The sequence below is a fragment of the Pinus tabuliformis genome, chromosome 4_2 (assembly GCF_031772625.1).
Source record: "Pinus tabuliformis cultivar Carrire ecotype Pingquan chromosome 4_2, CPIR1, whole genome shotgun sequence".
In the NCBI taxonomy this organism is placed as follows: domain Eukaryota; kingdom Viridiplantae; phylum Streptophyta; class Pinopsida; order Pinales; family Pinaceae; genus Pinus; species Pinus tabuliformis.
The window spans coordinates 22,230,517-22,374,695 of record NC_142304.1 but is presented as its reverse complement, the minus strand read 5'-3'; the positions used below and the strand labels follow the sequence as shown (position 1 = coordinate 22,374,695).

General features: G+C 37.5%; 1 pseudogene; it reads left to right on the top strand.

The window, feature by feature from the left end:
* The first annotated feature begins 44,459 nt into the window (after positions 1-44,459).
* Positions 44,460-116,542, top strand: LOC149168165 (DNA mismatch repair protein MSH5-like; annotated as a pseudogene).
* Positions 116,543-144,179: the final 27,637 nt, after the last annotated feature.

Below are 144,179 nucleotides of genomic sequence, written 5' to 3'. Positions count from 1 at the left end.
CTGACATTCTAGAAGGGAAAATTTGTTCCATCAAATTGGGGGAACTTACCATATTTATTGCCCATTGTGATTAAAAAATAATTCTTTCAGTTCTTAGGCTAATCTTGAGAGCGGTGGCTGAATCAATATTGCTTTTAATTATTATATTGTGCTAGTTAATGTTTTTATCACAATTTAAAATAGAGCACAAGAAAAAAAAAAAATAATAATAATAATAATAATAATAGTGAGGACTCCAGTCCTCTTTTAACAAAAAAACCTCAAGCTCCAACTTGTACAAAAATATATTTGACTCCTTCAAGGCTCCAACCTTGAACAAATTCAAGCACGAACTTGGTCAAGATGAGGAATCCAATCCTCTCAACAAATCCAAGCACCAACTTGGTCAAAATGAGGAATCCAATCCACACAACAAATCTAGGCACCAATGAAGTCTCCAAACCTCTATCACAAAATAATCAGGATCTATGTTGTTCAATGCTTTAGCAAGGATCCAACCTTTAATTTATCCAAAATACTTTTTTGATTAGGGCTCAAGGTCAGTTTCAAACCAGATTCAAATATACTTTATAGGTTTCCCTAAGAATATCTAAAAATTGCTCCAAAAGGCTTCAAAATGGGCTCCAAAAGTTGCTTCTTAAAGGATTCAAAAACTCTCCATGTCTGTTCCAAAAGGATTCTATAGGAGGATGATTTAAACGTGGCAAAAATATGCTCTTAGGTTTGCTCAAAATTTGATCTAGAGACTTCTTAAGTTTTGATTTGAAGTCTGCTCTTAATTGTTATAAATTCTACTAAAAAATTGATCCAAAGTTTCCTCCAAGAAAATTCTCAAAACATAGGCCAAGATTAGTTCTAAAGGAGGCCAAATAATGTCCCTTCCTCATGAAATTTTTTTTCTCTTTCCTTAGAAGGCTGTCATAGAGGGCCAAATTTTAGAACCAAATCAAATAAGGTTGAGTTTGTTCATAGAGGAGGGTCAAAATTATAATCTGCATTCTATTGATTTTTTTAACTATGGTCAGTCTTCATAATTATTATTTTTCTCCTTCATGTACTTTAGTAGCATGTTCTTCATGCTTAGGTAAAAAGAAAAATATTATTTTCAAAGGAAATAAATTTGAAATTTTGAAATTGAAATTTTTGGCTCCAAAAAGTTAAAGTCAACCTCCTCCTAGTCAAGTTGGCCCAGTTAAAGGAAGGAACCCATTCAACTCATTGTAATACTATATAATGAGGAATTCAACATCCTCTGATGGATGAATGCAGGTCTTCTATGATATATCTCTTTGAGGCTAGCAAAGAAGCTAAGAAGGCAATTTGGATCTTTCTTGAAAGCAATTTGTCTCTCTTTATCTTGAAGGAAATTTACATCTCTCTCTCTGTTGAAAGAAAATATGGATCACACATCAAAGCTTAAATATTTTTCAATAAGGACAAGAAGGATGAATAACTATATGATGGAATTTTTAATATCTCTATGATGGAAGCTCAAATATCTCTGTAATAGAAGGACAAAAGTCTTTGTGATGGAAGGATGAATATCTTTGTATTATCTATATATTGGAACATTGAATATATTTGTTGAAAGTACAAATCACTGAAGTTGACGTGGAACCTTTTGGAAGGACCTAATCTATGAAGAAGAACTCTGGAAAGGTAGTAGGACCAAGAATTATATGAACATTATGCCCTAGCAAATCAAATTAAGCAGAAGTTGCTGGGAAAGCTATATAAATTTAGTAGGAGGATGGACTAGGTTTGCCCTGGTTATTGACTAAGATGTATCTATTTTGAATTAAACATTTCTCTATTGAAAATATTGATGGGTTTTCCCAAAATAAATCCTTTTGTTCTTTTTGTATGTTTGTCTCTTTATGATCCTATTATCCTACATATTATATTGTTGATATCTTTTGTATAATTTTCTTAATGATGAAATCATGGATAAAAATACGTAAAAGAATTAAATAATCAAAAGAAATTATCATTATAAAAGACTATGAACAATAAATACAATCACTTTAAGTCCATCTCTTATCAAAAGGCCAAAGTTTTGTTCCAAGAGTTCCGAAATGTTTGTTCCAAGAGGGCCAAAATTTCTGCTCCAGATGAAGATGAGAAGTTTGTTCTAAAGGCCGAGAGGTTTGATCTAGAAGGAAGAGTATAGGGATCTGATTACTTATTCAGAAGGGGTCATAAAAGAGGCTGAAATATAAAGATGGTTCTAAAAGGTGAACAAAAAACCTTGATCCAAAACACATATAACAATCACAAAAGATTGCTTTGACATGCCTTTAAGTTCATGAGCTATGAACTTTGTCTTTCTACTCTAGGTCCAAGTTCCTTGTATTGTCTCCTTGGATGAGTTGGATGATACAATGTAGGAGTTGTGTTGTTTATTTATACTAATTTGAACATGCTTGAATTGTCATGTATTTTGGAAGGGGGGATGACTTATGTTTATGCAAGATGACTTGTTCTGAGAGGTAACAATGGAATAATTAGGAAGAAAGTAAATATTTGTTGGAAATGGGTTGAAGTCCTCTACAATCCTATTAATTATCTTCTTGATCTGGTGTTTGCTTTGAAATTAATAACAAATATTCTTCCAACGAAGTTGAATGTGAAGGAGTAATTTTTTCAGATAGTTCCATAGCTTTGATCCAAAGTGATGGTGTTGATGTTGTATTTGGGTTCTAATGGTTACAATAATTAAGAATAATGACCCTTATTTTTCAATATATTTTCATAAGATTTACCTCAGAAAGAAAGGAAATTGAGTTTAGAGGTATCCAAAGGAAACCCATCAAAGTGATAAGCTGTAGATATAACATGACAACATTGCTACAAAAAGGACACCATGATCTAAATGCATAATTGTATCCATTAGATGTTCAAACATCTGCATAATTTTCTCTAGTGGATCTCCAAAAGGTTATCGAAAAATATTCTAAGTTATTTGGAGAGATTCCTAACTATTTTCCACCTTCTCAAGATTATGAGCATGTTATTCGTTTGCAACCTTGAAGAGTACCACCTAACATTTGTCCTTACATGTATCCACATTCATAGAATATTGAGAATGAGTGTATGGTTCAAGAAATATTAGAGGCTAACATCATTCAACCTAGTCATAGTGTTTTTTCATCCCCAATGGTGATGGCTATTAAAAGGGATGGCTCATGGCATATGTGTCTGCATTACTATTTTAATCAAATTGGGAGTTCATAAAATTTGAAGCATATTATTGTATGTAAATAATTAGGCTTAGATTCATTGTCACTTTAAAAAAATAGAGAAACAATTAGGCTATCAATTCAAAGAAAGTTAGAAGTAGGATGCTAATGTTAACTAGAAGGAAACTTTTAGACAATGTTTAAAACTAGTAATATAAAGAAAGCATAAAAAAAAATTATAATTTATAAATCCAAACTACAGAAAGGAACCAATCTTACCAACCTAGACTACTCGAGCTTACAATGGAAAAATATATGGTTGTGAGGTGAAATATACCTTTAAACAATGAAAATGGAAGGATCACACAAGGAATATTTGTTCATTGACTTAGGTTATTAGTTAAATAAGAAATTATAGCGCTCTCCTTGAAAGTAAAATCTAGGCACACAACTCACCTAAAATCACTTGATTGATAAAGCATTCACTAGTGTTTCACAAGTGAAAGATCAAGTTGTAGTGTCTTTAGCCTACTCCCTCAAATGGCCAAAAACCTTGCAATAGTACTTTTATGATTCCTCAATATTTACACTTATAATTAAAGTCAATTCTAAGTGTTAAAAGGAAATGGAATATTCAGAAATAAAAATAAGCTTGATTCAAGTTTAAATTGATTGATTATCCATGCATTTTTTAGTCTATCTTCTTGACTATTTTACCCAATATTTCAATACTATACTTGTATCTGAAAAGAACTAGTTATTCTATGGAAAGGAAACCTACTTTTTTGTGAAGACTATAGAAATTAAACTATGACAATGAAGTAAAGAAGTTGTGATTCAAATAAATAATTATGAACAAGGAAAGCACAATAATTAGTATATAAACAAGGTGATTGATAAAAAATGAAAATAGAGGTTTCCTTCTACATGAAAGTATGAACATAAAAATGAAAATAGCTTAGAAACAAATACCAAAAAATCACATTTATGTTGAGTGAAGAAAATAGTGCACAATATTAGACAATGGGGACCCTATAACACCTTATCTTGCACAATTGAAGACTACTAGCTAAAGGAACTCAAAGAGAAGGCATGTATTGATAAAAATGAAGCTTCAATAAATATTTTTTTTAATATAGGTCAAAATAGAAATTAAAAGTTATAAAATTTAAAAATGTCCCTCAAGCTTCACTAGGTTGCAATTTATACAAAATAAAACCAAACTAATTTTTGATAATTTTCTTCTTAGTCAACGAATTGCTATTCTAGGCATTCATTTAGATTTTAGCCTCTAGAATGATTGAAATCATGGAAAACCTCAAATATGGGTATATTTTCTCCCAAAAAAACTACATGTTTTCCTAGAGACCAACCACGCTAATCGAGGTTGTGCACTTTTTTTCTCATCGACTAGTGGGTGTTGAGAAATCTAGGGAATTAGCATTAGGTGATTTCTCTTCATTAGTAACTGCTTGTGAATGTCATTTAATTCTTAAGATTAGAATCTTCTCATTCTTATATTATTAGTGTTCTTCTTCAGCAAACAATAACCAATGCATGAACATAAATAAACAAGAGACACATAATGTAGGCTATGAGCCAGGGCCAAAACCTCTCACTCTTTGAGAGGTAAACCTGCACAAATTCTTCTTATAGAGATTTCAATTGACAAATACCAAGACCAAGACCCTTGAGCTATTAGCCACTCCAATACCAAGGCACAAGTTATCTTGATAGATACCATTCTTCTCGTTCCACTTCGACCTCCACCCTATCATATTGTCGAGACCTTTCTTCTATGATGGCACAAATATAGCACCAAGATCCTTACTAAGATTCCAACGAGATTGTGGCACCATGGTAAGACTTTATCACTGTGTATAATGTAAACGTGTCACTCATATCACTCTGATCTGAATTACATAGCTCCTAGACTTCGAACCTCACTATAGCTTCCTCTTCTAACTGTGTTTCTCTGTTTATGGCACCAAAACTTCCTCTCCAAAATAATAATCTAAATCTCAAGGAGGATCTGAACTTCTCATTGTCCTTGTGTACTAGAAATCATAGAGGGACATAACCAATCTTCATTCTGCCAATGTCAATAGAGGTATACGAACTGTAATCCTTTATTAGGCCCCCTAAGATATAGACCTGCTTCTGTTACTATCAACTGAAAAACCCAGAGAAAGATTTCAGAAAAACTCGAATCGTGGAATAGGTTGAGGTTGCTATATATAATAGTTTTTCCCCATATATAAACCAACATGAGCATCTAATAGGTGTGTCTTTATGTAGATGAGCCAACTTGATCTTTTTACTTCATCTTGAGGCCGACATGAAGAATAGAGGATTTATGCTTGTCGTTGGAGGGCCTTATAGGCTTATATACATTTGACACATGCCCAAGAAGCGATCTTCATACATGACATTGAATATTTGACTTTAATGACAAATACTAATTCTCTCAATGGGAGCCATCTATATATAAAAAAATTTTGCTCATGAAACCCATGGAGCAAGGCATTAACAAACTAATTTTTTTCTCTTCTTTTCATCATTTACAAAAGTCACAATTAATGTCATTATGAATACCAAACCTAGTTACACTTTTCAACACTTCCTCTTAACTAGGGAGGTATTCATAATGGTACTTGGTCATTCTCGATCTGAATAATTTCACATAAGAAGAATTGGATTGGTAACTCATTTGTATAACATCATATCAACTAACATTGTTACATAGTAAGGCCTTGACTAACATCTCTATCTCTCCACAAGATCTAAGCTCAATGCTGGTGAGACCAATGATTTATAGACACTCTCATCATTGTCTCTCTCAGAACATACCCCACTCGGGTTCTTAGGGTGTGTTCCATGAAGACTATTCTTATCTTGGACTCCCCAACCCTCAAATAATATTATTCCTCCATGGCTACTCTTATCTTGGGTGCCCTATCTCATCCTCAAAGAGTATCGTATGCCAAATGATTACATAATCCTCTCATTCTGTCTTCCCATGTGAATACCAAAATGATGTGTCTATCTCTCCCTCTCAATTAGGGAGGAAATATCTATTCCTATAAAGGAATGTACTTCTTCCTACAGAAGGAATGTACCTAAGCTCCTTCTTGGCTTAGGAATTTCCAAGTTTCTTCCAAGCAAGAAACTTGTTTCCAAGCTCCCTCTTAATTAGGGACCTTGTTGACGGTGTTGGACCCACAAACATTCAGGGGATCACCCCGATATGAAGTCCTAACTAGACCTCACACCATTTGGTGTGGGAGTCCCATCCCGTATGATGGTCGAGTTCCCATTGTCTTAAGGATTTTCCTCAACTCTCGCTTGTCAGCACATGAGAGTGGTCTACTTTGTCTTCGAGATGGTATGTTTCCATTCCTGTTGGTTTCTAGTGTTACTTGTGTCAATGGTTCTTTCACTGTAGAGGGGGGAGGGTGAGAGTGAGTCTCAAGTCAGTTGGGAGGAAGCTCCAACTCTACTAGGAACACACAACACAATAGGATGTGCAGACCTTCTGGGGGAGTAGTCCACATGGATGTGGCAGTCACAACACACAAGGGAAGATAACACATACAACACTCATCAGATGAGTCCGCACAAGTGCAATGGTTGTTACAACAAGTTTTATGTGAAAGGTTTGTCTGGTGTCTGGGGAGGTAGCCACCATGGGTGAGACAACCTTAACAACATATACGACACATTTTCATTAATAGATTATGTATTAGAACAAGTAAGATAAGTTCAAGTATTCAACACAGGTTAAAGAAACATGCATTACAAGTGTTCAAGATTAGTCTTACAACAATTACAATACATGTGTGAAAACGTGCTAGCCTGTTAGTAGGCTTCTAAATTAAGTGAAAGTTCCAAGACACATCGTTACACCATACATCACTAACCTCATGCAAAGGGAGTTGGAGCCACTACTTACTCCTCAAAGAAAAGATTATAGACTCTCTTGGCTATGTGGGAGGAGCTGAGGTGAAAAGTCCTTTGCATGTCAAATGAAGGGGCATTTATAGCCAAGGGTGAACCTAACCCTTGTGGCTATTCGACTACCCTCATGATTGTTTGACTTCCATGAATTTTCGACTTTACATGACTCTTTGTACAACAAGTGGGTCTCTTGGACTTCTATGTTACATTACATTCATTGACAACATGGCCCACATTAGAGATGTGGACAACATGACTCAACATGACAGTGCTGGTACGTTTGTGCTGCTACTAGAGTGTATGTCGAGCTGCAGTGCTACTGGGTGATGGATATCTTCATGGTGTGTTTCAGCTTCACCTCTCCATGGAAAAGTGCACGGAGTCTTCGATGGTTTCTGGTTCGCTTGATGTTGCTTTAGCACGTTGCTTCTTTATTGTATGGTGTAAGGCTTTCCAGGCTCATCTATTTGCTAAAGGTGCATGTTCGTCTATTCGTCTATTCGTGAGCACATCTTGCATGTTTTCTCATCCATCCGTCTGTTAGCACATCTTGCATGTTTTCTCATCCATTCGTTCGTGAACACATCTTCGCATGATCACACGTTTGCAAGCACATATCTTTGCATGCATCGTTCATTTGTCTGTTGGTGAATCTGTCCTTCTGCATGTGCTCCCTTTGTTCATCCCATTCATTGTCATGCCATGTTTGTTGGTGTACCTGTACCTACAGTCACTCATGACGAGACGACATCAAATCCAAAAAACTCCTAGTCTACCATGAAACATGATCATTTCAGATGCAGATGACTAGGAGAGGCAACACGTCTACAAGGCAGGATGATGGCTCTCGACACTGCTGATAAAAACTGCGCAAGGGTCACTGGGTGATGAAGATGGACAATCCGAGACGACAATGACTATCCATGAGGTCTGGCACGGTTGGAAGGAAAAAATTCACAAATTTTGGGAGGGACAGCCTGGGTTACGAGAAGGCAAGGTAGACAAAATCTGTGCATTTTTCTGGAACGATCAGACAGCGGGGGCTTGATAGCAAAATTTGTGCAATTTATTGGAGGAATAGGCAGGGTTGCAGGGAGGACAGGCAGACAATATTTGCACATTTTTTTGGAGGAATTGGCCGAGATCTTGGCAGTCAAAGCTACACAATTCCTGGAGGGAACTGGCAGCTAGCTGCTGGGTCACTGGTAGTAGAAACTATGCAATTCCCAAGGGGAACAAGTAGTTAGCTACTGGGAGCTTGGCAGTAGAAACTGCGTAATTCTTAGAGGGAACTGGTAGTGTGCTGCTGGGAGCTGTTGGTGAGAGAAACTGCACTAAGGGTGGGAGGCCAACCTGCTGATCATCTTTGCATAATTTCTGAGCTGAGCGGACTATTGGGCAGCAGAAGGCCTGCTCATGAAAACTGTGCAATTTTATGGATGAGTAGCTAGTCGATTGTTGGGAGGACTGGCTGGAAAAACTGCGTAATTTTCTGAGGGAGATAGGGATGGGCACTAGGTGTCTATCCTGCCTCTCTATGCAATTTATTCAGTCAGGAGAGAGTGCAAGGTCAGCAGCCTCTGTGCAATTTTTTAGGAGAGTCAGTCTCGGGGTGGCTATCTGGTCCAACTCTATGGGTGGCCAACATGAAGGTTGATTGAATTGCTTATGGGAAACACAACTTGAAATGACTTTCTTGGTGCTTCTGCGTTGTTCTAGGTGACAATTGATTGATTCGATGGCGGGGTGATCGTTCGGCTGTAGAGGGGAGTCTTGTCATTAGAAATTCAACAAAATTACTAAATGTGTGAATGTGTGAAATATGCAAATGTGATCTTACAAACACATGCCCACATGAATTGATGATAAGACGACTCAAACCAACCAGACGCACATGTTCAACATGATTGACTGACGGTGCAAGTGACAAGTGCGACACTCATGATTAATCGTTGATCGACTGTGATGATGCTTGTGCGATAATGAATGTGACTCTATGTGTGGGTGCGATAGATGTTTTCATAGTGAACATAGCATGTACACATGAAGTGAATACCTTGAGCACGACCAAAACATGGTTGCAAGCAAGACATTGACATCAACATGCAAAAACTTGGATGAAGTGAACAAGCAAGGTGGATGTGAAGACTCACACGAGCTCACCTACCGAACTCGAGCATGTTCAGTCATCAAGCGAAATTCTCAAGGGAGGCTCCGAAATTGGGTTCAGGCCAAAATTTTGGAGGGTGGTTGTAGCCACTACAACACTTGGTGACACACTAGTAGAAATCCAGCTTCTCCCTTTTGGTTCATTGATAGATCAGGGCCTTGGTCTTTTGGGGAGTGTTGAATCTCTGTGTGGGTTACATCGGCTTCCAAACTTACCCCATGGACATACATGGTTCACCTTTTGACAACTCAGTCAAACACTCAAAAGTTCAGCTTGATCGCAGTGTTTCGAATTCGGGAAGGGTAGTTTAGCTCATGAGTTGAAGATTTTCAAAGTATAGGTTTTCATCTCTGGTGTTGCTCTGCTGCCAGCAGGGCTAGATAGTATCTTGGTGGAGTCACTCAGGAACACGCACATTTTTCCACTTCTAGTGAGCCTAGCCAGTACCCCAGTGGAGTTGCATGCTTCATCTCTCTATGCAGGAAGCCTTTCTCTTCTTTCACCTTTGTATTTTTCAAGAGGACTGTGCATAGGCACTTATTTATTTTTGGGGTAGAAGAGGGATCCCAACTTATTGAAAGTAGAAGAGGTTGTTCCTTCAGAGAAGCATGTAAGACCTCTAACATAGGTTTGCTCGTTTAGATTTTTTGCTTCTTCGTTTGTATTAGTCGGATGAGCTTGAACACACAGAGCAGAAGGCTGAGTACATGCATGGGGATTCCCAATGTGGACATAAGTTCATGGTTAGACAAAAAATTCCCATGCAGACGGTTCATATTTTCTATCAAGACTTCATCAGTTGTAGGTTATAACCAAACAAAAATAAGATGTACACAAGACTGGCCAAGTGCTACAATGTCACAAGTCTCTTCAAATTTCAGCCACATAATCTATTTAAAAGCTAGAACATAGTAGTTGGTAGCACTTATTTCTGGAAACAAAAATAGTAATATACCAAGAAAATAAAACAAAATTAAACAAAAATAGTAAGCATAGGAAACAAAGTGAAAACAAAGATAATATGCAAAGCAAACAAGACGAAAACAACAAGAAGCAAGCAGACTATGTACATGGCATAGCCGTGGCCCAACCTACTAAAAGTAATGCTTGAGATCTTGGCCTTTGATAGGAAGGTTTTCAATCCTCCTATTAAGTGATTGCAGATGATATGTGTGTGGGCCAAGCTTCTTGTGGACTATGTATGGACGAATCCACAAGGACTGGAACTGCGTATGTTTTCCTTTGTCTTCATGGGGCTTATCCCATTTCAGAACTAAGTCACCAACACCAAAGTTAGCCTTACCTGCAAACTTCTTATCGAACCATCTCTTGATATGGTTCTGGTGGAGTGTGAATTTTTCTTTTGCTTTCATCCTTTCTTCCTGAAGCTTATGGAGAGCATCCATCCTACGTTGTACTAGCTGGAAAAGGCTTGCCTTGGGATTCTTAGGAAAGCAGAAGTGCAGGCAAGTATATATTTGGTGGAAGGATGGCTTCTTTACCATAAACCAGGAAGTATGGTGAGGTACTCAGAGAGGGTTTGGGTGTTACATGGTCAAGCCATAATGCAATCATCAGGGCAGTATGCCAGTTATGCTGCTAAGAGAAGACAGTCTTCTTGATTATGTGAATGAGGTTTTTATTTGTGGATTATGCAAGACTATTTTCTTACGGGTAATAGTTAGATGAATGTTTTAGCACAATACCATTCTGCAATGAAAAATCATAGAGTTTCAAATATGAGAAGTATGTTGCATTATCAAAAGCAAGTGATACCAGAACGTCGAAGTGAGAGATGATGTTCCGCTGGAGGAAGTTGATGACCTCCTGGTCGTTCACTTGTTTGAGCGGAAATGCTTCTGTCCACCATGTGAAGTAGTGAGTTGCTGTTAGGATGTAGTGATGTTGCTTTGATGAATGTGGGGAAATTTCCCCAATGATGTCCAGGCCCCACTGTTGGAATGGTTCTGTCATTGCAACAGGGTGCAGTGGGGCTGCTGATCTTCTTATTCTATCGGCGCATCGCTGACAGACCGGGATGTGCATCCTTGAATAATGTGGACCAGTAAAAACTAGCTCACATAACTTTGTGCATAGTGGTGGTTCCTAAAAAGTGAACCCTAGTGGGTCCTTCATGGAGATCTTGAAGTATGTTCTTTGATTCATGTGCCTCCAGACACCTGAGAAAAACTCTGTTAATGTGCTTTCTGTAAATCACTCCATGCACCGACTGATATGCTAAGGCTTTGAGGCACAATTCCTCGTCTGTCCGATGGAAAAGTGAGAGGGTATAGTGTCGTTCTCAAGGTACCAGAACACATCTGTGTACCAAGAGGTTTCATCTTCAGCAGGTGTTGCTCTCCTTATATCATACATCTCAATTTCCTGCTGCCAGTCGATGAGCTCTTCTTCGCTCTCCAGAGCGTGTGCTGCTACAACTGCAAGTCTGCAGAGCCCATGTCTTTGATCATGTGAACTGGCTTGATTTCGAGATCATACTCTTGCAAGCTTGTCATCCAGTTCGCACATCGTTCACCTAGTTCTTGTTGTACAAACAATGTGTGGACCACTGGGTGAGGGACGAAGGCTATGTCGTGGTTCTTCAGCAAGTAGGCCTGAAGTGTTTCACTTCTTTGTAAACTACATAATCTTTCTTTTCAATGGTGGGGTAGTTGAGTTCTAGTCCCTGCATGCTTGCGAACATGAAGGATATTTGGCGTTCCTCATTCATCTCATCCTTTTGAGTGAGTACTGCAACTAGTGAATTGTCGAAGGCGAAGGTGTATAGCAAGAAATCCTTTTTGAAGTCTAGGTTGTAGAGTGTAGGCACTTCTGTAATGGCGTACTTGATCCTGGAGATTGCATACTTTTCCCTCTTACCCCAGCTGTAGACTGCATCTTTCTTGATAATGTCCTGCATGGGCTTAACAATCTGCGCATAATCCGAGATGAACTTCTGGAGGAAGTTTAGCTTGCCCAACGAGGACTGCATGGATTTCTTATTGGCTAGGTAAGGGATCTGTGTGATAGTCTAGACCTGACCCAGATCCACCTTGATCCTACTTTCGGCAACACTGTTTCTGAGGAGGTTCCCCTTTGACACTGTGAATATGCTCTTTTTAAGATTCAAGGCAATCCCGTATCTTTGACATCGCTTAAAATTTTTCTTCAAATGGTGTATGTGGTCCTCTCATCTTCTTGAGAACATAGTCACATCATCGAGGTATACCACTATGCTTTATTCGATGAGTCCATGAAAAGCAATGTCCATGGCATGATGAAATGTTGTGCCTGCATTTACAAGCCCAAATGACATTTGTCTATAAGCGAATGTACCCCACTTGGAATGAAAAGTAGTTTTGAGTCTGTCAAGTTCTGCTACTAGAACGTGATTGTATCTTGAGAAATCGTAAAGAAGGGAAAACATCTGTACCCCAGATATTGTTTGCAAAATATGGTCCATAGACAGCACGAGGTAGTTGTCTTTGTTTGAGGCAGGGTTTACGTTTTGGAAATCGACACACAATTTGATTTCCACAGACTTCTTACGTATAAGAACAAGATTTGAAACCCATGTGGAATGACGAACTTTGTATATGATTTGTGCATCCAAGAACTTAGTAGGCTCTTTTTGTATGAGGGGTTCAAGCGATGGATGTACTTTCCTCAACTTTTGTTGATATGGCTTGACCTCTTCTTTGATCGAGATGATGCGTTGGATGATCCATGTGTCATAATTTTTCAGATCATCATACGTCCATGCTAACACATCTCGGTACTGTTTGAACAAGAGGATAAAGGTTTGCTGTTCTTGTTGTGTACAACGTGTGCCAAGATTGACAAACCTCAGATCTTTTTATGTTCCGAGGTTAATAATTTCGTGCCTCATGGTAGAACTGTGGGTCTTGCTGTCCCTTGGCCCCTGAAAACATTCTTGCAAGTCATAAAGCTTTTCCAATGTTTCCACACGCTTTGTGATAAGGTGGCCTTTCCTGTTATCATCTTCAACTTGCAGAGAGCGCTCGTGCTTGTCATCGTCTATCGCTGCATCTTTGAAGACGTTAGCATTTGCCATGAAATGCAGTGTTTGTTGATCATCATTAAACCTGCGTAAGTTAGTTATGTTGTCCGAGATATATGGTTTGTACAAAATTTCAATAGTAAATCCATCCCTAATCAGTGACATTCTCGAAGCTGCATTTGCTAGTGCATTGGTAGCTGCATTACGTGTACGTGGTACAAAAATGATATTAAATTCTTAGAAGTTTGAGATTAGTTGCCATCCCTCTTGCTGGTAACTTTTGAGATGTGGTGATAAATAGTGAATGGTGTTATGTACCTTCCATACCACTATCTCTGAATCACCTAACACTTTGAGTGCGACCACGTCGAGGTTGATGGCTTTCTACAAGCCTAGCACGAGTGCTTGATACTCAGAAATGTTATTCATGCATCGAACTCCAAGTGACTTGAAACCAAATGCTTCTTGTTGTAAGGGTCAATCAAGACACACTGGCTCCTGAACCATCCTGTGTCTTTGATCCGTCAAAGTACATGGTCCACAACTTGTCTGTACACGGACTGCTTGATGTGCTAGTACTACTTCTACTACTATTGTTGCTACTATTACTACTATTGGTACAATGTAATGTACAAGTTTCATTACCATCAGTTGGGAAAGGAAGGAGTCCCAAATGCGCGTTTGGTGGGGTTGGAGCTAGCTATGCAGGATAACACCCCAATGTTGTTTCAAGGAGGCAGTTGCCAAACATGAGATTTGCGAAGGCCAATAGTTCATTCTTGCTGTTAATGGGAGTGAAATTATGCTTCATGTACCTCTCAGACAACACCTAGATTTGGTTTCACTTGCCATTGTACGGAAGCCGCATGTGACACCAGTCTATAGAAAAATATCTGTCTAGCTTGCTAGACCAGTCTCTGCTGAGTAGTAGATTGTATGCTTTTGGTATGTCCACAACCACTATGTTAATGCATTGGTGGACTTGACCATCATGAGAGAGTCGGATGATCACATCTCGTAGTTCACCAATCGCTGGCACTGATGTTCAATCAAGTTGGATGATTTGCGTGGAGGTCTCACTCCATTATGCATTGATTTTTTCGAAATGGAGAGCGGCATGATGTTGGCTGCCACGCCGGAATCAACAAAGCAGTGGTGGAAATTGCAATTGAAAATTTGAAAAGATAGCAATAATGGAGGGCAAAGTCAGTTTGCTTCTTCCATCAGGAGTGTATTGAGCATAGTGGAAAGTGATCTGAGAGGTGTGCTTGCTCCCTTATCGGTAGAGGTTGCACTGTCTATCCCAGTTCGTGCAATAGGATATCTCGCTAACTCTGGAGCTTAGCTAACTTGAACAAAATGATGTTTGCTTGAGTTTACTTCATGTCATCAACAATGTTTTAGTCCAGAGGTGGTAGACTTACCAAGGTGTCCCGGGTAGGATGGATGTTCGTGTTGTCTGGTGGAGTGTTTTGCAGCTTGCTGCTCATGGATGTACTCTTGTCCACCATTGTCTTCTCGGACTTGTTTTTTGTTTTCTGCTTTGGGGTGGTAGGTGGATCAGCCTTGCTGATTAGCAATCTCATCTTCTCTTGCATTTCCCCAAGTGTGGGGGCAGCCCCTTTACTCCTAAGATTATAAAGGTCAATTTGCATTTCGGGCTACTTCTCGGTATTCATCTTTGACATTGTTCGCGAGTATTGATACACATTCTCCACATGCCCAGAGCTTGATGGCTCATCAGGTGCAACCTCTTCATCATCATCAGTGTCTTTCGGTTGCTCTTGCATATTGCTTTCCGCATCGAGTGTATGACTGCATAAAGAGCTTTTGACTCACTTCTAGTCCGAACAAGAGTTCTTGGGGTGTTGTTCTTCATGGAAAGAACAAAAGTTAGGATCTGCACACTGTTCAACCTAGAAAAAAAGCTTCTGTGCAGTTTTTGGAGTGAGCCTGTTGTTGCTTGATGAAATTCTTACCTGTCTCTGTCTGGGCAAATGGTTGTTTGCAAATGTGTCTATTTTCCATTGTTTGAGCTCGAAAACTTCTGTAGTCAAGTTCTCAACAAGGCAAGTGACGGTCTCAATATCAACTGCTTCCTTGTCTCTAGCCTTGCTCACCATTTCTTGGGACTTCCTGCTCTCATCCTTGGAGACCTTTGTTGATTCATCATCCTTGATGACTCCAATTCCGCACAGGTCCTTTTCAATAGCAATAGCCTCTTCGCAGTTTTCTAAGAGTCTCGTTTTCATAGCTCGCTTGACAAACTACACAATGCTGATTGGCAGTGTAGATGTGTAGTAATCAACCATGATGGAATCATGAGGTTTAGTGTCCGCTGCAAACTTGTTCAATATGCATGTAAACCTCTGATTGAAGTCTTTCACTTTCTCTTTTCCCTCCATCTTGAGGCTTCCCAATTCTTTGAGTAGCATGGCTGGGGTCTTGTCATCAACAAACTTTTCAAGGAACATGCGTTTGAATGCACCCCAGTTCCGTATAGAGTTTGGTGGAAGGATGTGATACATTGCAACTGCACGACCATCCAAGGTACATGGGAACAATCTACATGATACGTCATCATACCATACCTAAAGGGTCTGCAGTTGTAGGTAGAATTTGTCTAAGTGGTCTTCTGCCTTCACTGTGCTATTAGGTTGAACTTGATGTTCATTCTCTTTGCTCGCTTTGGAATCTTTTAAAGAACAACGGGGAGAGCCAATGGTCCATGAGTCATCCATTTAATATTTGGTTCAGCAATTTCTTCTTCTTCTTCTTCTTCTTCTTCCTCCTCCTCTCTTTTAGAATCCTATGGTTTCGGCTCTGTGTCCATTGTTTTGTCTCTGCCTCCGCCTCCTCCACTTCCTTCCCCTCCACCTCCTATACCAGATTTCGATCCCAAGATCACAAGAGTGTCTCTTTTGCCTTGCGGAAGACCAGAGGTTCCTCTCCATCTTCAATAGCTTCTACCAGATCTTCAAGTGTGGCAAGGATTGCCTCTTCCACCGATGATACAACACCTCTTGTAAGAGTGGATTTTGTCTTTCTTGATGCATATGGAAGATGTTGTATGCTTTGGATTAGTTTGAATTCTTTCGCGAATTGGCGAGTGATGGGACAGATTTAGCAAAGGTGTTGATACAGAATCTCATGTTCAATCTTGGGCACTGAGGAGTAACCAACTATAAAGTCGCGTGTAGGTGAGATGGAGTGTGAGTTAATGCCTTGACCAGATGGTTGATGAATGAGTGTGAGAGGATGTTCAGCCATATACAACTGCTACCCTCCTTCTAGCATAAAAAATGTTGATGGTGCTAGACCCACCAACATTCAGGGGATCACCCTGATATGAATTCCCAACTAGAACTCACTCCGTTTGGTGGGAGTCCCATCTGGTATGATGGCCCAACTGCCATTGTCTTAAGGATTTTCCTCAACTCTTGCTTGTTAGCACATAAGAGTGGTTTTCTTTGTCTTCGAGAAGTGATTTTTGCGTGCCTGGTGATTGCTAGTGTTACTTATGTCAATGGTTCTTTCACTGCAGAGGGGGGAGGGTGAGAGTGAGTCCCAAGTAGGTTGGGAGGAAGCTTCAACTCTACTAGGAACACACAACACAATAGGACGTGTACAACTTCTGGGTGAGCAGTCCACACAGATGCAGAAGTCACAACACACAAGGGAAGATAATAGGTACAACACTCAATGGATGAGTCTACACCAGTGCAACATTTGTTACAACAAGTTTTATGTGAAAGGTTTGTCTGGTGTCTGGGGAGGTAGCCACCATGGGTGAGACAACGTTAAAAGCATATTAAACACAGTTTCATTAACATATTATGTATTACAACAAGTGAAATAAGTTCAAGTATTCAACATAGGTTAAAGAAACACGCATTACAAGTGTTCAACATTAGTCTTACAACAATTACAATACATGTGTGAAAACGTGATGGCCTGTTAGAAGGCTTCTGAATTAAGCAAAAGTTCCAAGACACATCGTTACAACATACATCATTAACCCAATACGCAGGGCGTTGGATCCACTACTTACTCCTTAAAGAAAATATTACAGACTCTCTTGGCTATGTGGGAGGATCTGAGGTGAAAAGTCCTTTACATGTACAAATGAGGGGGTATTTATAGCCAAGGGTGAACCTGACCCTTATGGTTGTTCGAATACCCTCATGACTGTTTGACTTCCATGACTTTTCGACTTTACATGACTCTTTGTACAACAAGTGGGTCTCTTGGACTTCCACGTTACATTACATTGATTGAAAACATGGCCCACAGTAGAGATGTGGATGACATGACTCATGACATGACTCGACATGATAGTGCTGGTATGGTGGAAGCACAAATTTTACATGTTGCTTTGGCACGTTTCTTCTTTCTTGTATGGTGGAAGGCTTGCCAGGCTGATATGTTCACAAAAGGTGCATGTTTATCCGTTCATTTGTCCGTGAGCACATCTTGCATGTTTTCTCATCCGTCCATCCGTGAACACATATTTGCGTGATTATCCATTCACAAGCACATCTATTCACATGCATCGTTCGTTCATCCATTAGTGAACCCATCCTTCTGCATGTGCTCCATTTGTTCATCCCATTCGTTGTCACACCATATTTGTTGATGTACCTATACCTACAGTCATTCATGATGAGACGACATCAAATCCAAAAACCTCATAGTCTACCATGACACATGATCATTTTAGATGTAGGTGACTGGGAAAGGAAACAAGGCTGAAGGGTAGGATGATGGCTTCATGCACTGCTGATGAAAACTGTGGAAGGGTCACTGGGTGATGAAGATGGACAATCCAAGACGACAGTGACTATCTGTGAGGTCTGGTTCAGCTGGAAGGAAAAACCGTAGAAATTTTGGGAGGGATAGCTCAGGCTGTGAGAAGGCAAGGCAGGCAAAATATGTGCATTTTCCAGAACAAGCAGGCAGTAGGGGCTTGACAGCAAAATTTGTGCAATTTCTTGGAGGAACATGTTGGGCTATAGGGAGGACTGGCAGACATGATTTGCGGAGTTTTTGGAGGAACTGGTCGGGATCTTGGCAGCCAAAGCAGCAAAATTCCTGGAGGGAACTAGCAGCTGGCTATTGTGTCACTGGTAGTAGAAACTGTGTAGTTCCCAAGGGGAACAGGTAGTCAGATGCCTAGAGTTTGGAAGCAGAAACTGTGCAATTCCTGGAGGGAACTTGCAGTCTGCTACTGGGAGCTGCTGGTGAGAGAAACTACACTAAGGCTGGGAGGCCATCCTACTGATCATCTCTGCACAATTTTTGAGCTGAGTAGACTATTGGGAAACAAAGGGCCTACTCATGAAACCTGCGCAATTTTATGGATGAGCAGCCGGTCAACTATCAGGAGGCCTGGCTGGAAAAATTGCGTAATTTTCTGAGGGAGACAGGGACGGGCACTGGGTGTCTATTTGGGCTGTCTACGCAATTTCTTCAGTCAGTAAAGCGGGCAAGGTCAAAAGCCTCTGTGCAATTTTTCAGGGGAGTCAGTCCCAGGGTGGCTGCCAGGTCCAACTTTCCATGTTACTAGCATGAAGGTTGATTGAATTTCTTGCGGGCAGCGCAACTTGAAATGAATTGCTTGGTGCTTCTGTGTTATTCTGGGTGACAGTCGATCATGTCAATCGCAGGGTGATGGTTCAGCTGTAGAGGGGAGTCTGGTCATCACAACTTTAGCAAAATGACTAAGTGTGTTAACGAGTGAAAGATGACAATGTGATCTTACAAACACAAACCCACATGACTTGACGACATGACTACTCAAACCAACCAGACACACATGTTCAACATGACTGATCAACGGTGCAAGCGGCAAGCGTGACACTCGTGATTGATCGTTGATTGACTATGATGATTCTTGCATGACAATGAATGTGACTCTGTGTGTGAGTGCAACAAATGTTTTCATAGCGAACATAACATGTATAGATGAAGCGAAGACCTTGAGCACGACCAAAACATGGTCGCAAGCAAGACATTGACATCAAAATGTAAAAAATTGGATGAAGTGAAAAAGCAAGGTGGATGCGAAGACCCACATGAGCTCATGGAGTGAACCCGAGCATGTGCAGTCATCAAGTGAAATCCTCAAAGGAGGCTGCTAAATTGGGTGCGAGCAAAAAATTGGGAGGGTGGTTGTAGCCGCTACAATAGCCCTACAATAACTCCTTAGGTGGAGACAATGAGACAACCAACTTCTAGAAGAACTCCTTCCTATGACGTCATGAATTTATTTGTCATAAAGTCTTCATATTTTGGGACTTCTCCATAGGGCACAAACCATCCATCACTTTCATCCATGATTCAGTCATGCCATCATTCCTTTCATCAGAAAGTGATCCATCAGTCTACATCTTGCCTTGCTTCATTTCATGTTGCCTTCTGCATGCTATCCTCTTCGGAAGGGTCTTACATCCTTCTACGTGGTTCTCTTGGAAGACATTCATAGTTATTCCCTTTGGTAGTCTTGCATAATCCCATCCAGATATTTTTTCAAAAATAGGAAATGAACACTTAAATTAGACTTACCTTTGTGATGGTCTTTTATCATGACATCTTGTAGGTATCAACATCCTGCATACATGTTGACACATCTACCAATGATATCCATTATCAAGGGTCTCCATCTTTTTCATATTTCCATCAGAGTCTTCATATATTTACATGAGATTTCTTAGTCAAATCTTCTTGGTATTTCAGAAGTTGATTTCCTTTACCATGGTTGCATATATTATGATCTCTTTCTTCCTTTCTTCACACATTTCATTCCCAGGAACTTCCAATCAGATTTCTTCCAATTAATTTCAATCACCTTATATTTCATATGAGGACATATTATTTTGATTTCATCTAGTGAGATCCATGCCTTCCGACATTATTTTATAGGAGGAGGTTCCTTTCCCTTGATCATGCTTCTCAAGATCGAGCAGTGATCCATATTACCTGCAACCATACAACATGAATTTATAATATTGAATACAAGCATACATACCTCATTTACCTTTAGGTCATCTAGGCTTCTTCCAACAACTTCCTTGATTAAAAAGAGCTTCAACCCTTTGATCTGCTTCATCTCTTATGTCATCATATCATCATCCCATGAATTCCATAAGTTGGAGTTCCTGATGAAACACTTGCTTCCTCTCTAGATTTGTGAACCCTTTTATGAGGATTCCATCAAAGAATATTGAGGATTTCATTTGGAAGGGAAGAAGACATCTAGTACCCAATATTAGTGCCTTTTTGGATGACCTTCTTCCAAATGGAATCCCTTCTTCAATAAAAGGAGATTGCCTCTTTTATGATGACAACACCTTTGATCTAGCTTCCTTTGATGATGATGATTAATGAGGATATGTTGATGTTTCCTCGAATGATCTTCTTTAAGGATACTTTCCTTATAGGGAACTTGCTTCAATTGCTTCAATTGGAGGGAACTGGCCTTATATCCTTTTTTATCTTCAAGATACTTTGACTTCTCAGTGGTGAATGAGTGTAGATCAGAAATGCTTCTTGGGTTTTGACTTTCTCCAAGATGATGTGATCTTCGTCCTCAAAGTTCTCCTCTTGGATGTCTATACTTTGGGCTACCTTGATTTATAGATCTCTTCAACTTGATGAGGGTCTTTGTGGTCTTTTAATGATTACTATAAGATCCAAAACTTATGCTGGTGTAGACTTCTAGTTGCCTTGATTTGTAGATCTATTCATCTTGAGTAGAAATAAGGCTTTAGCCTTGATTATTTGATGATCCCAAGACTTCTTTTGAAATAGACTTTATTCCTTGATCTAGGGTTTCATTCTTCAATGTAGATATTTTAACTTTCAATTTGATATCCTTCAACTTGCTTTAATTCCTTTCTCGAGATTCGATACTTGAGTGCCCATTGATAAGATTCCCTTCCTTGACTTTGACACCCTAGATTTGATACCATGTTGATAAATATAGGGCATTAGTATTAGATGATTTCTCTTCATTAGTAACTGCTTGTAAATTTCATTTACTTCTTAAGGTTAGAATATTATTGTTCTTAGATTATTAGTGTTCTTCTTCATCAAACAATAACCAATGCATGAACATAAATAGACAAGAGACACAAAATGTAGGCTATGAGAAAGGGACAAATCCTCTCACTCTTTGAGAGGAAAACCCACTCAAATTATTCTTATAGAGATTCCAATTGATGTATAATAAGACCAATGCCCTTGAGCTATTAGCGACTCCATGACCAAGACAAAAGTTTTCTTGACAGTTACCATTCTTCTTGTTCCACTTCGGCCTCCATGTTGTCATATTGCTGACACCTTTCTTCTATGATAGCATAGATATAGCACCGAGACCCTTACTAAGATTCCACCGAGATTGTGGCACCATGGTAATACTTTATCACTCTGTATATTGCAAACGTGCCACTCATATCACTGTGACCCGAATTACATAGCTCCTAGACTTCACACCTCACTGTAGCTTCCTCTCTGAACTGTGTTTCTCTGTTTAGGGCACCGAAACTTCTTCTCCAAAAAAGTCTTCCAAATCTCAAGGAGGATCTGAACTTCTCACTGAACTTGTCTACCCGAAATCACATAGGGACATACCTAAGCTTCATTCTGCCATTGTCCATAGGTATATCTGAACTGTAATCCTTTAATAGGCCACCCGAGATCTGAACTTTCTTATGTTACTATCAACCGAAAAACTCAGAGAAAGATGTTCAAAAAACTCTAACCATTGAACAAGTGGAGGTTGCTATATATAGTAGTCTGTTTGTATATATAAGTTGACATGAGCATCGAATAGGTGTTTCTTTATATAGGTGAGCCGACTTGATCTTTGTACTTTGTCTTGAGGCCGACATGAAGAATAGAGGACTTGTGCTTGTCATTAGAGGGCTTTATAGACTTATATACATTTGACACATGCCCAAGAAGGGCTCTTCATACATGACATTGAATCTTTGACTTTAATGACAAATTCTAATGCTCTCAATGGGAGTCACCTATATATAAAAACTCTTGTTCATGAAACCCATGGAGCAAGGCATTACACAAATAATTTTATTCTCTTATTTTCATCATTTACAAAAGTCACAATTACATGTCATTATGAAGACCGAACCTAGTTACACTTTTCAATAATGGGAAACTCACCATCTAGGGAACATGAGGAATAAAACCAATGTTCCCAATTTCACTCAGCTCACATGTAGAATACATTAATGAATGATGAATTACAAAAACATATAACTTCCTTTAAAAATAAAGTAAATGTGAATTACAATGCATAAAATTGTTCATTTCAAAAGTTAAACATAAATGATAAAATAACTTTGGAAGGGTTTACTTGTCAAAATAGAAGAAAAAAGAGGCAAAAGTGATAAAAAATTGAGTTTATTTTGGCTAAAACGGATTTTATTAACATGGAAAATTTTCACCAAATTTGAGGAATGAAATGTCCATTAAGAAGTTGTTGCATGTCCTCGTGCAAAAAATTGTGTTCTTGGCATTCAAATGGATTTTGGTTTCTTTAAGAAGTACCACCACATTGTATTTTTGTACTGATTTCCTTGGTATATGCATCAATGCCCTTACTTCGAGGCTTCTGTTCTTGGCTTTCAATTCATTCTTTTGTGTATATCACTCATATGCTTGTTTAGAAACCATTAAATTCTCTTCTTGAAGCCTTCTATTTTCTTCCTTTAATTTTTCATTCTCCTCTGCAGGGTCATACTATGTCTGGTAAGTAATTTATTTTGAGTCTTGATATATCTTTCTAGGAGTTTCATCTCTTCCATGGTCCTTTCATATGTTTGATTTTCTGTTTCTTCCTTTCCAAGGTATCCTAAAAAATGTACATAGGACCCTCTCCTTTATCTTGTTCAGGAGTTCTATTTACTATGTTTTAAAACTCTTCTTCGATGAAGGTAGGTTCCTCCTTTGTATGCATGCTTAATTTTTCACTTTTGTACTTGTTAGTCCTTATCTACCTCTAAGGTAGAGTTGGATGGTGTACAAAACTTATTCCTTGGCATTTTTTCTACACTATAAAAAGGTTATTCCTTTTTCTAATCACTTTGACTCTATTTTTTCCATTACCCTTGTCATTCTCCTATTTTATGTAATGGCCTCCTTTTCTCTCTTTTTTGATGCTTCTATTGGCTGAGATTTTGGTGGAGGTATCTCAAGTACTTATTCTTATATTGGTCCTTCCTTCTTTATTGTTGCTTCTTCTTCACTAACAATGTCTTCAACAAATTCAATATCCTTAAGAAATTATTCCCAAGTTTATTCATGTATTTTTTATTCCCATTCTATGATCATGTTTATAAGACCATGATGGTATAGGCTCATTTCTAGGTTGTCTTTGAATTTGTTTTATCCTCTCTATAGAGTTATGTAGGAGGAAATGTGGCATGTTTAGAAATATATCCTTCTTCAAATATTGTAATAGCTTGACGTGATAAAATTATACGAGAATATACCTTCCTTCTCATGTAACATATTTCTAAATTAAGAGAGTCAATTCATCCGAATGTTGTTTCAACCATGTTTTGAGCATACCCCCAATCCAATTGTATTTTGATTTTGATTTTTTCACGAATGGGGTCCATGCCATTTCTTCATATTGTTGATTTTTAAACCATATTCATCCATGTTGAAGAAACATTGTCACTTGTGCTACAATGTGCTCATAGATATGTATAATTAAGCTTCCTATAGTGGCACTCTCTCCATCCAAACTATGAGAAAAAGACCTACTCATTTTGAGATTATTTCCATGAAAGTTTGAGAAAATGTATAACCATCCTTATTCTTGTAAAATCATCATTGTATCAGGATGGGAATTTTATATTTCAAGCTTAGATGGCTCTATTTTGACTACCATTTAGAACTATGTGTTAAAACCCTATAAAAAATATGATTTTGTCAACAATATTTCCCTGAGGAAAAAAAACCAAACCACTAGGAAAATATTATAATCGACTAAGTAAAACCATGGTTTGTAGTTTCAATTAAATACAAGAATCATTTTTGTATTTTGTGTTAACACAAATATTGTTAACACAAAAACATTTTTGCAAGCGTGTTTATACCCGGAGTGCCCCAAGCTAGTGACAAATTGACTCTACCTTTAAAATTGAACTATCTATTTTGAGCAACAAACTCCATTAATTTTGTAGACCTCATTTCATGTATAATCTCAGAGCTGAAAACAATTTTTGAATTTCCAATTCAAAGCATATCTAAAAGTTTGACACATTTTCCTCTTTTATTGTACATGAATTAAAATATTTGGAGTGTTATAATGCCTTGTTCTTTGTGTTCTTTTTATATTCCCCTGTGTCCTCGCCTTGTGTTTCCCTCTCACACATGACCATAAACATGTATACTTGTTGCCATATTCTAATTTCATGAGAACTAATGTTAAACACTAGTGAATAACCCAACACAAATGTGACAACAAAAGGTGGAAAATGAATTTTTATTTAAACCAACGTTAAAACAAAGTTGCATATGGAGCATAAAATAGAGTGTTTTCACCATAAGTCTTTTACCTTTGTATGCATGTCCTTTAGCATGAAGGATTCATGTCACCAATTAGGGGTCATTTTCCATAATAATGGATAATAGAGTATATTAGGAATGGTATGATATATATGTTTGTAAAAATTGCAAGAAATATGTTATTTCTAATGAAATTGAACTGAAATCAAGAGAAATTTTTTTTGTCTACTATTATGAAAAAAGAAAAAAACACGATAGAAAGGCATGCAATAACATGCAACCATCAGAACACAAGGAACACAATGGTTTTACATGGGAACCCAACTGGGAAAATGAGAATATGGATCAATTGCAATGTCTTGCTTCAATCCTAAAATGCACCCTACAATACAATTCTAATCTCCTCCTCACTAACCTGCTCTGACCAACAATTAGAAAATTCAAGCCTTAACCTTCCTCCTATTTCCTTGTGCAATCTTGGAGGAAATTAGCCCCATAAAAATAGGAGAATTCCCTATTTACTTGTGAAATTATTGAAGGAATTGATCACCTGATCAATGCAAAAACACATTACACTCAAATAGTATACAATTGATAATTACAATGTTTCTTTTCCTCCACTCCAACTAGGAAATTCGAATTCCTTGCATGAATGGGTCTATTTTTAGTAAATTGATTAGTTAATTGAGAGATTAGTGAGATAACAATTGTTATAACTACTTGACTAAACTCATACTGACTCCACTAAAGAATAGAGCTTAGTTAACTAAATTTAAACTCACAATAACTCCACTAGATTGCTAAATTTTATCAATCGATCCATGCATAACTCTACTTCTAGCATATAACTCAAATTTACTACCTTAACTAGGAGACAAATCATGTCACTCTAGCTAACTACAATCCTAATGTGGAAAATCAAATTTCTTCATTTGACTAAGGCACAAGTCAAGTGAAGACTTTTCTTGCTACATTTTAACACTCCCTCTTAACAAGAAATGGGTGGTTCTACACCACCCCTATCCTGGACCTATGGAACTACAATTTTCCTCTTGATAATTTCTTTGTTAAAATATTTTCATCCTGCTCTTCCGTGGGAATGCACTACAACATCATGATTCTCCTTTACACACAATCTCTCAAGTGATGGTACCTGATATCAACGTGCTTGGACCGGTCATGACATACTATATTTTCAGAGAGTTTGATACAACTATGATTATCACAATAAATCATAGTAGGATCCATATCAAGATTGAAAAGACCAACAAGAATTTTCATCATCCATATGGCCTCACATGTTTCTTGACCAACATCCATATACTTGACCTCTCTCGAGCTTAATGATATAGAACTTTGTTTTCTGCTATACTAGGAAATAATTGTTGACTCAATACTGAAGATAACCCTTGAAGTGCTCTTTATTTTTGATGTACTTTCTTCCCAATCTGCATTAGTGATGCCTTGGAGCTTCACACCATCAGTCCTCCCATACCATAGCCCAAAATCTTTTGTGCCTCTTAGGTATCTAAGCAAATGCTTTTCTAATTTCTAGTGAAGCTTGGTAGGATTCACCATAAACTGACTCAACTAATTAACTACATAAAATATGTCAAGGCTTGAGTTCACCAGATGCATCAAGGACCCCACTAGCTATCTGTAAATGGTAGCATCTACTTCCTCTCCTGTAGAAGCATCCTCCTTCCTCCAATTGGTAGCTAAAGGAGTGTCCATAGGCCTTCATTCCTACATATGGAATATCTAAAGTATTTCAGAGGTATATTTCCCCTAACCCATAAACAAATCTCCATCTCCCTACCACACCTTGAAACCAAGGAAGTGGTGCATCAAGCCCATGTCCTTCATCATGAACTCACTTGCAAGGTCCTCCTTGCAAGTCTAGATCAACTTCTCATCCCCTATTAGTATCAAGTCATCTACATACAGGACTCGAATGAGAAATTTTCCATCTACCACAATGTACTATAGATTGACATCTTCTTCACTCTTGGTGAAGCCCAATCCACTAAGATATGTGTCTATCCAAGTGTACCAAGCATAGGATGCTGGCTTGAGACCATAAAGGGCTCTCTTGAGTCTACACACATGTGTCTCACTGTCAAATGTCTCAAATCCCTCATGTTTCTCTATGTAAATCACTTCCTCAACCACTCTATTGAGGAAGGTAGTCTTCACATCCATCTGGTGGATATTCGAGTACCCCATAGGTGAAGATAATGTTAGAGTGGTTTTGATGGAGGAATATCTTTCCACCGGGGAAAATGTCTCCTCATAATTAATTTTCTCTACTTGAGAGAATCCTTTGGCCATAAATCCACCCTTGTACTTTTCTATACTACCATCAACTACATGTTTCACTTTGTATATCTATCTGGAACCAACTATTGACATGTTCTCTAGTCTCAACACCACCTCACATACATTGTTCTTCATGTAGGAGTCGACTCTTCCACCATGGCATCTACCCACACTAGTTGGGAAACTGTCTCCTCAAACGAAGAAGGCTTAGAATCAATAAGTTTTTTCATAAGTGCCATATAACCATTATACATGTCTAGTGATCTCCTATACATATGTAAGGATGTAGGAACTTCCACATGCTCCAATGCATATTGCATCAACCTGTCAACCTCTCTGGTTATCTTCCTCCACTCTCTGAAATATTTTGGTTAAGTCGATGACTCCACTTTGCCTGCTCTCTACATCTCCACATGTGGCTTCTCCATAACATCCCGAGGCTCTGATTGGGGCTACACCTTGGGAGATAGAAGCTCCTCCTCTGGTGGAATACTTAGCTCTTGATCTAGAGAGGTTCATATAGCCTTCTCCTCATCAAATATGACATCTCTCCTCATCACTCTCATCCCGAGTGATGGAAAATACACCAGATAGTTATGAGGTGTCTTTGTGTATCCTACAAATATCCCCATCTTAGTTGTAGGATACAAATTTTTGTTGCTATCCTTGGAGACATGAAAATAGACTGTAGCTCCAAAAATAAGAAAATGGGATACATCTGGCTTGCTCCCAGAGAAAGCTTCTTCAGGTGTGATCATGCCAAGTATTTTGTGAGGGCTCTAGTTCTGAAAATAAATCGTTGTATTTCATGCTTCTTCCCACATATATAGTGGAAGTCCTTGATCATGCAACATCGTTCTTGTAGAACCTAAAATCATTCTATTTTTCCTCTCTGCCACCCCATTTTACTGTGGGGTGTGGGCTGAAATCAATTCTGTTCTATTTCCTTCCTTGGCACAAAATTCTTTGAAAGCATTAGGCAAAAATTCTCCTCCACTGTCGCTTCTCAGGGATTTAATTTTATGACCAATCTCATTTTCAACCAATGCTTTGTATTCGATAATTTTTTCAAACACTTCATCTTTCTTCTTCATAAAATAGATCTAAAACTTGCGGGAAAATTTACGGGAAAATTTATCTATGAAAATTACATAATACCTGTGTTTTGCAATTGCGACTGTAGAAAATGGGCCACACACATCTAAGTGGACTGCTCCAAGATGGCTCCAACTCTGCTATTTTGACCCTAGAAGGAGGCTTTGAGATATTTTCCAAGAGTGAATCCCTTGCAAACATCATGTTGGTCAAGCGTGCATTTTGGAAGTCATGTGGGTATATTCTGCATTATTTTCAAAGCTCTATGGTGTAGGTGACCCACGTGCCTATGCCAGAGTTCTCCAAAATCTCGACCCTAAGAATGTTATGCTTTGATGCTCAATGTAGCACATACATCCACCTCTATCTTGTAGATATTTTTCTCTCTAACACCAATTTGTTTTATTTGTCAAATATCAACATGCTTTACATAATATTTTCCTTAGTGAAAACCACATCATAATATTTGTCCTCCAATACAACTACAAAAATAAAATTTGTCTTCAGCTCAGGCTCGTACATTAGATTTTTCAGGTGAAGATGGGATATTGAATCCCTCTTAAGGTGATAGTAGCAATCCCTTTGGTGCTATACTTCTCATTATCTCCAAGTTCTACGTGTAATTGTAGGTCCTTCTCCTCTAGGCCGCTAAATAACTCCTTAGATCATGTGATATGAAATGAGGCTCCAAATTCCAAGTACCATACATTTCTTCATATAATACTTTCCATGGATGCAATGAGGGTGAAGTCCAATTCGAATTGTGATGCAAGAGAATCACCTCCTTCTCCTTCTACATGCTTCTTCATGGATTACTTGTGCATACACTTGGTTGCATGATGTCCATATTCATGGTAGTGAAAACATTTAATTTTTCTGAGGTCCTTCTTCTTCACCTCTCTAGGTGGATTTTGGTTTTCCTTGGGCCTTCTTGCCCTTGGATTTATTTCCGTTTCATTCCAAGGAGAATTTTTCTTCCTCCTCAAATATAGTTGTGACACCATCTCTAATGTTTCTTTTGATCTCCTCCTACACAAAATCAGCCTAACATCTCTCCCAATATGGTAACTTGTCTCTTCCATTAACTGAATCCTGATAGTTGTGCTAGGATTTCAGAAGGCCAACGAGTGCTAAGCTCACAAGTTGGTATGATGGCACATTTTCTCCTACTCCTCCAAGTTCATCTCGAACCATAGTGAATTTGGATAGGTATTGTGGAATAGTTTCATTTTTATGCATTTGAATGCTCCTGAGTTTATATCTAAATTCCAATTTCCTGGCATCACTACTACTTTGGAAGAGACATGTGATAGTTTTCCACAATCAAATGGAGTCTCCTTTCCACGCAAGTTTGAAACCACATTATCTCTGACACCCTCCAAAATAATCCTCTTGGTCTTTGTTGTGTCTTTCTTCGACTGAGAAAGTGCTTGTGCATCTGATGCTACTAGTTTTAGAATATCAATTTGTGTATATTCCCATACTCCATTGTCATCCATGACAACTTCCATCCTGTATTTCCAAGAAAAAAAATTTAGGTTCCCTCCAATGCATACTCAAGCCTCAATCTATTGAAAGAAAGTTTTCCTGCACTGTAGTTAATCTACACCAAAAACTCTGCAAATTGAAATTTATATGAGATAAGATCTGGAACAAGGATTCTATGTAGTTTTCTGATGCTCTAATACCATGTAGAAATTTCAAGAAATTTTCTACTACTAATGAAATCAAACTAAAATCAAGAGACAAAAATTTCTTCTACTATTCCGCGGAAAGGAAAACACATGATAGAAACATATGCAATAACATGAAGCCATCAAAACAAAAGGAATACAATGATTTTATAGGGGAAACCAACTAGGAAAAACCCCTCCATTGCTTTGCATTAATCCATATGAGAATATGGATCAATTACAATGTCTTGCTTCAACCTTGAAGCTGCACTACAATTATGATCTCCTGCTCACTGAGCTACTATGACCAACACTTAGCCAATTCAAGCCTAAAACTTCCTCCCGTTTCCTTGCACAATCCTAGTGGAAATTAGCCCATAAAAAAATGGATAATTCCATATTTCCTTGTGCAAATTTTGAAGTAATTGACCACCTACTCAATGCAAAAACACTGTACACTCAACTAGTATTCAATGTAACTTTTCCTCCACTCCAAATAGGCAATTCAAATTCCATGCATGACTGGGTCTATTTTTAGTAAATTGATCAGTTAACTGAGGGATCAGTGAGTTAACAACTGTTATAACTACTCCAATGAACTCCTATTGACTCCACTAAAGACTAGAGCTCATTTAACTAAGTTTAACTAATGATAACTTCACTATATTATTAAATTTTAGCAATCAACCCCGTGCACAACTCTACTTCTAGCATATAAATCGAATTACTAACTTACCTAGGAGAGAAATCCATGTCAATCCAGCTAACTGCAATCTAAGTCATCTTGCTGATGTGGAAAATCAAATTTCTCCATTTGACTAAGGGACAAGTCAAATGAAGACTTTTCTTGCTATGTTTTAATAATGTTATGGAAATGATTAGGTATATAAGGTTGATAGGATAGGTAGGATAATATAGATATATAGATATATATATAAAGTTAGGTTTTTGAAATATGACCTTAAATTTTACAAGGAATGCAAAGGTAGGTTTTTAAGGACAAGATTTTTATTGTATTGATAAATCAAAATTGAAAATATGTGGGTTGTAAAACCACCAAAATGTTTAAGAAAATGCTAGATTGAGAGAGTTTGAAGGAAACTTTATCATCACTTAAATTTCAAATTTAAATTTTTTAACAAAATTTTGAAGACTTGGAAATTTTTTACCAAAATTTTGATTCCATATTGTTGTAGACTTTATGTTGTTTCCTATGATGTAGTAATTCTCTTCTTTTCTTTCACAAGTCCTTGTATTTATTCTCCTCTAGAAGTTTGAATGGTTTGATTTCCTTTAAATTGTATTCATGATCTCCTTATGAATGAGAACAACCTTGCTGCTTTTGGAGTTGACAATAGGCTAGTTGTGTCTCTTTATTAGAGCAAAAATGGATCTTCCTGAAACTTACAAAAATAGAATATTCAATTGTAGTAGTATGTATAAATCTTCATACAATAACCTCTATCTTGTTTACCAAATTTGAAATTTTTTTATTTATAAGTATTCTCCTCATATTATCAATTAATATTCATAAGGGATTACCTAACAAATTTGAAAAAAATGGAACCACTTGGTAGATCTTATTCAAAATTTTCATTATCCATTTTTCTTGGTTTTCTAATGAAAATTCAAGTCCATGTTATGTCAGGAACCTAGATTTTCACAACTATACTTTTTATTATTATTTTCTTTTCATTTTCTTATATTTATTTTTTTATTCTTCTTGGAAAAAAAAATAATTCTAAATTAAAGAGAGATAGGAGTATTTTTTCTAGTACCCACAACTTGTTTCTTGACTTGTTGAAATAGTATAGACATAAATATTCTTGATTGATAGACTTGATATAAAGTTTCAACCTATGTCTATTGAACATAAGCAAAAAATTCTTCTTCATCAATTGTATTTATCCTTATAGATCCATTATCATAAACTTCTTTCGCTTCATATGGACCAACCCAGTGAGTGGTGAATTTTCCTTTGAAATCCTTGAATTTGGAGTGAAAGAGAAGATCCCAATCACCAACTTCGAATTCAATTTTCTTAATGAATTTATCATGCCATTTTTATCTTTATTGCTTGATTAAATTATTATGTTTCAACACTTCCTATATGATCTCATCTAAATCATTTAACTACATAATATTTTCCTTTTGTGCTTCTAATGATTCTAAACCTAATTCAACAACCATTATGAAATTTTGAACTTGAAATTTAATATGAAGAAAGATTTTGTTACCATATACCAAATTATAAGGGGTAAAGCTAATAATACTTTTATAGGTTTTCCTATAAGCCCACAAATCCTCTGGAAGCCTTTTTGACCAATCCTTCTGATCTAGTTGGATTGTTATTTTCATGGTTTCCTCCATGGTCTTGTCAGTTGCTTCCACTTGACCATTGGCCCGTGAATGATAAGGAGTGGAATTCCAATGATTTATTTCTATACCTTTCCACTATGTATTGCATAAGAGTAGAGGTAATTTGTGCTCCTTGGTTAGTGACAATTTCTTCCGGGATCCAAAATCTTACAAAAATGTCTTCAAAACGAAATTTATCTACTACTTGTTCTGTAGCCCTTGCTAGTGTTTTTTCTTCTACCCATTTACTAACATAGTTAGTACACACTAGAATGTACCTTTTTTCTTTTGATGTATGGTTGGCATGACCTATGAAATCCAAAGCCCATTTCTCAAAAGGAGCTATGAGGACTTGTGGCTAGAAGGTCATTTCATTAAAGGCTACTAGTCATCCATCCACTAATAACTATAACAAATTTAAAAATAATTCTTATAGCTCTTAAAAAGGGATTGTCAATAATATCCCTAGTGAAGTATCTTGTAGGAGGTTCTCTTATCTAGAAAATTCCCAATCACAAGGTTCATCATGAAAAATATCTAAAATTTCTAAAATTTTATCTTATCTTACACATCTTCTAATTACAAAATTATGCATTGCGTAGAAAATATATCCTTTAGTCTGCAAGTGGTAACACAATTGGAAAAAAGTGTGTTGGAAATCCCTTCTGTATCCAAGTGATTGAAAGTTTGGCATGTTCGAACATGACATGTTAAGAAATATGGGACTTCATATAATTTGATTCTTTAACTTGATTTATCTTTTATTTTGACATTATCTTATTGTATCTTCTTTTCTATATTCTTATCATTAATACTAATGCCAAACCATGAAAATCACCAAAAGAAGGGAACACGAGATATACACACACAACCATGGAAAAACCCCTAGGTAGGTGAAAACCCAGTCAAGAACTCTTCCTTCATTAGATTCAAATCATAGTGAGACAACCATCACTCTTGACACCTAGACCAAGAAAACCGTTCATCCATTAAGTTAGCCCATCACACATTTGTTGGTCAATTTATTCATATGCTAATGACAAGTAGTTCATATTTGACTTTCTTATACTTCGGTCCTATAGTAATAATCATCATAACCTTGTAGTTATATGAAATCTTAGTCCTCAGTCTCATAGTTATCCAATCCTTTGCTATCCTATATATGATATGAAATATATTGTTAGCCCATTCTTCACTATCTACAATGCTCTTTTCTTCATTATTCTGTAACCCTCCAATTTTCTTGACTTGTTATTCATTTGGTTGAGTTAAATAATATGTATATAGTTATTATTTTGTAGTTGAGGCCGATATGAATAATTTGAGGAGTCGACTTGTAGAGGATTAATTTTGAGGCCAACTTGCAAGGATACCAAGGCCGACTTGATGGAGGAGTGGTAGGAATTGAATTTGACACTCAAATATTTTCTATCATGTTCCCAACAAGGGTTTCTTACATCAAACTTTGACTTCAAAAAATATATATCTTAGAATCCTATAATGGAGGCTTGACCTATGACCATTGACCCAAGCATGAAATCCATGATTTAATAGGTTAATTTAATAATAATAATAATAATTTCTTCTGACAAATATATGACTCAAGTACAATTATGAAGACTGACAATAGTTACATTCTTCAAAACTCCCTCTTAACTAGGGCATATTCATAATTACATATGTATGAATGTTTATGGAAGATATAAAAATGAAATTAGCTATGAAGAGTGTCGAGTACCAAAAAGGTATGTTTTGATGATCATTTGAATAGCTTTTCAGTAGAATTTGTAAACCTTTTTGCATTATGAATCTGGAAAACAATAAAGAATTATAATAAAACATGTGAATTATATGCAAGACTTAATCACTGATAATTGTTATTCTTCTGCGCAGGAAAGGGTGAAAACGAAGAGTTGCCGTTCCGAAGGAAAAGATAAAGACAAGATAACTGCTGTCCCTTTGAAGGGAAACCGAATGCAAACAAGGCTAAGCAGATCAGAGCAAATCGGCCCGGAAAAGGAGGAGAAGACACCAGCTCGGCGGAAAAAGAAAAGAAAAGATTAAGGATTGATAGTTTGGCGAATCCCTCAGGATCTTTGATCCTGAGGGATCGCTGCTTTATTTATTTTGTTACTTAGACATCTCCGCCGTCACCTTTATATAAGGGGACAACACTGTTAACCAAGGGGGATATACTTTTATGTAATTTTCTGTAAAAGATCAACTTTGATCATCGAGTCTCGTTAAGAACTGGTTCATTGTACTTTTGTCTTATGTGTTAATATAAACTTGGTGATTACCGTATCTCTGCATCTGGATTAATTCAAAGCGGTGTACCCTTGAGGCTAAGGGCCCGGCCCCGAAGGACACTTGCTTCTGTACCACTACAATTTGATTTCTGCGTGGTTTGCTTATTGTTGTTATCTGGTAATCTGATATGCTTTATGAATCGCCATTACATGCTCTGTTAAGATTAATTCATTAAGGTTTTTACAGATAGAATTGTGTATTGACTCTGCATTACATTACTGATCCTTTCAGAGTTGATTGAATGATTATCAGTCTTGGCCGAATATTATTACTGTCTCGTTACAGAGCTCTTGTACTGAACATTTACGTCATAGATTCATTCGAAGTTGTATGTAGAAATAAAGCCGTTAAATTAAGATTGATCAGATTACTATTCCAGTGTGTTACGTGTGATCTATTGGTGCTGTTCCATAATTTATCAATAGTTAGTGCTGTTCCATTAGTGAATTCTGCTTGATTTGCTTTAAGAGTGAGAGATTGATATTTGGTTGTGAAGAGTGCATTTGGGTTAATAGATTAAGTTTGGTTATGACTCGCGAGACTTAGTTGTTCAATTGTTGTTCCAGTTTATTATTGCTGTTCCATTTCAGATTTGTCGTTCAATTCTTTATTTGCTGTTCCATTTTGCTATTTGCCATTCCATTTACTTGCATTTGTTATTTTGGTGTGAGAGACGATCCAAGGCTGTAGTGAGCTTCGGCATTCACTGCCTCGCTCCCAGACCCGTGATCCATGCTCTAATTTCCCTTCCATCAGTTTCCAAAGGGATGGGCTATTGTTGCCGAACCCTTGACTGGTAAGTTACTTGGTTTTCTGAATGTGTGATTTTCCCTGCTTTTATTTCCTTTCTGTCAGTTTCCAAAGGGATGGGTTATCATCACCGAACCCTTGACTGATCAGTTGCCTAGCTTTAAGAGTGTGTGCTTTAGTCATTTGAAGTAACTTAGTTATAGGCAAGCATCCGTTTACTCTTGTATTTTCGTAGAACGCTGTACTACTAGCATTACTCTGACAAATAGCCTCGGATTGAGTCACTCTTTGTAATAACCAAACGCTCCCGGATTGATATATTAATGTGAGATAATTAGAGGTGAAAGAGACCCTTTTTATAGCTCCACATTTTGGCGCCGTTGCCGGGGAAAGAGTGTAGCCATTTGTTTTTTTCAGAGTAGTGTACGAACCTGCTAGGGAAGAGTTGGATTTTAAAAACGGAAGGTAAGAACCTGCGTGCGGAGCATGTAAAAGCCCTGCTCCACTTTCCGCTTTCCTAACAGATTTGTTTTTTTTTGCTTTGTTTGAATAGAATCTGGTAGTTTATTTGAGTGCATGACTAAGCAGAAAAAAATAGAAAAGAATATCAAACCTCCATCCAAACCCGAAAAAGCTAAGGGGCCGGTGACCCTTGGCCGGACGACCTTCATAGACGAAATCTATAGGAAAACAGAATCTCAGCCATCAGTAGGCCCTAGGAAAATCATTTCTAAACAGCCTACTAGTTCCCTTCAGGCCACAGGATCACCATCTGTAGCCTTTGCTGAGGTGCATAGTCAAACTGAAGAACAGGACTTTCAAGAAATTGAAAATTCTACTCCAGAACTATTGCAGGAAGGGAATTTTAGCAACTTTTGTGAAGGAGAAGGAGAAACAGGGGAAACTGAGGAACCAAAATCTCCTATTGAAACAAATCAGCCATTAAATAGCCCAGATAAGGGGAGTGCTGCAAAAATCATTGTTGAAGGAATCCAATCTCCTCAGACATCAGGTATTCTCATTATCCCAGATAAAGGAAGTGCTATTAAAACTACCCCTGTCAAAACCGTTCCCTCTCAACCTAAGAACACCCTCCTAGATATCCCAGAAGGTTATTGGCATATATTCGATCCTATGGCTCAGAATCAGCCAAATGCTCAAACCTCTACATTACAATATCCTATAGTGGATTCTGCAGCAAATGCGCCCATGAAAGCTATTCCTCTTCAGCATATCCCTACCTTTCATGGTCTCACATCAGAAGATCCAGATGCATTTTTATTCGAATTCGATGTGTTATGCAGGGGATATGATTACACCACCGATCCCCAGAAATTGAAACTATTTCCCTCTACATTAAAAGGGGCTGCTTTAAGATGGTTCATGGGACTAGGTGGTGGGGTTATCAACAATTGGGATCAAATGAAAGAATCCTTCCTAAGGAAATATCAGGATTATTGTAGGTCCAGAGAATTAAAAGACGAAATATTTCAAATGACAGCCAAACAAAATGAGACATTAGAGGAATATGTGGAACGCTTTCAGTACAATCTACAAAGATCTCCTTATGCATCACTACCTTTACCTGATAATGTATTAAAAACTGCATTGATAAGAGGTATGAAGGAACAATGGATAGAAACATTAAACATCATGGGAAAAGGGGATATTTATCAAGAGAATTTTGCTGACATCATTGACTTATGTATCAGGAGTTCGAGAGGCAGCACAAGAATAAAACTGACAGAATATGATCGGTTTGCAAGAGATAACAAAGTATCAACAGAAGGAGTAACACGTGTAGAAATTGGAAATTTATTAGAAAATTTTAAAACTGATATTCTGGGGACACTAACTACACAAATTGATATTGTTCAGGCTAGACAGAAGCAGATGGTGGCAGAACAGAATTTGGCGATCTTCTTTCCCCAATGCAGAAAAAAACATAGCCACAAAGAATGTCCGTTGGATACAGTTCAAACATGCGCTATCTGTACAAAAGATCACCTTATAGAGAGCTGCCCCTCACTCCCTGGATTGAAAGCGGTATATAAGGAAGCAGAAGAAGAACCAGAATCGGTGTACTTGATCAACCAGCATCGCCAGTGGCAGCTGAGACAATATGGTATGTTTCCAGACCCAACCTCTTCTTTTCAGCCTCCACAGTATAATGCTCAACAATATGGTATGTGGAAAAACCAATCTCAACCCCCATTTTCAAACTGGTCACCACAATCGTTTCCTTCTTCAAACGCATGGCTGAATCAGACAAGCCAATCTGGTTGGCCGAATTTTCCTTACACTCCACCATACTGGCAAATGGCCCATATCCTCCACAATGGACTCCCCCTACTTCACAAATTTCACCCTGGCAGACAAACTGGCAAAGACCGATGCACCAGCCAGCAGGAACTATTCCGCTCCCTCAACCTACTCTGCCAGCCTTACAACAAAATCCCCAGTCTAATTTAAGACCGCAACTCCCAGCTCAACCCAATCCCAATCCAAATAACAGACCGGTCCAATTTCTGCAAATCATCGAATCACCAGAAATAGGACCCGACCTGAGGGAGTGAAATGATCTTCAGTTAAGATCTGGACATATAATTGGAACTGAGGGAGATAAAACAGTTCATATTGAAGATCAGTTACCTAGAGAACAACAGTCACAACAAGAGGATGTAAACAAGCAGCAAACTTATAATCAGGTAACCACATCCTCTCCTCCATTCCCAGAATGATTAGTCATACCTCGACCCATACAATATCCCGACTTTGACATTCTGGGAGAATTACAAAATCTGTACATAAAAATCCCATTCCTCCAAGCCATTCAAGACATTCCTATATATGCAAAAACTATCAAAGAATTGTGCATCAAGAAACCGAGGAGGAATATAACAACTAATCCAAGGGTCCAAGTAGTCGGTACTTTATCTGATTTACTGTCCGGGAAAGAAACACCTATTAAATATGAAGACCCAGGAAATCCAATTGTAACTGTTCAAATTTATGGTCAGACTCTGTCTAATGCCTTAGTCGATCTAGGAGCTGCAATTAATATTTTAACAACCGCTACTTGCCAAAAGCTTGGCATTACATCTGTAGAACCCACTTCTACTCTGTTAGAATTAGCTGACCGATCTGTGGTGAGACCAGAGGGAACTCTACATGATGTCATGGTCTCTGTAGACTCCTGGGAATATCCAACTGATTTCCTGATAATCAATCCAAAAACCCGACTTGATGGACACCCGCTAATTCTAGGTAGACCTTGGCTCGCCACTGCCGATGCTTACATTGGCTGCCGGCAGGGAAATATGATTATAACTAGAGGACCGAATATCAAAAATTTAGTTTTATATCCTCCAGCGCAGCCAAGTGTCACAGTAATCAAAACTAATAAACACCCTGTATCATACCTTACTGATAACATTAGATCTCCATTGACTATACAAGAGGCACTTGATTTTAAAGATCAAACAGAAGATGATGCCATTAATAATTTTATCAGTCAAACTGAATCTAGATCCCACGCACAACGTCACATGATAGAAGCAGCATTTGATAATGAATTAGAAGAAGATCCTCTGAAAGATACACATGACCAAACGATACCCGTTACTTCTGTTACAAATAGTAAAATTGTGGAAATTGAACCGGGAAAAACTTTAAATGTTAATGCCAACCTCACACCTGAACAAGAAACGAAGCTCATCCATCTATTAACAAAATATCAAGAAGCATTCGCATGGGATTACCCTGATATGAAAGGAATTGATCCCCAATTATGTACACACCACATTTATATAGAAAAAGATGTCAGACCTGTTCGTCAGCCGCAAAGAAGACTTAATCCTCATCTAAAGGATGTGGTAAAAGCTGAACTTCAGAAACTTTTAGATGTCAATTTTATCTATCCTATTTCTGATAGTAAATGGGTCTCTCCTCTTGTGGTGGTACCAAAAAAGAACGGAAAATGGAGAATTTGTGTGGATTACAGGGAACTAAATAAATCAACACAAAAAGATCATTTTCCTCTCCCATTCATAGACCAAGTATTAGATACTTTAGCAGGAAAGAAATTCTTTTCTTTCCTGAATGGCTTCAGTGGGTACAATCAGATTCAGATTTCCCCTGAAGACCAGGACAAAACTACTTTTACTTGTCCTTGGGGAACATTTGCCTATCGAGTTCTACCCTTTGGCCTATGTAATGCTCCTGCCACATTCCAAAGGGCTATCCTTAGCATTTTTGCAGATTTAATAAATGATGGACTTGAAGTATATATGGATGATTTTACACCATATGGAGATGATTTTGATCCAGCACTAGACACCCTAGAAAAAGTCCTACAGCGCTGCATTGCTACCAGGCTTTGTTTAAGCCACGAAAAATGCTACATGATGATGACCGAAGGACTTATCCTAGGACACTATGTTTCAGCAGATGGCATTCAGGTAGACCCGGCTAAAATTCAAATACTTTTGCTTATTCCCACTCCTACTACTCAAACAGAGGTACGCAGCTTTCTTGGATTTTCTGGTTATTATAGACGATTTATAGAACATTATTCGCACATTGCTGCACCTTTATATGCACTAACTGGTAACGTTGATTTTCTTTGGACAGAAAAATGTGACCGTGCTTTTGAGGATCTAAAGAAGCTCGTATCTACAACCCCAGTCCTTCGAGGACCAAACTGGGATTTACCATTCCAGATATCATCTGATGCCTCAGATACAGCCATTGGCGCAGTCCTTGGGCAGGAAGAGGATAAAAAACCATATGCCATCTATTACATCAGCAAAAATTTATCCCCTGCTGAATTAAATTATACTGTTACTGAAAAAGAATTCCTAGCTGTGATACATGTTGTCAATAAGTTTAGACATTATATTACAGGCTATCCTGTTATTTTATATACAGATCATTCTGCCATCAAATATTTAGCAAATAAGCCTGTCACAAATGCTAGAGTAACTAGATGGTTGATCTTATTGCAGGAATTCGACATCACAATCAAGGACCGGCCTGGCAAAGAAAACCCTGTAGCTGATTTTCTCTCAAGAATACCAAAGCCAATCGATGCAGCAGCAGTTGAAGATCAATTTCCAGATGAGCACCTGTTTGTTGTTGTTGTTCAAACACCCTGGTATGCTGATGTTGCCAATTACCTTGCAGTAGGTAAGCTACCAAAACATTTAACCCCTAATGAGCGCAAGCAGATTGTTCAGAAGAGTACTCGATTTTCGTGGATTGGGGGCTATTTGTTTCACACAGGGGCAGACATGCATATCAGGAGATGTGTTCGAGAAGATGAAATCTTCGACATCCTAAAAGCCTGTCATGATGGACCGTGTGGTGGACACTTTGCTGAGCGTAGAACTGGACATAAAGTATTGCAGACAGGATACTACTGGCCCACGATTTTCAAAGATGCAAAGAAATTTGTCCAAGCCTGTGACAGCTGCCAGCGAGCAGGACGACCTGGTCAAGCTGACGAGATGCCTCTGAAGCCACAATTAGTCATTGAACCATTCGAGCGATCGGCTCTTCATTTCGTTGGCCCCATCAACCCATCATCAAATCAGAAAAAATATATCTTGGTGGCAACAGAATATGTCACCAAATGGGTTGAGGCAGAAGCATTGCCAAGAGCCACAGAGGATTCTGTAATACAGTTCCTGTTCCATCTATTTGTACGTTATGGCCTTCCAAGGGAAATAATTACAGATGGAGGACCACAATTTGTTGGAAATAAATTAGCTGCAACACTCAATAATTATCACGTCCAGCATAAAATTACTACTCCATATCACCCACAGGCGAATGGGCAGGTGGAAAGCAGCAATAAGATAATAGAATCAATCCTAACGAAAACTATTGCATCACATAGGCGTGATTGGGCTGCTAGACTACCCGAAGCACTGTGGGCGTACAAAACAACATGGAGAAGCACCACTGGTTACTCACCTTATCAATTAGTGTTTGGAAAACAACCTATTTTTCCCATAGAATTTGAAATCCAGACCTTACGAACCGCACAGGAAGTTGGCCTAGATCTAAGCGAGGCACAAATTAATCGACTACAGCAGATCAACGAATTGGATGAAATTAGACTCTCTGCACTACAAAATACAGCACTAATTCAACAGCAGCGGGCTAAATGGCATGATGCGCTCATCAAAAACAAAGTCTTTCACGAGGGAGACTGGGCTCTGTTATACGACTCTCGATTTCAGGACTTCCCTGGGAAACTCCAGACTCGTTGGTTGGGACCATATGAAATCCAGAAGGTGCATGACAATGGGACCATCACGTTAATCACCATTGACGGTTCTGGATACACCTTCAAAGTGAATGGCCACCGAGTTCGTCTCTATCGCAAACCACTTACTCGGGAGTCCTTCTGCCAGCAGCTACGTCGAGACACTGATATGGAGATTTTAGGAAAGGAAGAGAAATCTTCCTCACCTGTAATTCATTAAGGAATTCATTCTTTTCTTTACAGTTTGTACATAAGTTTTTTTCAAGACGTTCTTGTATATATGTTTGAACTCAATGATTTTTGCTTTCTCAAAATTTTGATTTTTGAACGACGTTTGCGTGTTTTGCTGTTCCTTTTCAAAAGGAACAACATTCTGGATTTTCTGCTGTTCCTTTTCAAAAGGAACAGCATTCTTGATTTTCTGATTTCTGCTGTTCCTTTTCCAAAGGAACATCATTTTTGATTTTCTGCTGTTCCTTTTCCAAAGGAACAAGATTTTTGATTTTCTGTTGTTCCTTTTCCAAAGGAACAACATTTTTGATTTTCTGCTGTTCCTTTTCCAAAGGAACAACATTTTTGATTTTCTGCTGTTCCTTTTCCAAAGGAACAACATTTTTGATTTTCTGTTGTTCCTCTTTCAAAGGAACAACATCTTTGATTTTCTGCTGTTCCTTTTCCAAAGGAACATCATTTTTGATTTTCTGCTGTTCCTTTTCCAAAGGAACAACATTTTTTATTTTCTGCTGTTCCTTTTCCAAAGGAACAACATTCTTGATTTTCTGCTGTTCCTCTTCCAAAGTAACAACATCTTTGATTTTCTGCTGTTCCTCTTCCAAAGGAACAACACCTTTGATTTTCTGTTGTTCCTTTTCCAAAGGAACAACATCTTTGATTTTCTGCTGTTCCTTTTCCAAAGGAACAACATCTTTGATTTTCTGCTGTTCCTTTTCCAAAGGAACAACATTTTTGATTTTCTGCTGTTCCTTTTCCAAAGGAACAACATTTTTGATTTTCTGTTGTTCCTTTTCCAAAGGAACAACATCTTTGATTTCTGCTGTTCCTTTTCTAAAAGGAACGGCTTTGCTTGTTCTGCTGTTCCTTTTCTAAAGGAACAACATTTTGGATTTTTGCTGTTCCTTTTTCAAAAGGAATGGCGCTGCGGTGTGTTTTCTGTCCCTTTTCTAAAGGCACAACATATTTTGATTTCTGCTGTTCCTTTTCCAAAGGAACGACATTTTTGCCTCTTTTGTTGTTCCTTTTCCGAAGGAACAACACTTTTGGTCGCTGCTGTTCCTTTTTCAAAGGAACGGCATTTTGAGTGTTTTTCATAGCATTTTTTATTTTTGCTGTTCCTTTTTTTAAAAGGAACGGCATTTGCATTCGCATTCTTCGTCTTTTTCCAAGAGGAACACCGCTAGCATACTTTTGCTCTCCTTGTGAAACAACTTGCTCCTTTTGCTGATCTCAATAAGAGGATGCTTCTTGCCCATATTCTTTCAAGTCTTTAAAATACAGCTATGCACTTATGCAATGAATATAAAATCACAACATACCGAAATCTGCAAATCATAAATCGCTATATTTATAAGGCTCTGCATTAGTAAGAGGACAAAAGGAAGGATATACTTATTTCTTATCTTTTGTTGTCATGGTTTTACTAATTTTGCTCTGATTGGTTATCTTTATCATGCTGATCCCTTTAACCCTCTTTGATTATTATTTAGGAATAAGAGCAAAGGGCTTATATCTTCCTATTGAGATGATAAGACTTCTTCCACCATTCCTACTCTTAAGGAGTGTTGAACCACCCTTTGTGTATAAATAGGGAAAAGACTCTATGAAAAAGAAAAAATGTGCGGGAACATGATTTATGAGATGTCAGATGCAGGATAGGGGGTCTCATCAAGAGCCAGCCTACCATGATCATGAGGATGAAAGTGAAGTGGCATTCCCACTATGGCCACCACACCAGGGATATGGTCCAAAAGGTATATAAAAAATCGAACCTTGGAACAGGAGGTCTCATCACGAGCCGGCCTGTCCACGTTTCACTCCTCCCTCGTGAATGGCATTATGGTTAACTGGTCATCAAGCCAGCATAATGGTCTACATTTTGACATAACAACATTCCTAAGTATACACAAAGGATCATGGTTCCAGGGGCGAAAGAAACAACTCTGCCAAGGTTATGGACACCTGTCGGCAGCAGAGCACTGTTAATGGTATTGAAGTCACATTAGTTATTCCAATGGGCAAGGTACTAATACTCTTTTGTTTCTTATATCCTAAGGAACTAATCATATATTATTTCCCGATTTATACATCGCATGAACATTTATTACCACCAATCATGGCAAAGGAAGTGACAATGACCACTTGAGATTTGGCAAGTACGACAGACGTCCTATCCCCCAGCCTCATATCATATCACAACAGCCTCTTACGTAATATGCGATCAACTCTCCGCCTCGATTTCGGTAATTCATTGTCTTTCTAAACATGGCATAATTTCATACGCTGTTCCTTTATGACTTGGTTGCAGATCGGGTGCTGCTCCTTTATTTGACGGCTGGGACAACCTATCACATTGCGGGGGGGAGGTTAACCTCATTATTCCCTGAACTACATGTCGGCTCACTATTCGGGAAAGATAGCGTACGACGGTATGGCATGGCTTAACGACATGACATTTCTATTTTTACGCAATCCATTTCTGTTGCATACTCTGTGTTTTTTTCCGAAGCTTGCGATTAGCACCCTCTCTGTGTTTCAAACAGCACAAGCAGTTGCTGTTCCATTGAGGATCTACAGTGAAACCATGGGAGGAAGGGCAATTAGAAGCGAACCTCAGAAGTTGACAGTCTCCGCTGCTGCCCGGGAGATCCTGGAAAAAGCAGGGTGGCTGAATTATCTTAGTCGCCTGCAGGAGTCTAATGAAACAGTAGCGATGGAATTTTTGCAGAACCTGCAGGAGAACCACTCCACAGTAAGGGGGAAGCAGATAGCGGTCACCGACGATATAATTGTAGAAGTCTCGGGACTACCAGCCACCGGACCAGTATGGATACTAAAGAAGGAAAGATTACAGAAGATCATCGAAATTTTCCAGGACGAAGGCCAGAGCTTGACAATCAAGTGGAAGGGAGTTCTGCCAGCAACCCTTGGAGAACCCTGGATCGAATTAGCAAAGACAGTTCAGAGTTACATTACCTGCGAGGGGAGGAAAGACGTGGTAAGGCCACGACATCTTAAACTCTTAGCTGTTTTAAAACAAAAATGCTCTGTAAATCTACCTGCACTTCTGAATTCATTACTGCATGATGCTGCACGAAGCAGCATGTAGAGTCAGTCGTCAGTCACCATGGACTAATTCGATTATTAGTGAGTCATAGTCTTACCCAGCAGCAGAGCAGCTGGGATGAACTGATTGCAATGATTGAGGGGGGAGTGACAGCACCATCCCCAAAACGTAAACATTCTACAAGCACACCAGAGCGTCCGGAAAAACGCAGAGAATTGGTAAAACAAAAACATGTTGCTAGTGCATCTAAACCACCAGAAATACACCAGAAATCGGCAAAGCGTAAGCATGCCACCGATACACCCGAACAGCCAGAAAGGCCCAGAAAATCAGCCCGGTTAGCTCGAATAAGAGGAAGGCTAGAAAAGCTTCAGGAAAGCACCAGCCAGCCAGTGGTAATTGAGGACGAGCAACCCTCACAACTAGAAGTAGAGATAGAACAGTCTGAAAAGGAGGCTGAGCAATCTGAAGAGAGAGCCGAGCACTCCGAAGAAGAAAATGAGGAAGCAGCTGAGCATTCGGAGACAGAAATAGAAGCTGAGCATTCCGAGGAGGAAAATGAGCAATCCAAGCAGGAGGAGGAAATGGGACAACAGGAAGGTAGCCCACCACAAGACCCAGTGGGAGAAGACGAATTGGCCGCAGTTTTGGCCAATATGGGTGAGTATGGCCAACCTTCCAGTCCAGCAGACCTCCACGACAAACCCCAAGAAGAAAATGCATCTGAAAAATCACATGCAGTAGAGGCAGAAGAAGGAAAGCTGCCTGATGAAGCAGAGATAAGAGATACTGAACGGGAACAATCTGTTCCCAAGTCACCAGAAGAAATTCCGGAGGGAGTAGGAGCAGAACAAGCAGTTGTCCAGGAAGAGACGGGACCAGCTAAGGTTCCTACCCCAGAACAGCCAGAGCAGAACAGCGAGGAAGCACCCCAGGAGAAAGATTCAGAGACTAGTCCAGACCGCAGTAGACAGCCTGTTGTCCCTTCTAATGAAACGCTGGAAATTAAGAAATTGCGAAAGGAACGGCAGAAATTATTGAATACAATAGTCCAGCTCCGACAACAAATTAGAATTCTGAAAGCAAACCAGAAGGTAAGGAAGACCGCAGGGAAGAAAAAGAGGGCCATTGCAGTAAAATCCCGCAAGGCAAAAAGGCGAAGGACCAACGATCACCCTACTGTTCCAAACCCTGCTGAAGAACAGACTGCTGTTCCAAATGATGTTGAGGAACAGACTGCTGTTCCATTCGAAAAGGAACAGCAGCAAGCTGATATTCGTGTTAAAAAAGAAAAGGAGAACAAGGAAATCCAGACAGAGGCACCACCCTCAGGGGTAATAAGGGTTCTGAACTCCAAACAGCGTAATAAGAAAGTTCAGGTAAAACTCCCGGCCTCCACTGACCTATGGAAAAAAGATCCGAAGACAAGAACCTTGCATAAGATGATGAAGCAAGCCCAACAAGAAGCTGAACAACTTAGAGAGCGAACGATCCCCTGTGAGAAATATGAAGAGTTACAGCAGCAACTAAGGAACGTCAATCAATCCGAAAGCCAGGCCTTTGAAGGGTGGCAAAAGGAACAAGAGAAAGCTGCAAAGGTAACCCGTAGGCTAGATACTGTTATCAAGCAGATGGATACCTTGTGTTCTTTATACAATGACGTTTTAGCATGTAGGGCCCCTGCCAAAAAATATGCTTTGTTTTTACTAAAACGATATTTACAATTAAAAATAAAAGCTGTTAAAGCAGGCGCCCCTATACAATTCAACACTGTCAATGACTTTATAGACTGTTGTAAACATTATGGGGTGAAGGTCCAGAGATTGTTGTGTGAATTTTATTTGCATAACCTTGTGCTAGATCAGGAGACTGAATTGAACCCTGGTCCTTTTGTTGGGGACATTCAGTTGCAAGCATTCATCTCATTCGGGGTTAATCAGATTAAATGGCTCAAAGCCTATAACACTTTCCAGAGGCAGGAAAATGGCCTAGACTTATGGGTAAGGGCTGAACCTAGGGACCCAGTGCGGCTATGGAAATCACATAGAAACCTTATGAGAACTCTGGGTGTCATTGAAACGTTAGGACCTATGCATGAGGCACTCATTCGACAAAGTTTAGAGTATTTTCTTTCCATCAAAGACCTCGCCATTGATGCAGCTAAATTTCGGTACCGAATCTCTAATCCAAACATCCAGCCGAGGGAACCGTTTAAGTATGAGAATTTTGAATTAGCTGCCAACCGTTTGAACCTCTATGGCGAGAGCATTTTGAAAGCAGGGCCATCCTGGTTAGGATATAGATTCCGCAGTCCAATTATTTGGCACCTTGCACCCGGATATCAAGCCCTGTATGAGATGCCTGCGGGTCAAACAGGTCAGTTCTTTGACTATCTAGTCACTCATCATGGTTGTAGGCCTCCGCATGAGATTCCTTCTCCAGCCTATTCTCTCACTGCCTTGCATGTCAACTACAATGTTTTCATGAGGGCATGAAACAGGGTAAGCAGGGGGGTGTGTGGAGTACCAAAAAGGTATGTTTTGATGATCATTTGAATAGCTTTTCAGTAGAATTTGTAAACCTTTTTGCATTATGAATCTGGAAAACAATAAAGAATTATAATAAAACATGTGAATTATATGCAAGACTTAATCACTGATAATTGTTATTCTTCTGCGCAGGAAAGGGTGAAAACGAAGAGTTGCCGTTCCGAAGGAAAAGATAAAGACAAGATAACTGCTGTCCCTTTGAAGGGAAACCGAATGCAAACAAGGCTAAGCAGATCAGAGCAAATCGGCCCAGAAAAGGAGGAGAAGACACCAGCTCAGCGGAAAAAGAAAAGAAAAGAGTAAGGATCGATAGTTTGGCGAATCCCTCAGGATCTTTGATCCTGAGGGATCACTGCTTTATTTATTTTGTTACTTAGACATATCCGCCGTCACCTTTATATAAGGGGACAACACTGTTAACCAAGGGGGATATACTTTTATGTAATTTTCTGTAAAAGATCAAATTTGATCATCGAGTCTCGTTAAGAACTGGTTCATTGTACTTTTGTCTTATGTGTTAATATAAACTTGGTGATTACCATATCTCTGCATTTGGATTAATTCAAAGCGGTGTACCCTTGAGGCTAAGGGCCCGGCCTCGAAGGACACTTGCTTCTGTACCACTACAATTTGATTTCTGCGTGGTTTGCTTATTGTTGTTATCTGGTAATTTGATATGCTTTATGAATCGCCATTACATGCTTTGTTAAGATTAATTCATTAAGGTTTTTACAGATAGAATTGTGTATTGACTCTGCATTACATCACTGATCCTTTCAGAGTTGATTGAATGATTATCAGTCTTGGCTGAATATTATTACTGTCTCGTTACAGAGCTCTTGTACTGAACATTTACGTCATAGATTCATTCGAAGTTGTATGTAGAAACAAAGCCGTTAAATTAAGATTGATCAGATTACTATTCCAGTGTGTTATGTGTGATCTATTGGTGCTGTTCCACAATTTATCAATTGTTAGTGCTGTTTCATTAGTGAATTCTGCTTGATTTGCTTTAAGAGTGAGAGATTGATATTTGGTTGTGAAGAGTGCATTTGGGTTAATAGATTAAGTTTGGTTATGACTCGCGAGACTTAGTTGTTCAATTGTTGTTCCAGTTTATTATTGCTGTTCCATTTCAGATTTGCCGTTCAATTCTTTATTTGCTGTTCCATTTTGCTATTTGTCGTTCCATTTACTTGCATTTGTTATTTTGGTGTGAGAGACGATCCAAGGCTGTAGTGAGCTTCGGCATTCACTGCCTCGCTCCCAGACCCATGATCCATGCTCTAATTTCCCTTCCATCAGTTTCCAAAGGGATGGGCTATTGCTGCCGAACCCTTGACTGGTAAGTTACTTGGTTTTCTGAATGTGTGATTTTCCCTGCTTTTATTTCCTTTCTGTCAGTTTCCAAAGGGATGGGTTATCGTCACCGAACCCTTGACTGATCAGTTGCCTAGATTTAAGAGTGTGTGCTTTAGTCATTTGAAGTAACTTAGTTATAGGCAAGCATCCGTTTACTCTTGTATTTTCGTAGAACGCTGTACTACTAGAATTACTCTGACAAATAGCCTCGGATTGAGTCGCTCTTTGTAATAACCAAACGCTCCCGGATTGATATATTAATGTGAGATAATTAGAGGTGAAAGAGACCCTTTTTATAGCTCCACAAAGAGTTCTAGCACACTCAGTGTTGTAGAATAGATACCTGACCAAGGTATTCTATCTGGGTGGTACTAAGATGGACTCAAGGTTTCAGCCAGTCTATGCACCATCAGGCTTACTTGCTAACCATTAACCCAAGGATCTAGGTGCGTATCCAAGGTCGGAGCTCCATGACCAACACCACCTTCCCTCTTCGAGATCTAGACATCAACACATGGTCCGACCAGATTTCCTCCCAAGCATCCACCATTAGATGCTTCATCTCTCCATAAAATAGATATATCCATTTGTCTAAGCATGCTTCAAAGTGTTAAATCTTCTTGTGGGGAGATTTACTTGAACAAACAAAAACCCCAATCAGTAATAAACTTTAAAATATAAGTAAAAGCAAACTTTATGGGTCTTCAATCATTTTTATGTTTCTTTCATCATCAAGTTATCCATATACATATTGTTAGAAGTTTTTCTTCTTGTAATTCTTTAGCAACATCAAATAAAACCTCAGTACTTTGAAAATCTGTATGTAGTAATTTCATTCAATCTTTGGTTTATTTCTCTCTTTAAGGTATTTCCTTTGCCCTCCATCTTAATTGGGGAGATGTACCTTTTCTATCCAGGGGTTGACGCTGTTGGACTCACCAACATGTCAAGGGAATCTCCCCGGTAAGAAGTCCCAATTAGACCTCAGACCTTTTGGTGTAAGAGTCCCAGCAATGGGTTGTAAGTAATGCCTTGATCTCGATGTCACACAGAGGCAGGTAAGATAACTCTGTTAGTAGAAAGGGTGTGACTATTGCAGTGAGTTAAGGAAGCCGTATGAGAGGTTCTAACACAGAAGGTGGGAGATAAGGGTGAAGGTGAGTTCCAGGTTGAAAGGGATCAGTCCCAACTTGGCTAGGAACACACAACACAAAAGGACATACACAACTTCTGGCGGAGCAATCCACTCGGATGTGGTAGTCACAACATACAAGGTAAGATAACATGTACAACACTCATGGATCAGGCTGAATGAGTGCAACAGTTGTTACAACAAGGTTCATGTGAAAGTTCTATTTGGTGTTTGGCAGAGTAGTCAACACGGATGGGACAACATTAACAACATATACAACACATTTGCAACAAGATTCATATAATTTCATGTGAATCAGTTCATACACAAATATGTAAGTTAAACAACATATATCATTAAGGCAACTGGAGCAGTCCAACTACAATAACAACATATGCATGAAAATGTGCTCGCTCTTATTATATAAAAAGTGTAAGTTCCAATCATACAATACATCCATGTAAACCTCCTAGCCCCATTAGTGAAACATTACAGCCACATCCACGTGCTCCTCCAAAGAGATGTACTAGCTTTGTGCAGTGGAGAAGCCAGGGCACATTACAATATTGTCCAAGCTTTCTTCAAGATAGTCTTAATAGAAGATTGGCTCACCAAAAGCCTATACAATGAGTTATGAGGGACTATTTATAGCAAAGGGTGGGGCGACCCTTGACATTCCCCTTTGTGACAGTTCAACTACCCTCATGACTCTTCACCTACTCTATGACTGTTACATCCAACTATTTCCACTTGACTTACACTTGACATGACTCAACATTACAATGCACATGTACTCATGTGATACAACATGGCTTGAGCAAGCCATGCAAGACATCACTGGCACTCGGTCCATTGTGATGAGACTAACTCTTTGACATGCTTGTGATGGTGAAGGTGGTGAGATGATACCAAGCTTGATCGTCCGTGATGGTGTGCATGTGCCTCATGGTGACATCTTGTTGAAGCGAACTCTTGCCTCTGTTGCAACCGGTGCATTAGTTTGGCTCCTTCATCCAACTCATCTGCTAACATGCGCATGGTATTCTTGGGTGCATCTGTATCGGGAAAAAATTGATACATAGTGTCCATGTTGATCATCAAGTGTGTGCTGGTGGTCATGCACATCAACTTGCCAAAGTACATGTTCAACTTGAGTTGGACTTGCTTCTTGTCTTTGCCTTGGTGAGTGTGCTGAATGGGTTGGATTGCATGTGCGCGCACAATGACATGAGTGCTGTTGAATCCCTTGCATGCGATAAAAAACACTGCCCACCATGTCTACTTTGTGTTAGTTGTTGGGATGGATCTTTAACTTGTACGGGCATAGTTTCATCCATGAGTGCACGTTGCACCCACTACTATTCCTAATCCTTCCACAACTCATTTGCCTATCTATGCAACTTCATGTTCTTCCTTGAGTTTTTGCTTCGGCACATGCAACTCCTTCTTCATTCCATTCTCTATATTCACACGACCTTCATGTCACATCATCACCTCATAGCCTGAGTCTCCAAAGTTTCTTTCATTATTAGTGGATCTGCTTGATCTTGCAACTTTTTTCTGCCTCTTTGTTTTCAAAAACCTTCCTCTTGCATTCGCTTCATTCGGTATGCTGCCTTCAGCTGCTATTCATGATGTTTCTCATTATGATGTCCTTGTCTACGAACAGCTTGATGTCTTCATGAGTAGGAAAGCTCATAGACACTTGTTCGACTGCATCTCCAAGTGTGCTCTGAATGGTGTCTTCGACTTTTCTCCCTTGGAAACCATTGTACCTGCACTACTGAGAGGAAGATGAGCACCTACAATACCAGGGGACATTGCAACACTCATGGCAAGCAATTTTTCATTTGAAAATGAAAATGAACTTTGAGAATTGATTTGCAACATACCCGTGTGACAGATCATGAAGGTTGTGCAATTTTGGCTGGGAGGTCAGGAGATTGACTGCTAAGACTACACAAAGCAGAGTCTGGGCTCTGGGAGACTGACTCACTGTTGGAGCTGTGCGATGCATAGTCCAACCTGGTAGCTGACTGCTAGGATTACACAATGCGCAATTCCAGCAGGGAAGGGCTGCTGGCCTAGGGACAGACTTGAGCAATTTCTTGGGCCAAGCAGCCACTGCCCTCCAAAAATGTGTAAAATAGTCCTGGAGACCAGTGCTGGGTAGGAATACACAAATATGGAGAGGAAGGTGAGCCTTCCTTCCCTAGATTTCGCAATACAGCCTTGGTGAAGGCAGAGTCTGGGCCAAGGTTGGCCTGACTCGCCGACTTGCAATTGAGAACAACTAAGACAATAAATGCGTGGTGACACTAAGTGATAGTAGAAGTGATTGACAATGCATGCAAAACATGAATGAAAGATTCAACAAATAGATCAACATGCATGTTGGTGAGGCAGTTCGTTGGTTGGGTGAACGTCCGTGCAAAACAATTTCATGCATGCGATAATAGTGAGATAGCAACGAAAACTGAAATAGAGCTAGGACAAGCTAGTATACATGTAAATGATAGCAAGAATTAAAAGAAATCAAGAAAACAATACTCCCACAAGCGAAAACACAAAAACCAACAGAAATGCAAAACAAGGTATGGGAAGTGGGCTTACCCAAAAACAGTTGAGTTGGATGTGCCAACTGCTCCTAGATGTGATGTGGGATGACAAAGAGGCAAGGTTGATGCGAGGAATGAGCTCTGTAGCATCTGATTGATGAGTTTTGATAACATCGAGGTTGTGACGCACATGACACAAATCTAGGGGAAGTGACACTTGGTGGGAGGTTACTAAATGGATCCTTGCATGTAACCTCCAACTGCTAAACATAGATCCATGAGACAAGGGATGCCTTAGGAGAAGCAACCTATGCATGCAAGTCTGCTTTGCTTAGTCCCAAAGGGAACTACTCAACTCAGTTGCACATGTAAGAGGTTCTTTGACCGCTTGAAGGAAATGCACATTTCTGGCTGAGAGTTAGGCTGATTTCCCAGGAGATTTGCACAAGTTATGGGCAGAGCAGCTAACTGCTGCCAAAATTTGCACAAATTCTAGGCTGAGCAACCTTGCTGGGGAAATTTGCTGCAAATCCTGCTGGGAGTGTTAGCAGGCAGGATTGCACAATCCTGGAGCCAACAGGCTGCTAGAGAGGATTACACAATTTATGGAGGTAAGGCTGGTTGCCCTCTAGAAATGCACAATTTTCAAGGTGAAGCTACTCAACCTACAGCTGGACCAAGTCTGGGTGAACAACCTGTGAGGGGAATGGATCAAGCTGTGACTGAGAGGCTGCCTTTGTGCAAGAAAGACACTGAAACTTGTGAACTTGATGAAGCAAGGAAAGCTGATATGAAGGTTGGAAGGGAGGCTCCAAAACGAAGCTAAGGAAAAATTTTGGAGGGTGGTTGTAGCTACTACAAAAATTGGAGACACACTGGTAGAAGTCCAGCTCTCTGAATGGACCTTGTTCGTGAGAGGTAAGTCTAACACCTCTGGAACTATTTTTCAGTTCTCAACTCATCTTCGTTTCACACTAACTTGATTGAAATATGTAGCAAATGCCAAAACCTTGGTAAATTGACACACATACCAAGCCAAGGCAACATATTTGTTTCGATTGGGGTTGAGGGGTATATAGGTGCACAAGTAGTATAGTTGTCAGAGTCAGTTTCATCTCTGGTGTTGCTCCACTGTCAGCAAGCCTGGACAGTGCCTCGGTGGAGTCACATAGGAACACAAGTATGGCTTCGTTGCCAACAAGCCTGGTCAGTACCTCGACAGAGTTACTTGAGTCACCTCCTTGTGTAGGAAGCCTTTCTCTTCTTTTGCCTTATTCATTTTGAATTTTGAATTTTTTGACTTTTCATGTTTTTTTTTTCACTGTGCATAACACTTATTCATTTTAGAGGCGGAAGAGGGATCCTGACTTATTGAGAGCAGAAGAGGTTGTTCCAGTAGATAAGTAGTTTATTGTATCTCTGACGTGTGTGTTAAGGTTTCCCCCTCACCTTACTCTACTTGACTAAGCTGACAAGGGTTAACCCAAAAAAAGCCGACTAGAGAAGGTGACACTAGTTAGCGCGCAAGCGTTGTGTTTTCACCAAGGTTCACTTCAAACAGTATGTATTTTCCTTCGATGTATCATGGATTAAAAGTAACAAGCTCATCATACAGAGGCAAGATGATAGATAACCAAGTAATAATAGTTGTACAAGCCCTCTTGTACTTTACCAGCTCATTTCAGAGTCATACATGGTTTCATGAAAAACTAACCTACGAATGAAACAAATGAACTAAAAAACAAAAAAGCAAAGCAAGAGTGGAAGAAAAGAGGCATGTAGGCAAACAAGCAAGCAAATAAACAAGAAAACAAAGCATGTAAGCAAACAAGCATACAAGCAAGAAACTGAAAGCCAACACTACTCCTACTCCTACAGTAATGGTGCATGGGCCTGATCACGTGAAGTGATACTTCCAATGCAGCCATCGGTGCATTTAAATTAACAGTGCATGTGCATCATCACGTGAAGTGATACTTCCAATGCAGCCACCAGTGCATTGGTAAATCCATTCTGGTGAAGGCTTGGTTCGCGAGCAACCCAGTTGTATGAACCAGCAAACAAGAAAGATATAACAATGAAGACAGCCACACTTCGTGTTTCAAAGTGCCCACGGGACATAAGTGAGTGCAAGTGCATGAAGGGTGGTCCATGGACTTGTCATGGTGTTGTGTGACACTACGTGCAACTTTGAAGCATAAGCACATTCTTGACTATGACAGGTAAGAAAACGAAAGAAACAAAGATAACTTGCGTCGTGCATGAGTGCTTGCAATGTAAGACTCCTCCAATACTTGAGCAATGGGATCATGCAGTTTGAGTGGAGGAAGTGTGATCTATGAGTGAGATGGATCTTCAATGCATATAGATGATTGATGAGAAGCCTTGGGTGATTGAACAATTTCATGATCGGAAGTGAGACTAACCCCAAGAGGGCAAGGGCCTGACATAACCATCAGCTTGGGCTGAAGTGCCTCGATAGTCTTGGGTGTCTCAACTTCATCATTAGGTAGATCATCATACACTGGTGGCTTCAAAAGATCAACTATGATAGATTCATGACCGTGATAAAAGAAATGGAATAAAATGGATCACGACCACCACGATCAGAAAAATCAATGAATTCTTCGACATCCTTATGATTAGATGAATCGAATAGAGGGGTAGATGAAAAGCGAACAAACTCATCCTTTGTGTTTTTGGAAAAGGCAGATGAAGGATCAAGTGGATTTTCAACGAGTAACTTATGCTCTTCGTTGTCGAATGATGGAATAACATTGGGCAAGTCCTGCAAGTGATCAACAATGGGTGCATCCATGGATGAAGACACACATTCAAAATCATGGGTGGCAGGTTCACCAAAGAGGTCAGGAAATAATGAAGGGGGCTTGGACGGAAGGGAGTCATCCTTCATGGAGTTTTGATGTTCAAACTCCCACTCATACTCTTCATGAATGACAGTGCATGTTGGTTGTGCAACACTAACTCCGTTAATGGGTTGTTCCTCATTAATAACAAGTGAAGAGTCTCGAATGGATGAACACAAGACAACATCATTCGTAGGAACACCCGAGTGCAAAGATGGATGTCGAGGAAAATAATTCATATGAGAGATTGAAGGATTCACAACCAAATCTGTGCAAAGATTGAGTGAAGTGATGTTGGGAGAGTGTGAAGGATGAACATGTGTGTGAGAATGATCCTCAACATCACTGGGAAATGGTGGAGCTATTAAATGAGAGGAAGGTGGACAGTTAGCTGAGACTGTGATCCCATCCACATGAGATTGCGCAGCTCCATCAATGAAGAATGTTGAGCGAGGCTTAATTTCAAACTTTCTCTTGGGACGGGTAGATTTGTTAAGGCAATACTCGAACTGGTCCCAAAGATAATGAAATTTCATCTGGCTCCTCTGAGCTTGAAACTGCAAGTCACGGAAGCACTGCCAAAAATCAATAACTGATTCATGCGGAGCCCTCCATTGTTGTAACAATTTCCGGTCAAGATGGTATAGATCAAAACGATAGAACGTGTCTTTAATAAGATCACATAAGTGATCAAAATAGTGCACGGTGTCAGCCGGTAGGCTGAGCACCCAACGAAATGGAGATTCACGAAGTGTGTATGCAAGCAAAAAACTGACCTATTCATTAGAAAACTTATCTTCCTCATGAATAATGGAAAGAAATTTATGTAAGTTCCCAGGCCAGGCCACTTTGCCTTCATCATCATATGTGTGAGTGTACAAGAGATTGAAAAGCTTCCCCATGATGGAGACATCTTCATGATTCAAAAAAAACTACAGGGGAAGAAGAGTGAAAGAATCCATGAAATATGTGCAAAGGTTCAAAACTTGATGAGAGGACACAACTTGTCATCAAGCCCTCCTTCAAGCACCAGAAATGTTGATGGTGATGGACTCACCAACATGTCAAGGGGATCTCCCTGGTAAGAAGTCCCAATTAGACCTCATACAGTTTGGTGTAGGAGTCCCAGCAGTGGGTCGTAAGGTAATGCCTTGATCATGATGTTGCACAAAGGCAAGTAAGATAACTCTATCAGTAGCAAGGGTGTGACTGCTACAGTGAATCAAGGAAGGTGTATGAGAGGTTCTAACACATAAAGGGGGAGATAAGGGTGAAGGTGAGTTCCAGGTTGAAAGGGATTAGTCCCAACTCGTCTAGGAACACACAACGTAAAAGGACATACATAGCTTTTGGCAGAGCAATCCACTCAGATGCGGTAGTCACAACATACAAGGTAAGATAACACGTACAACACTCACGGATCAGTCTGAACGAGTGCAACAGTTGTTACAGCAAGGTTCATGTGAAAGCTCTATTTGATGTCCAACAAAGAAATCGACACGGGCGGGACAAGATTAACAACATATACAACACATTTGCAACAAAATTCGCATAATTGCATTTGAATCGGTTCATACACTAATAAGTAAGTTAAATAACATATATCAATAAGGCAACTGGAGTAGTACAACTACAATAACAACATATGCATGAAAATGTGTTGGCTCTTATTATATACAAAGTGTAAGTTCCAATCATACAATACATCCATATAAACCTGGTAGCCCCATTAGTGAAACATTATAGCCATAGCCACCTACTCCTTCAAAGAGATGTAATAGCTCCACATAGTGGAGAAGCCAAGGCGCGTTACAATATTGTTTAATCTTTCTTCAAGATAGTCTTAATGGAAGCTTGGCTGACCAAAAGCCTGTACAATGAGTTATGAGGGACTATTTATAGCAAAGGGTGGGGTGACCCTTGACATTCCCCTTTGTGACAATTCAACTACCCTCATGACTCTTCACCTACTCTATGACTATTACATCCAACTATTGCCACTTGACTTACACTTGACATGACTCAACATTACAATGCACATGTATGCATGTGAGACAACATGGCTTGAGCAAGCCATGCAAGACATCACTGACATTCAATCTATTGTGATGAGACCAACTCTTTGACATGCTTGTGATGGTGAGGGTGGCGAGCTGATGCCAAGATTGATCATTCGTGATGGTGTGCATGCACCTCATAGTGACATCTTGCTAAAGTAGACTCTTGCCTTTGTTGCAACCGGTGCATTGGTTTGGCTCATTCATCCAACTTGTCTAGTAATAAGCACATGGTCTTCTTGGGTGCAGCTGAACCGGAAACACATTAATGCATAGTGTCTATTCTGATCTTCAAGTGTGTGTTGGTGGATGCACATCAACTTGTCGAAGTACATGTTCAGCTTGAGTTGGACTTGCTTCTTGTCTTCGCCTTGGTGAGTGTGTTGAATGGATTGGATTGAATGCATGCGCATATTGACATGCAAGCTACTGAATCCTTTGCATGCGATAAACACCACTGCCCACCATGTTTGCTTCATGTCAGCTGTTGGGATGGATCTTTAACTTGTAGTGGTGTAGTTTCATCCGTGAGTGCACGTTGCACCCACTGCTATTCCTGATCCTGCTGTAACTCATTCGTCTATCTATGCAGCTTCATGTTTTCCTTGAGTTACTTCTTTGGCACATGCAACTCCTTCTTCATTCCATTCTCTGTCTTCAGGCAACCTTCATATCACACTTTCACCTCATATCCTGAGTCTCCAAAGATGTTTTCATTATCAGTTGATCTTCTTGATTTTGCAACTTTGTTCCGCCTGGGTGTTCTCAACAACCTTCCTCTTGCATTCACTGCATTCGTTATGTTTCCTTCAGCTGCTGTTCATGATGCTGCTCATTGTGATGTTGTTCATTGATTTCCTTGTCTACAAACAACTTGATGTTTTCGTGAGTAGGCAATCTCAGAGACACTTGATCGACTACATCTCTAGGTGTGCTCTAAAAGGTGTCTTTGATTCTGCTCTCTTGGAAACCATTGTACCTACACTTCTAAGAGGTAGAAGAGCACCTGCAATACCTGGGGACATGGAAACACTCATGGCAAGAAATTTTTTAGTCAAAAACCAAAATGAACTTTGAGAACTGATTTGCAACATACCTGTGTGACTGATCATTAAGGTTGCACAATTTCGGCTGGGAGGTTAGGAGACCGACTGCCAAGACTACACAAGGCACATTCTGGGCTGCTGGGAGACTGACTGACTACTCGAACTGCATAATTCACAGTCCATTCTGGTTGCTCAATGTTGGGATCGCACAATGCACAATTCCAGTTGGGAAGGGCTGCTAGCCTAGGGACATATTTTCACAATTTTTTGGTCTAAGTAGCCACTACCCTCTAGAAATGCGCAAAATAGTCCTGGAGTACAGTGCTAGGTAGGAATGTGGAAATATGGAGAGGAAGGTGAGCCTTCCTTCCCCAGATTGCACAATGTAGCCTTGGTGAAGGTAGAGTCCTAGCCAAGGTTGGCCTGACTCGCCGACGAGCAACTGAAAGAAACTAAGACAGTAAATGCACGACGACACTAAGTGAGAGCATAAGTGATTGACAGTGCATGCAAAACATGAATGAAAGATTCAACAAACAAATCAACATGCATGTGGGTGAGGCAGTTTGTCGGTTGGGTGAACATCTGTGCAAAAAAGTTTCATGCATACGACAACAGTGAGATAGCAACGAAAATTGAAACAGAGTTAGGACAAGCTAGTATACATGTAAATGATAGCAATCATTCAAATAAATCAAGAAAACAATATTCCCACAAGTGAAAACACAAAAAGAGACAGAAATGTAGCACAAGGCATGGGAAGTGGGCTTACCCTAAAACAACTGAGCTGAATGTGCTGATTGCTCCTAGATGTGATGTGGGATGTCAGAGCTGCAAGGTTGATGTGAGGAATGAGCTCTGCAACATCTGATTGATGAGTTTTGATAACATCAAGGTTGTGATGCACATGCCACAAATCTAGGGGAAGAGACACTTGGTGGGAGGTTTCTGAATGGCTCCTTACATGTAACCTCCAACTGCTAAACATAGATCCCTTAGAGAATGGATGCCTTTGCATGCTACCTTAGGAGAAGTAGCCTATGCATGCAAGTCTGCCTTACCCAGTCCCGGAGGGAACCGGTCAACTCAGCTGCACATGCAAGAGGTTGTTCGACTGCTTGAAGGAAATGCACATTTTTGGCTGGGAGTTGTGCTGACTGCCCATGAGATTTTCGCAATTTATGGGCAAAGAAATTAAATGCTTCCCAGATTTGCGTAAATTTTGGGCTGAGCAACCTTATTGGGGAAATTTGCGCAAATCCTGCTGGGAGTGTTGGCAAGCAGGATTGCGTAATCTTGGAGCCCAATAGGCTGCCAGAGAGGATTGCGCAATTTATGGAGGGAAGGCTGGTTTCCCTCTAGAAATGCGCAATTTTCAAGGGGAAGCTGCTCAACCTGCAGCTGGACCAACTCCGGGTGAACAACATGTGAGGGGAATGGATCAAGCTGTGATCGACAAGATGACTTTGTGCAAGAAAGACACTAAAAATTGTGAACTTAACAAAGCAAGGAAAGCTGCTGTGAAGATTAGAAGGGAGGCTCCAAAATGAGGCTAAGGCAACATTTTGGAGCGTGGTTGTAGCCGCTACAACACCAGGCTCCCTCTAAACTTAGGGATATCAATAACTTCTTTCTTTTATAACATCTGAGAAACTTCAGCCTTCTAAAGCTCCATTATTTCTTATGGTAGTAAGGTTATCTTGATCATCATCATTTTTAAAACTTCCTTTATCATTCTCATATCCAATTACAATTTTTTTTAGCTTATTGAAGATAATATATCTATAAAACCTTAATAGCAGGTATAAAAAAGTAAAAAACATATGGAAGAATAAAGTTAACTAAATCATATTACTATAATGAAAGCATTAAAACATTCAAACTTTAGACACCATATAGGTTCATAAGAGACACCTATTTTACATATTGGACTTCAACTTCTTGTTGCGGTTTTGTCACAAACCCTAAACTTTATCATCAAGACTTAAATAAACCCAATCGATATATCAATCTCATTATAGTACTTATACATTTATGGCCTCAATGCTACTTTCAGAGTTATACAACAAACTCTACTATGATTTATTGCAAATTATAGATTTACCTTAAAATCTAAACAATCGAAAACAATATCATCATATCCTAGAACAAGAATCTCTAAGAGGTTTTTGATTATACAAAAGAATACATACCTAGGGTTTCATTCCTAGGACCTCATTTCAACTATTACAAGGGTCTTTCTTATAAACCCTAATTCACCAAACCCTAAGTATCTAGGGTTTGAACTAACTTATCAAAGGATCTAGGGTTTTGTTTTATTACTAGAACAATACTAGAAAACCCTAAAAGGCTATGAATATTCCATAACAATAGAAAAACCCTAAATATCACAAGAATAAACTTTTCATCATTGGTTATTTATTAGAAACCCTATCAGGACTAGGGTTTCAATACTATTATTAACATATCCTAAGTAAGGATAGAATTTCAACCCTAAGTAGATTAGGGTTTCATTAATATACCCTTAGGTTAGGGTTTTATAATAAACCCTAAAGGTTAGGTTTTAAAAATAATCATAAAAAATATAACGATGGTAGATTCAATCAAAATATCAATTACCCTAAAAAGAATATTCATGATTTGAAACCTAGACATGAGAGAGTTAGTAATGCCAGGAAAACATTTCAAAATAATTATAATTTTAATAAAGAAACCATTTTACATACCTTTCTTTACTCTTTTACAAACCTTGTAGGGTTTCCTTGAAGTGCTCCCTCTAAATTTAGCCATAATTTTTATACCTGTACTATTAATCAAGCAAAATGTTTGATTCCAAAAACATGATTTCAATTTGACAATCTAAGGTTTTTCATAAATTAATGGAGGATGTAATGGTCCCTAAATATATTAAAAATCAAATTATCATCCTCATCAAACATATTTATGGTTTACTATATATCTTGAATCATCTATATACCCTAGAAGTGCAGACTAGGGTTAGGGTTTCGTGTGTCACCTAGAAATTTTCAATAAAAAATTTCAATATAATGGAAAGTATAAAATTAAAACTTAGGACAATTTATTTTAGATCATTATTAAATGTATAATTCTTACATACCTCATCATTACATACCTTTGATTTTTATATTATATTGATCTTGTTCCCCTTTCTTAGCAAACTAAAGACAAAATGTTAGATAACTAAAACCTTAAAAGTAAAATCAATACTTACTTGGGAGATGAGGACCGCAAAAATGCTTAATGCTTTCAGTCTTGGAATAAGATTGTTATAATGGTCTGCTCTTTGGGTTTTCATAATTCTTTATCATCTTCCTTAAGGTGAACTCCAACTTGAAGGTATTCTTTATTGTTCTAATAATCTCATTCTTGAATATATATGTAGCGGTTTTGTTAAAGGACCTTAATCAGAGATACTACGTGAGAGATCATCTCCTTATTTTCTTGAGACAAGGACTTATCACTACTATTTGTAAGAGGATTATTTCCTCTCTATTAAGAGGCTCCATAGTTCAACTCATTGTTTTTGTTGTTTAATACTAGTCGATCGTTTCAAACTTATCTTTTATATAACTATAGATATGTACTAAACTATCACTACTTTTGTGGTTGCTATGCCACTATATAGGCTTAAGAAAGGTCCTTTTACAATAAGACTCATGCTTAGAAAATCCTTACAACAAGGCTTATATTGATATCGATCTTGGTCTTGGTCGTTGGTTGACAAAGACTTATTAATATGTTCTGAAAAGTAATTCGGTAACCCACACATATTATTTTGAAGTTTGCACATAATTTTTCAGATTATTTGATGAGGAAAACAATCCTTGTAAAGTCACCTTAGATCCTCACTCTCCTTGTTATTATGCTTAGCATTCCTTGGGCTGATTAATTAACCTTTTGATCCTTTAAAATTATTGTTTTTATGCCTTCAATTTTCTTGTCTCGCTATGCGGTCATAAGACAATGTTTAGGGTTGTTTTATAGTACCCAAAATTTATGATTTAACTTTTGAGGAGCTCAGTATTAGTTGATCAGACTTATTTTGTCATGACTTGTAGCCATTGTGATCTCCTTCCTGCCCTTATGCAAATGAACCTCACTTTGATACCATGTTGATAAATATAGGGCTTCATATACTTTGTTTCTTTATCTTGATTTCTCTTTTATTTTGACATTATATTATTAGATATTTTTTGTTATATTGTTATCATTAAGACTAATGTCAAAACATGAAGATCAAAAATAAAAAGGGAACAAAAGATATATGTACACAACTAGGGAAAAACCCCTAGGTAGGGGAAAACCTAGTCAAGATCTCTTCCTTCAGTAGATTCAAATTATAGTGAGACAACCATGACTCTTAACAGCTAGACCAAGAAATCCTTCCATCCATCAAGTCAGCCTAGTACACATATGTTAGTCCATTTCTTCATATGATAATGACAACTAGTTCATCTTTGACATTCTTATACTTCAGTCCTATAGTAGTAGTCATCTTAACCTTGTAGTTATATGAAGGCCTAGTCCTCAGTCCTATAGTTATCCAATCCTTTTTTGTCCTATAAATGATCTGAATATATTGTTAGCGAAAACTTTGTTGTTTGTAATGCTATTTTCTTCATTGTTCAATAATCCTTCGAGTTGCTTGACTCTTTCTTCATTTGGTCGAGTTCGTTAGGCTATATATAGTTGTTTATGTCTATAGTTGAGGTCGACATGAATAATTTAAGGAGATGATGTGTGAAGGATTGATTTTGAGGCCAACTTGCAAGGAGACCAAGTCCGACTTGATGGAGGAGAGGTAGGAATTTAATTTGAAACTCAAATATTTTTCTATCATGTTCCCAAGAAGGGTTTCTTACATCAAACTTTGTCTTCAAAAAAAAATAATTCCTAGAAGCCTACAATGGAGGCTTGACTTGTGACCATTGGCCCAAGCATAAAATCCATGATTTAATGATTTAATAATAAGTCAATTTAATAATAATAATAATAATAATAATAATAATAATAATAATTTCTTTTGAAAAATATATTACTCAAGTACAACTGTGAAGATCGACACTATTTACTTCTTCAACATGACACACCACCCAAACTTATATATATATATATATATATATATATATATATATATATATATATATATATATATATATATATATATATATATATATATATATATATATATATATATATATATATATATATATATATATATTTTAATCCATGAATATCAAGTACTTTGTTTAATTTATATTTTTCTTTTATTTTGGTGTAAAATATGGTGGCAACTTTTCAAGAAGATGAATAATTTGTTGTGTCCACAAAACATGGAATTTTAATTGATATGGAAAATAAATGTTCATCTAGAAAATTATTAGAAATTATAACAATCTCACTAGGATTATTAAGGCACGAGAGAAATTACGCCACTTGATTTTCCCTTCCAAGTCGATCCATGACAGTGACAGTGAAATCTTGCACAAAAATAAGCATCCTATTAGTATACAATTAGTAGTAAGTATATTCATCAAGTACTTAATGGAATAATTATATCTATGGATAAAGCCTCATAATTAATGATATAATATCAAAATTTATTAATAGTATGCATAAGTGACAACGTATTTTTTTTCTTCAGTCAATATAATTAAGTTCAACAAGGGATAGATTTTTATTATTGAAATTGATAGTATAGGTCCTAAGATTCTCTTTTTGACCTAATATTGGTCCTACTACAATATGGGATGCATTTGTAGATATATGGAATGGTAATTCCCAATTAGGCTTTCTAAGTATTGGTGTTGTAGACAAAATTTATTTAAGTTTCTCAAAGGAAATTTGGAAATTATCATCCCAATATATTTCAACATATTTAGCAAGTAATTTAAACAATGTCAGAGCTATTTTCAAAATTTTCTATGAATCAACGATAATAGCCTACATATCCTAAAAAAATTCTCATATCTTGTTGTTTTGATGGTATTGTAACAATGGATTCGACTCTAGTTGGATCTATTGTTATCCCTGCAAAATATGCATGATGTCCCAGTACAATCCCTTCCATTAGCAAAATATAACATGTCTCATTACTAAGAGCTCAGTTGATTTTTATGCTTATTATAAACAATTTTTCTAAGTTAACCAAAGCTTCATCAAAATAATTTCCATATACCAAAAGGTCATCTGCGTATTCTTCTATACATTCATGTATCATATCAACAAATATAGCTAAGACTTCCCTTCGAAATGTAGTTGGTGCATTCCACAAACCAATGGGTAAGACCCTATAAGTGTATCTAGTACAAGGACATGTGAAAGTTGTTTTGTATTGATATTTTTTGGTCAAATTAATTGTTTTAATAAAACAAGTCAATTCTCTCAAGACATAAATTGTCAACCAGGGTAAGTCTGCTTATTTCAAGGTTACCATACAAAGCATATGCATGCAAAAATTACTAACTAACGTTGGATAATTCCTGATGCTAATCTTGGTTCTACAATAACTTTAATTTAATCAAACTAAAATTCGTTTTCACTCTTCACACTTGCAGGAATCAAAATCAATTCACAAAAGCCACACTGTCAAACCCTCACTTGCATAAAAGTAGCTCACTACACACAATGTTAAAACTGAAATCACACTTGCAAAATAAAATAGCACTCATCTAGTTTATGATCAATCTTACAAGGAAAACAAAATATCACTCCATGAAATCAATCCTCACTTTCACAAAATCATTTAGTCACAACCAAACACAACCATCAAGATAATCAAAATCAACCATTCATTAACTGCAAGACATTATGACAGATGTAAAAACAACCAACTAATACATTGTTTCAATAAAAGATTATAAATCTATAGAAGAAATTAATTAATGATAGCAATAATTGGTTATTAAGGATGAATCATAAAGAAAATTATGTTGATACATGAGTGATTATAAAAACCATTCTACAAACCAATATAATCCAATGGTAATAACAATCTACTAGTAAGAATTGTAACAGTGATAAGTTAAACTTAACAAGAATAACAATATCAGAACCTGCAATTAATTGAACTAAGGTAACTATGCTATCTATACAACATAACAATCCTTGATAAACAGGAGGGCCCTTCCTCCTTAACATGGGGTAGTGATTCACAACTCAGAAACTAGCAACTCAGAGATAAGCCATGAACTTGCAAAGATTGCATTATGGAATAAAAATACAAGATGCATTGTTACAAAAATGATGGTGCCAACACCTTACTCCTTCTCAAGAAATCTCTAACCTACCTCAGTCCATAAACTTTATGCAAAGATACAAGGGGATAAATTGGAACCAATTACCCTAAATCTAGGCTGTAAAAGTTATGATCATATTTATAAGATATTGCGTTTGCTTTTTTTGGGAAGATCGTAGTTGGAAAACAACTCAATATCTAATTATATATATTAATATATCTTGAAACCATTTGAGAATAGGATGAAGTTGTTTCATTTTCTACTTTGTCTCTCTATTTGGATTACGGTTAGCCAACGACTACAAAAAGAGAGGGATGGATGAAGGAACCATGCATATCTCCCAATCCACAAATGTTTTGGTGAAATAGCTCCTATTTCACCTAATTGGGGATGTTTTGAGAAATACCGATGTCTCATATTTTCCATATTTGTCTTCATTTCTCCATCTCCCCAAAAATCTCCCCCATGCCTGCACTTTTGCATATCCTCTTGCAAATAAGATAGAGTTGACAACAAAGGGTCACTTGAATTTCCAAATTCCCCCAACCTACATGGCTATATGAGGCATCTGAATGAAAACAAGTGCAATGGAATGCAATTTTCCATCCTCACCCTATTTTTCTTAGTCTCATGAACACCATCCCCCACAATACTCTCACCATTTTTCATTCTACCCTTGGTAGAGATTGTTGTGCATGTTTCCTTAGGACAATCAATTAGGAATGAGTGCATCAAAATTTATTGATTATTGCAAACACTGCCACTATTATGCAACCTTATACCACTACAAAAAATTGAGCTTTACCTTGAATGATTTTCTTATTTTCTATCCATTGTCCTTCCATAAATGTTTCCACCAAAATAATGATGACGACCTTGATCATTTCTCTAATGCCCACAATAGGTTCTTGTAGAACAACTTTCCCTTCCAATACAATGTTGGTTCTTGTGTGGAAACATTGATTCATTTTATGTTATGTTCAACAATAAATCTTGTGTGGGAGTGTTGGTATTGTGTTGCCTTGGGAATTTTCTACGTATGTTGGGTATACATACATGCTATTATGATATATTTCTTGGGTTTATCTTCATTAGTAGCCTTCTAACAATTCTAGTGGAGTTGCAACAATTTGTACACGGAGTTGTAGCATATTCAAATACATTGACATTTCATGCAAACAACACTTCATATCGAGGAAATTTTCAATTGGTTTGTTCATCGCCATTTAATGTCCTTTCCTACAAAAAAACCATAGCAAACCATTGAAAAATTATGAGATATAAGAAATAAGTTGTTACAATAATTTCAACAAACTTTTACAGGTGTATCAACAAATTATTATAAGTGTAACAATATTTTTTATAACACATTTATCACAAAGTACAAATTTGATTTTGATGAAAATTTGTGAGTATATTTCTACTATTTTAATTTTCTCCACACCAAAAATCAGAGCCATTTGATGCACAAATCTCAAGATATAAGAAAATTTGTTGTAGGTTATTGTGCTTATATTTTCAAAACTTATAAATAAATTTTGCTTGAAACATTGCAGATTTGTATATATTACCTTAGTTCTTCCCTCCATATTTCACAGTGATCCAATGCATGGTTTGGGAAATATCCATGAATCAATTTTTTCATTTTATATGGAAAAACAACATAAATAAATAAGAAATTACCAAATGTCTTTGTTTTATCCTTAGTAGCGTGTTATTCTCATGCACAGATAAGAATTAATATAATAGAAAATGGGATTCCATGTGAAAATACAACTATCATTCCTTCTCCCCCATTCCTGCACTTTTGCATGTCCTCATGCAAATAAGATAGCATGAGAATTGACCAACCTGATTTTGCCTCTTTCTTTTTCTCATGATGGTGTAAAAGAATGTTCTTATAACTAAAAAGATTAACCATTCAAAAGATACTACAATATTATGAGTTTCTACTCAAGGCCTTTCTTTTGTATTTGTTATCAATTTTTACACAAGATCCTTTGCACAAGTCAAAGTAAGAAACATATTTGTACATATATGTGGTGAAAATATTAAATTTTAATATTCTCTTTCCAAGATATGGCTAGTCAAGTAGCTGGTATGAAGTTGCTCCATACAAATTAGGATGAATTACTAACGAATATGGAGAAAAATGAATAAAAATAGATCTACAAATGGAAGCTGCATACCAATACAATTTTTGAATGGCTTATTGGTAATTGTTTTGGGCCCAACAGGTGTAGGGAAAGAAAAAATAGAGGACACAATATACAATAGGGAATTCTTGTTGGGGACTAAAATAAAAGTTGTAAGTATTTAGGACTTATGAAAATATTGAGAAAGATTTGAACCTTGTTTACTAAGTGATGCTGACCAGTGGGTTGGTAGAATATGAGGGTTAAAACAAATTTGAAATATAGAGACAAGATGAAATAAAATGAACTTCCATGCTCACAATAGTATCTTATCATTATCCCCTAAATTTTTAAAAATAAAAAAGTTTCAAGTTCATTTTTACCCCAGGTTTTGTTGAGCCGATATAAAACATAACATTGAATGATTAATCACTACTAAATATGTGAGGCAACTTCTTTACTATTGAATGATAATTGTGTGAGATTGATTGTTGTGTTTAATTTGATACCAAAATGATGAAAGCTATTGATAAAGCTTGTTTTGGAGAGAAAATATGAACAAACATATTTCTATTCATCCTATAACAACACTTAGAAATGATAAAGTAACAACACTTGCAGAGTTAACATAGTTGTTGAATCTTTTGAGGGGGTGAAGGATAATTTTATTAATGATCTGGATGTCCAATAATCGGTCTACTTATTCTTATTTGAAAAAATGAAACGTTTCAAATGTTGTTGATTTCATCACAAAGTCTTCATCAAAATTGGACCCATGGTACAACTCTTTATAGAGAATAAATGTTCTTAGGTCTAACATGGAAAGAGATTATTAGATTATTAGCCATTAATGTATTTCATTAACTAATGCGATACAACTCACCATTAATGTTAATGATCATCAAGGTACCTTAGTACATCTTGATAGGTACAAATAAAGGTGTTGAAATTCAGTCACCCAAAATATCTAACAATATGGGGACATTGATATATTCCCATTGTCATTAGTCAGAGAACATTCCATTGATGTATGCAAACTTGAATATACTAAAACAAATATCTAGCCTTGAACCTAGATAATGTGTTGAAGATGATGGGTCAAGACTCGTTAGTAAGAGGTGCTTAATCCATCCCACATCAACTAAGATGAGCACATATAAAAATTTAAAGAATTTTTAGAGGATCAATAACATGATGTAGAAATTATTGAGGAATTTTCTAGCTAGTAACCTTGTTATCAAATAAATCCCTTGTCTAACTATGCCAATGTCCCAGTTTTCATAGTTAGACTTATTTTTATATTTTCTATATATATAATCATACTCTACTTGAAAGTGCTTCCTTTCAAGTGTAGGAATATTCTCAATGAAGCCATGTGCATAAAAAAATTGCAAATGAACTCATATTCAAATTTGGAAGATATGCCATGAATACGATAATACGAGGATGTAGATACTCTAGCTAATTTGGTGCTAGGAGATGTTTGATGATGGAGGAACATTGTCTGCTGACAATCATTTGGAACCAAACTTCAATATAATCTATGCATCCTTACCTCTTTGGTTCACTAGAAATTATTGGTATGTCCCCCTCTATCATGCCAAGAATATCTTCCAAAGATTTTTTATTTCCCTCTTGAATACATAACGGATATGATGATAGGAATGAAATAAATTCCTCAATATTAGGTTCCAATATATACTCTTTGTTGATGATTTATTCATAATTGATCTCTCCTTCATATTCACCAGGATGATGAAGGAAAATTATTAGGTTTTCTCCTTTATATTGTTCATAAACTTTCCTGATCTTCCCTTTGATGTTGCTAATGAATATGTTTCTCTCCTCTTCCTCGATATGCATACGTATTTATGATTATGACTAGATTGTCCAAAATACTTACAATAGTCATTTTTCCTATCTAGTTGGTCATTGTTTCAATAGTAACGACAACATCAACTATTACAACAGTTAAAAAAATTTCAAGAGTAACAACAAAACTATTCGTTATAGTAGTTTCAATAGTAACAATAGCATCAATTGTTACAACAATTTCAACAACTTCAATAATAATAACAACATCAATTGTTACAACAATTTCAACATGAGTTTCAATTATGTATTGTTCCTCTAACGATCTTTGGATCGAGGCTTCTTCCCAAGGTGAATTATGTTCTTCATGCTTTGTGGTAATAGGGTAAGTTCCTAAATTCAATACTCTCCATGATCTTAGATGCATCTCATTACATTCAATATGGAAGATACAGTAAGTGGGAAAGACCGATGCTTCGACTTGTTGTGCCACCTTATTGTTTGGATTTAGTTTAGGTTGCACATGTAGTTAGGGCTACAAAGGGGGATTACTTGGCGGTGCATTTAATGGGAGTTGCAACTCTTGTTATTGCATAGGAAACTGAGTTTTCATAAGGAACTTTCCTGGAAAGGAGGTTTGATGCCACAAAAATATCTAACTCAAGGGAGTGGGCCACTGCGACCGTAGTGTGGGGTATTGAATTAGAGGAGGAATAAGAGGTTTACATAGGACTATAGAAAATATTTTTTTTAATCTTGGGAACCATGGGCAATGATTCGTTGAGTGATCCTACTCACAAATGCCACAAACTTTCACATTGCTAAGTGGACAAATTCTAGGAAGGTTCTTCTTCCTACAATTGGAGTAGAATGTTATAGTGTTTCCTCAACTTCATCTTGCTTCTATTTTTCTTTCAAAACATCAATTTGTGAAGACAAAGAGCTAATGATATCAATTTTAAAATTTTCAAACAAATTACCAATATTTTCCCTTGTAAATTCGCCATTGGTTGATTTTTGTATCTCAACAAAAACATCTTCTTCTAAATGTCTACTCCTTTATGATCTTCTTAAACTCCTCATTGAGAGCTTCGTTGAAGTATCATTCTTTCTTTCTTGAACAAGCTTCTTCAACTTGTTGATATATTCTGCTAGCACATGGATTCATACATGGAGAAAAAAAAATCTACTTCAAATGAAATTTGTTGGAACAAATTCTAATTAAAGAAATGCAACCTATGTGTGCTAACCCTTTATGAGGTCGAGTCAACTTCATTCTATTGAGGCGTTGCACAAGTTCCTACCTCTCATCTTATCGTGTTATCACCACAAATCCAACAACATTTCTAATGCATTATATTTTAATAATTCATTTAAAAAATGAAACAGTGCTAATTATGCCCTTGTTCCCTTAATAAAATCCCTAACAATGACACAAAAATGTTAGTTTAATTATCAACTAGAGTAAGTCTACTTATTTCAAGGTTATCATGAAAACTATATGAATTCAACAATTACTAACTAACATTGGCTAATTCCTAATGCTAAGATTTATTCTATAAGAACTTGGCACTCAATCAAACCAACACTTGTTGTCATTCTTCACACATGCATGAATGGAAACCAATTCACAAGAGCCACACTATCAAACCCTCACTTGCATAAAAATAAATCAGTACACACAATGCTAAAAAAAATTAAGGTATTACTACATTATTTATACAAAATACCAATCCCTGATAAAGAGGAGGGCCCTTCCTCCCTAGTAGGAGGTTGGTGATTCACAACTCACAAACTAGCAACTGAGAAATACGCCACAAACTTGCAAAGATTGTATTGATTCTGGAATAAAAATACAAGATGCGTGGTTACAAAAATGATGGTGCCAACACCTTCCTCCTTCTAGAGAACCCTCTAGCCTACCCTTAGTCCATAAAATTTATACAAAAATGCAAGACAAATTGGAACCAATTCCCCAAAATATGGACCATGAAATTTATGAACAGATTTACAATATGTTATGTTTGCTTATTTTTGGAAGATATTAGTTTTAAAAAAACTCAAGGTTTGATTACATTATAATAATCTATCATGAAACCATCTGAGAATAGGCTGTATCCGTTTCATTTGCTAATTGGTCGCTCTATTTGGATTATTGTTAATCAACAATTGCAACGAGAAAGATGTGCTTGAAATAATTGCACATATCTCCCAATACAAAATAATTTTAGATAAACCCCTTATGATTGACCTAATTTGGGATGTTCTAAGAAAAACTCATGTCTTATATTTTCAATATTTATCTTCATTTCTCCACAAATCCACTTGAAGTTAGTCATCTGATTCTTCCTAGCACAAGTTGTCTGAACTCTAGATCATGAGCTAGAGCCTAATGGAGTTTACTTGGGTATAAATTAGGTAGCATAAATCCATGTCAGCATCCCTATGAACAAAACCCATGTTCCAGAATTTTTCCGTGAGATGCATAAATATACCAACCATGGAGGCTGGCTAGAGTAACTACATAACAACCATAGGAACAACACTAGTGTTATTACCTAAAAAATGATCACCTAGCCATCTTCCACTACGATGATTGAAACACACCATGGAGTATGGGTTTTACACATTAAAACCTACTTTCACCTTAGTAAATAATTTAGAAAATTAGTTTTCCTAAATTAATTTTGTTTATCCACTTGAAACTGACCCAAAAACCCATTTAATTAATTTCATGCTATTTTCATATTTACCCATTTTGTGAAAATAATTAAAAATATTTTTACCCATCCATATGAATAACTAAATAAATCACTATTTAATTATTATTTGTTAATCATTTAACTTCTCTCCCTTGAAATAGTTATTAAACCATTATTGTTTTGGAGAATTTGGTATCTACTGATAAATACTAATTCCCTAGATAAGTAGCCATATCTAGAACAACATTTTAAAGCACTTTAGCCTTTTCCTATAAGAAATAGATAAGACAAAGAAGATGAGAAGACCTACTTGTAGTTATGCTTTCCTCTTGTCTCCCTTGTATCAATCCTGTTGCTCCTTCCCGTACTTAACACACTTGAGAAGTACCTATAAACATCAACAAAAGACAAAGAACCGATCAAAGCAAAAGATCTATTGAATACAAGTAAATGGAATCAGATACATTCACACATATAAGAGTCATATAACAAGATAAGCATATGGAAAAATGTTCAAATACTTTATTGAATAGAAGAAGGAATTACAACCATCAAGTCTAATTCTAAGTCACTCCTCCAGCTTTGGTTCCATCCACATCACAACATAAGCATGACATTTTAGCAGCATAATGACACTTAAAATAGTCTCAAATATCAAACTAACATTATCTCCTTACAATTCATCAAAGTCCAGCCCTTGATCACTTAGATGAGTGGTCAATTTATAGGAAGATGGAGGAGGTTTTGTCATAAATGATGGTATTGAATGTCCTTCCAAACTTAGAGTTAGTTTCCATGGAGGAAGGGATGAGAGGACAGGAGGTTAATGGATCCTTATCCTATCCAATTTTAAGCTCATAGGAGGGGATAAGAGGTGGGACCCTTCTAGAATATCTAGAACCAAGGAATATTCCCAAAACCCTATGTAAATTTCACTCAATCTCACCCAATGCAGGTCAAAGTGGGCCTAAGTGCTCTGCAGAGCACCTTGGCATGGACTTAACTACTCTACAGGGCACCCTTACTTGGGCCTACCTATGCTGGTCCCTCTAGAGGTCATTTTAGGATGTCTTCAAGTAATGAAACTGTCAAGGAAGGAGGCATTTAAAAGGTTGACTTGTTTAGGGCATGCAACAACTGAAATTAGGGTTTGATGAGCCCTAAAACACTTATCCAGATGATGGGAGTGATGTGCCCAAATGGATCTGTAACAACTACCCCCTAAAGAATGAAGTCGAAAAATGTAATGTTGAGTGAAATGCTTTACGATGTGATGAGGAGGTTCCAAAGTGGTTGGTGACTGACATCGATTAAAATACATAAAATCATGATATTTTGAGTTTTTTTCATGAATTGCTGATTGAAGGCATACCCATGCTCAACATATAAACTTTCATTACAAGTAGATAGACAATCATATACAGATATAGACCCATAATCAGAATGACCATCAATGTAAAGCCATTGTACAGATGATGTGGTACATTTCTTGAAATTGCAGCCCAGATGGATGAAACTAAATTTGGGGTCTTCTATCTCGTTCAATCGTTCGCTCAAGTATGAGTCTAACCATGTGAATATGTGATCTAAAGTCAAACATGGGAAGACACCATCTAATTACTAGCCAATTATGTAAGTTGTTAACAGACGCGAGAGAAATCACTGATAATGATAATGATCCTCAAGGTACTGCGGTACATTCTGCATGGTGTGAATGGATGATTTGACATCGAACACTATACAAAGTCTTTCAGTTGAAGGCCATTGATTTCAACCTATCGCAAGAAGCGAGAAACCTGCCATTGATGTATGCAAGCCTCAAGGTACTGGAAGGGTGTTTCTAAGTCAACTTATTGAATAATGTATTGATGTTGATAAGAAGTGACTCATCGTAGGAGGGCCTTGATGTATCCCACATCGATGACACAAAAAAAGTGTAGTGATTTTGGAGATGGAATTTGACTAATGACACAAGGTCATGAAAATGAAGGTTTATGAGTATTGCAAAGGATGAATTTAAACCGAGTGACTTCTCTTGAAAATATCGGCGAAATTGAATGAATTAGCAACATTGACCCAAAACCAATGTAATGGATGGTGTGATAGACCATAAGTATGATAACCATCAAGTAGATAACCCAACCCAAATAGTCTAAATGAATTGGCAGCATTGACCCAAAACCAAAAGTGATTGATGGTGTGATAGACCACAGGTATGATAACTGTAAAGCAGATAATCCAACCCAAATAGTCACGGAGATGAAGTGAAAGTGTCATGTTCAAGAGTGACCTACTACCATAAAGTGGTTTTTCCCTTTTTTCATTTTCCCCAGTCATTGCTGACCAGTACCTCTTTATTTTTATCAAGCTTGAGGAGGATAACATATGCTTGATGTATAATTCCACCTTCGGGTGAATCCATCACTATTTGATGTTTTAACGAGTCTAGCGAAGGTGAAACTCCGCCTTGTCTAGATGGACAAGTTTGTTGCTATTTGATGTTTAAATGATTTTAACGACAAAGATGTCCTTTTCATGTTTAGAGAGTTTGAAAAGGGACAAAAAGAAAAATCCACAAGTTCTTTTTCGTTGATTTGTCTCTCAATCCCGAAAAGGAATAAAATAATACGAGAGAGAACCTATTGACTATGTTCAGTCAACATATTCCTTTTTCGTAAATAATCTATCTCAGCTCGAAAAAGGGTTAAACTTACACTGAGTAGATGTCATTTCCAATCCATTAATGAGCTAAAAAGGATAAGTGCTCGGCAATCTTTTCATGTTTCAAGAGTCTGAAAAGAACTTAAAGAGGACTCCACTTTGAGGAATGAGTGTTGTCTAGGATAGAAAATGGTTTTGATGATGTTGAAACTTCTCAAAACATGTTGATTTATGTGAAGAGGCTGGCTAATAAGACCACTCATTGCAACTGTTCCTCAAAAAGGGTAAAAAAACCAAGTGAAAGCGCATGATCGACCAGGTAGATAGTGATGATGGAAGGAGAAAAACCAAGGCTCATCTAAATTATGGAAGAGGCTAATAGAATGGCAATCAAAAGGGTTAAAATGGAGATGGGTTCATTTTTACACAATATTGAACCATAGGGAACTATGATTGGATTCAGTTTCATGTTTACACAAGCATGAAATGACAAACTATGCTTGGATTCAGTTTCATTTTTACACAAGCTTGAAACTAAAAACTATGCTTGGATTCAGTTTCATTTTTACACAAGCTTGAAACGAAGAACTTCACTTGAGATTGGTTTACATTCCCCCAACATGATGAAAGGGAGAGTCTCCTACAACTAGATGGAAGTCGTTGCGGTGAAGCAGGACGTTATCCAACACCTATTTGGCTTCGTCCAGATAGGGACAAAGGTGAATGGGGTGATTCCCTTCACATAACCTACATGGAAACTTAAATTTACCACTAGGTACATGCCCTCTAAGATTCATTACATTCACCTAAGTAGACTACTCGCGGCTATCAAGTGAATGGTATGAAGGTTCATTTACGAGATCAAGTGAAAGAAGCGATTGGGATTTTACGAGATCTAACCAAAGACTCGAATTGAAACTTTGCTCCAGGGAAGTTGTTTCATTTTTTTAATGAGGTTGACACAAGACCAGGAACTATCCTCATATTCCTTCTTTCATTTTTTAACGAGCTTGACACAAGACAAGGAACTATGCTCATATTTTGTGTTTCATTTTTTAAATGAGCTTGACACAAGACAAGGAACTATGCTCATATTCCTTGTTTCATTTATTAACGTGGTTGACACAAGACAAGGAAATATCCTCATGGGAGTTGTTTCATTTTTTAATGAGGTTGACATAGTAAAAGAACTATCCTCATATTCCTTGATCACGACTCATAAGTGGTCATGACTTCCAAGAGGTTCTCATCAGATGGGAGAACAATGCTCTGGAAGGGATTTGTAGCAAGGAATCCACTACAGAGATTTGGTTCTAATGCCCCCAGTACATAATGTACAACAACACTAAATTGATCGTTAGTTGATGTAGGCATGGAATGGGTTGCCACATAATTAACTCGTGGTGGGGATTATACCATTGGTACAAAAGGACCACTTAGGGAAGATGATTGACTGGAAGTCATATTTGGACTGGGAAATGAAAGCTGGTCAATGGTGACAATTCTGCCTTCATGTGGGAAACAAATCACTCGAAAGAGTGTTGAAACAATAGCTCCCATGTCATAAACATAGTCGCACCCAAGAAGTAAATTATAATCTAAAGAGCTTGGGACTACCATCACATTCTGATAAATGATTTTTCCTCCCAAAGTAATAGGCAACTAAGGAAGGATCCCTAATGGTTGACTGGTTCCTCTATTAAAAGCCAACAGGTTCTGGGTAATTAGCAGAAGCGATGGTGAACTGAGCGCTTGCCAAGCATTGGAGGAAAGGATACTCACATATGCACCTTCATCTAAAATAGTTCCAGATACAATCATATTACAAAATTGTACTATGATCTCGAAAGGCACATAAGAAGGAAGACGAAATACTGACAGTCGATTCCAATCAAAGGAAGTGACTAGACTACTTGGAGGGGGTACCGTAAGAAGGGGAGAATTACCCCCTTGAGTTACGAGAATGGGAGGATTTTCCTCCTACCTTGATGGGATAGGAGGGTTGCCCCCAAGCTCATTGGAATATGAAGAAACGAAAAGAACCTGAGTGGTATCATATTCACTCTCTACGGGAAAGGTACGATTAACTTAAGGTGAAATTAGGTCAACTGTTTCCTCGACCTGTTGATTTGGGTTAGGTATAGACTCATAGGATTCACTTTTAGAGGGAGTGGGTTCGACTGAAGGTTGATTTTGGTCAGTCAATTTATCAACTAGTAAAGGATTAATGGAAAGTCTTTTGTAACCAGATGGAAGTTTCTGCAGAGAAGCAGGACGATTATCCAACACTTTTTTGGCTTCGTCCAGATAGGAACAAAGGTGAATGGGGTGATTCCCTTCACATAACCTACAGGGAAACTTAACTCCGCCCTTCTTTCCATGAACTTTACTACCACTAGTTGATGGTGTGTTACCAACATGATCTCCAGAAGTTGATGACACAGGATGATGTGAATGAGAAGACCATTTTTCTGAGATCTGAGGAATATCAGGACAATTTTTAAGAAGATGGTCTCTCGTACAAAGTTTGCATGGATATCGAAATTTGAGAGGCTTGATGGATGATTTATCATCAGATGTTTCATTCAAAGCAATGGTTGTTTGGTTGCCCCTATGTTGAATTTTCTTCTTCTTCTTCTTCTTCTTCTTCCCTTTCTTCTTCTTCTTAGTCTTCTTCCCTTTCTTCTTCTTCTTAGTCACCTGGTTACTAGTACCAATACTTTCACCAAGCAAAGAGGAAGAAGGGGAGGAAGAAACAACCGAGGAAGAAGGAAAATGGTCAACTTTAGGATCAATTGGAGGTTGATTTTGTCTAGTTGGAGGTGTACTTGATTGCAGAGAAATCACGACATTTTGAACCAAGGAGGTTGAAAAAAACCATACTGGCAAGCCAATGGTAAATCCTAGAAGGGATAATGTAGCCATATAAGGAGCACCAATATTTCCAAAAGGAGGAAAAGGACTAGGATTCCCATCGAAAGGAATTCCTTGATAGGTGGACTCGGATTTGTTTCCATATGTCTCAACCTAAGATAAACTAAGGAGAGAGCATGGGAGATGTTATCCGTGGTCAATTAAATTTATTTTAATCAAAGTAACATAACAAAACAAAAGAGGGATAATCTAGGAAAAAAGTTTACCAAGCAACTGTGAACTGTAGAATACCTCATGACGAACCGAGAAGTATGGGCAGGAAATATCCCTGAATGCTATGTTCGGTGTATCATAGTGTACAAGGTGGCCGAGTTGGTTACCTAAGGATGGATATAAACCTAGTGTTTTCCTCCCATATATACCCGAAAGTACGTGGAGGCCCAATCTGTATAGGCGATATCTAATGCAAAACCACATAGTGAGAGAATTCCCATATACTTTGCATACTGTAACACCGGCCTATATACTCGAAGGTACGCGGACGAGCTACGATATACTCACGTACGTGGAATGAGGTATCCCACTCAGGATGTATTGTAGACAAGTTAGCGACAATTTCTTTCTTTTACAATGCCAAAACACATCTCTAGCCTAGAACCATTAAATTTTTTCGTTAGGTGACAATGCTCCATTAGGTAAATTCAGATAAATTTTAAGTTGATCTTCTTTAGAATTTTCCTTTCAAGCTTCACCAAGTGATGTATGTTTCCAATTCCTAAAATGCAAGTAATATGATAAGCATTATTTTCATTGAATTGAACAATGAAAACCTTAGCTAGTAGGGATAGAGCAATCAGGTCTTTGACAAAGAGAAAAGAGCACATCTAATGCAATTTCCCTAGCTATTCCTTTCAAGCATTCACAAACTACAATATGAACGATGCATGTTTTTCTTTTTGAATCCCTTAATGTTATGATGAACAAAAAGGAAACTAATGCACATACAATCAATCAATCTTTTTATAAGAACGAAGACTTTACGACAGTTCAGTTTCGAAGGAAAATAAGACTTTTATGACATTTCTTTCAAACTAATATTAATAAACTATAATCTAACTTTGATGATAAATCGATAATGACAAAGAAATCATTTAAGAAAAATTAATCAATAAAGTCAAAGTAGGGCTGGAAAGAGGAAATACAAGTTGATTTCAGGAACATACTACAATCATTGATCTTTCAGCAAGCATAAACAAAAGGAAATTTGGAGAAAAAACCCAATCCAAAGGTGAAAATTTTCCCTAAGGTGGATCAGCACAGGTCAAAGAGGGCCTAACTACGTTGAAGAGCACTGTCTTTCACTCAAGGGTGCTCTACAGAGCACTTTCCCCTAACCAAGCCTATGCTGATTCCTGAGAGGCCACTCAAGAGTCATATAACCTCAATTTTTGACCAAATAACACTTCAACAAGGCTGAAATACAATCAATGAAAGGAAGTAAGGTCTGCTAGAGTGTCCTAGGATGTGGATAAGCTACTTGGAATGAGAATCGTTCCCCAGCGGAGTCGCCAATTTGTTTTGGAGAATTTGGTATCTACAGATAAATACTAATTCCCTAGATAAGTAGTCATATCTAGAACAATAGTTTAAAGCACTTTATCCTTTTCCTATAAGCAATAGAAAAGACAAAGAAGATGAGAATAACTATTTGTAGTTCGTCTTTCCTCTTGTCTCGCTTGTATCGATCCTGTCACTCCTTCCCGTACTTAACACGCTTGAGAAGTACCTGTAAACATCAACAGAAGACAAAGAATCGATCAAAGCAAAAGATCTACTGAATACAAGTAAACAGAATCAAATACATTCACACATATAAGCATCATATAACAATATAAGCATATGGAAAAAGGTTCATATACTTTATTGAATAGAAGAAGGAACTACAACCATCAAGTCTGATTCGAAGTCACTCCTCTAGCTTTGGTTCCATCCACATCACATCATAAGCATGACATTTTGGAAGCATAACCACACTTAAAATTGTCTCAAATCTCAATCTAACATTATCTACTTACAATTCATCAAAGTCTAGCCCTTGATCACTTAGATGAGTGGTCAATTTATAGGAAGATGGATGAGGTTCTGTTATAAATGAGGGTATTGAATGGCCTTCCAAACTTAGAGTTAGTTTCCATGGAGGAAGGGATGAGAGATAGGAGGTTAATGGATCCTTAGCCTATCCAATTGTGAGCTCATAGGAGGTGATAATAGGTGGGATCATTTTAGAATGATCAAGAACCAAGGAATATTCCAAGAACTCTATGCAAATTTCTCTCAATCTCGCCCAGCGTAGGTCAAAGTGGGCCTAGGTGCTCTATAGAGCACCTTGGCATGGACTTAACTGCTTTGTAGCATACCCTTACATGGGCCTACCTATGCTGGTCCCTCTAGAGGTCATTTCAGGATGTCTTCAAGCCATGAAACTACCAGGGAAGGAGGCATTCAAAAGGTTGACTTGTTTAGGGCATGTAGCAATTGAAATTAGGGTTTGATGAGCCATAAAACAATGATCTGGATGATGAGAGTGAGGTGCCCAAATGGATCTATAACAATTATTTACTAACTATTTCTAACCCATTTTGACCACATTACACATGAATAATTATATAAACCATTATTTATTTATTATTCCTTAATAATTACACTTTTCCCATGAAATAATTATTAAATCACTATTTAGTAATTATTTCTGACATGCTTTACCATATCTTCTTAAAGTAATTAATAAATAATTTTTATTTATTAGTTACTTTAACCACTTTTCTTAATTAACTCAATGAATCTTTTTTTTTGTGTTAGTTCACTAAATAAAGATGTTTGACCATTTAATTAATTTTTCCTCTCTTAAATATAATAAAATACTCATAACAATTAGATCTTGATTTGGTCTAATATTATTTTATTGTTTGGCTAGATCTATATCTATCCTAGCATTTTATTATAAATAGAGACATTTTTCCCTCACTCTCGACACATGATCATTATCATCGTCGTCACTGTAATCTTCTTTCTTTTGAGCTCCCCAATGTGAGTTCAACATCCATTATCTTCTTCTGCCATTAAGAGAGAGAGATATGCAATTAAAACATGGCGATATCAAAAGAACCCTCCCATGAAGGAGGACTTAAGAGACTCGTGTCTATGTTTTTCTCCTCAAGTGAACATTATTAATAAGAAAAATTCCTTTCCATTGGGTGTTATATTTGTAACTTTGGTACATATATCTTTGGATCTCCTCAACTTATTTTGTAAGTTTCTAATAGCTTTATGTGGTTCTAAGGATTGAAGTTGAAGATTGTAGGGTTTTAGCACCTTTTTCTACTTTTTTCTTATTTTTAGGTGGATACATCACCATATGAATAAAAGTAGATTTTTTATTCATTTGCTCAAAAGTTTACACCTAACAAATGATGACTCCACAAAATGCATAATCATATTATGTATTAATATATCCATAAAGTGTTTAAAATCCATTATTTTAAATACACCTGGCATGTCCATAACATGATATAATCCTACATACAAAAGCGGGGGGGCACCTATGTATCTACATCTACTCATAATCCTCTATAGGATCTCACAAAAGTGGGGATACTACCACATTCTTTAGGTCCCTTAGAGCCTGACTGACCACGCAAGTGTGCCTCAAGGAGCTTGCCAATCAGAGGGAAGATTGACACACACATCCATGTACTAATCCTCCAACTTATTCCACACTTGCTCAAAAGAAACGATTAATTCTATGTCAAACCTCTATTTGATGTCCTTCATAAACTCATCAATCTCTTGTCTCCCCTGAAATAAAGATGCCCCAGGACTGTGGCCCTAGGTGTGGTGGGTTGTCCCCTATATCCTGTTATTCTCATCAGTGCTATATATGCATGTTGTAAGTTTCATAGTCAGTACCATATACATATACTTCCTAAACTATGATTTTCATCAACATATAGTATCTATCTCATACCATCAGGGCCCCATGCTCATCCAGGTGGAAATGGTAGCTCAGGAGATCCCTGTAAGTTTATACCAGAGTGTGGATAATCCTTATGTATATACAGACCTAATCATAATGGGAGAAAAAATTAGGATGGAATACTCTTCCAACTCCCCCTCCTCTTACTCACGTAGTATCTATCCCCAACGACACATCCTAGGCTCCTATGGCCCCCCATCTAGGATTTGGACATGTAGTTGAAGAGGGGGGATATTGTCAAAGAAGAATGAGCATAATATTATCCAAAAGGAATATTTCCCTATTGTATCCCTCCTACATGAACTCAATTGGTGCTTTAGCACCCTCAACAACATCTAGGCCGATGCACAATAGGTCCCTGCAAGTATGCGCTCCACCAGCATCATCTTCCCTCCAGAGATTTCATGCAAAGTATGGCTAACCACTATGCACATCACCGCTATAGAAGTAGCCCATATCTCCAATCTCTCCAAGTCATGTTTATGGATGGTAGAGTCCCTTATTCGAGTAGTGAGTACACATCGACACTCAACAAACTCATCTAGATGCCTCCCTTGAGAAAACACTGAATGCACCTTTTAACTAATCCCAAGAGTGGAAACCTTGTCAGAAAGTATATGTCTTAAATAGTGATATCGTTCTCATGCTCCTGCATAATAAAAGCCTCTCGATCCAATTTCCAATGACTAAATATCTAGGACAATAGTGTCTCACCATCCCTCACCAATGGGTTCTCAAAGAACTTTAGTAACCCATAGTGTGCAAGAGCCCCACTCATTGCTTGGTTCCCCTGAACCTGACAATGCAACTCCTCAAAGTCTAGTTCTTTACATATCACTTTTCACTCTGAAATATCTACACAAAACCACGATTTTTGTCAGTATCATAGTATAAACCTCCTTTCTATATTTAGGGCCACCTCAAGGGACCAATTCCCCACTCATCTTCGGACTCTCTAATCCATATGCCCCACGCAGGTTCTCCACCATAACCTACATTGAAAACACACTTTTCCTACATTTTTTATGTTTCCTAACACATGAAATGGTGAAATAGGTGTGCTACAATCATGAAGATGAACAAGGGTTCCCTAAGGAAGATAAATCCCTAAACTAGAAAACTAATCCATAGAAAACAATAAGTAGGGTATGGCTACCAACCTGAAATTCAAAGATCTAAAATCCACCAGTTGTTTTGTTTGCTACAAGCTTTCCAAATTTTATGGCTCTCTCCTATCCAAATTCACCACTAACATAATGCACAAATGAATTTGAATTGAAGATAAAACACCCTTTTATAGGAAAACCCTAGTTTTTTCATTGGCCATTACAAGCTCACCATGGATCTATTTGATGAACCATCTACACCATTGGAAATATCTCTACGGGCTCTCTAATGGGCTCCTCTTCATTTTCGGTAATTTGACAATTCACTCAGAAGCCAATTTTTCCATGAAGTATCACTTTTCCACCTATTGAAATTGAATATCCATATTTTTCACTTGTACTCTAGCACCATTGTGTCTATGAACATGTCGACTTACATGTCAAGTTTTGTCATGAGTGACCACTTTGTTCTCATGCTTTGATGGTCCCCTTTGGGCCTATCCCTTGCGGCAGTATCATTGAGTCCCCCTTGTTCACAACATAAAAGATGAGTCACCCTTATATCCCATGCAATTTGTTCATAACCCAATTGTGTCCTATACAGATTATCATCCTCTTTGTGTGTCACATTCCTCATGAATTCCAGATCTGACCTCCATATGTCCTAATTTGTTTTTAAAAAGCTTCCATTTGAATAATTGACCATCCCCTCCTGAATCATATCAGTCGTTCCCAGGTCAACCTTGCATGTTACGATCTAACAAGGGCAGGTGCAAGTCCAACCATTGTCTCATTCTCCATCATACTCCCCGGTGTTAGTCTCTATTAGTCACATGACTATGTTCCTCACGCCTTTGTTGAAGACTCCTTGTTTCCTTAGCTCTGGAGAGACCTCCCTTGTCTACTTTAGCACATGTATTTTAGGAGAGTGGCCTAGTGGGCGATGTTCCTTGGATCTAGTTTCTTCATTTTTAGGTGCCTCAGATCAAGTAAAGGGAATCATCATAGCCCCTTGATTGATAATCGTATGTTTGATGGTCTATTGCTTTAGAAAATAATATTTGCATTCACCAGGTATGTGTATATGTTTCAAACCTTATGAGGGTTGACCCTTTAGGTAGCCCCCAACATGCTTGACCATCAACAACTACTAATCTAGCATTAGATGTAGTTTAGTAGATTTTACTGGCTCGATTTCAGCCGATTGCAAATCCCACCGCATGAGCTCGTCCTTCAATTGGCTCATTCATATCCTTAGATCCATTTCTTGTTCAGAAGGGTTTCTTTGGTTGTAATCTACCCCTCACATAAAATTAGGTTCATTCAGTCCTATGTACTTAGTTCAGTGACATTGATTGTATTAGTCTTAGCCTTTGTATTCTAGACACATGTATATGGGACTTTTTTATATCATTGTATTACTTTTTGGCCCGTTGATACCATCAAAAATTGAATCATGTACTACTTTTCTTAGATCCACATGGTTGGGCACACCATTATTCTTTGTACTGTGTTATCTCGACGGGTATGGGTATGCCTCCCCCATCTCATTGAGGTCATGTCCACACAATAAAGGAGAATTTTCTTAGACAATTAGGTCTTACCTCCTCTTATTATAGTTCTTAACTATGTTGCAACGACTTTCTTTCTCTCTCCATTGACTCCCTCGTCGACAACTAGTGAAAGTGAACTTACAATGTATTTTGATCATACGATGTGCTCATAACACTCACACAATGGGGGGGAAATATGTTATCATTTATGATCATCTATTCCATTTTCCCTAGGATGATCGAAATACACCATGTAGTATGGGTTTTGCACATTAACATCCACTTTCACCTTAGGAAATAATTTAGAGAATCATTTTTCTTAAATTATTTATGTTTATCCACTTGAAAATAACCGAAAAACCCATTTAATTAATTTCATGTTATTTTCATATTTACCCATTTTGTGAAAACAATTAAAAATATTTTCTCCCATCCATAGGAATAATTAAATAAATCATTATTTATTTATTATTCCTTAATCAATTAACTTCTATCCCTTGAAATAATTATTAAACCACTATTTAATAATTATTTCTAACTTACCTTGACCATATCTTCTTAAAGCAATTAATAAATTATTTTTATTTATTAGTTGCTTTAGCCAATTTTTTTAATTAACTCAATTAAAAATGATTTTTGAGTTAGTTCGCTAAATAAAGATTTTTGACCATTTCATTAATATTATCCTCTCCTAAATATAATAAAATACTCATAATGGTTAGATCTTGATTTGGTCTAATAATATTTCATTTTTTGACTAGATCTATATCTGTCCTAACTTTTTATTATAAATAGAGAGGTTTTTCCCTCACTTTTGACACATGATCATTATCATCATCGTCGCTCTGATCTTCTTACTTTCAAGCTCCCCATTGTGAGTTCAACATCCATTGTCTTCTTCTTCCATCAAGAGAGAGAGATAACCAACTAAAGCTTAGGGATATCAATATAACCCTCCCACGGAGGACAACTTCAAAGACCTATGTCTACGTTCTTCTCCTCAGGTGAAGATTATTAATAAAAAAGTTTCCTTTCCATTAGGTGTTATATCTGCAACTTTGGTACACATATCTTTGGATCTCCTCAGTTTATTTTGCAGGTTTCTAACAATTTTATGCAGATCTAAGGATTGATGCTAAAGATTGTAGGGTTTTGCTATCTTTTTCTACTCTTTTCTTATTGTTAAGCATATACATCACCAGTCATATAAAGGTAGTTTTTTGACTTACTTGCTAAAATATGTACACATAAAAACTAGGAAAACCATCATTAGTAAAACCAACAATAATCTTTTCTAATTAATCAAAAATAAAAATAAAAAAATGACAATAATTAACTACTTTAATGTGTAATCTTAATGTGGCACATTCATATAGAAACATCTTGAGATGGCTAATAGATGGGAAAAAAAAGTGCGTTAAAATGACTGAAAATGGTTGTTTAGAATGGGGAAAAAGGTGACAATTTGGCGGCCAAACAATATTATGAAATTATCTTGATTTTATTGTAGTCACTATATCCATCTAGTAAGGAGAAATAATTTTTCCCAACTAATGTATCTAGGACTTGATCAATAAATGGTGGGTGGAAATGTTCTTTCAAGGTTTCTTTCTTTAATTATCTATAGTCTACATAGATTCATCATTTTCCATTTTTATTAGGAACCACAACTATAGGAGAGACTCACTAACTATCAAAGATGGGATAGATAAAATCTACTTTTATTGACTTTTGAAGTTCTTTTCAGACACATATATGGCGGAGACAGAATATGAATGATAAACATTCACTTGCATATATTATTGATATGATATACATTTATAGTACATTGGAGTGACCGTTGGATTCCATATTCCAAGGTCTCTTGGACTCCGGTGGTTGTTCACATTCCACACCAACTCATAGAGGATTAGGTGTCCAACGTTCCCCCCCTTAATCCGAAGGGGTATGTATGAGCCCAAGAAGAGAGTTGTAATACAAAATGTGTAAAAATGCATGGCAACACTAGGCTGAATATGCTCTCTGAAATGTTGGTATAAGGGGGTGGTTTAAGGATGACCACCAACATTGGAACACTTAGTGCAGTTCCTGGAACTCTTCCAAATCGAGCATGAAGTTGAGGTCTTCTGCTAGAGGAAGTTCTCCTCATGTTTTGAAGAGGGAAGCCTTCAACCTTGAAATGGAGGCCTCACCCTACATAAAAAGGGAAAAACTCAACCTGAAAAGGGAGGTCTCAACCTGTGATTTTTTAAGGATGACCACTAACTTTGGAATGCTTAATGCAATTCCTGGAACTCTTCCAAAACTAGCAAGAAGTTGAAGTCTATTGCTAGAGGAAGTGTCCCCAATTATTTGACAGGATGTATCAATTCCGCATAGATGGTTTACCACTGATCAACAACTGAAGGCATGCTCAGGGGCATCTTTGTCTCTGGCTACAACTTTGAATATGGTATGGTAGGATGTGGCTCAGACTCACTTGATGTGGCTTTTAAGCTTGTATATGACCATCAATTCCCCCATTGTCAGATACAAGGTGAGAAGATGAAGAGATATCAACTACAAGACTTTTCAATATTTGAGAACAAATCCTATTGTATGAGCGAAATATCTTCTTGGTTGTTGAAGCCCATTGCTAGTGATCCATCCAAAGTGAATCTTTGTTCTTGAAGGAGGTATGTTTTTGAAGAATCTGTTTGAAGAATGATTGGTTTTGTGATAGTACCTACATGGATGAAGATCAAAACAATGATCTTTCACATGGCCAACTCTGTCACAATGTTGGCCTTTAACAATCTATTGTCGCTGCCGCGGAAGAGGACTAGAATCTAAAATAACTGAAGGTGAACTGTCATGAAGAAATCTAGCACTATGAAACTGGATGGGCTTTGAGTAATTTGGAATATGAAAGGGCACATCCTTGTCATATCTGAGACTAGTTCTGTTCTTGTTATGGAAAATATCTTCCCAATGTTTGATGATTGGCTTGGGAAGTGCAGGTTGAATTTTTTCTTCTTTTTGCAAATCGACTTCTTCATTGGGCACTAGATCTGAATCAACCTCAACATTATTGACTTGTTGCTGATGGGAGTTTGTTTCAATATTCTGAACATAAATAGGTTCATAATTATGTCTTTTATGGTGTAACTCATCTTGCTGAAGTTGAGACTCCAACTGCAAAAATTCAATCTTTTCCTGTGTGTGTTGTAGACATGTTTGCATGTCAGTGAGTTTGTCTTTGCTTATTTGGACTGTGTTATGAACAATAGACACCATTAGTGTGCTTAATAGCTCTAAAAAATCATCGAGTCTGGCCATTATCAAACTCAAAAAATGCTAAAATGATGAGTGAAAAATACCCACTTGTACTCTAAGCACATTAAAAAATAAGAGAAGACTCAAGGTACCAAAAAGGCTATGAAAGGTCTTAATAAGTGCTAGTAAAAGGCCTTGGTCTCAAATAGAAAATAACATCGATAAAGAGCCTTTAGCTATATAGAAAAAAGCACAAAATAACGTCTGAAATATATCACTAGATCAAAACCTTGTTGTAAAATTGAACTTACAGCAGGGGCATTAAATTACCATATGAGATACCACTTCTTTGCTTACAAATCCCTAACTTTCCGCTTCTCTGTGTTGTCATTTCCTCTGCAGGTGATGGATCGAATTAGATAGTTCCTCTGAGACCCAGAGTTCGTTGATCCACCATAAATCAAAAGACAAGGCATGAACCCAAATCAAAGGCCACAAAGATCATAACTCTTCTTGTAACAATGTAAACTTTGAAATGGGAACTATAAACTCAAAATGAGAACTCTAGCCAAAAATCCCCTCGAAAACATGAAAAACAATGCTAAAAGCGAAAAGTGCCGATGCTAGAATAACACTATTTTTTTCTAGGGTAAATTTTCAATAAGTTCTAAAAGTGGCAGTGAAAACCAATTTTTTGTGCAAAACTTGTGCAAAAAACACTCTCAAAACGAAAGGTGTTGACGCTGGAATAACACCCTTTTTTTTTTTCTAGCGTAAATTTTCAACGTTTTGAAATAATGGTGTAAAAGATTTTATCATGTCTCTAAAAAACATTAAAATTTCAAAAGAATAATGAAAACATAATATTAAAAATAAAAACAAAAATTATAACAATGAGAAAAAACAAAACAAAAACGTTAAAAAAAATAACAAGACGTAAATAAAAATATATATTAAAAACAAAACATAAAAAAAAATCAAATATATAAAAGAGACAAAAAAAATCAAACATAAAAAAAATAACAAAAAAAAAATCAATCATAAAAATGTTAAAAAAAAAGCTATAAAAGATAAGAATTAAAAAAACTAAATAAAAATATAAAGAAATAAATAATAAGAAAAACATATTTTAAAAAAAATATTTTTTTTTAATCTTGTAAACAATAGAAAAATTGGAAAAAAAAAAAAAATTAAAAAAACTAAAATATAATAAAAATAGAAAAATTTAAAAAAGCATTAACAAAAAACTAAAAAAAAAAAACTATTAAAATTAATATTAAAAACATTTAAAAAAATTGAAAAACACCAAAATATACTCAAATTAGAAAAAGAAGAAGCAAAAAACAATTAAAATTTATAGCAATACTGACCTTTTTATCTTTTTACATTGTCAAAATTACAATGAGCTCGAGAGCCTTCTCTCCAAGCTTTTTGAACATAGGAATACAATCTTAAATCAAACTAAATAATTCGTTTCTTTAGGTCCGATAGACCAAAGTTTGCTCTGAGTGGACATTAACCGTCATCATCATCATCACCATCATCATCATTATATATATTAAAATAAAATAATATATATATATATATATATATATATATATATATATATATATATATATATTCTATTTAGAAAAAAAAAATTGCTCCCCGTTCGACCACACCCTCATGGGTGGTGTGCATTTTTTTTTCTTTTTTAAATCGAATATATATATATATCTTGAAAATTTTCAATTGTTTTTTTTATGCGAATATATATATATATATATATATATATATATATATATATATATATATATATATATATATATATATATAGATAGATATAGATATAGATATAGATATAGATATATTTAAAATTTAAAATTTTTTTTGGTGGTTGTTGTTGTTTTTTTCCAAAGGTGGAAAACCCTATCAAACTCAGATGTCAAACCAACAGTGAGGAAAACCATCTCTGGCTGCTATCCACGAATGTTGGTTGACGCATCACTGTTATCAAGGAAAGCCACGCCACCTGGAATAACTCGTTGGTGGTCTGTAAGGGAGCAGGTTTCACTCCTGCCAGATGCCTCTGGGTCTTGGGACGTTAACCTGTTTCCTTACGTCTGAGGAAGACGAGCTCTTAGCCAAGCAGAAGCAGTTTTAGGGCATACTCTATGCCCAAGTGATTGTGGTTGTTGTTGTTGTTGTTTTTTTTTTTTTTTTTTGTTAATTTGAATATATATATATAATTTTTTTGAGTATATTTTGTTTTTTTAGGTTTTTTGTTTAAATGTTTTTAATATTTTTTTTTTTTTTTTCTAGTTAAGACTAACCTAAGCACCCATGGGGGATTTGAACCGGTGACCTATCGCAAGGAGTGTCTTAACAGCGCACCCATTCACCGTCAATCCAAAACCCCATGGGCTAAATGTTTTTAATCTTAATTTTAGTAGTTTTTTAATTTCTTTTTGGTTTTTTTTGTTACTTTTCTATTTTTTTTTTTTTAATCTAGTTTGTTTTAATTTTTTTTAGTTTTTTGTTAATGCTTTTTACAATTTAACTATTTTTATTTACTTAATTTTATAGCTTTCTTAAATTTTGTTTTGTTTTGTTTCTTTTTTTTTTTCCAATTTTGTTTTTGATTTTTTAATGGTTTACGAGATATTTTGTTTTTCTTGTTTTTATATTTCTTTTATGTTTTTGTTTTGTCTTTTTGATATATATTTTTATATTTGTTTTTTTAAGTAATCAACATTTTAGAAAAGAAAAATAAGACACAAAGAAAAATTGTTAAGTAATCATGGTTTAAAAAAAATTGGAGATAAAAAATTTTAAAGTGTAGAAAAATGTAACATTTAAAAAAAAAAATCTACACTTAATCCATTAAAAAATTTGAAGTGTCAAAAATAAGCCCTCTAAAGAAAAAGGTTGATGTTGCATCAACACGTTTCAAAATCAGCATGAAAATCATTAACATTTAAAAACAAATATTTATATTTGATACATAAGAAAATTTAAAGCGTAAAAAATATTCTCCGAAAAAAAGTGTATTCTGCATCACCACTTTTCAAAATCGGTTGACTTTTTTGCTACCTCAATGAAACAGGTAATTGTATCAGTTCTTGTTTCAAAGTTTACATTGTTTTGTGATGAAATATAACCCTAATCATGCTTCTAGATTGGAAGCTCTGCTGCTAACCAATGCCTCAGATTTAAGTCAATTTGGTTATTTTCAACAGTCCAATGCCAAGGAATTCATCATGTTCATTGCCTGCACCATAGCCAAGAGAACACCCCCTGGGAAGCGTTAGTTTGTACAACAAGACGAGTACATGGTGCACTGTTATAATAAAAATGGTTTGTTTGGGGTGGAATTCATAGATAACCACTATCTTGTGCGTGGTTCTTTTTTCTGTTATCAACAAGGTGATGGATGAGTACTAACAAACTATGGTGATTCTTGTAGGATTGTTCAGACGGATGCAAACCAATCTTGGCCTTACTTAAATGATGCTTTGACTAAATTTCAACATCTAGCAAAGGCGAATAAACTCCATTCAACACATTGCTTCATTCACCATCTCAGCATTCAATGCAATGCCAAATTGTTTTGTATTCCCTTCAACCTACAAATCTTCAGGTAGGCATCAGAAGAGACAACGTTGGGCGTGGTCAAATCAAGATTGCCTTTAATGACCGATACCTCTAGTAGATGCAGTGTTGCTGCAAATGTGGACATGAAACATGTGATGTATGAAACATTCTCATATGGGGATTCTGACAAGACAATAGCTTGAATCGTGTAATCTGTTCTTTGTGTCCATTGGTAGCTTGAATAAATTCTCGTTGCCACCATTGATGCAATCCATTGTAAACACAAGCATGGCCAAAATCACGATCTCCTCTAGTCTTTCATTGTGAAATGAATTGATATCAATTCTCTATGGGAGAGGGAAACTCAACAGTTAACGTACATAGATATGTGAGTTTGTAGGCATGTAGATACCGGAGTGATAAAGCATTGATATGAGAGGTGTTAACCAAAAGTATTATATGACCACCAGAGGAGGCGATGGAGAGCGGTTTGGAGGTGCAGAGGTATGTAACGTATGTAACCAACGATGGGAGTCAACGAGACTCAAGTTAAATGTGGCATTAACAAATGCTATGGCTTTCAACGCAACAGAGTGAGTCGGAAGTTGTATGGATGTATGACTATAATATGTAATTCAACAGAATACCATTCAGCGTGTTGGGTGGGTATGAGGAGTCGGGCCACCTCAAACGACCATCGAACAACATTTACAGTCGGTCTCCACAATACGGGAGGAAACCATTCAACGTTTCAACTATAAACCATAATCATATGACATTCAACGTAGTCAGGAGTGGAGTCAGAGCAGTGTTATATATCATAGTGGGACATGTTCTTGCAGTGTACTGGTATGGGAAAGAGGTAGTATATATGTGTTATATAAGGACATCATAACTAGAGAGGGGATACCACAACGGAGTTGGAGGTTATATTCACATATGGCACACTGCATATTCAAGATATGTAACATATCCCACTATTAATAACTTCTCCTCTGGGAGTAATATCAGTCATACTAATACCATACATAACATAACATACCATTCATGCAAGACATGTAATTCCAGCAACAACACAATCACAGCGGCTCCTGGTATCATTTTAACACAAAAATGTGCATACCAATGTGGGCCAGAGAAGTGATATGCCACGGATTACTGACTAATTTTAGGACTACATCCAAGCTAATAGATGCATATTTGGTAAGCTGCAGAGTGGTAGGTTGAGAATTGCAGAGACTGCAAGGCACCTCCTAAGACAACAAGAGTGTAGGAAGCTCAGACCAATGCTCATTTAAGGAGTAGTTCAAGCTAAACTGGGAATCTGCAAACCTGATGCTCCGATACCATGTCAGGCACATACATTGCAGAGTCAGAATATGAATGATAAACATTGAGTTGCATATATTATTGATATGATATACATTTATAATACATTGGCATGACTGTTGGATTCCATATTCCAAGGTCTCTTGGACTCAAGTGGTTGTTCATATTACACGCCAACCCATAGAGGATTAGGTGTCCAATAATTCTTCTCTCACTATCTCCTTTAGCTTTGGATTCATTCTTCATTGTGGTTGTCTTATAGGTCTAACATTTTCTTCTATATAGATATGATGTATGAATGTAGTTGGGTGGATCCCTATGTAAGTGTAGTCCAAGGTGAATGCTTTAGAATATTTTATTAATAATTGATTTAATTGATCCTCTTGAGATGATTCTAAATTAGCATTGATATTCAAATACTTCCCAGTACCAATTTCAATGGTCATACTATGAGAATTTTTTATTGAATTCATAGGAAATTTGGTTTTAAATAGATATTGCAAGGAATTCATTGTACAATTTTCTTTATGAATTTGTTCTAGAAGATTATTTTAGCAATCTACTGAGTTGTTTCTAATTGTATTAAAATATTTAGGTTGGATATGAAATTACTATGTAAATTCTCATTTGTTGCTTCATGAAATTTGATAACTTGAGCAATAGATAAAAGAGGTTGAGTTACTTCTTCCTCTGAATCTATTTCTTTAAGCCAATACATTTGTTCTAATTTGCTTAAGGATTTAGTAGGATGATAAAGTGTGACTTCTTTGCTTTCATTACCTTTTGAAATTTTCATACTTCTTGATCTACAACTAGTATATGCATCAACTATATCGAGCCATGGTATCATATGGAGAGTATGTTATCACAATTAGACATAACAAATATTAAATTGTAGAACCTAATCATGAAATTTTAATCCAAGATCCACTTCGTTATGGCTTCAAGTTAGCACCAAGTAACTACTACACTATTAAGATTGATATGAGGAGGTTTGATGGTAATGATCTTGTAACATGGATATTTAAGATGGAGCAATACTCTCATCTACACTAAGTCACATCCTTACAAAAGGTAAATATTGCATCCATGTTTTTAAAACAATACCAACATGTAGGGTATCAATGGATTTGTGAAAGGAAAAAGGATTTTGTGTAGCTTGGTCCATTTTTATAGAGGAATTGATAACACATTATGGGAATATTAAGAGAAATAAATTCTTTAGTCAATTGGTAAAACTTCAACAAAAAAATCTAGTTACAAAGCACATTCAACAATTCCAAAAGTTAAGTCTCAAGTTTTTAGAGATTCTTTTAATTGGAAATTCAAAAGTGATTATGAGCTCTAAGATTATACATGAAATGATGTCCACAAAATGAATGCCATTCGTTTCTCAAAATTGATAGTTCAAGTCTACATATAAAGTCAATTCGTGGTAGCTCAGGGTGCTCATGGTTAAAACACTCTTGCAAAAAAGATTTTGTGTTAACAATGTTGGTGTTAACACAAAATCATAAAATGATTCTTGTGTGTAATTAAAACTACAAACCATGAATTTACTCAATCAATTGTGTTCTTCTCTTTAACAATGGTTTGGTTTATTTTCCAAAGGGAAAGATTGTTGATAAAATCATAGTGTTTATATAGTTTTAACACAAAGTTCTCAATGGTAGTCAGAATAGAGCCATCTTGAAAAAGAAAAACTTCATCTTGATACAATGATGATTTTACAGGAAGAAGAATGGATATACTTTTTCTCAATATTTCATGGATATAATCTTGAAATGAGTAAATATTTCTCTCATAGTTTTGATGGAGAGAATGCCACTATAGGAAATTTAGTTATATGTCTCTCTAAGCATATAATAGAACAAATGATAAGGCTTCCAAAATTTGGGGAAATATGGTTCAAAAATAAATAACTGAAAGAAAGATAATTGACCCCATTTGTGAAAAGATCAAAATCAAAACCTAATTGGATCATGGGTATGCCCAAGACATGGATGAAACAAATTTGGGATGAAGTGACTCTCTTAATTCACAAATATATTAGATGTGAAGGAAGGTGTCATCTCCTGTATTTTTATCATGACAGGTTATTACAACATTTAAAGAAGGATAAATTTCTAAACATGTCATATTTCCTCTTAAATAGCCTTATAAAGATGGAAAATCTCATTCAAAGACAACCTAGAAATGGGGAAATTGTAAACAATCCCATCTTACCCTTAGGAATTTGTTCACTATGCTAACGAAACTTCCTTGGTATAGTTAGGGAAATGGGGTAGATTTTTTTTTTAATTTCTTCCAATTTTCCATAACTCGAATTGGATGCCATCATTGTATTCATCTCAAATTTTATTTTTTTATTTTTATTTTTATTATTTATTTATTTATTTTTCTTCTGGTGATATAAGTTTGGCACAATTATACTCCAGGATTACAAGTTGGGGTCTTCTAAAATGTTATTAATTCAAATGTTGCACCTCACTTTTCCTGCCACATAATGCCCATATGGCATGTCACTACACTACCACATAGTGACGAACTTGTGTGGGTCTAGTGGCACTTGTTCACATGGTGTGCCTTGATACCACACATCTTGAACCACTCCCCACTATTACATGTGGGTGTATCATATATATATATATATATATATATATATATATATATATTACATATATATATATATATATATATATATATATATATATATATATATATATATATATATATATATATATATATATATATATATATATATATATATATATATATATATATATATATATATATATATATATATATATATATATATATATATATTGGTGCACTTAGGCCTTTGGCCATCGACGCTCATATACAATTTCCATAGTACCCCTTTTTTGTGGTCCTCCACCATTTAACTGCCCAAGTCACACAACTAGATCAAAGAATAACAATTAAAGTGATACCCCTCCCCACCCTTCTTTGACATCAAAATGGGGGAGGTCCCACTATCTTGGTTCCACTTCACTGTTTTGGGGTGGAGATCTGATGGCCCATTGTAATTTGACTCATCTTATTAGAGATTAATTAAGAGAGCAATGGAACGAATAAAATATTGTAGAAAAATAAACACTGAAAAACATAAAACAAGAGAGACACAAATATATGTGGTTCACAAAATTTGAGCTACATACAGAAAGAAACATATAGTCCTTCCTTTTATATTATCTAGAAAAATGAAGAGATACAAGCTACAAAAAATATGTTGTAATTTTCTCTTCTCTCTCACACTGTCTATCCTCTTTTATTCACATACAAAATAATACAAATTAGCAATACAATTCCATCATATACACTAAGTGGTGCCTTCTAGGGAAACAAACCCTAAATTACATAACTTCTACTATCATATATTCTTCCTAATGAACAACCCAAATTTACTAGGACCCCCCAGTGGCACTAGTGGGGGTGAAGCCCCCTCACACCCCGCTATCAAGGATTGTGATCCATCCATGGCTAAAACAAAAACCCTTTGGACAATCACAAAGATAATCAGGCTCCACACCCAATAATCTCCCACTTATAGACTAATTATATCAACTCCATCGTTGCTTCAATTGTTGGACAATGCCTCCACTCAGACCTGGTTGTTTCTCATCTTCACCATCATACTTGATGACCAATTGAAACTGAGCAGAAAATTAGTTTTTCCCTATTACCACCTTTGTCAACATATCTACAGGATTTTGGCTAGTGCGTATTGTTTTCAACTTCAATTGTCCATTTTCGAGAACTGACCGTATGAAATGGTACCTGAGTTGTATATGTTTTTTCTTGGAATGAAATGTTGAGTTCTTTGTAATATGAATGTACTCTGGCTGACATTGTATAATCTACCAATCTCTTGCTTCTTGCTCAACTCATCCATAAATCTTTGTAACCAAATCATTTCTTTACTAGCCTCTGTAGCAACAACATACTCCACTTCCATTGTTGAAAGTGCAACAATGTTTTGCATTCATGAAACCCAACTAACAGTTGTTCCACCTATGGTAAACACATACCCTGTCGTTCTCCTCCTATTATCTCTATCACCTACCATGTCTACATCGACATATCCCTATAGAAAAATGTTTGAATCTAAAAAACATAATGCTTGATTAGTGGTACCTCTTGTTGAAAATGCAACAAGAAAATACTAATTTATTTTTTTCCTTGAATTAAATTGGGAATAAAATTGTATTCCACATCTCATGACAACTTGTAATAGTTAACTAAGTTAATTTGATTTAGTTGGCTCAATTAATTTAAGTTGAGGGTATAAATAGAGTCATGTAGAGTGTCTCCTACAATTAAGAGCATTAGTTGAGTTTATTTTGAGTTGTAATGATTTAATTCAGTCTAACTGAGTAAAAGTCAGTTAAACTAGCTCCAACTGATGGAGGTATTAGTGGGAGGTATAGTAGTGGGGTGCTGCCTACAGTTCAGTGGGGTGCTTCCTATAGTTTAGTGGGGTGCTCTTTGTAGTCCAGTGTGGCATTTCCTAATGTATAATGGGGTTCTACCTGAATTATAGTGTGGTGCTTCTTGAAATGTAGTGTGGTGCTGCCTACAATGATCAACTAGTAAACTGAATATTCACTCATAATTAACACATGCATGTCACATCAGAGAAAGAACTGGTTGAGATTTTAGTTTAGGGACAATGTACTATCAGTTGTATAATCATCTAAATTAAACTAATAGTGCATGCAATACGAGTAAGGCCTGTTAGGATTGCACAATTCATAATTGAGGAATTTCACAATTAAATAGGGGCTAATTCCTTGATGAACAATACAAGGAAATAGGGACTTGGGAAAGAAAGAAATTGGCTAAGTATTGGTTTGCACTTGTCTAAGAAGAAATGAGATAGATAGAGATAGTGAAGAGGTTGCTCAGGCTTGAGCAAAGAATTGTAATATTCTCATATTTTTTGATTAATGAAATTTAAAAATAGCAAGGGTTTTTAGTTGTGGATTTCCCCAAGAAATCATTGTGTTATGTGTGATTTAATTCTTTATGCTATATTCTTCGTGATTTCATCGATCAATTATTGTGTCCGTTGATGAGTAGAGTAGATTCAAGTCTATTGTTTTAGCATATTAAAATTAGCAGTTTGAATCTATAAGGAATTTCTACATGGTATGAGATATGAAATTACTATAGAAGAGGATAATTCGAGTTTGTCTTTTGCAAGAGAAATCAAATTTGTAGTATCATACTTTAGAGGCAACAGGGTTTCATTCTATAGATTGAGACTCGAATATGACCTTGAGGCTATCTCAAAATATATTGAGTGGATTGATAAGATGGAGACAGTTTTGGAAGACAGCATGCTTAAGGAATACATAGAAAAAGATATTCCTAAGCCAGCTGATGCTTAAGATCTGGCAAAGTGAAGAAAATGTGTTGCAAAGGCGAGAAGGATTATCCTAGAAGGAGTTCGAGATCATATTGTCTTGAACCTCCAAAGTAAGGAGACTCCATTTATGATGTGGAAGGCCTTAGCAGACTTGTTTCAAAACAACAGTGATCACAGGAAGCTACCACTGAAGGAAAAGATAAGAAAAATCAAGATGGAGAAGGGTGACACAATACCAAAGTACTTGACCAAGTTCACCCAATGTCAGGATGAGATTTGAAGTGTTGGTGTTATAGTTGTTGAAGGTGATCTGGTGAGTCTAGGACTTCTAGGCCTTCCCAAGAGCTGACACAATTACGAGGACTCAGTTAATGGGAGGGAGAAGCTACCAGAGTTGGAGTGTTTGTGGTCTGACTTGGTATAAGAAGAGATTCGACGGAACACTAGAGATGGATCCTCATCCAAGCGTGATGACGAGGAGAACTATGCCTTAGTTGGAAAGGCAAAGAAATGGAATGGGAAGTCATCTCATTCGAAATCAGATCCATTATGGGTGGAAAGAATAAGGATACATCGAAGATTAAATCTTTTCACTATTATGAGTTGGGACACTATGCCACGAAGTGTTCACACAAGAAGGATGGTAAGAAGCCCTCAGGAGGAGCAGCAAGTGAAGCTTTTGCTTTACAATTCGAGATGTATTTCACCCTCATGCCTTGCATGGTGACATCGGTGATGGTTAGTGTGTGATACCTAGATAGTGGAGCCTCATTCCATATGACTGAAAAAAAGAGTTATTCAGTGACTTGGAGGAGAAGGACCTCCATATGCACATCAAAATGGGATATGATGGGAGGTATAGCATGACTAAAATTTATATTGTTACCTTTCCAAGGGAGTCTGGTTCTCCTCTCACATTAAAAGATGTCATGTATGTTTCGGGTTTGAAGAAGAATTTGGTTTCAGTTTCCCTGTTGGAGGACCATGGCTATGATGTCATGTTTAGCAAGGGAAAGTATTTCCTTCTTCACATAGCCTTAGGACAGGTGACGCAGATTGGTGTTCATGTGAAGAACCTCAAAAAATTAGATGTAGAAGACTATGCCGTTTTGAGAACAAAAGCAAAGAAGGTGTAGAGCCGAGGCATCAGTGAGTTGTGGAATAGAAGATTGGGTCACTTGAACCATAGATCTTTGAAGGTCATGCAACAAATTTCTACAAGTCTTCCCAAGGGTACCCTAGAGCAGAGAGACACATGCAAAGGGTGTACATTGGGAAGTACATCAAAGCTTCCTTTCATGATAAAGAAAACCGAGCACAAGAAATCCTTAAGAGAGTTCACTCAGATGTGTGTGTACGGTTCTCAACAACCTGCACAACCAAGCATAGGTATTATGTAATATTTGTTGATAATTTTTCTCGTAAGTGATGTATTTAATTCATGGAGAAGAAATATTAGATGTTCCCTAAATTTTGTTAATTTAAAAAACTTGTCGAGAAAGATACTAGTAGTAAAGTTAAAGCTCTTAGAAGCGATAATAGTGGAGAATATGTTTTGAATGAATTCAAGAACTTTTGTGCATCATAAGGCATTGAACAAGAGTTAATAGCACCCCATAACCCACAAAAAAATGGGGTGGCTGAAACGAAGAATAAAAGCATTATGGAATTTCATGGGTGATATTACATGATCAAGGCCTATCATTGCACTTGTGGGTTGAAGCATGCAACATAACTATTTAATTGTAGAATAGAAGTCCTCATCAAATTCTTGGGATGATTACACCAGAAGAAGATTTTTCAGGTAAGAAACCAGATGTAGCACACTTCATGATCATTGGTTCATCAGTCTACTGTCATGTTACCAAGGATGCATGGAAATATCTAGAGCCAAAAATTGAGTTGGGAATATTTGTGGGGTACACTGATACACCTCATAGCTATCACGTCTACTTGCCATCTCATAGGATGATAATGGTTCATAGAGATGTGAATTTGGATGAAGAGAAGGCCATGATACGTTTGATTGAGAGGGAGCTTTAGTTACATGAAAATGAGGAGATTTTAGCTCCAAAGGAGGAACCTCGGGATGATGTGGAGTAGCCACATACAGAGGAGTAGAGAGTGGAAGCACCCACTCATGCAAAGACTTCCATAGATGGAAGGAAGCACACCAGATAGGCTGACGGATTGATAGATGATGCTAGAGAGAATGTGGGATCACCCACATCACAACGTAGGCAGAGGAGGTCATTAGATCGGTACACTGGTTACATGTCTCTAATGAGCGAGAGTGTAGAGGTTGATCCATCCTCATTCGAGGAAAAAGTGCATCAACTAGTATGGTTTGATGCCATGGTTGAGGAGTATGACTCTATTGTCAGAAATAATGTTTGGGAATTGGTCCCAAGACCCATAGACAAGTAAGTGGCGAGTTCCAGATGGATTTACAAGGTAAACCAAGCAACATATTGGAGTGTGGAGAAACACAAGGCCAAATTTGTGGCCAGAGGGTTTTCTCAAGTGGAGGAAATTGATTACAAGGATACCTTTGCTCTAGTAGTAAGTTACTCTTCAATCAAATCTATTCTAGCACTTTCAGCACAAATGGGATGGAAGATACATCAGATCAATGTGAAGACAACATTCCTCAACTGTTTGATTGAGGAAGAGGTGTATATTGATCAGCTAGAAGGATTTGATACCTTCAGTAGAGAATCACATGTGTGAATAATCAAGTGAGCATTGTATGGACTAAAAAAACACCTTGCGCTTGGTACACCAGGAATGACAGTTATTTCACTGGGTTGGGATCCACCAAAAGTGAAGTAGATGTGAACCTTTACCATATTATGGTTGAAGGTAAACCTTTCATTATAGTATTATAAGTCAATGATTTGATTCTAACGGGTGATGAGAAGCTAATAAAATCTTGCAAAGAGGATCTTGCAAGATAATTCGAGATGAAGGACCTGGGGCTCATGCATTACTTTCTTGGTATGGAAGTATGGCAAGGAGATGGAGAACTATTTGTCTCTCAAGGAAAGTATGCCAACGAGATATTGAAGAATTTCCACATGGATAACAACAAATCCATGGAGACTCCTCTAACAGGTAATTGGAGGAAGGAAGATGCTACTTCATGTGAAGTAGTGGAGGCTACTATTTATAGACAACTTGTGGGTTCACTTATGTATTTGTTGAACACACGATCAGAAATATGTTTTGCAGTTAACCAATTTAGTCAAGTAATGGTTAAGACAACCAAAATCTATTGGAAGGAAGATAAACATGTTTTGAGATACCTCAGAGGCACCACTCAGTTTGGTCTTTGGTACAAATAGAAAGAGGGAGTGAAGCTTCAAGGCTTCACATATGTAGATTGAGACAGGAATCCATCTCACAGGAAGAGCACATAGGGGGAATCTTTAGTATTGCGTCAACAACAATTTCTTGGTATAGTAGGAAGCAGAGACCAGTTGCACTCAGTTTAGTAGAAGCAGAGTACATGGCTGCAATTCAAGCAACTTGCGAGGCTATCTGGATGAGGAAGATCCTTGTTGGGTTATTTGGTTAGAAGATGGATCCTACAATGATTTATTGTGAAAATTATACTTGTATCAAACTCTTTGAGAATCCAATTTTTCATGATCGGTCCAAGCATATTGACATCCGGTATCACCATCTACGAGATTGTGTACATAGGAGAATCATGTTGCTGGAGTGAATTCCTAAAGAGGAGCATGATTCAGATATTTTGACAAAGGAATTGTCAAGATGAAAATTCGAGTTTCACAGAGGCAAGATCAAGGTAGAAGATAATGCCTTTCTTGTTGAGAGGGAGTGTTGAAAATGCAACACGAAAATTCTAATTTAATTTTGTCCTTGAATTAAATTGGGAATAAAATTGTAATTCCACATCTCATGACAACTTGTAATAGTTAACTAAGTTAATTTGACTTTTTTTTTGGTAGGTAAGACCCATAGGGGATTTGAACCGGTGACCTATCACACTAAGTGCCTTAACAATGCACCCATTCACCATCAATCCAAAGCCCCATGGGCTAACTAAGTTAATTTGACTTAATACACTAGTACAAAATGGTTAATTAGTTACTAAAAAAACGACTAAATTTTGCATATAAATGACCATTTTTCAGTCGGTGACCAATAGTAGCTAATTTACAGTATCTTATAACGCGACCAACTTTTAGTCGTTTTTAACTTAGTCATTAATTGGTTGTCTCAATTTTGTCATCTAGTAGTATATTTAGTCATTAATTTGGTCATTAATTTAGTCATTGATTTAGTCATTAATTGACACAATTAATGACCAAATATACAACAAAATATATTACTATATGATCACCCGAAAAAACCAATTAATGACCAAAAAAATATGACCAAAATGTTGGTCGTGTTATAAGATACTGTAAATTAGCTACTAATAGTCATATATATGCAAATTTTAGTCATCGTTTAAAACCAATTAATGACCAATGAAATATGACTAAATTTTGGTTGCGTTATAAAATACTGTAAATTAGCTACTAATAGTCGTATATATGCAAAATTTAATCATCATTTGTAATCACAAATTTATCATTTGTAGTAGTCATTTATCATTTTTTGGTAATTTCATATTCATTATATAAACAACTAATTTAATAGTTTATATTCATTTCATTTACTTTCATTAATAATCATTATAAACAACTAATTTAGTCGTATATTCATTTTATTTGTGTTTATCATTAATCAATATAAACTACTAATTTAGTAGTTTTAGATTAATTTTATGTGTTCATTATTAATTAGTATGATTTTACAACTTAATTAAAAAAATGCCATACAATGTGCATGTTCATCTAATATGAAAACGTAAAGTTATACATGTTAACTACAATACTAAATAATATAGAGTGCAACTATAAATTACTTCAACCACATAAATTATATTATATGAAATGTTAAGTATTACAATACGAGTTTCCAACTTAATATTGGTTGGACTACAATTTACACATGAAATATTATTTCATCACTTCAAAACATCATCATTGTGTTGTCAATGCATTGTAGGTGAATTCACCAACTATGAAGACTTGATCATCAGTCTCTATGTGTGTGTCTCATGTGAGATATTGTCTTTAAGGGTATCACTAGACTGGTTCTCTTATCTCTCTATCTCTTTGCATTTGTCTCTCCAGTGTTATTGTTCTCCTCTTTCTTCAATTCCTATTTTTGACCATCAATACTGAGTTCCTCTTCTGAAATCAAAGAAGATATCATGTAGAGTGTAAGAAATGAAATACGATGAACAATGGAATATAAACTAAAGTAGCATACAAAGGATTTATATGACATATACCTCAACATCAGCTATGTCAATGCCATTTTTCCCGAGAAAAGCAAAAAACTCGAACAAGTTTTCTTTAGTTGGCGATAGTGGCCAGATGACCTGTATAAACAAAACAAATAAAACATCACCATAGAAAAAGAACACCTTGGGAACTTAATAACAATCATGTCAACTAAGTTACAATATAAAAAGATCAAGTTGTAGATATCTTGTGAAAGTAAATGGAAAGAAAAAGACAACATATAATAAATAATGTATGACCGCTAGCTAAAAATTGCTTCATAGAAGAAAAAAAACCTCCTATGGTTACCCATACATGTGGGTGGATAACATGCTCCAATATGCCATGGTCCTCAGGTTCTAGAGGAAGCAAACCTTCTACTAACATAATGATTGATTGGTTGCATTTTGGCCTTGCCTCTCCTTTGTGAGTCCAAAAAATAAAAATAAGTCCATAATTAACTAGTTGTACTCCATAGTATCATTTTTGCATGTTATCTCCACATGCCTACCAAAAATGTCATATATGCCAAACAAATGGCATTTTGGAATTGTTTCTAAAACTATGTCATTTATACCCCCTTCCAATGTATCTAACCAAATGTACCCACTTGATTTTCTTCTTTCATATTCATTTACATCCTAAAAAATATTCGTTTCAAAAATAAAAATAGCCCCAATATCTCCAGATCCTAATGCTCATCCATATTTTCAATAAACCATAGGAATTAATACTTTCTTATGATCAACATTGTACAACAATGAAGCTACACAAAACTAAGTATTCATATAAAACAAAAATGAAGCTATTGGTATAAAACAAACAATGAAGCTACATAATGAAGATTAATTTCTATTAGTATAATGAAACTTAATTTCTATTAGTAACTACATAAAATAGAAATGAAGTTATAGATATAAAACAAACAACAATGAAGCTACACAAATTACTTAGTCAATCGTATAAATTCCAAACATAATGAGAAAATGAGTAGTGCATCATTCTCTACCATGTGTTCCACCAAATAAAATGGTAAAAATACTAAGAGGAAAACTCTCTTATTTACAATTCATTTTTAGAAGAATAAATGGGTATTCAGTTCCTTATATTCTATTTTAAGAAATCCATTTGCATTCCAATGTCGAAGCACCTCCACATAAAGAGATATAACATTTCATGTTTCAAAATACATCATAGAAATTTAGGATGATACTTCCATAAACAAGAAAATGAATTAGAACCAGACAAATCACATACTTGTGACAAGAAAAAGCATGCAAAGCATTGGTTATCTTGCATAGATCAAAAAGTTTCATTGTTTTGTCTGCGGATCCTATAGCCAATACCCACCCACTGAAAGAATTGAACACAAGACAGTTAAACTGAATATAATTTATCAGAAGAAATAAAAATAATACCTAAACCCAAAATAAAACTCATACTAAAATAGAAACAAGATAATAAACCTTATTGATATGTGCATGAATTGGAAGAGCAATGAGAACAATCGCACAAGGAAAGTGAAAGAGAAAATCAAACTATACAATCTATATTATATTAGGTATATACAAGAGCAAAGTTAGGAGAGTGATAATTTTTCACTGACCTCATTGTAATAAACTTACATATGTATAAATATTGAACCAAATCAACTAGGCCTAAGTCTCATCACTCAATAAAGTTACTAAAATTACATCATGGAAGAATAGCGTAGCCTCAAAAGCAAGTTTTGATACAAAGAAAAAAATGGGTTATTGTGAGTATTGGCTCCATTTTTTGTCTGCCTCCTACACCTTATTTGGATGGTCTTTATAAATTTCTCATTCAATCTAATTTAGCACCTTATAAGTTATATCTTGTTTTATGTCTTCTAGATTTCTCTTGGTTCAGAATCTAGCTTTTATAACAAACATGGAAAATCTTTCCTGAACAATAAACCTCGAAACCTGGTATAATTTGTCACAATCTTGCATGGTAACTGGGTTAAAAGATAAATTGTTGAGTTTTCTAAGTTAATGAAGAAATTATTAATCCTTTTTCCATTTTCTATGTATCACCAAAAGAAAAATAGAAGTAGGGCATGTTACATCTATCTAACAAGAGATCCTATTAACCCCAGCTCTATAATTAATTGTAGTTGAATCCTTGGGCTACTTGATATATATCACATAGAGTGAACAAGGTTTAATCAAAGGAACTCCCCTCCCTAAATAAGGAACCGGGTAGCCAATTAATGGGCATTTTGCAGATGATTCCTCACATCCTAGAGGAACATGAATGAGAGGAAAATATGATGGACTGTCTTCAAACCTACCCATCTTCAGGATCATGAATTCAATGTGTCAAAACACAACCAAGTGTTCCAAACAATGTTTGTGAGACCACACTGGTTTGTTAGCTGATCAACTCTCATCTTGAATTCAACAGGGTCAAAGATGTAAATTCAGTGGTATCCCCTTCAACTTCTAGGCTTGACACAAGAATATTTTGGACATGGTCATTCATGGAGTGGAAAAGTAATTCAAAAATTGTTGACCAAGGTAATGGCTAACATTACTAGATTTCAAATATGAACTAAGGTTCTAGCTGCTACCCCATCTACATTCATCATGTTGGGGTTCATCATCTAATGCATAACAACGTCATGAGAAATCTCTCCAAAAATATCTAGGCTAATAAGGGAGGAGGCAAAGGCTTCCATCACATCAACAGGAACACCTATTGCATTCGAGGAGACATGAGGTATAGGAATCATCAAAGCCTATACCTAAGGCTCAAGCCTTATCTTTTTTTATTTCTTGTGGATTCCTTGAAGTTCAAAAACTGGTTTTTAGAACAAACATATCCAATCTTTGTGCACAAGTACTTCACCTTGTTGACCACAATCTTAGAACATTCATTCATAAAGGCATTTTACAATTCTAAAAAATAGAGTCAATATATTGCAGTTATATGGGGGAATTTATATGAATTGGGGGTTCTAAAAAAGGTATTTAATAAAAATAGGGTTTTTTATTGGAAATATGTATTGGTAATGGGGTTCAATAGAAGACTTTTGGAAGAAGACTAATATGCTAATAATATATTCCCAAGGGAGGGCTGAGATTTCAGGGGTGATTGTTCTCAGATTTGGCACCATATATCAGTGTTTTCAGGAGGATAGATTGGAGATCAATCATCATATTCTGAAGTTGAGAAACATCATTAAAGGGTTCATAATTTCTGAAGGAGGCTAACATTTTGTACCTTCTTTCTGAGTTTATACCAGTTTATACTAGTGGGGCGAGATTGGTCAAAAGTTTTCACCAAGTGAAGTTCCAGTTTCCTTGATCTTCCTATATTGTAATAGCTTTCTAAATTAAGCAATAAAATTAATGATTGCCTCTTATTTCCTCTTGTTGTAGTATTTCCCTTACTATGCATGCCAAGTGTTTGATGAAATTATTGCACTCTAACTGTTCGTAAAAATTTGTCAAAGAAAGTTTGTTAATGAAGGAAAAAATTGCATAATTTAGAATTGGTACATCACAATGGTATCAGAGCATGCTCCTGGCCAACTATGGAACTAGAACATATTGAAAAGGAATTCTAGAACTAGAATAAAAAGGTCTAAGGTAACTAGGAAGAAAAAAAATGTTTCCAAATAAAAAATTTGAAGACTATAGCCAAGCCTTCATAAAGGTAACAAAACTCTTGGAAGCCTAGGTATCATCAAGGGTTGCCAAGAAGGGAAGAAGTAATGACAAACCTGAAGTTGATACAAGTAGGACTGAAGGCTTAGTACATTTAGTTGAGAAAATAGATAAGGATGAAGACATGGAAGCAGTTGATTCCGTAGAGGATCCAGATGTAGTTTAAGCTTTGAAAAATCCATTTAGAGAGAGCCAAATGTAAATAAAGGTATGGGAAAGATGTTAAATCCTATAAAAGAGATAACACCTATATTTGAAGGTGAATTCCAAGATCAAGATATCAAGGACAAATTTGGAGGAATTTTCCCTATTGAAGAAAAGTATAGGACAGACAAATTAGTTTCATTATTTGTTGACCAAAATCCTTCTACTCAATTATCTAATGTCACAATTATAGTTTATGATCGAGGCAAGGGAAGATATATGCTTAAAATGTGAGGTTGTAGTCTCTTTGAGAATTGCTCAACTACGGATATGGGCCATTCTATAGATGTTTTGGAGGAAAATACGCTAAAGTCCCATAATCCACAAGAGGTGGATCATTATACACAGACACTGCAAATTTTCCCAATCCTACAAGTTAAGTGGCTCATGGTTTTTGAACAAATGCAAGAAGTAAAATGACATGGTAGTATATGATATCAAAATAAAGGAATAAACTCAAAAACCAACATACTGGAACCCATTCCTAAGTAATCAAAAAGACTTGACAATTTAACAAATGGTTTATTGGAAATGAGCATTGTGCAAATGAGTGATGGCCATGTGAAACTTTGGAATATTAATAAGGAAGAAAGTGTTCTTCAATTTCCACCAGGCTCTATATTGGTTACTTGCATCCAGATCTGCAGGTTATAAAATATATTGTGACAATATTCAAAAGATAAAAACACCATCACAGGAAAACTGTGGATAATATCAAGTCTCTTGATTCAACCAACCTTGCCTTAGCTTCAATTTATGGTACACTCAAGCCTTGGAAACTGGAAACAAGTACAAAAAGTATACATTGCAACCTTATTCTGACATATTCTGGGCATAAAATGAAAAGAACCTCATGGGGCTTTCTATTGCTGATATGTATAATTCTACTGGTTCAAAGTCAAATAAGGTGTTTGTCTATTATGAATATTTTCTAATACCAGTGGCATCTTACAAGTTTAACTGTGTAGACCTAGTGAATGGTCAAGAGGTATATGGTTCCAATGGGCAGTTGGTTTCCTCTGTGTGCTAAAGAGGGCATGCCCAAACTTTGGTTTCATCACCACTGTTAACATCTAGAGGCCTCTATTACCCTTCATTTGTAAAATAGATTGGATGTAAGGTGAAAATAAGACTTCTTGCACCTCACCCAGTTGTCAAGGCATATGCATATTGTTGCATGAAGGGCAGGCCTGACATTACAGAATATTAGGCATTTGTACCATTTTTTTCAAATGACCCAACCCGCCTTGAACAATGTTGAATTGGGCTTCTCCAAAATCATACACTTCTACATACGTGTGTGCTCTCAAAGGAGTACAAGGTATTTCTGGATGGCACTCAATCAATAGCCATTGGATCAATTGTTCTACCATGTCTACATGAAGTCAAACCAATTATTCTTCAATCTAGCGCTTTGGATACAACCCCAACGAAGTTTGGGCATCGAAACACTTACACCCAAAATACCAAAGAAATGAATTCACTGGATACCAACATGTCTGGTTGCATTTTAGTTTTCTTTGGGGCCTTGCAATATTGATTTTCTATGAGCAATATCATGCAAAATCATTACCATCCTCCAGCTCCTGCATCTACATTGTAAATGGGAAATTAGCTCAAGACATCCATGCAAATGTAGACTCCAGGATGCTCTCAAAACAAGACTTTTATGACAAAGAGATGTTTTCCTGCAAATTTTGTCTAGAGCTCTTGCAGATGCTTATATGGGCAGGTCACTTTAGTCTTATCAATCTTGGAATAGGTTCTCAAGTTTTCTCTGGATGATCACATAAACAATGAAATATTTTTATTTATTGCACCTGAACTTTGTATGTACTGCAAAATTTTTGGAAATGATAACTCTGATATTATGGTGATCTAATAGCTACCTTTTTAGGAATTGTTGGAAGCCTTGAGTATTGGCTGGCTCACAAGTTGTTACTTTCAAAGGTCCCAAACAATAGGTGGAAGCATGTTAAGCATTTGAACAAGTGTTTGGAATTTTTTAATGAACAAGAGCATTTGGTGGTTTGTGCATGTGCTCATGAACAACTCAATTCCATGATGAACATTGAAAGTGATGTGCAAGTTCGTGCTGCTGGGGACCTTCTTGCTAGGCTACAACAATAGATGCTTGTCAACACTATTGAAATGAAGGAATATGACACCGCACCAATAAAATTTGACATGGTTTTAGAGATCTCATTAAAAAAATTCTAAAAGTTGATGCTACAGGTTATGATGCCTTGAAAATTTTTCAAGTTGATAAGCATCCAAGCAACATGGGCATTGGCAAAGCAAAGGAAGGATTTTTGTTATTTGGCATGTTTAACAACTGTGTCATTGTCATCGGCTGATGTATTTTAAGGACTTGGCTCTTAAGGCCTATATTAGATCTCAACATTTTGAATGGTCATCTCAACACTATACCACTGCGCCATCACTGTGATGAAATGATGCCAGCCCTGCACAACACTTTGAAAAATGTGAAAGATATTCCACATCTACTCAAGATTTCAGTGTTCAGGTTATCTATCAACATTGGATGATTGGACAAAAATGTCAAAGAGTATGAGTTCCATTTTACATACAAGGAAAATTTTTGAAATTGGGATTTCAAAAAGATAGCATGAGCATGCAGGAATGTTCAATTTGAATATTGTAAGACAGACTTTTACATGCATTACAATTGAGCTTGTCCATATCTATGAAGTTTGAACTGATAAAGGGAGTCTTTGACTTTAATCAAAGCAATAGAAACAAATATGGAATGATGATTGCATCCAGGATTTGTCTAGAGTTGGATGAATTGAAGGAAATATACAAGGGATTGCTTGAGGAGATTTCAGCACTTGAGCTAAAATGCCTCCCATGCCAAGCTAATAATCCCAAACACGGGTCCATTGTGTATATACCTCAAATTGGTTATCAATTGTGCCTTTCTGGACTAAAACTCGACAATAGTGAATTGGAAAATCTTAAAGACACGGAGTTTGCTTATGCAGGTGAAAAGGAACATCAGGAAGCGTACTTTTATCGTACTTCAAAGACAAAAGAGTTGGATCTTCTTCTAGGAGACATCTATCATAAAATGTTAGATATGGAAAGACTCATAATAAGATATTTGGGATTTAAGCTTTAGCCTTTCTCAATGCATTTGCATATGACTGTCAAACCATGAGGTAAATCCTCAAAAACAATTCTTTGATATTCATTCAGGTTGGTATTTATTATATACATGAGGGAGAGACTGTTCATTTCATCTCCCGGTGACTATTCATATTTTCTATTATTTATTTACATCAATTCCAGTTATTCACCCAATCCTAATGATTAGGTGTCAACATCCCCCACCTTAATCTGAAGGGATGTTGGTGAGTCCAAGCATCGTTCTGAATCTTTCAAGCTTTTCTCTTCCAAGTGCTTTGGTGAAGATGTCTGCAATTTTCTCATTAGTGGAACAATGGCGTAGATGGATTGTTTTGGCCTCAACATGATGTCGAATCATATGTTATTTAATATTGATGTGCTTCGTTCGATCATGGAACTTTGCGTTCTTGGCCAACTTTATTGTCGAGGTATTGCTAATCATGAGTGGAGTCAATTGTACTTGTTTTACGTGCAAATTTTCAAGAATTTTCCTAAGCCACACAATTTCTTTTGTTGTCTCAGCTGCTGCCACATATTATACCTCTGTTGTGGAATTTGTTGGAACTGATTATTTGTGTGATCTCTAGGAGACAACTCCTGATCCAAGACTCATAGCATAACCTGAAGTAGATAACCCAGTTTCTTTGTCTCCATAGAAGTCTGAATTAGAGTATCCAATCAAGTTGAAGTCGTCCACATGTGTATACTTGATTCCAAAGTCTTGAGTTCCCTTCAAGTACCTTAGAACTCTTTTTGCAGCAGACCAATGTCCCTCACAAGGCTTTTGCATAAACCCAGAGAGGATTCCAACAGCAAACAAAATGTCTAGTCTGGTAGTAGTTAGGTAATTGAGACTTCCTACAAGTTGTCTATACTTTGTTGCATCCTCAAATTCTTTTCCTTCAATGGATGTGAGCTTTAAGTTTTGTTCCATTGGAGTAGTAAGAGGATTGCATTCTGTCATGCCAAACCTATTCAACAGATCTCCAATGTACTTCTTTTGAGAAAGGAATATGTACTTCAGATGTTGAGTTACTTCAATACCAAGATAGTAATGAACATAGCCCAAATCAGTCATTTCAAAACATTTCCTCAATTCCTTCTTTATGGATGCAATGCAACGTTCATTGTTCCCTGTCATCAAAAGATCATCTACATATACCATAATATATACAACTGTTTTGCCAACTTTCTTAACAAATAAAGTTGCATCATTAAGATCATAATGTTTGAAATTGAGTTTCAGAAGATGCTCAGTGAGTTTTTCATACCAGGCTCGTGGTGCTTGTTTGAGGCCATACAAGGATTTCACAAGTTTGCATACTTTATGTTCAGGTCCTTTCATAGCAAATCCTTTAGGTTGGGACATAAAAACATTCTCATTTAGATCTCCATTCAAGAAAGTAGTTTTTACATCCATTTGATGGACTTTCCAACCGTTTTGAGCTGCTAAGGCAAAGAGTGTCTGGATGGTAGCCCATTTTGTTGTGGGGGAAAAAGTCTCCTCATAATCGACCCCTTCCTTTTGTGAAAAACCTTTTGCCACAAGTCTGGCTTTGTGCTTGTCAAGTGAGCCATCAGCTTTATACTTGTTCTTGTAGACCCACTTGTAGCCAATTGGTTTGGTTCCTAATGGAGGATCAACCAGCTTCCAAGTTCCATTCTTTATTAGGGCATCATACTCCTTTTGCAACGCTTCTTTCCATTCATCATGAGAAGCAGCTTCATTGAAGGAAGTTGGTTCGAAATCTGTAGACAGATTCAATTCACAATCATAATAAACATCCATATCAACAGGTGAATCAGAGTCATCTACATCACCTCCATTTTGCCAGTTTGAATTTCTAGTTCCTATTTTTCCAACCTCATCAGGATGAAGACTTTCAAGTGTCTTTGTCAGCTACTTTGGGGGACCTTTCTCAGATGGTCCAGGCTACTCCGTTGATTGAGTTGGGACTGAATGAAGATTGAGTCACCCAATTCTATCAATCACATCACTTAAAGTATCATCTGTTATTGGAGTTTCATGCGGGGGAGAGAGTGCTTCAGAAGAAGATTCCACAGATTGATCTAGTATAGGAATCCCCCCTTCAAGATGTTGAATTTTATTATCCAATTCTTGAAATGATTTTGCATTTGCGAATCTATCCAAGCGATCAAGTTGCCACTCAACAACATTGTCAGTTTTGGATGATTCAAGAAAGATTACATCTCTAGATACAAAAAAGTTTTTATTGACTTCATCATAAAGACGATATGCTTTGGAGGTGTTTGAATATCCCAAGAAGATACACTTACGACTTCTTGCACCAAGTTTGTTTCTATGTACCTTTGGTATCAAGGCATAACAGGTGGAACCAAAAACCCTGAGATGCTTTACCAAAGAAATGTTCCCATACTACATTTCATAGGGAGTCTTGTTTCTGATAGCATTAGATGGAAATCTATTCTTTATATATACATCACATAGAACGGCATCAGCCCAAAACATCAATTTTACATTTTTGAAAAACATCATGGAGCGCACCATATTTAAGATTTTCCTTTTCATTCTTTTAGCTACACCATTCTGTTGGGAATTATAAGGCATAGTTGTTTGATGTTTGATCCCACGTTGGCGAAGATAGTTTTCAAATTCATTTGAAGTGTATTCTTTTCGATTATCAGTGCGAATAGAACCAACATGAGATTGTGCATCATTTTCAATCCATGTATTAAAGTTCTTGAATGTTTGAAAAGCATCAGATTTGTTCTTCAATAAATAAACCCAACACATTCTGGTGTAGTCATCAATAAATGTCATCATATATTTATTTCCATTTGTAGAAGGAACATGCATTGGACCACATAAATCTCAATGAATGAGTTCAAGTTTTCTATGTGCTCTTGAATGTGAATCATGAAAACACTGTTTGCTATGCTTTCCTAGAATACAAGCATCACATTGCTTAAGTTTCCTAGGAATTGTAGGCAAACTAGTAACACCATTTTTCTTCAACAAGCGGAGGCTATCATAGTTCAAATTTACAAATCTAGGATGCCATAATAAACTTGATGGAAGTGTACCTCTTCATAATGAGAGTTGTATGAGAAATGTTGTGCACGAGCAGAGGTACCCTGCAGCTTGAGAAGTCTTTCTTCTTCTATCCCCCTCATGACAAGTGAGTGGTCAGATGCTTTTCTCACCTCAAGCTTGCCATAAAACATATGAATGGAGTGACCTTGCTGGTGGATGTGGACAAAGGACAACAAGTTTCTCTTCAGCTGTGGGAGATATAGAATATGATGCAGAAGGAAGTCTGGAAGACCAGACAATTTAAGCTTGATTGTGCCAAGCCCTGATGGCTTAAGTTTTGATTGGTCTGCAAAGTATATTGCTCCATCAACATTGCCAGTAAATTCTTCAAAAAAAATCTTTTCTATGAGTCATGTGGCAAGTTTCTCCTGAATCAAGCAACCAATCATTTTTCCAAGAAGCAAGTGAAGCATTAAATAAGTCTTCATTTACTCCAATATTACATTGTGCCACAACATAATGAGCAGATTCAGGTGCTTTACCTTTGTCTGAGTCATTAGTTTTACCTTTGGGTTGGTTTCTTTGCTGCTCAATTTTGTCCCAAGGTAACTTGCATGTACAGGCATCATGTGATCCATCTCTTTTGCAATGTATGCAATGCAAATCTGACTTTTCTCCTTGAGAGTGTCTTCCCCACCTTGCCTCTGAAATATCCTCCTCTTCCTCTTTGACCACCTCTTCCTCTGGAAGAATCTTGGGTAAGATTCTTTTCTTTATGAGCAAGGCACACAACCTCTTCAAAAGATTCAAGGGTTTTATTCTTTCCAAAAGCTTTCTCTCTTTTAGCAAATTTTTTCACAAGAGTCAAAGGTAATATCTTTGAGATTTCCATTTGCTTGCAATGACTCAAGATAATTGGAGTAAGTAGCATAAAGTGCCTTGAGAAAAGTGATAAGAGGAATATCCAATTCAACCTTAGTGGCTTTGATATCATGCATTATAGATTTTACTTCAGATGTAAGAGAAAGATGATCATTATTTTGTAATTCAAGAGTGAAGAGTTTAATCATGAGTTGAACAACTTCAAGTGCAGAGTGTGAGTCATAGAGTTCTTTCAACTTTTGTAAGGCTTCAAAAGCATTTGAAAATGGCGAAATATGTTGACTCACCTCTTTACTTACAGATGTTGCAATTAATGCATAGGCTTTGCTGTTCTTATTTTCCCAAATGACGAAATCTTTGTCTGAGGTAGGTTGTTCTAGCTCTTTGTCTCCGTCTCCAACACACACTCCTTTCCACAACTCATTGAAAATGAGGGTGTGCTTTATCTTCTGGGACCACTCAGGATAGTTCTCCTTGCCAGTGAGAACTACTCCCACAATAGATATGATTGAAAGCATTGTAAAATCGGTGTAATGTAAAAAAAAATACTTCTAGCAATATACTGTAAAAAATAATTGTACTTCTGGTGGCAAACTCTGTTTAACTTTGAAAAAAAATAATCAGGGATAATATATCAGAGTTATTAATTGGGGGAGGGGTTATGTGGTGGAGGGAGTATTCAATGTATTAAAAAAAACAACAGTATTAAAACGAGAGTGGAACCAAATTCATTGAAAGCATAATATCATAAGGCGCGTAGAGATATGACCGAGCGGGAGGACTGTTGGTATATCAGAGTATGGTATATGTAATAAGATATGAGGAGTCAGGTATATGGCGACATTAGAGCTGTGGGTGGAGGAACATCGAAGGGGAGGTATGCCACAATAGATTCAAAACAATGTATACCACAACAAATTCAAAACAATGTATACCACATCACATACCATTTTGAGCACCATACACCATGTCTGAGCGGAAACATCACCAGAATGAGGTCTCAGTTTTAGGCTGAGTGTTCTCTGTCATTTGTTCGATGACAAATGAGATGAGCACAAGAAGGAACCAAATATCGGCAGCGAATTCCCCAGTTCCTCATCTAATGGCTGGAGTGGGTGTCATGCTCGGTCTCATAGCCTTTGCTTTGATTGTTCTCCCATCGTCTTACTTGAATGAGCGCAATGTGGTATTATACAATGTTATCAATAATGTTATGTTTGTGGTGCATGGGATGGAGACCCGAGGCTGTGAGATTGAATATAATGGCGGTAAGATCAGATTGAATGCAATAGCATTATCAATGTATTGAATATAATGGCGGTAAGATCAGATTGAATGCAATGGTGTTTTGTATGCAGGTGTAGCAGTGACAGGAATAGCGTAGCAGAGAATAATAGCGAATAGCAGGTGGAGTAGCAATAGGAGCAGCGTAGCAGAGAATAATAGAGAATAATGCGTTCAGGCCAGTGGAAGCGTCAGAGCTGCCAGGCTAGCCAGTCTGCATAGGATTCAAAATACCATAGGTAGAATAAGGAGTTACAAAGTAGATGGAAGCCAAAAATGGTGCTGGCTCTGATACCATGTCAGACCAGGAGGTAATTCCTCAAAAACAATTAGTTGATATTCCTTCATGTTGGTCTTTATTATATACATGAGGGAGAGACTGTTCATTTCATCTCCCAGTGACTATTCATATTTTCTATTATTTATTTACATCAATTTTAGTTATTCACCCAATCCTAATGATTAGGTGTCAACAATGACATCAAAGTTCGTTGGGGAGCTAGACTGCATGCTCTTGTTGGCACTAGTTGCAAACTAGTACATGTATGTCAGGTCAGTGCTCATTGGAGAGGATGCACTTGAGATAAAAAAAGGAAATCTCTCAGTTTTTGTAGGGAATAATGCCTTCTCCCTCTCACAAACCCCTCCAAGCATTGACAGCCTGCCTGTACAAAATGTTGATGGCGCTATTGTCCTTGTGATCAAAAGGTCAATACAGAAAAAATTGGAGACTAAGGAATCTAATCTATCCTAGACTAGTTATGTCCATATTGCTTACAACAGAAAACCATCAGACAATGAAGAAGGGGATCCTATTAAGTTTAGCCTTGGAGTATTAGAAAATAGCATGGCAACAAAAGAAGTGGAAGATGTCAAACATAATGTCACATAGGAAAATGTCACACATAATGTGAGGGTACCAAAAGCATATGTCTGAATTAATGGAAACTTGGAGTTAATGATGATCATCCATATATGCTCAATCAAATAAGCCTAGATTATTTATGCCCTGATGGACTTTCATGTGCTATACTACAAAAATAACTTTCTATCAAGACAGTATCAACGCCTATATCTACTCAATCCTGAGAAGAGTCCTAGAAATCCACAATAAAAGAGGTTGTGGCTCCAAAACTTTACATGTTGGCTAAGTCCTCACAATATATGTGGAGTCTTTTGTAATACAAAAGTTGATTCAAAACTTGTTCCCATAGTAAATCTGGGCAATTGTATTTGTATTGTTTTCAAAAATTTTGTTATTCCTATACTCCTATGTCAGACTAGTTACTTTGCAATGCATTTATAGTAGCTTTTCATTTACACATTAATTATTGTGTCATGCCATTTCCCAGTTTCCTAGAAATTTGTAAGTGGCATTTTTAAACATGTACCATTTCCCAATACCAAATGCACTTTTTGATTCCCAGTGGCAAGAATCACATTAAGTGGCAATGTTTTGTTGTTGAATTGTGTTTGTATGGTGAAGCGTGGACCTTAAAAGCGTATATATGGTAGTTGTCCATTCTTCCCAACCCAAATTGTCCTGCAATGATATTGTACCACCACTTGATTCTATAAATAAGTTGCAATCAATCCTGTACTACAAAGATGACACCATAGTTCATGGTTTTACGACTCATATTCTAACTAAAATTATATCAAATGATAGAACACAGTCATAGGTTGAAGTACTTTGTCCACTTAAAAAGCATCTGATACTAGCCAATAGGATGGAAATTCACTAGTGAGGTCGATGGAATGCTATGCCACCACCATTGTTCCATTCCTTTAATGCTCTCAATAAATTCCTATCTGATTTGTTGGAGAAGGGCCATTTCACAGGAAAGGGGCAAGCAAACTTAGGAAAGATTATCAGACCATTTTGCACATATCTTGGTCTTCACTCTCAAAAAGGACTTCCATTTTTTTTACTAGCATAACTTCCCATTACCTCGAAGGACAACACTCTAATTACTAAATGAGAGTTACAAAAATACTTGGACACATTAGAGGACAAATCATACTAAAAGACATGTACCTACAGAAGTTGGTTCTTTAAATAGAGAAAAAATTCCTTCCATATTTTCGACAAATAATGTAACTTCCCACTACCTAGAGAGACAATACTCTAATTACTAAATGGAAGTTACAAAACCACTTGGACACATTAGAGGATAAAACATATAAAAAGACATGTCCCTATGAAAGGAGATAGTAATGGGCCCAAAAATTTCTTATAATCTATATTAAAACACCCATGATCTTCTCCCTACGCAGTGAAATTGTCTCAACTTTTGAATAAACAATTTTCACCATATTTACAGACCATAAAAAGTCATAAAACAATCTAAATCTCCTTTTAATGTAATTGGATTGATACAGATAGTAGAGATACCGTCCTTCCAAATTGTGAATTGGCCTTTATTGGTTGTTGAAGGAGAACAATGATATGCTACTAGTGGTCCTAGATTGTTCTATTGAAGAGGAGATGCCATCCATATAAGTTATTACATGATTAGTCAAAATCCCAGCTATATTTCATCCTTTGGGTAGTTGGTCAACACAATTTATAATTGTAATGATTTCAAGATGTACAATTTTCTAAACTATTTCAATGTCCTCTAAAAGGAGGTAACAAAATAATCTACTTTTTTACTTTATTTTAAGTAAGGAGCAAAGTAGAAGAGATGAAGGAGGCTTTCTAGTCATACAAGTATTCACAGAATCATTACTCCACTCTTTTTATCTCCAATCTCGCTATTCTCTCATTGATACTCCTAAGCTTTAGAAGCAACTGGTTTTAATTGACCTCAATAATCCTTTGATCTTCTAGAAACCATGTAGTAAAGCTTTTCTTCTTTTGATATGCAGGCTTTTGAACATGTATAATTAAAATTTTCAAGATGGTTTTGTCCTCTTTGAGGTAATATGGCAAGTTTTTGACCCTAGGGGCCATGGCAGCTCACATCAATATAATAATTTGTTGGTCGCCCCATAGAGGGAAACAAAACCTCTTCTCTCTTGAATAAGAATGTAAACCTGCCAACCTTCCGCACAGCTCTAAGAACCATATGAAATTCAATGAATATATCATCCAAAATAACAAAAAGTGTCTAGACAATGTTGAAATAGCATATTGATGTTTCTTTGACTTTTGTCTTATAGATATCTGAGCAGAAGACACATCAAAGCAGATCTCTCTAGACCTAAGTAGATTGATCCATCTGTGTTGAATCTCATGTTAGGCCCCTATACTGCTAGTGTAAACTCTTATTGTTATTAATAAAACCCACTTATTATATTGGTGTACCCATGTACTGCCCATATTGTTACTATTGTGCCCCCTAGAAGCCCACTATTGTTATTATTGTGCCCTTACATTATTATTGTTATGTCGGCGCTCATTATGTTATGACCCCTTAGACTCCTATATATAGAAAGGAGGTCTTTTCATTTGTATCATCCAAGAATTTTTCATTTATGTAATGTAAAGGAGGTTGCCCCCTCGAAGAGGCTGAATTTTAAGGCGTTGATCTATCTTTTCTATCTTTTTCTTGAGCTGGTTTCATAACATTTGGTATCAGAGCTTTGGATTCTAGGGTTTCGCTGCTCCAAACAGGTCATCGTGGCATCTTCGCTATAACTTTTTTTTATGCGATTTTTTAGAAGTTGCAAAAAAAACCCATTTGAGAATACCTCGAGTCCAAATTTTAGAGATTTTCGCGCTATATTTCCGGAGATATGATCTGAAGAAGTTGATCTTTTTGCAGACTCCTGAATTACATTCCAAATAGGTGACCTGGGGAAAATCGTCATAACTTTCTCTCTGGGGATTGGATTGAAATTTCATAAGAAGTTACATAAAGAGGATGAAATGTAGTTTCTTGTATATCTTTTTCAGATCCAAAGGTCAAAACAGTGGCTCGTGGCACGTTGTACAAGTTCGCTCTAATGAACTAGTCTATAATCAAGTCATCTTGGGAGATTATGCATAACTCTTTCTTGGATAATCCAATTTGGATTAGACTGGTGGCATTGGAAAGAGGACGCAAAGGGCTACTATAGATCAAAATTTCAGAACTTAAAGATCTGAAAGTACAGAGTTACAGTCGTTTCAATATCGAGCTCCTAAAATCAAGAAAAAGCAAGATGAGGAAATTTGATGGCAAGGATCCAGTAAATTGGATACTTCAGATGGAGAAAAATTTTGATCTACATGGTGTACCATTGTTACAAAAGGTATGTATTGCATCTTCATATTTAGAACCGATCAATTTTTATGGTATGAAGGGCTTTGTTCTCGTAAACAACTTGTTACGTGGTCAATTTTCATGGAGGAAATGGTAGCACATTATGAGGATACAAAGAGCAACACCTTCTTTAGAGCAACACCACAACAATTGGAAATGCTAAAAGGGCTTTGTGACATAGTGGAAAGCAAAATTATGGAAACCAGGAAGCATACCCCTCACAACTATAAAGATGGAAGTGTTGTTTCTCCTAGCCTTCCACAACCTACAAGGGTTACACCACAACAATTGGAAGAAAAAAGAGAAAAAGGGCTTTGTTACAATTGTGCACTAAAGGTAATAAGTGTGCTGAGAAGAAATTATTTTACATAGAATATGAAGAGGAAGAAGAAAATGATCAAGAAACATCAAAAGAAGAGGATATATGCCAGGACCCCACCCCAAAGAAAGAAGAAATGAATCAGATCATATCTTGTAAAGCATTTGCAAGAATTACCACTCCTCAAACTCTCAAGATAGAAGGACATATCAAGAAGAAAAAGGTGCAAGAAGTGAAATATCACATCAAGAAAGAAGAAATAAATCCAACCATATCTTGTAATTCATTGGTCGAAATTACCACTCCTCAAACTATCAAGATAGAAGCACATATCAAGAAGAAAAATGTTCAAGAAGTGAAAGATCACATCAAGCATCAAGAAATGAATCCGACCATATCTTGTAAAGAATTGGAAGAAATTGCCACTCCTCAAACTCTAGAGATAGAAGGACATATCAAGAATAAAAAGGTTCAAGCAATGAAAGATCACATCGAGCATCAACAAGAAGTTCTCCAACTTTTAAAGGATAACGCCACTTCGGTGCAAAATCAAACGAAACAACAGGTAGATCAACATAGTAGTGAAATTTTTTTTGATGTAGGTGATTGGGTATTTTTACTGCTACATCTCAAGCAAGTTATTTATGAGAAGGAAATGTTGGCAATACTACATGCACTTAAAAAATGGCGACCTTACCGAATGGGAAGACTCTTCAAGGATGAGGATGTGGAAGCATTGTTTTGTACTATTTCTATTATCCAACCAGATTGGATAAACGAAGCAAGGGATGAATGGAAGGAGGATGAAGAAGTATGGCCACTTATTCAAAAGTGGCAAAAGATCCCAATTCAAACAATATTGCCAGAAATTGAAGAGGAAGGAAAAATCATATTGGAACCTGGAGTAGTCACAGAAACAAGAACTCGATAGCTACGAAATCGATCAATTTCAGAGTATCTCATCAAGTGGAAGAACTTACCCGTTGAAGATTCCACATGGGAGGACAAGAATTTATACAGAAGCATCAAGAACTACTCAAGCGTTGAGGACAACGCTTTTTGAAGGAGAGGGGCATGTTAGACCCCTATACTACTAGTTTAAACTCTTATTGCTATTAATACAACCCACTTATTATATTGATGTACCCATGTAGTGCCCATATTGTTACTATTGTGCCCCATAGAAGCCCACTATTGTTATTATTGTGCCCTTACATTATTATTTTTATGTCGGCTCTCATTATGTTATGACCCCTTAGACTCCTATATATAGAAAGAATGTCTTTTCATTTTTATCATCCAAGAATTGTTCATTTATGTAATGTAAAGGAGGTTGCCCCCTCGAAGAGGCTGAATTTTAAGGCGTTGATCTATCTTTTCTATCTTTTTCTTGAGCTGGTTTCATAACAATTTCAATGTCCTCTAAAAGGAGGTAACAAAATAATCTACTTTTTTACTTTATTTTAAGTAAGGAGCAAAGTAGAAGAGATGAAGGAGGCTTTCTAGTCGTACAAGTATTCACAGAATCATTACTCCACTCTTTTTATCTCCAATCTCGCTATTCTCTCATTGATACTCTTGAGATTTAGAAGCAAATAGTTTTAATTGACCTCAATAATCCTTTGATCTTATAGAAACCATGTAGTAAAGCTTTTCTTCTTTTGATATGCAGGCTTTTGAACATGTATAATTAAAATTTTCAAGATGGTTTTGTCCTCTTTGAGGTAATATGGCAAGTTTTTGACCCTAGGGCCATGGCAGCTCACATCAATATAATCATTTGTTGGTTGCCCCATAGAGGGAAACAACACCTCTTCTCTCTTGAATAAGAATGTAAACCTGCCAACCTTCCGCACAGCTCTAAGAACCATATGAAATTCAATGAATCTATCATCCAAAATAACAAAAAGTGTCTAGACGATGTTGAAATAGCATATTGATGTTTCTTTGACTTTTGTCTTATAGATATCTGAGCAGAAGACACATCAAAGCAGATCTCTCTAGACCTAAGTAGACTGATCCATCTCTGTTGAGCCTTCAGAGACTACTCCTAAGTACAGGAAGACATGAATAGAGGAAACTGAGGAGAAAGAGCATATGTAGATTTCAAAAAGGTTACAACCTTCATCCATCTGTCATGGCCAAGACCAACCATGCTTACATGACAATAAGGCACTTTCTAATGCATGTCAGGGAGATGAAATTGATGTGATTAGTTCCAAATGCTAAGGGAAGGGCAGGGACATTAATGTTAAGATTGTCCCTCAAAGAAAGGTGGAGTTGGGAGGATCAATGACATGCAAGGTACAAATACTATAGAGGATGTGGCATGGTACATCATGGTCGGTGAAAATGCATTGAAAGAAAATGAACATGGCCAGAGAGGTAGTTTCATATTGCACAATGGGATAATCTGGCAGTGAAGTGCCCTCCTAGAAAATGGTATACACATGAATAGACTGTAGTTGAGGGATTCCTTGCATCATGAGAATATCCGAGTGTGTTGGTAATGGGAGTAGTCTAGTTTACGGGATGTTTAACCATATCCGGACACCCATTTGGCTACACTAAATACCCTGGTGATGTCATGTTAAATGGGTATGCACAGGGTATCACAGATGGGTATGAACACAAGGACTTTATGCTAAACAGGGGTCCAGTTTTCATCATTTTGAGGGAAAATGAAGTGAAAAATCACTTAGTCTATATAAATTCGATTGCACATTAATAGAAATCATCAGGCATCCAATGGAGTTTTACATATTGGTTTAACACCAACTAAAATTCTGACAAATGGATAAAATCTCCAAATATGTGTAGGGTTCGTGTATTGCTTCTTTCACAATAATCATGTTTCTCTGCAAAGGTGACTGCCTCAAAGTACTCACAAAATAATGTGTTGCAACTTGTAGCATTTTCTCCAAGAGAATTCACCATCGTTGTTACAATTGCTAGCCCTATACCCCATAACCCATCACACTGTCTATCTTTATGCAACACAGAGAATGGACCCTCTCTGTCTCTGGAGCCTAATGAAAGTTCATCCCATAGGAAGTGACTAAATGTTGACAAGCTTGAAAAAATCCCAGCAGACTGCAGCATCTCAGCACCTCCTCTAACACATGCTAAAAATAAACAAAAATTCAAGATTACAAGAGTTGAATCTCTCCAACTATCATGTCAAAGCTAACTAATTACACATTGTGTGGGAAAATGCTTTTGAAAAATAGGCATCTAGGTATTAGGTGCTAGGAAACCTTTTAAGAGCATATCAATTAGAACTAAAGATAGGTTTGTAACATTTTTTTTTCAACACAAATGCAAAGAACATGTAGAAATCCAAAACTCATAAGAGAAACATCAAAAAGGACATCTTCCACATTCTTCCTATTTGTCTTTGATTCTCCATTTTCCTGGTACTTTCTATGTTGAGAATGAATAATATCTAATAATGTTAGAAGCAATTCCAGGAGACATCTAAGCATTGTTTCAAATCCATCTGGAATAAATGGCTTGATATCCATCAATGATCTTAAACTTGTGATCATTGTTTTGATCTCCTTTGCATAGAGTGTCCAAGTTTCCATCCTATTTTTTGTTGATATTCTATAGTTGGACATCCATCTTACAGAAATAAGAAAAGTTGGGCTTGTTTTAAGAGAAAATTTAGCATGTAATTTGTTGGATCGCAAGGCCTAACAACTGCATTGATGCCGATAGATAATTGAAAATATCTTCAACACACCCTATTGATTCTTCTGACAAGGCTGCATTTAGGTTTGTTTATCCCAACTTTGTCCCCTATTCAGCAAGACACAATATGAGGTCCTATAAATAGAAGGATAAGCACCAAAACAGACTGATCCAGAAATGTTATACCAGAAACAAGGAATGTAGGTAGAGTCTAGAGACATAACAAGCACAAAAATTGTTTTGGATAAGTATGATAGTTCTCAAGCATGAATGAACTTACAACATTTTTGTCAAATATTGACAAGGCTAACACAGTCATCCACGTTTTTAATGCATTCAACTGCAAATCTGCAAGACAAGAGGCCTTGTTTACACAACTAAAGATTTCTAATGCCTTTTCTTCTACAGCTGTGAATCCTTTGTCATCAGAGTGAGACCACCACTCTATACCCAATTTTGTTTCAAGAGATTTGGTATCGTAAATATACTTATCTTCACACAATGGATGAAGCTCCTTTAAACGAAACTGTTTATCAGTTTGCAAAATTTGATCTATCTCCAACTTTATGAGGTACTTTGAAACTCTCTAAAAGGAACCTGGGGGAATTTTTCGACCTTCTAACTCTCCTTGAAGATGATAATACAAATCATTTACAATCAAAGCATGAAGTTCCATACCGTAGATGCCAATCAAATCAAAATTATTGTTCATGTTTCAAATACAAGAAGACTATCAATTTCAATAGTACATTTTCATGCACATAAAACTTAAAAATATAGCATCTTAGCTAAAGGATACAATCAACCATCAGTGGAGGAACTCCTTTATGGGAGTAACTGTGAAGACATTTCAATTAAACATTAATACCCATGAATTTAATGGAAATTGTTACATTTATGTTTTACTTAAAAAACACGATTTACATCTCGGTCTATATATCGTTTCTATAATTTAATAAAAAATTATGTATGTGTGTGTCCTCTGTATTCTGTTTTGGGGGATCTATGTGTCTGTGTCGTACACTATGATACCCATGTCAGGTGACTCTAAAGCTTCTAGCTCTGGCAGGGAAGGGAGCTTGCTGGCCATAACTCTTCCTAACTCTGTAGCTCCAGAAAAAGGAAAGAAGGTTCGCAAGACGACAAAGGAGGTGATTAGAGAAGCAGGTGAACTTTTGCTCAATTCGGGACAAATGGGGAAATTGACGGATTATTTCCCTAGATCCATCCAACCATCTCAATGAAAATCATCTTGGAACATTTGGGGCTGCAATAGCAAAGGTAAGCTCCTATATCTGAAAGATAAAATCAATAAAGTCAAACTGAATATTGTATTGTTACAGGAAACCAAAATGACAGCAGATAAATTGTTGGAAACAAGTCAATACAACTGGAAGTTCAGCGAAGTTATGATGATAGACACCATAGGAATGGCTGGTAGAATTGCAGTATTATGGAATCCCTAACAAGTAATCTTCAAAGACTGGATCGGAACATGCTACTCTCTCAACAGATCATGTCGGCCCATTGGCTCTGATGTCTGGCTCAGCTTGACGATAGTTTATGGACCTTCCACCGCTCATGCCAAGGAGTGCTTCATCAGAGACATTTATGCCTTGTGCCCTCAAATCTCCTCCCCCCTCTAGATCCTGGGTGGGGACTTCAATCTTATTCGGAACCTAGAAGAGAAAAGGGGAGGTGTCATAAGGTTTGATTCAAGCTCCATTTCCTTCAACGAGTTGATCAATGATCTCCACCTAGCAGACGTGCAAACGAAGACAGGGCTACACACTTGGAACAACCAGAGAGGAGGCACACACCAGATCGCTTGCTGACTTGATCGCTTCCTCTTGTTAGAAGAGCTACTCTTACAAGGCCCTCTCATTGAGGCTTCTAATTTTTTGTCTCTGGGCTCAGACCACTGGTCGATTTGCCTAAAGATGACGACCCTCTCTCCCTCAAAAAAGAAGTCGTTTCGTTTCGAAAGCTTCTGGCTAAGGCATCCTAGATTCATTGAGAAGATAGAAGCTTGGTGGAACACCCTAGAAGCTCATCTAGGGATGCGCATGCAATATTTTCAGGAAAAACTCCAAGCTCTGAAATTAAAGATCAAGGTTTGGAACCGAGAGGAGTTCAGGGATATCCTAAACGAGAAGCATAAGCTTAAGCAACAAATGGAGGAGCTCCAAATGTAGATCATATGCGATGGTCAATATGAGGACTTAGAAATGCAAGAAGGACACCTACTAGCCCAGATAGAGGAAAGGTGAATCCAGGAGGAAACATTATGGCGTCAGAAATCTTGAATCCAATGGCTCCGAGAGGGAGAGCGGAACTCAAAATTCTTCCACTAATCAATGATCAATCATCACCAACATAATCAAATGACCTATATCACTACAGAGGAGGGGGATCCCCTAGAAAACCACCAAGATATGGAGAGGGAATTGATTTCCTACAACTCTTCTCTCTTAACTGAAGAAGATATCAACAGAGCCAAAGATATAGAGAGAATCACCTGTCATATTACCCAGCTTGTGACTGAGGATCAAAATGAGGCTCTTATGCGACATGTATCGTATGAAGAGGTGGAAGTGGTGGTGAAGGAAATGCCCTCTAAGGTTCCTAGTTTGAATGACTTCACTTCGAAATTATTCAAAGCATGTTGGCCTTTCCTAGGCCCTGAGATTGTAGATCTTATGGAGGAGTCTCACCAAAGGCATCAAATCTGGTTAGGTATCAATGCTACTTTCTTCACCCTTATCCCTAAGACCAAAGAGGAAAATACCTTGGGTGGGTTTAGACCAATCGCCCTTTGCAATGTGATCTATAAAATCTTGTCCTTTGTTCGGGTCCAAAGATTGAAGCCCATCCTTCACCACATCATCAGCCAAGAGCAATCTGGGTTTGTCAAGGGGCGACAAATTCTGGATAGAATAGTCTTCACTCATGAAGTCATCCACTCTCTCATGAGCCAAAAGAAAAGGGGAATGTTGCTTAAATTGGACCTCTCAAAGACCTACGATTGGCTCAGTTGGTCTTACCTCATCTCAGTGATGCGAGCTTTTGGCTTTGAAAATGAATGGTTGTGCTAGATTTACTCAATGATCTCTACCCCATTCTTATCTGTCTTGGTCAATGGGGCCCCTTCCCGTACCTTCCGATCCTCTTGAGGACTCAGGCAAGGAGATCATATCTCGCCATTGCTTTTTATTATAGCACCAGAGGGCTTGAGTCATGCGATTAAGGCAGAAATTGTAGAATGATCTGAAGGGAATCCAAATCCTATGCACTAACATCTCAATGACCCACCAACAATTTGTGGATGATAACTTTATGGGGCAGCGACGGTTTGAGAAGCCTTAATGTATGATGGAATCATAGAAGAATTCCAGGCTGCTTCAGGTATGCTTCTAGACAAGGAAAAGTCCAATGTCTATTTTTTCAATACTCCTCGGCCCATTCATGTGTTTTTGGCCCATATTCTGGGATTCCCTATTGGGGCCCTTCTGTCAAAGTATCTGGGCATTCCATTGTTGGTAAATCCTTTGCGTATTAGCCACTGGAAGGAGTTATGCACCAAAATAATGAAAAATTTGTCAAATTGGACCTTTAGAATTATGAATATGGTTGGTTGAGATACACTCTTAAATTCGGTCCTGCAAGAGATCCCTATTTATCAACTCTCTATTCTCCCTACGCCCAAGGGAATATACCGAGAAATGGTCTCTATATTTAGGAAGTTTCTATGGCAAGGTGCAAACCTGGAATGGAAATGGCCCCTCGTTGCTTGGAAAAAACATTGTCTTCCCAAGGGGGGGGGGTTCTTGGTTTGAGAGATTGAAGAGATCTTAACATGACACTGGGGGTGAAGCTATGGTGGCATTGGATACAGGGCAAAACAGAGCAATGGAAACAAATTTGGACCCAAAAGTATGGTCAAAGAAGAACGCAGAGTATGCTGCTAAGAGATCACTCCTACCCATAAGGCTTTGCCATTTGGAGCTTGGCTAACCAAAATAACCACCTCATTAGGGACCATTTCTTCTAGGAAATCAAAAATGGAAAAACAACGCTCTGTTGGGAGGAATCGTGGCAATAGTTACCATGTCTAGCTCAAGAAGCCTCTCTATAGGCTCTTCACCTCTCACTTCTTCCTCATTCTAAGGGTTGTATAGCTGATTACTGGATTGAGAACCAGGCTCTGCATGAATGGCGACAATGGAAATCTGAATTTGATTGGAATATAGAGGTCCCTCAAGCTGATTAGCATTATGTAGCAGATGCAACAGAGACGCATCCCCTTCTCCCTGGAACATGATAAACTATGCTAGGAATACTCATCTACATGATCTTTCTCCCTTAAAGAGGCCTACATTAAGAAGACTCAGGCCCACAACACGCTGAGATGAAAAATCTGGAGTAGACTTTGGGGGGGGCAACATATGGCCCAAAGTCGCTCATTTCTTATGGTTGATAGGGCACAAGAAGATCCTTACCTTGGACCGCCTGCTAAAACACGACTTTGTCGGTCCCTCTCAATGCCCTTTGTGCCAAGTTTAGGAGGAAACTATGGAGCACCTTCTACTCGTTTTCCCCTTTGCCAGGGAAGTGTGGGATCTTGTTGTTGATCTCTTTGGAACCACATATCATCATCAAGAGGACCTTCTCACTATGATTGAGCAGTGGCCCAACAACTGTTTCAAAAACCCCATTGTTAACCAAGCTTGGAGCCTAATCCTAGGATTTATCCTTTGGAATGTATGGAAAGAAAGGAACAAAGCTATATTTCAAGACTAACCCTCTTCCAGTGCCTCTACTTGGGGTCTTGTGAAAGAAAACACAAGGGAGATAATCATGTCAAAGAGATGGGATCTGGATGATTGGAAGGCCAACCTGCATGAGACATCCATTCTTGTAGCCCTTAACCTGGCTCAGAACATGTCCATTCCTCAAATGCCTTCTATAAAATATCCCCCCTATATCTTCACCATCTGTATTCCAACTACCCCTAGAAGGATTCGTTCAAATCAATTTCGACAGAGCCTCTAAAGGGAACCTAGGCCTTGCTGGGTACGAGGGTATCCTAGGATCCTATAATGACTCTCCCTTTGGGATCTATGTTGCCTTATGTGGCTCCATGAGAAACAATGTAGCAGAATTGATGGCTCTTGAGAAAGGCCTCTCCCTTGCTCGGAATATGGATTGTCACAATGTTCATATCATAGGAGACTCAAAATTGGTCATCCAGATGGCCCAGAAGCTCATTAATGGTTTTCCTACCACCAAAATTGCCAAGAGTGGGCGGCTAGAGGCTCAACTCAAACGCATAAGACATATCTTTGAAAGATTTGATTATGTCACTACTGGTCATGTTCTCCAAGCTAGTAACAAAGTGGCAGACAGGTTGGCTAACAAGAGAGCATCACATAAGTATCGTGATTTCACCTCCCCTTGACACGAAGTGCTCGGTACAACTAACTTAGACCCTAGGAATGCTTAGCTGCTTCAGGACCTCACAGAAAAAGACTCTCCTCCCCCCGATGGAGGTGATTGGACTGTGGTACAAGTGGCACCAGAGCGACCCTCGGGACCTGCTTCAACTCCACGCACTTCATAACTTCACACTCATGTAAACTTAGTGCATTCAATCCAAAGGTATGTGGGAGGCTCCTACCGTGTTTATAATTGCAAGCTGGTCATGAAGGAAGTTTAGTGTGGAAGCTTAGGAGATGAGTTTTGGTATGCAGGGAGTGTGGGTTTGTATCCATGGTGGCTCCTTGGGGTTTCGACCTTGGCTGAGAGGCATTTTGGGGGATCAAGGACCTGTGGTGTGGTTTGGGGTTCATGGATTTCTTTTCCCTTGCGTCCCAGGGACGTGAATAGGTGTGGAGCTGAGCCACCACTAAGCTCTGGCCCATCACTGGTTCGATTAGAAGGAATTTGTCTCACCGGACCTTCTTGCCTACATGTGGGATAAGGAGTGTGTGTCTCTTCGTGTCTCTGTATGGTGGTTAGTCTAGAACTCTACCCATTTGGTGGTGCTCGGGCAGAAATTAGTGGGTTATTAGTAATGTTTTTAAAACTGGAACCGGTGATAAGACCGGTTCACCTAATGAATCGGTTTACAGACCGAAATCGGTTGAACCGGGACTGGTTAGGTCTAAACAAACTGGTTTTAGAAAAATACATTAAATAATTAATTTTTAATGAAACAAAACTATTTTGAAGATTTAAAACCATGATTCCAAGCCAATAGAGACAAAATATGCAAAGTTTGCTCATTTATATACCATGTAAAGGTGAATATATCAAAATGGCACCGAGTGCAATACATATCATCGACAAAATAGTAAAGTACATAAGAAATGACTCAAATAAACAATTTGTTTGGCTTGCAAGTTTATTGCCATAAAAAAACCCTTTATCTTGCACTGAATCACCACGCTAAAAAGATATGGTTTTTCATTAATAATGCAAAAATGGTTCACCTGCCTCCACCATGTTTGGCTCTTTGAGATCATCAAAGACAGATCCCACAATGCTTTCTCCGTGCTTCATGAGATGGTATTTGATGCTAATTGGAATTGGAGTAAGTGAGTATGCCAATTAGGCATTTCTGTATTAAACTCTCAATATCCATGTCAGAGATAGGATCTCCACAAGCAAACCAATAATACAAATTCCACATATGCCTTACAATAAAAAAAAACTTCTAAATCCTCATCCTCTTGGCCATCATGCTCTTCATTACATGAGGGAATGATAACACCTAAAAGGTTTTCATCTTCAAGGTTCTTTTACAAAATATACCCTCTCCAAATCATCAAAAGAATCATTACTAAATTTAGAAACTTGGAAGGGAATATGACTTACCAAACCCTTGCCTTCATGCAAGTGTATCTCATCATCACAATGTGCTTCATTTGAGACATGATGACATGCATACTATTTAATAGAAACATGGGGTGCTACAACAAGGCCTTTGTCACACTTTTCTTCCTTGGATCTGAAATCTCATGCATATATGGTTCAAGTGATGAGAGAGAATGTTGGTCATCCTCATACAATTCATTTCCAAGCTTCCAATCATGTCAGAGATAGGATCCCCACAAACAAACAAACAATACAAATGGTGGAGGTTGGCATGGCAGGTAACCAGTCGGTTTAGGATTGAACCGGCCGTTTTGACTTCAAACCGGTTGGTTCCATACTAAACCGGTCGGTTAGGACCGGTTAGGGCCAAAAATTGGCCAAATCACCTTCCTGACTGGGTTTTTCAGTCGGTTCCAACTGGTGGCCTTGCTGACCGGCCATTTTGACCGATTACTGGTTAGGACGGGCCAGTTTTAAAAACACTGGTTCTTAGTGGATTGAATTGCACTTGGGGTGTCTACGGCAGAAGAGGTGAAGGCCATCCGGTGTGGACCGCGGCTTTTTTTTCTTATTCCTATCAAAGGGTGGTGAGTGGTGTGTGGGTTGAGGAGTTTGAACCTCCCATTTATGTTGGGTGGTTTGCTCAGAACCTCACCCATTTGGTGGTGCTTGGGTGTGAATTTGTGGGATCCGTGTGGTTGTCCTTTGGAATTGTGTGGTGTAAAGTCAACCTCGGTGTGACTAGGGCACATACGGTGTGCCTTTATGGGTTGAAGTGCACTTAGGGTGGTTGCGGAAAAGGGGGGTGCAAGCCACCTATTGTGGTTAGTAGCTTGTTTATCTCGACCTTGCAGGAGGGTGGTGACCGGTCCGGTGCAACAGTCTCCTCGGAGGTGGTTCAGCAACCCAAGTATCGGTTATTGTTATTGCAGGTGTCCTTCTTTTCGGGGAGACTTCCCCTTCTCTCTGGTTAATTTGCCTCTTTTCTCAATGCCCAGTCAACGGGGTCGACCCCGCCGTGGGGGTGGGTAGCAACAACAAGAGAGGCGTCCTAAGCCTGGACATAGTGCATCCTCGGCCAATTCTAGTAGCTGGGACATTGAGGAAACATAGATTGTCTCTCTAATTCATTCGCATGGCCATGTGGTAGCTCTGGTCACTATGGAATCTCTTGCAGTGAAACTTCGTCAAATCTAAATCAATATGGATATCTTCCGAGATCACAGGTATGAAGACAATAATGAGACTATGGCCTATTCCTAGGACATCCAGTATAGCCAGAATGAGATATTGGAGTAGCTGGATAGTCTCTAATGTCAACATCATCGTACGAATGACCACCTTCACAGTCTGGGAGCAAGCATGGAGCATATTGACTTCCATATCCATGATCATGTTGGTTTCTTTGCTACTCCTCCTGTACTTCCTCCTCACCCGCCACCCTGATATGCAACTATCAGTTATGGTTTTCTTTTTGTTTATGTCAGTTATGTCTAGGCTTGAACACCCTCCAAAATAATGTATGTTAGTTGTCTTTTTTGGTATGTCCCAGCCCCCACTCTCAAAGAGTCTAGTCAGAATGAGAGAGTGGAGGTTGCCATGATGATCTTTGTAAGTTGTATTTTATTGAAAATCTAATGAAAGCATTTTTGACCGACAAAAAAAAATGCAGTTAGCATAACAAGGCTTAGTTGTGTGCATAGTAAACATTTGGAGAGGCTTAGTTGTGTCTGATAAATTATGAAAAAGGCTTAGTTTTGTGTTGATTGTGGCCCAGAACCAAGAGGTGGAACTGCAATAGCAAACCCCCTTTGTCGAATGGCCAACAATCAACAAGACATCATTCCACTAATTTGGGCAGTTGATTGTTGGCCATCGGATTTGAAAACCAACAAATTTCAAAAATAAAAATAAAAAGAGAAAACTTCTTTGCATGAAACTCGAATTCAAGGATAACCTTGGTGTATTTATGAGGCCTTATTAATTCGAGGGAGATACATGGTTCAAACTCTCTCCCTCCATGATAAATTGGATTTTGGTGTTCATAGTTACCAATAAATTAGTTGGCCATTGTGATAGTCGCATAGGAGGAGAGGAAAACACAGAGTATCATTTGCATCCAAAGCATGTATTGAAAGACTTATCTAGATACCCAAACTGTCTTCCACACACCCTAAACAGATGGATGATCTAATAGTGTATTGGAAAACACGTTGTTAATGAATGCTATAAAGAAGTGGAAGTTCAAAAATCTCGGAATATCTTCGACCATGTGAAATCTTTCTTGCGTATCACTGATCAATAAACAAAAGGAAATGTACAAATAAAAAAGTCACATTTACTCTAAACCCAAATGAAACACAGTAATCATTTTACCTTTTAATTTCCTTGCAATATTGTTGAAGTGTCTTGATGAATTTCAGTAGGGTTCAAAACTCCTATGCTTAAAAATCTAAAGGGCATATGAATAGGGTATGAACATAGAATCAAACCCTGAGCATGGCCAAGCTTTATGATTGACTTACAAAGCATATGAAGCACTAGATCAACGAACTTCTTCAAGGAGATCATCTACATGGCGAAGTACCAGAAGATGACCATTCTCAAAACCACAAACCATGTCTGCCCTACCCCACACCATCCTATCTTGCTAATGTTGTTGTTGTTTCCTGCGTATAGGTGAAATGAATTGCTCGCCTCTTCTAAGCGGTGCCATAATGCTTGATTGGATTAATGAATACCGAAGACTCTCGCAGATTGAAGCCATTGCAGACCCAGAAAAACAGTTGAATGAGGTTTTGGGCAAAACTGAAGAACTGAACTCAGAAGGAAGCATTGTGGGAGTCCAAAGTTACATGGGTTTTTTTGGAGGGATTACATTTTTGCGGGATGAATTTATCTCCTCATTAAAATCATGTAATTTTAAAAAAAAAATGTATTAACAATAATTTTGTTGTAAATTTTTATTTATTTTTTATTTTGAAACATGTAATCTTTCAATTTGATTAACTTAATATTAATTAAAAATTAGAGAAATTTAATTTTAATAAAAACTAAACCATTTGTAAATTGATTAATTTATATTTTTTTAATAGTAGAAAAATTATTATAATTTAGTTGTTAAATTAGTAGTGAGGACAATTGTTTCTAGTTATTTAAGGAAAACCGGGCAACTTAAAATGAACCATTGGTGGTCTATAAATGGGTAGGCCTTCACTGCTACTAGATGCCTCTGTGTCTTGGGTGGTTAGTCAACTTCCTTACTTTTGAGGAAGATGAGCTCTTAGCCAAGCAAAAGAAAGTTATTTTAAGGCATACTCTAGACTCAATCGATTAATTTATATTTTGAAGAATATATTAAAATTAATGGTCAATTTTTTTTATTTATTGAATCTTATATTAGTATATCATACTATATTTTAATAAATATGATTTTATTTTTGAAAATATAAATTATAAAGATTATGATAGATATATAAAAAAAATTATGTTTCTTATTTTCAATTATGAGTTTGATAGAGATAGTTTATGGTATTATTATATATCTATATGTGAGAAACTTAACCATAACTCTGGAAAGAAAAATTAATGAAAATAGGACAACTTAAATGGTGAGGTTCAGGAAATTATAAAGGGTTCCAGCTTGATGTGAATTGACGTCTAGGATAAGGGTTTCATTATGAGGTTTTCCACGTCATATATGGGATTTAGGGCTTATATCTTGGCCAAGGAATGAAAAAGGGCCCTAGGCCTAAAATAATTATTTATCATGTTTAATCTCCATATTGAACAAAATATTAGAATGCGAATATGGGCACAATTAGTATGTTTTTCATAATAAGATTGGGTTTTATGGCCTCTACGATAGATAGGGAAAGAAAACAAGATTTTTAGTCCCTAATCAAAACTTCTCTAGTAGTTCAATGGATATGAATAAGGCCTCAAACCACCACACATATCCTATCTTATAAGATATATCTAGCCTTCAGGTATGTTATGGGCTTTATTTGAAGGTTTTTTGTGCCATAGTTGGTTCTTGGGGCCTCTAAGTTTGGCCTCAATATCATTAGGAGGTTTTTTACACCATGTATGGCACTTGAGGCCCTAATCCTTGTGAAGGAAGGTCATAAGGTGCTTGGGTCATATTTTAATCTTCCCATGATCAATATTCTTGAACAAGTATTTGAATTATCACACATGACATCTCTAGGGGATATTTGGCACTTGTGGGGGATCTTTGTCACCATTGGTATGTTTACATAATAAGAATGGGCCTTGGGGAGTGTACTATCTCAAGGGGAGGATAAAAGAGGGCCTTAGGCCCTAAATAAAGCTTCTAGAGTTCAAGGAACATGAAGTAACCCTCAAACAACCACATAGATACATCTCTCTAAGGGATATTTGAATTTCAACTTGGATATGGGAGCCATGGCATGTTATTCTACCTAAAGAACCACAATAATTCTTAGTATGTATGATTTTCTAATAATAGTGTATGCACATTCTAAGAATGTGAATGTACTATTAGGATTTGTACACATTTTTGTAATGCATGTATCTGTTGGGCATGGAATCCCCCCACAACAGGTTTTGGGTCTCAAAGCCCAAGTTTTGGTCAAAAGGTTTTGTAAGAATCCGTGAGTTGCGAGCATAGAGAGCGAAGTATAGGTTAAGACATAGGGTTGTCTGCCCTAAAGTATTGTAATGTAATGTAAAGTCATGTCTGCCTACCCATGGTCCATGAACCATGGGATTGTATAAATAGAGCGAGGCTCTAAGTTGTAAAGACAGTTAATTAGCAAAATAGGAAAATTAGGGAGAAAGAGTACGAATAGTTCGAGCTTAGAGTAGGAGTCTAAGTGTATTGTATCGTAGCAGTAGGAAGAGGCTCTGCAGCTGAGTGTGCATAGGCCTAGTAGAGTCCGCAGCTGAGTGCACGGACCCCTGCAGCTAAGTGCACAGGGCAGTGTCGAGTCTGTAATCAGGATTGAAGATTAATAAATAGAAGTCGATTCTTATTTCTGTGTATCTGCTATGCATTGCCTTCTTTACATTTATACTGTTTTATTTTTCATGCGCACTAATATGATTGCTGAATATGTTGTAATAATCATTAGTCTTACCTAAACAAGTTAAGTAATCGGATAATAACATATTAAATAGAAAGGGACTTGGGTATTATATGGGTTGCGCCTTGAGTAGGGTTGCGCGGAAGCATAATCACAGGTTTTGAAGGGATAGCAAGTGTGCGTAGCGACGTGTGCAAAGGGTCAAACCGCGGATCTCCAGAAGATCAATAGACATCCCCAGGGTGCGGAAACTTGGTTCTAGCACCCTCCCATACTACTTCAGGTTAGACCTCAGTTCACGCTCTGCGGACTATTTCCAAAAGGGCCAGTAGTACTGAGATTTTCTTGGCTAAATCATCTTTGAACCTGGGTCAGGCTCATACAAGCCAAAAAATGGTTCTGTTGCCAGGACTGGGATCTGCATAAATGATGTCTGATGTCGTGCCACTGGAATCCAACAAAGAAAGATATTGAAGAGTGTTTGGACAAGAAGATTCATGAGTTTGCGATGCAGGAAAACAGAAGTCTGTGAGTATCTAAGGAACAGTGGTTGGAGCGCTACTTGTATACAGAAATCCATGAAATTTTCTTGGCATCCTTTCCTTCTGAGCTGTATGAATGGATTGCGAAGTTAATAGATAGCCAGGGAAGGTATAGGCTCGACAAACCAATAGTGTGGACTCCGGAATTAGTGCGCGGACTAGAAGAGACCATTGGCTTGATCAAATAATAGGAGGATTTATCATTGCATTCGTGGTAGACACAACTGTCAACTATAGTGAGGTGGAGCGACGTTTCCTCAAGGGACCGCAAGGTAAGTATATTAAATCTTTGAACACTTGGATTAAGAAGCTATTGTGTGAAAAGTGTGTTATGCGAATAAATTAATGTTTGGGACTACACGAAGTGGGAAGACTACAGAAGTGAAAGTAGTGAAGAGTTGGAAAGCATTCCCTTAATTTCACCCTCACGGGAAAGCAAGGAAGAGCTCATGAAAGTTTCCCTGAGAAGCGCGGTCAGTCTGATAAGGCAGCATATTCCGCGTTTACCACCACCACCTGTCTCACCCTCCTCACCTCCATCTCCACCACCACCATAGTTCAGTATGGTGAGTGCGAACAAACTACGGTATTCAAAGGAGTGGGAAATGAAGATCCGGACCAATTCTGGTTCATGGTAAGAGCAGTATGGGAAGCACAAGGCGTCATGGATGATAATATTAAAAATACTACGCTAGTGAGTGCACTGCAGGATCACACATTAATGTGGTATATAAAGCATTCTAATGACCACCCGAACACAGGAATCACATGGATCCAGGTTGCGCTGAATAAGGAGTTTAGCAAGCCAAAATCAGAAACACAATCAATCATCGGGTTTAAGGAGATCGCGATGCTCCCAAGTGAGACCCCTTGAGATCTAGACTAAAGGCTGAAGAGTATGATCCATGAAGCCAACATGATGTTAACAAATGAACAACATTGCTCATGGTTTGTGGCATCACTTACGCTACACTTAAGGACAGCGTTGTCACAGCGAAAACTTTCCACCCAGGCCAAAGTGTTGGAGATGGCTATGAGATTACATGAGACCCATATACAAGATCCTAGGTTAGGAGTCCAACAAATCCAAACGCAATTGCAGAATCTGTGTCTGGAAATGCAAAGTTTGAAATAGGATAGGACACCTCGAGCGAAGGTGCGCGAGGAAGTATGGTGCATAAAATGAAAAGGCCAAAGGCATGACAAGGACCACTGTCCAGTTTTCGGGAACTACTTGGTAGGAGGAGCACTGATGTCATTAAGACTGAAGGCACAGGTAGGGATGAGCACAGTGTCTACATTATGGTGCGTGATTTCTCAGATAGGAGGAAAACACACCACGGATAATTGTCACATGTTGTAGAATTATACGCAGACGTCCCAACAATTGTTTTGTAACTTCTGCAGGTCAGTAGGTCATGATGAATGCACCTACCAAAGCTATAAAATAATAATGGATTGGCCTCCTGCCTATAGGGTGCAGACCAAAACATGAGCCCTTGACCCAAATGCAGAGATGGCGCGCACTGGATTTCAGGGGCGCGGTAAAGGTCAAGGCGGAATGGGACCAAGAAGGGGTCCCAGACAACTAATTTGCTACAATTGTGGAGGGCTAGTGCACTATGCCCGCAGTTGTACAAACCCAACAAGGACATCATGTTGGTATTGTACTTAGTTTGATCATGAGGTAGAAGGCTACCCTTCATTGATAGCAAGGATGTGTAAAAAGGGAGTACGCCAACCCCCTTCGACCCAGAATTTATAGATGATGAGATCTAAGCCGCGCGAAGAAGACCTGAATGTAAACATGATGCTCATGAGCGGTATGACCACGGGATATGATAAAGGGAAGCAACCAGAAGAAAGTGCATGGGTTCGCAAGGCCCCTACAAAGGAACCTGAATTTGATTTAGAACACGTGAAGGAGACATTCATGGAAGCTAGAAGAGCTTCACAGAGGCCTCCACTTCAGGTAGTAAGGATCAACTAGAACCAGGGATGGATCCTTCAATGCTCACTACCTTTTTGGAGACATGCATGAAACTGTTGCATGACAGAAAGGCAGTCAAAGGACTACGGGAACTTAGCACTAGGTGTGTGGGGTCAGGAGAACCATGCGTGGTCTGGAAACATGGAAATCATATGCATTGCGCATAGGAAGGGAAATGAGGTTGACTGCACAAATCGACGAGTATGAAATGGATCAGGTAATCCTGGATCTGGGTTCGGATGTGAATGTACTACCAAAGAAAACATGGGAATGCATGGGCAAACCTGTGCTACAATGGTCCCCTATTTAGTTACGAATGGTGAACCAATAGAAGATTTTTCCCATGGGAAGATTGCAAGGGGTAACAGTCGATATTGAAGGTGCGAGCACGCAGGCGGATTTTGAAGTGATAGAGATTGTTGATGATAGTAATCCCTATCCCGTGCTACTAGGAATAGAATGGGCTACCGATATGAATGGAGTCATAAATTTGAAGAAGCGCAAAATGATCTTTGAGAAAAAGTCACTACGCGTAGTAGTACCGCTAGATCCAGCCGAAGGAGCGCGATACACTGAACCGGTGCGCGACGATGATAGTGATGACGATATCGATTGTATTTACAAGATAACTACGCAAGAACAGGATTTGGTGAATCCGACTGTAGATGGAAGAATTTCGTGGGAGTGCGAAAGCTCCTGCACTTCGGATTCAGATGAAGAAGTAGAACGATGGCAAAATTGGTTGCACGAAGTAACAACGCTGAATTGCAACATGATGATTAGATCATTGCGTTGTGTGGCAATAGAGGAAAGGGAGATACTAACATATGATGGATTAACGGTGGTGGATGAATTTGTAAACAAATTTAAAAGCACAGTACCAAAACAGTAGCGATTTGATGCTCTGAATTGGGTGCTACGCGCAACACCCATATGATGGTGGGGTACACATCAGGGAAATGTTCAGGACTGGCATAGATGTAGAAGGATGATGCACCTACATTTTGGAAAACCCCATCTCTGAACGAAAGCCAATCAACAGGGGTGGAACAATGTGCACACACACCTTTCCCAATGGGTACAGACATATGTTGTACAACCCACAAAAGTGCACACCAACCCCAGAATAGGGAATCAGAACAAACTGTAGTAGTAGGAAAGACGACGTGCACTACCAATTCTCCATGATGAAGCATTCGATAGGGTGTGAGGAGTACTAAACAAGGTTTACCAGGCGAGACAAACTGATTGGGACCTTTGCGTGCCACCGGTTCAATGGGCCTATAGGACTATGTGCAAAACCCTGAACGTGGAGAAGATTCCAAAGGTGTGGAATAGAGTAGAGACTGTAATTTTTGAAGAAAATACAAGAAGGAATCTGCACGTAATGGATCCCGCAGTGGTAACAATGCGCAATAACAAGGAGGAAAAAATCACACATCTATGCAAGGTCGAACATATAAGGATTCAGGAAGCCATCCAATGAAGGAACCTTAGACTTTGGGAACTCGAAAAGGACTGGGCATGATTGAGAAATAAAAGCATTCTGATGGACGTTGAGATCCAGAGGCTTGAAAACGAGATCACGCAAGCATGTCTCAGTGAGAACCCAAGGATGACAAGGCAAGATACGAATGATCGTACCACTGCATTAAAAGATTGTTGCTGAAAATTTATGACTCTGCTGCCATGGCTACGACCGTACCTCACCAAACTCAGTAACCAGGGGAGTGCACTACATACAGTAGAATGTGTGGCGCCTATTGTTGCAAAGGAAATTGAGGAGTTTCCACAGACTATACTGGAAGGCGAGTTGATGTCTTGCATAGGAGGTGCAACCACCTGACTAGCCATAGGGAGCACAATCTTAGCACTCCAGGCAGTTGAAAGAAAGCGCGGGACTATAAAAGAGTTTGTTTGGGAGTTGCGCGATCAGGGAGGTGCGCGCAGAATAAACATGTCACAATGGTCACAACCGTGCATGGGGGGCTGCGCTACCATGCAGTTAGGTTGGGAAGTAACAGTTGGTGTCACTGTTCATGACGAGATGTCAATTTAAGGTAAAAGGGAGTGGGTAGCGGGCATTTAAGACACAAATTAAGGGCTAGATTTGGGGCAATTTGCCGCCAAGAAAGCATTGGTGGCTCAGAATTGGGGGGAACGGTCGAATTCGAATTCAAAAGATGCTATAAAACTCTAGGGGCTAACAATGAGACAACACTTATTCATTTGAGATTTAAGAAATTGATTAGATCACAACGTGTTGAGCACTGAGCAAGATTTGAGCCCCGAAGTTTGCGAACAACCACATATATCTCAAATAGGATGACGACTACTAGGAGAGGTTTGGGCTCGACAAAAGGAACCACTGACAATGTCACATAGAACCCCATGGTACATGATGTTCCCGGAGACACCGGGGTCGCGCCAGAAATCTCGAAATCACCCCAGACGTTAAGGCCCAAGAAAGATAAGCAGGCAGTGGGACCAGTTCACATGTCCCTAAGGAATCCATGATTTGGTAAACTTTCAATGGAAGAAAAGGGCAAGGATTTCACCATTGAGACAGATGATGAGGAGGACCTACAGGCTCTCATCGATGAGATAGAGTAAACAGAAGACATGGAAAAGGACATCTAGCCAGTGCGTGTTGTAGCGAAATTGCCTGAGTATGTCCCTCCATGAAAAGGGAAAGATAAGATACCCAAGGACTTGGATGCCACTAAGAGCACACTCTAGACCCCACTCCTCCCCGATGGAATTGTGTTTGAGGGCTCGCACCTGGGTCGCGTACCCACAATGAAGTTTGTAGATTGGGACCTTGCGGACAACGAGAAGTTCCCACACTTGGAGATAGAGAGCCTCATGAAGCAAAGCATGGAGGGGCCAATCACAACACTAGAGCCACGGAAATGGCTGCGCGGTGTGGAGAAGGTTGGATTACTTCATTTATTGTGGATTCCACAATTTCACCGCGTGCCCATCACTATTTTTGTCATTAGGTAGCTGCTTTTCCCGTTGCACGATGGGTACTTGTTATAGACATTTTTGTGCCTTACAGCTATAAGCATGAAATGTCCATAATCCAAGGGATCCAAAGTCCCTAAACATGTTGTTCCTACCCCTAGAGGAACAAGGCTAACAAACCACAGCAATTCACAGAAGTTCTCCACCCGAAACTGCTAAAAAACAAGTCAATTCAGAATCAATTCAGAGGCTCCACTAGCTACCTGCGTTGAAATGTAGAGGCTACAGTGGCTAGTTGCATTGCAACATAGGTGGAAGCACTACCAGGGTGCGCTGAGCGGGAAATGACAAATGGCAGGGTCCTTTGTGCGAGGTGTAAAGACTGTGGAAGCTTCCAGAATCTTCCTCCATGACACTTGCCTTGATGAGTTCGACTAAGTGATGAGTAAGAGGCTCTTAGTCTCCAAGTGGAAGCAAGAACTGACAGAGGGAGAGGACACTAGTCAGATCTCAAGCTGACTCATCCTCTCTCCAAACATCTATATATGGATCTCTCCTCCATGAGATCCAGGAGGCTGGAATTTTGTTATTGCAAAGAATTGCTGTTGGTTTGAGATTGGAATCATTGGGTGCTTAATGCTTTGAAGGGAGGTGAAGAAAGGATTTCATTCGCTGGGAGGTAGATGCTGGATTGGAACTCTCTTAGTTGTATCTTCTCCTGAACCTTGTTATTTCATCAATAAATCTATCTTGGTTTCTCCTATATATTGATGTATCTTTGATGTATGATTGCATTAGTATGTTTAGTTTATTTCTAATCTTGAACTAGTTATGAATATGAATCTATGTCTTTGTGTAGTGTTCCCTTCTTGTGATCTTGCAGGAACCTGTTGAAGCTGGGCGAGCGAGAAGGAAAGTAGCTGGGAACTCTCAAAGAGAAGAGAAACTGGATCGAGGGACAAACGGAAGACACCGGTTAGTCCATCCATCTCTCTTCATTCTTAATTCATAAAGGAAGAATACTAGAATAGCTGTTTCTGTTTGTTGCTAAGGCACTGTCACACCTTAGGTGGATAGGATCGTCCTGCATAGGCATTTTTCCCCACAACAAATTGGCGACTCCGCTGGGGAAATTTGTTCAGTCATTTTATTTGTGTCTCTATCATTGTTTGTTTCATAGACTCAAGAGCAGCAATCGAACTGCATCTGCTATTTTCATATGCAAAGTAGACAGTTGCTACTTTGATCCAATCACTGTATTTATCTATGATCTGAACAATGGACTCAAAAATGATTTGATGATCCTTTTTGATAGATCTTAGCCCTCCTTCAAATCATCCCTTTGATTGTACCTTGCTTGTTGCTTTTATTTGGCCTGAAACCGTAGGTTTAAGAAGCAAACCGTGACCCAGAACCCAGAGAAGAACTCTCGTTTCTGCTCCAGCGCAGGCTCTGTGAAGAGACTCTGCATTTCAACGCAGTTCCCATGAAGGCTACCTGCGTTGCAATTCAGTTTCTCTGTTATACAGGTGCGCTGATCCAGCTTAGGCCTTGTGCAGCTGGGGTTCTCTGCTCTGTTTTGCCTTGTTTTGATCTCTGATTTCTACAGCTTGTAACCAGCATAGGTACCTGTCTGATAACTCCTTTTCTCTGCTTAAATTCCGCCTCCTTTTGTACAAAAAGACTGTGAGTGTTTTTATGTGTTTGTGGCGTCATTTACAGTTTTCCTTTGCAAGAGTGAAATAGTCATCCTGTAGCCCTTGATTCAGATCTGTTGATTGTGATCTTAGGAGAGAGTTCATTGGCTGTTTACAGTTGATTATACGTTTACTTTTGCTTTTGGTTTCAGTTTGTCTCTTTTAAGTGTCGAAACAAGTGTTCATTTCGAAAGTCGTAAAGTGTTGTATTCTCTTCTACCCTTTCTGATTCCGAAAAAGTAAACTTGTTTGTATTTGTCATTTAAAAGCAAATTCAAAGTTGTACAAAAAGCTTTCTTTTTAGGCATCAATATTAAGAGAGCGGAAAACAAACACTTGCATTGTGCATTTGCATCTTGATAGTTTGCATTCTTGATTTAGGAAAAGTGCATTTAGAGTGTGCTGATTGCTCTTTGAGAAAAGATGGTGTCTTCCTTTTCCCCTTGTAGCTAGGATTTTCATTGTTGAAAAGATATAAAAGCTTGCTTATCATCTTTAGACTGCATTTAGGAATTGTATCATACATCTCGTGGTGATCCAAAAAGGCAAAGTTCTAAGAAAGATCAACCTAAAATAAATTGAATGAACTTAACGACGCTTTGTAACTTAACGCACAACATAGAGGTCTAGGCTAGAGACGTGTTCCGGCGTCGTAAAACCTGGTGACTGTCGATCTCGCTGATGGTTGGGTGATTCCTCCTGAGGGACGATAGCGCCAGTACGGATTGTGCTCCCATGTACTATCGAGTATATATTGGGAGACCCCTATAGGCATAAAACCTTTATCCCTAGGAAGCCGTGTCGGCCGCCCTACTAATCGCAATGCACTGAACACAGCATTTGGGAAGATTGATCACCCGTACCTTAAAAAGTATTCTGCGGTTTTGCGAAAAGTTTGGCACACCCTCTACCTAGAACTCCAGAGCAGTTCCTTTTGGCCTTTTTCAGACTCTATAACGGAAAAAGTCCATCCGAGCATTTGTCACTT